Source organism: Musa acuminata, chromosome BXJ1-7, assembly GCF_036884655.1.
Source record: "Musa acuminata AAA Group cultivar baxijiao chromosome BXJ1-7, Cavendish_Baxijiao_AAA, whole genome shotgun sequence".
NCBI lineage: Eukaryota > Viridiplantae > Streptophyta > Magnoliopsida > Zingiberales > Musaceae > Musa > Musa acuminata.
In genome coordinates, this window is record NC_088333.1 from 5736895 (window position 1) to 5859411 (window position 122517).

Below are 122517 nucleotides of genomic sequence, written 5' to 3' on the forward strand. Positions count from 1 at the left end.
GGGCAGCGCTGTGACACTTGAGAGAGAAAGGTGGCCGTAAGCGGCAGAAGACATATCTTTCGTGATATCTTAGAGAAATCTTTCAGGATCTGCTGTGACAACAACACCAATCGATGATTACGCGACGAAAAATATTGCCCGCGCGCCAAAACCTAGAGCTGCTGCTCCATGCAGTAGCCACCCTTCCCTATCCATGCCAGTACAAGATGGAAACAGGAGCCGCGTTGCGTCTGCATGATAGGGAGAGGCAGATCTCATGACGGTGCCCGGAAGCGTCGGCAAATATAGCACAATCTGAAGACTACAACTTGGGAGGCTCAGTTGCAGATATATATATATATATATATATATATATATATATATAGATAGAGAGAGAGAGAGAGAGAGAGAGAGAGAGGGTTCTCCTTTTGTTTCTTTTGGGTTTGGTCATCACACCATGTTCTTTCTGGTGTAAAAGGAGAATGAGAGAGCCGCAGCAGCTACGACAGGAGGAGGACTTTTAGGGCGTCATGTGAAGGGGATCTCGAGATCTCCATGTTTTTTGTTCATGAACAGTGATTGCTTTCTTTTTTTGTGGTGCAGTACATTTGGACTGTAGAAGGGGACAGAAAAATGACTGCTTTTCGCGTCACTGCCAAATGTATTAAATGCTATCACAAAATTATTCTTTGTTTGACGCTATTTTGGTGCCATTCTAAGATATTTACATGTTTTAGGATTCAGGAAATCAAATTAGATTCAGTAGGTTGTCATACTTTCTTCTCAAAAGCACAATATTACCAATGATTTTGCTTCTTATCTTCAGCTTGATCAACATGGTTGTTGAATTATTAAGTTGCATGGTGTTTTTGTTGGAGTTGCTCAACTTTTGTTAAGGTTATATAATTGTATTTTGAATTTGAATAAAAATATTTATGGATAATTAAGTAATTATTTGTAATATGAAATCTTTTAGATCCTCAAGCTTAAATCAGATAATTATAAGAATGACACATGAAATATTAATTTGTTCAACCTAAATTATTGATGAAAATATTTCAACTGAAATTAATGATAATGTATTCAATATGTTATTATAAGTCAATTTTAATCTTATCCATTTTTTATACCGATATTAATAGGAAAAAAAAGTTTAGTGAAGTGATTAGAATATAATTAAAGTGATTTATAGCTATATTAAAAGCTTAAACACATATCGAAGATGTGAACTTTAGACATCACACCTATCTTGATTAGAACTCAATTTTACTTTGGTATTTTTTTCCTCAAGAAATATCAATAACATGAAGGAAAAAAAAAACCCATATTGTCACTCCAAACAATAGTATCATTTGCTATAATTTTCTATATCCACTCAATAAATCATTCTAATAAACAGAATCGCTAACATCTCAGCAAAGAGAGAGAGAGAGAGAGAGAGCCGTAAGAACAGTGGGGTGTTTGTCAACATGGTGGATTGCACGTTTCCCAAAGCGAAAAAATTGTGATCCAAATCTTCTTTAAAGTTACTGTTTCTTTTGTTGTATTAATCCTCTCCTACTGATTCCAAAATCCTCCACATATCGTGCTCGATTTCGGCATACGATAATGGAAAGAAATAATATATTTTCCCGAGTTTGAAGGTCTTATTTTTAGAGCTTTATCGTCAATACAACATTGTTTATACCATCATAATTAATCATTCTGGATATAGCAATTGTTGTAGTTCATTTGTTTTATCATATTTTGTTGAAATCATCATCGTAGGTGAGCACTCAACACTTCATCTTCGTTGGAGAGTATGTTGCTGCACTAACACTTCATTCTTCTAAACGTGAATCGTACATTCTCATAAATAGGATATCTCGTTTAATATGAAGCACGAATTACCAGCAAACTGGATGGAACAAAGCAACACCAGTCAATGGTCCAATGATAATGATATGTTCCCGAGAAACATTGGGGATTGCAATGCAACAGATCACAGTGGCTACGAACTGATACAGCCACCTATATATATATATATATAATCATCTTGCATGGAGTTCTTTCCTCCCCCCCCCCCCCCCCACTCATTCGCTCTAAAGCTTACTCTTCTTTCGTTCTCCCTTCTCCCACAGGACTTCATCATCGTAATAAAATAGTAGGGTTTCAGCAATCTGTCTGTCTTCCTATCGCTGCATCCATCAGCTGCAATCATTATGTTTGCCTGCCTTTTCAACCTCGCAATAGCACCTGGACCCCTAGCTTTCTACACCCTCTTTGTACCCTTCCCTGTTCAAGTTCCCATCTGTCAGCTTCAGTCCCTCTCTAAAAGATATCCATCTGACACTCTCAATCTCCCAGCTCTCCTCCCTTACAAATACTCCCCTCGGGCTTCACTTCATTTCACTTCACTTCACTTCATCAGCATCCGTCCAGCCTCTTCGGTCTCCTAGCGATCAGCGTTCATGGAACCACAACATTATCAACAGCAGCAGCAGCAGCAGCAGCAGTTGCTGCAGGAGGATGGCAACATCGGCAGCTGTTCGAGTGGGGGTGGAGGGAGCAAAGCCAGCTTTCTCTGCCGGCAGTCCAGTACGAGGTGGATCCCTACAAGCGATCAGATCAGGATACTGAGGGACCTCTACTACAACAATGGCCTACGGTCCCCGAACGCGGAGCAGATCCAGAGGATCTCAGCCAGGCTCCGGCAGTACGGCAAGATCGAAGGGAAGAACGTCTTTTACTGGTTCCAGAACCACAAGGCCCGGGAGAGACAGAAGAAGAGGCTCACCGTGGACATCACCGCAACCACCAGCAGCAGCAACAAGAGTTCCGCTGTCGTCTCTCCTGGTACCGTAAACAAAAGAACATTCTTTTCCTTCACGTTCGGGCTTTCTTGATTTCCGATGCATTCATGCAGGGATTCCTACCACTAGTCGTTCATCTGGGTCGTATGCTGTTGGACTGAGCGGGAACGATGCTTATGATGCTGCTGCGGCCGCCGAAACAAGCTTCAGAGTAAGCCATGCATTACATTATCTATGCCTTGCGTATTCATAATCTGTCATATGTCATAGATAACATTACATATTTAAAGAGAATAGGTGCATATGATTCGGTCAGATTGTCGACGTTTTCCTCAGTTGCATTTCATCGTATCCGAGGACATATTCCACGGCAGAAAAGTCTGCTTGGCTTTAAACCCTAATCAATACAATACCACGGTTCTTAGACAGGTTTCGTTCACCTGTTTTGTCTCTCTCTTATTCCTGACGTCTTCTTTCTTACGAGAGCAGGAGTATTGCATGTCTGGAAGCATGAGCAGCGTGGGAACCACGCCATGGAGGCATCACTGCCTCTCGGATCGGGTGGCAAATACCATGTCTCGAGAGATCGAAACCCTTCAACTGTTTCCCATCAACACAGTGAAAGAAGAACACGAAGCTGAACACTACTACCACTCGCTGCCTCACTCGAACACCAAAGACTGCGGCGACTTCGACGACAGCAAGAACCAGTACGTACCGAGCTTCTACCATTACAGCGACGGGCGGCTGGCAGAGGAGCAGCACCAGCTCTACAACCTCAACAGCGGTAACGCCGCAACTTGCGACTCTTTGGAGCTCACCCTCAACTCCTACTACTACGCTCCTCCGGATTCCATGTGAACGAGCAGCACCGGCTCTACAACCTCAACAGCGGTAACGCCGCAACTTGCGACTCTTTGGAGCTCACTCTCGACTCCTACTTCTACGCTCCTCCGGATTCCACGTGAACTCACTCGTGCATCACGAGTGCAACGAGTTGTCTTCCAGTTACTGTCTGCGGCTTCATCTCTACATGTTTGTCGTCCGACTGCTTTAACCGGCCGTTTAGTGGACTTGCTTCTGTACTTTTGATTTCCTGGTTCGTCTTCTCTGTGTCGTCTTCGTTCTGCGTGCACGGTCTGCATCCCCAGGCCGCCACGAACAGAGTGACATATGTGTGTTTGTGTGCTGCCAACGCAGGACATCTCGTAGGGATCCGTCCTTCAGATCGCTGAAGATTCGACCTACAGGAATAGCTCCGACATCAAAATTACTTCCGCAGTTGCTTAGGAGGTAATAGCGGTACTGTAGATTTACATGAATCTGCAGATAAAATATATACACTACCAGATAGTATTATTTAAGGGACAGCTTTTGCTTTATCCATCAACGCCTCAAATTAGTTTATACTATTAATGAACGCTAGATATATTTCTGCCCTAAATTAATACTCAAATTCCTAAAATTATCTCAGTCCTTTTCCCAGTAATTAACTTTCTTTACCTGTGATGATATGAATATATAATAAATATTATGACCCAATAATAATATGTGAAATTTCAATAAATATTTTTTATGCCGATTTAGATAGATTGGGATGTCAATTTAGTGTCTGTCACTTTCGAATCTTATTTGTTAGAAAGTTTAACTCGATGGTTAGGTTAGTTGGGACAGTTATCAAGACGCAACGATCTACTTAGGTGGCACAGTTACACTATGTAAGTGGGATGTTGTTGGAGTGGCACAACTGCTCGATGACACTTCCTACTAATGTAGTGGCTGAGGTGGCAGAATTGCCACCTAATGACAGATACGTGGCGGAATTATCCACGAAGGTGACATAATTGTCGGTTTAAGTTCCTATTGAGTTGGCAAAATTTCTCCACAAGGAAACACGTAGTGCAAATATCCAATGAGATGGTGGCGTTAAATAATTATATTGATTTAGTAAAATGTCAAAACGTGATCTGATCGGGTTGCAGATGAAGCACGTGGTAGTAATTGGCGGGCTACCACTGACCTCGTTGGTCGGTCGAAAGTGACGTGGCTGTCGGGTACCCAAAACCAACGTTGAAGAGGCATTAAAAGGCGGACGAAAAGATACGTAAAGATCCAAAGAAGACAACAAAGGGACCCACGTGGGCCCTACTCTCTTTTCCATTTACATGGAAGGTACAAGATTTGGGTTTGTGGTTAGTTGAGAGATTCATCGGTGGTTGAACCCCGATGGGTTTCCGTGTATGCATATAATGATTGACCGAGCGGGGTAGAGGTGGAGAGTAGCTTTGGCTTATTCAATTGGGGCGGAGGAGAAAGAGGAGAGAGGAGAGATCGTCGAGCGAGCGGAAGGGGATGGAGGGAGCGGCGGTGGATCACCTGGCGCACGAGCGCATCAGAGCCGAGTTCGACGTGGAGGCGATGAAGATCGCCTGGGCCGGCTCCAAGCACGCCGTCGATGTCGCCGACCGCATGGCCCGACTCGTCGCCAGCGATCCGGTCTGCTCTCCTTCTCTCTCCCTCCCTTTTCTTCGCCCGTTCTTCTCTTGATATATTCGCCTAATTTATTTCCTTATTTATTTTTCTGTAGCAAACAATCGGCAAAAAATTGAATAATTTGTTAGGTTCGTCCTGACTCCTCAGGACATGACATCCTGCAATTTTTTACCCCAAATTATCGCGATCTGATCTTGAATTCATCAAGATTGTTCCTCAAGAAGAATTGCGAAGAAAATATGCGACGTTCGTTCTTTACATCACTTCGCATAGCTTGTTTTAGATCCTAGTATGGTTCTGCAAACTAGCAACTGTAACCTCTGCGACTATAAGAGCATCATAGCGGAAATAATTAAATATACCAACATAATGAATGCAATACTAATCGTTGATATGGTTGTAAAATTTAGGGAAAAAATTAGTATCTTCACTAGGATCCAATTACCATTAATGAGCATTGATATTGTTTGACGAATATGGAAGCCCATTAATTAGATCATTATAGTTCAATAAATTTATGGCATTGAATGCCTATTTAAATGGTCCATTTATTTTTGCGCTAAAAATGTAAACATCTTTCTAATGCCCATTTGCCTAAAGTAGCACTTATGTATAATTGGATGTTTGTATTTCATTACAATCTGACATTTGCCTAGGTGGGCAGATAATCTATTATCTGAAGTAATTTATTTTGACTCACATTGATTTTGTTCTTAGAAAGCTTTGTTAATCACTTTTCAAATCTTTTTGCACTTTTATGTGCATGCATATTTTCTAGAATGTTTAAGCATTATTATAAATCAATCTTGAGAAGTTTCATGTTGTTTTTTAGGTATTTAAAAAAGATAATAGAATGATGCTTGGGCGGAAGGAATTGTTCAAGAACACGCTAAGAAAATCTGCTCATGCGTGGAGGCGCATTAATGAGCTACGCCTTACAGGTATTTTTTATTGCTTTCGAAGTTTGTTTGTCTAAAGCTCTTCAACCTCTATTTTGCAATGTTAAATATATGACTAACATGACTATGTCATAACCTAACAGCTAAAATGCTTGTAAATGTTTTTGTGGATAGCATTATTTTTGAATGAGTGCTTTCTTGGCCTAAAATTTTTGGTCATCACCTCAGTCCTAGGAATAATTTTAAATTTTTAACCTTTCTTTTCTTAAAGATGCCAAGCCCCTTGTCTGAATACCTGACAAGAAAGTAGTTGAGGAGTGGCATAATACTACCAAGATAGGATAGGGTTTCTTCGAAAATCATGTAGATTGATGAAAAGAGACTCCAGTGAAGTTGAGGGAGGAAAGGATATGGTAGAAAAAGACTTCCGATGAGTGGTTAATAAATAACAAGAAATGATAAAAGCAAAGGGCTCCCATAGACAAAAGGACAGTCACAGAAGGAAAAAGGGGTAAGCGATTAACAACAGTGCTGGGACCGAGGCAAATTTCTAATCATAGAGATAATGGAGAAAGAAGGGTAATTAATGGTAAATATAAACAAAGGTAATTAGTGGTAAAGACAGTGTAATGGACACTAAGCCAGAGTCTAGTGGCGATTGATGAGTGTCCAAGTAACACAGGTGATGATACTCGGTAGTTTGTTGTTGACTTGTAGTGACAATCCATATCTATATGGTGCAGTGACAATTGGATAATATGCTCCCCCAATCCATCTCCTCACTACATGATCTCTATTTCCTTTCTTTCTCTTCGGTACATTTTCACAAATATTCTTCTAGTTGAACAACTCACATATTGAAAACCTAGCAAAAATACTTTACTAGATAATTTTGCAGCATACCAGAAAAACTACAAGAACTTCTATTCTCACAAAATGAGTTGCACCAACTTGCTCCAATTCTGCAGTCAAACTTTTGAAGCTACAGCACTTGTGAATCAACATATAGATGACAGTGATGCTTCAGAAATCTTTACTTAATCTGAAATAAAAGAAAGACTGTTACATGCTATGTGTATCATCCTTGTAGCTTTTTCTTTACCTGTGTTCACACCTTTCTTCATCTGCATCTTATAAAACCCATAAATCTTATACTGGATGACATCAAGCAGGAGTTCTGATAGAGTTCGAGTGAGTCAACTAATGGTCGACTTAGAGTCCTGTGGTCTTAATCGAGTATTGCCATTTTGTGGCATGGGAGTGTGCCAACAAATTTTGTCACGGTATTCGATTTGTTCCCATGCATAACAACACATGCCAAAATTTGGCCTAGCTATGTTAGCTTCTCTGGCTATGGTTACCATAGAGCAACTGATACTTTCTCTTACAGAATATTCCAACCCAGGCCAATTGGTGTGACCATACTTGGTCATAGCTGGTTCTGATGATCGAACTGTTAGGTGAATATTTGGCTTTGCTCAATTCAGTATTCTTTATCTTCCTCTGTGCTATTGCAACTGATATTGACAAGATGAGAAGCTTTTGGTGGAGAAAGTGAAAGGGCAAACAGAAAACAGTGGTTCTCACTTCTCACTAACATTTGCCCAAGAAAATTGGATTTTTTGACTTTCTAACATTAGCCACTCAATTTTTGGTTTGCATTATTTTCCACGTATTTACCATTTTGTTTGTGCAGTAATCATTTTATTTTCTGTTGTGCAGAAGAAGAAGCCTCTATGTTAAGAATCTTCGTGGATGAACCTGGTTATGTGGATCTCCACTGGGTGAGAATCTCTTTGCCTACTAAATGTGTTATTCTGGAATAGTACCAGAATCATCTAGAATGGGTACATGACTTGTATTACATGTTATTCTTGCTGATATTGTTATTGGCCATTTAAAATGGTCTCATTTGTTACTATTTGTTACAAATCAGTGTTCATTATATTGTACTTTGGTAGCCTCTTTAATTTGTTTCTCAATATGATATACATTATGATTCAACTTTCTAATATCTTTAATTGTGAAACAAAACAACAAGGGTTTTCATTATTTGATTCCTAATGTAGCAAATTTAGCTTCCTAGGGGTTGAAAAAGAGGCTCATTATTTTCTGAGATTCTACATCTTAAATGAGACGAAATGAAAATAATTCTGCTGCCTTAGGAATTGACATATGTTCTATCACCCAAATCCATGAATCTAATGGTATCGCGGATGTAGGTTTCACTGGAATTCTCAAGGTTCTATGTGTTATTTTCCTTGGCAATGATTTCATCCTCACTTTTGATTGAAGATGTATTTGCAGTTACTATTCCTATCCCTCCCCATCAGAAGGAATTCCAAAATTCACCCATGTTCTATGAGGGATATGTGAATCTTGCTCCAATCTGTTTCTGGGTCCTGTCTTCTCATGTTTATTTTCATGGAGATGAATTTCTCAACATACAATCTAATTTGAAAAATCTATGCTTGGCTTCTTTGGATCGAGATGGGCTTTGGAGTTTCATGTCAACTAGAAAATCTGGGATTCAGATTGGTTGTACTGAATCCTAAGATCATTTTTTTAATAACTTAAATTGGTTTGGGATCTTTGTAAAATGATCAAGATCTGACTACGGAGGATTGATATGATCTTGTTCAACACAAGGCCAGAAATCCATGAATCCTACGAGTAGTTTTCAAGTCTGAACTTGGCCTGTATGCCTTTAAGATAATTGGAAGTTCGGAACCAAATCAAAACCAGTCAAAATTAATCTGAAACAGCTAAAACTTGGATGAAACTCATTGAAGCTTGTCACAGTAAGTTTGATTAATTAGTCAGATGGCCAACTTTTCTTTTGGAAGTAATCGGTAATTGATTGTAAGTGATTGAAGCTAATCAAGTTTGACTTTGAGAAAAAGATGATTTAGATTCAGTAATGAATGACTCCAAGTTTAGTTTATCCTTGGGAAATTGAGGGTCATGGATTTGGCCTGATTTTCTTTGGAAGTTCTCAGCAATAACTAGATGGTTTGAGTTCCTATACGTTCTGTCTCTAATGCAGTTTATGTACTGGATTGGCATGTTGTGTTGAGCATGTGAACCCCAAGTTTGCACCTTAACAGATGCCATGTTGTTTGTTACATGTCCTGGCATGCTTTCAACAAAAGGTTCATGATAATTGTCTGAATTTGTTGGACAGACCTTAACCCAGTATTTTGGATGCTACAAGGGTTAAATCACATGGCTCAATACACAAGTTACTACTTTTAAACTCAAGAAACCAGGTATACCAAAACAATCTATCATCCGTGTCTGATATAGGATTAAGTGGGGCATTATAAAAGAAGACCAAAATATATTAACTAAGTTTGACCACTTTAGTTGTTGGATCATTCACACTAACTGTTTCTAGAATCAGCAGATTTTGATCCAGTTGAGGACCAGCAGATTCTGTGACTTGTAGGCTTTTTTATTGTGGCCTATAAATTGATTTAATCTGTTGACTTGATTATGTTTAGTTGGAGTTTAGTGATATTTGATTGGCAATTATCATCAGCATAATGTTTAATGTGTTAGTTTTTTTTTTTCATTTTATTAGAAATTCTTCTGAATGATATTTGTTATTAATGTAAAAAGTTTAAATTAATGATATCATTCACATTTTATAAAATACAATAAATATTTTTTGCATAATTTTTTAATGGTTTCTTTTTTCTATTTTAAAAAGATTTTTAAATTTAAATTTACTTCTTTGTCAATGATAATCTTGTTTTTCCCTGGTAAATCCATCTAATATTAAGTTTTTGACACTAGCTGATTCTGTTTTTAATTTTGATTTTGATTTTACGACCTATATCCACTTCCCTGGTTGGCAGCATGTGGGAAGCATCATACTCTAGTGATGGCCTGGCCGGCCAATTTGTCTTATAGGATTTGCTTATACTCGTGTCTATAAAAATGGTCCTTTTTCTTTTATCATAGTTGTGTGCCAGTTACTACTTTCTTTTTCATGGATGCTGTTGGAAGTAATTTTTTTTCCCAATATTGTCTACTGCTTGTGACATTACATGTTAACTGGTCATCTATAATCAATTGTGCCATTTATCATGTTTGCTGTAGTACTTTGACATATTGTTTAAGCATCCTATACAGCTCATGGAGTTGAATTGCATATTTTTGACAGCTAGATTAGTTAAGCTGGATGTACCTGTGGGAGTTACTATGAATGTTGAACATTCAAATTTTCTATAGCTTTTATATTAAATTTGTGCTGTATGCTAAATTTGTAATTGTTTTTTCGTTTATCTTTTCCTTCTTTTGGTACGAGGAAATTTTCCTGTTGTCATTGGCAAACATATGTATGCTTATCTTTTATTTACATTGCCTTGGTCAACTAATAACTGTTGAATTTTCTCTACAGGGAATGTTTGTTCCTGCCATAAAAGGACAAGGAACTGATGAACAACAAAAGAAGTGGTTACCACTGGCTTATAAGATGCAAATAATTGGATGCTATGCACAGACTGAACTCGGTCATGGCTCGAATGTTCAAGGTCTTGAAACAACTGCAACATTTGATCCCAAAACTGATGAATTCATTATTCATAGCCCTACACTTACTTCAAGCAAGGTGAGTAGTAGCATCATGATTATTGATGAGATCCATTAAGATTTTGTGATAGTCCCCTTTTACCTTAAACGATCTATGTACAATAATTTGGATTTAATCATCACACTTGGATTAGAATATTGTTTTCTTTTTCCAATTTGTTTATAATGCTATTGAGATTTATCTTCCATATCTTTGAATGATTATAATGTACATCATTGTTGTTGGCAGTGGTGGCCTGGTGGTTTAGGAAAAATCTCTACTCATGCAGTTGTCTATGCTCGACTGATTACAGATGGAAAAGATCATGGGATAAATGGTATTTTTTGACATGTTTGGAAGATTATTTTTGGTGGTTTGTCCTTATCATATGCTAAGTGCTGTGACTTTCCAGGTTTCATAGTCCAGTTACGAAGTTTGGATGACCACTCACCTCTTCCTGGCATTGTTGTTGGTGACATTGGTACAAAATTTGGAAATGGTGCATACAACACAATGGATAATGGTGTTTTGCAGTTTGATCATGTGCGCATACCAAGAAATCAAATGTTGATGCGGTTAGTTGAGTCATGCCTCTTCTTCATTTGATTTATGTTATGTAGAGGATAGCCATTATTTTTGTTGGTACTTGTTTCGTTTTCTTGCACACGTATGTGTAGCAAAAGTGTGGTTGTTTCTCATTCCAAGCTTTCTTTTGCATTTTCTTTAAATACATGTTAATGTCTGACTGCTTTTGTTTGTCATGCCAATCCTATTGACACTATCAGCATTCCTTGTTGACAATCTCTTTGGAAAAATTTGTTAGTTTAAATAGCACTGAAGTTGGAAAACTCTTGACATAATTCAAAATTTTCTTTAAAACATACTCAAGGGGTTACTTCTCTCTATTTGACATCCATGTGTCTTTGTGATCCTTATCTCTTAAGTGGTCTATGCTACTAAAGGTTTTGTTAATTGTCATCATATGGGAGAACTAACTAGTAACTTTTATGTTATTGAAAATCATGGTTTTTAATTTCAATGTGTACCACCTGGTATGGGCGATACGTATCGGTCCGAGAGTCTCTCGGCACGCAGACCGCCCGGTACCAAATTTTTGGCTACGTATCGAGCGATACGAGGTTGTGTCAGGCGGTAACGGTCGAAATTTCAATCGTTACCGACCTATATCGAGCGATGATAATGGTCAATTTTGACTGTTATCAACCTTTTAACTATTTTAGCTAAAATAACTAAAAAAGTAAAATAGTTGAAAACACTGGTACAATAAGTATTAGTGTTTTCAGCTATTTTAGGCATATGCCGTATATCGCTCGATACGCCCTTGTGTACCATCGGTATGCCACGGTACGTACCATACTGAGCAAGGCTCGGTATGCCTGTACATACTGAAATTACGAACCTTATGTAAAATATTTTGGAAATAGTGATTTTGATGGTGTTAATTATGCATAGAAGGATGATAGTTATACGAGGATATTGTATAGTGGGAAAATGACAAGTTTTGCACATCAATTGGTAAAACAAGGCTTCTTGTGAAATAATATCCTTCAGGCAAAAGAGCAAGAAAGTAGATTTGTGATGTTCTTGTAGTAAGTCTCATCTTGTGCACATTTGGTCCATGCATTAAGGAGTATTTTTCTTAAGAAAACTTTGGAAGTTAGCTCTAGTCTGGGATGAACTTAAACTGCACCATGAAATGGATAATTCTATCCAAGGTTTTAGGTTTGGTCCAAGACCTGTAACCCGTTGGCCAAACTGGTGCAGGTCTAGCACGTATCAGCTTATCAACATGGTTCATCGGTATACCAGTTGACACATGCCAAATAGAAAAAGAGAGAGGAGCAGAGAAGGAGAAGGAGAAGGAGAGCAAGAGGAGAAGGAAGGGGCAGAAAAAAAGCAAAGGAGGATGAAAAGGTGGAAGAGGATTGATAGAAGGGGAGAAAAAAGGTGGAGGAGAACTACAGGAGATGGAGTAGAAATATCAGATACTAGGTAGAGCAGCAACAACGAAGGCACCGCTGTTGGGTGGTGGCAACGAGGTAGCAGGGTTGCAGTGGTGAGGCATTGGGTGGTAGCCAAACTATGAGCAATGGTGGTCACGCACCAAGGCGCTAGGCAGTGGACGATGATGGCCAAGCTACGAGCAATGGTGGCCAAGCAGCAAGTGGTGGTGACAACAATAAGGGCAATAGATATGTGAGTGAATCTGAGAAAAAAATAATGGAGAGAGAGAAGCATTGGAGGATAAGGAGAAAAAAAAAGGAGGCACTCTAAAATAGTTTAAAAAATTGATAGAGGCATTGGGCTGCATGGAATGTTGTCATAGCTTTGCAATGCTAGTCGTAGTGATTTAAAACAAGGTTTGCAATACCGTACCGTACCGGTATTTCGACCTGGGCTCGGTACCGATACGGTACGGTGTACCGAGCGATACACCCAGGTGTACCGAGTACTGTAGCATTGCTACAGTGCTACAGTGCAAATCGGTACCGGGCGGTATGATTCGGTATGGCAGACCTTGATTTAAAATATAATTAATATATAATATAATTATTTAAATAAAATATGATATTAAATTAAGAAATATTGTAGAATCACAATATCACATTAACAAAAAGTCTCAAAATTCAAAACAATAAGTCAATAACAATAATTTCAAATAAATAAAAATTAGCAGTATGAAAATCAAAATAATATTTTATTAATAAAAAAAAAAATATTGTTACTAGTATACAGTTATCAGTATACTGTTAACAATATACTATCGAGCAGGGCTATGAATACCGGTCTGTATTGGCATACCGAGCTCTGCGTGATACAGTACGTACCGATATATACCGTTGGTACGCTAGGGCGTACTGATGGTACACCCTAAAACCTTAAAAATGCCTTCACCTACCACGCCATGGCGTACCGATCGGTATGCCTCGGTAACAATTGAAATCCAAGGTGGTACCGGTTGGTATGCCTCGGTACCGGTCGGTATGCCTCGGTACCGGTCGGTATGCCTCGGTACTGGTCAAAACATTGGTACTGCCTGGTAGAGGACGATCTGCGTACCGTATCCTCTCGGATCGGAACATACCGCCCATACCGGGTGGTACATATCGAAATTGAGACTCTGATATCGAGTCGATGTGAGAAGAGTAAGTGTAAGACTTTAGCGGCGAGCAGCGGCAACGGGAGCGACGACAATGGCAAGTAGCGACAGCGACGGAGAGCATCGATAGTGGCAGCGACAGCAGTAGCAGTAACAGCGAGCAACAACAGCGGAAGCAGGAGGGGCGAGTAGCGACAGTGGCAGCGAGCAGCGACGGTGGCAACGACGAGCAACGATGGTGGCAGCGGAGAGTACAGCGGAGAGAGGCAACGACAGCAAAGAGAGGCAGCGACAAGGGAGAAGAAATATTGGTAGTAGAATCGCGAACAGGGTTAGGGTTGGGGAAGTCACGAGAGGGATGCTGGGAGGCTGATATTGGTGCTTTAGTTGGTTTGATCGAACCAACTAAAGCACTAGGGTCGCCTGGTTTAACTCGGGCGCTCGCTCGAGCCCAAGCGTCGGACGCTTCAGGCGAGCGCCCAGGCGGCGCCTCTTTAAAGTGCATCGCCTAGACATGAAGCAAGGCGCTCGGGCAGCGATGAGTGACAACAACTCTTGTTCATGTGGTGTTCTTGCTTTTTCATATTTTTGAACTGTTTTTCATATAGTTAGCTTGTACCGGGCATGCAGTACCCTTTGTAGCCTCATTTTGCTAGGTTTTACAGCCTGTTTGCTTTGATTTTCTTGTTTGTAAACCTCACTAGCAGAGTTAGCTGAGCACATCACGCAGAGAGGAAACTAATCAAAACAACCTCATTTACTGTCTTAGACTGACAGCCTTGTGGTCTGAAAAATTAGTCATCTTAGCAACCGGAACCACTGGGTGTCACAAGGCTAGATGAACCTTGGGGTGACACAACCTCTTTTGTGGACTCACTTTCTGTTCGATGAAAGTGCTAGCTGATCATCGGGTTTACAGCCTCTTTGTATGTGATTGTTTAGCCTGTTTGCTAGATCTTTTTGTGCCGAATAAGGTATAGTTCCTTTGTGTTGCTTGTCTCACTGGTGGGCAGTGGCGGCATAACCTACGTGTTTGCCATAATAATATTTTCTTCTCACTGTCCTTATTGGACTACACAAGGTTAACCTTTCTTTCTTTGTGCATGTGGCATCTTATTAGGTGGTTGTAACAAGATGGTATAATATGAGGATACTACATTGCTTGGTACGTTGGCATGACAAAATGAAATTTTTATCAGCAATTTGTGCTGGATGACATTAAGAGCATGTCAATATTTTCTGTAGTTGGTAGTTATCATGTTGATGTGGAACTTTGCCTAACATGGAAAATTTTGGCGTGAACCTAGGCCCTAGGAATAAGGAAGAGAAGAGGGGTCATTTAGGTTGCATGCTTAAAATTATTTGGAAATACAAGTAGGCATAAGCGCAATTGAGAAAGAGGTAGAAGAGGGTTAAAATGCAAGATTTATGACATTTCTTCCTGCCCTCATTTACTCTACTTTCCTCTACCAATAACTTCTCTTATATTATCTTAAATCAGGTAGTTTTCCAAGGCTCTTGTTCAGAATTAGAACCCTTTTGCTGATCCATGTCTTGCAGACTATAATGTCTCAAAACTAATAGAGGGAAACAATAAGTTGTCTCTTATAAAAACTTCTTTTGCGATGGGATTTATGTGTGAACACCCACTCTAGTTAGAGAGAATTAATATGCAAATTAAATGTCTGGCTCTCTATTTTACATCCAAATAAATGCCTTAAATTTTTCAGAAATATACCTCCAGGCGTATAATTTTGCATCTCCTCTGACTGAGTTTAAATAGATGAGACCCAAATAATTGCAACTGATAGAGCACTTGTCTTTACGCTTTCTTGTGGCCGTGCAAGAATGGTTGGCCCATCTCACTCATGCCAATTCTTGAATATAGATATGATTGTTTGTTGTTGATTTTTATGTCATATCCAGATTATTGGTTGACTTTGTACCATGAGTTGGATATAACGTCTGATTTGTCTGTCATATTTAATCAGCATTATATTTGTAAAAAAGCTATTGTTTCCCACTTTCCCTTGCTGTCTCCTCTTTTCGCTCTCTATAGGGAAGATCAGCCTCTCTAGATTTGACTTACTCTTTTAATTTGCTAGAGTGATAAAAATGTGCTGCAATGTTGAAACTATAATATAAAACCTGTAAGCTGCTAGCTTAAAAGTGAAACATCAATTGATTATTAAAATTGTTGCAGGGTTTCACAAGTCACAAGGGAAGGGAAGTTTGTGCAATCTGATGTCCCAAGGCAGCTTTTGTACGGTACAATGGTTTATGTCCGTCAAACAATTGTCTCTGATGCATCTAAGGCTCTATCTCGAGCTGTGTGCATTGCTGTGAGGTATAGCGCAGTTCGTAGGCAATTTGGATCACAGGATGGTTGTCCTGAGACTCAGGTACAGTTCTTGTGCTTTATGCTGAAAAAGTATACTATGACATAATGGACAAATTTGTTACACTAACTAGAAACAATTACTTCTGTCAAATAATATTACTGTTTTTACTGTCTTAAATGTGTGTAATTTTACTGATTTTACTGTCTTGATGGGCCTCATAGAAGTCTCGTAAGCATCCCAGAGAATGGTAAGATTTTTCTAGGCACACTAGGTGTGCAAGGTTCAATCTTTTACTTTATGGCTAGAGTATCTTAGTACACGTCAACTCTCTTGATACCTAATTTGTTCCATTATTGAGGAGAGGAAAAGCAGAGTAGGAAAAAGATGGTAGGCTGATCAAGTTTCCCAATTTATATTCTCCTCATTAGTTTTTGACTTGCATCCTTATGACATTCTGGATTTGTATGAAATCCATGTGATACTACAATTGTACGTTATGTGCTAAGTAACCACACACATACATGCTAAAACTGCCTTTCCACAAATCTTCCTTTTTTTTTTGCAAAAGGAAAAGAACTATATATGTATTTCAAAAGTAAAAAAAGGATGCTAGATCCAAAGGAAGTTGTTCCTTCCAAAACATATCAGCTCTCATAGTTTGACCCCTAACAGCAGCAGCCTGATTGCATTCCCTATAGCAATGCTTACAAGAAAAATTGTTCATCTGGCCAGTTAGACTTTGTATATTCCTGAACATGTTCCATATCTCCTAAGGTGGAGAATTCCTTTTCTCAATACAGTCAGCAGTAATCTGAGAGTCTGTTTCCAGCAGTACATTCAGATATCCATGTTGCAGTGCTTCCTTTGAGCTTTTAAGCTAGCCTTTTTTTGTTGTTGTTGTTTTTGGCTTGTTTTTTAATGATTGATGAATCATCAAACCATTTGCTACCATGCATGGCTATATGAATTAAGCACTTCAAATTTATTCGTTAGTAGCCAATTGAATCAATGTTTTGTTATCATAATGTTGGTAAAACCATAAAAGACTGACAAAGGTTTTCTGGCAAGTCAGATGTGATGGGTTTCCAGATTTGTAGCCCAACTCTGTAACATCCATGGGTAGCCTGGAAAATTTCCTTTAGGCTACCAAATACCTGTCGTTGAGTGGCTTCCAGAAAATACTAATAGATAAAGGACTGAAGATTGTAAAATATATATTCTTTTTTTTCATCTTCATTTAAAAAAAAAAAATTGCTAAGATTTAAGACTGAAGAATATTAATAGTGCCCATATTCTCCTCTCTCCTCTTTTGAACATTAAAAAATATCGACCGGTTACATAAACCCTGCTTTATTAATGTAAACCAGGATTGCAGGTATTATTTAGGGTTGAGATGCTGCTTGTGGTCTTTTATCTTTAAAATATGATGCAGTGAGTCAATCAGAAATGTTTAATATACTGAATTACTGATAACGGTAATTATTTATTCAGTCTGTGATCTCTAAAAAAGCCTAGTGTCATATTATATGTATATATATATATATATATATATATATATATATATATATATATATATTCCATCTGATTTGTTTACTTCATCCTCTTGTCTCACTACATATGTCTGGAATTTACTGTTATCTAAAGTCAATCTAATGCTTGTTATATGGTTCAGAATTTAATTTTTCATATCTTTGTTTTTCAAATTTTTTCCCTTTAGATAACTTTTAAGAGATGGTTCTGCATTATCTTGTGACATTTTGCTTTTCTTACTTAAGCTTCTTTTTCATAGGTCATTGATTATAAAACTCAGCAAAGCAGACTCTTTCCGCTGTTGGCCTCAGCATATGCTTTTAGGTTTGTTGGTGAATGGTTGAAATGGCTCTATAGGGATGTAACAGAGAGACTGCAAGCAAATGATTTCTCAACATTGCCAGAAGCTCATGCGTGCACTGCTGGTTTGAAATCTTTGACAACCTCTGTGACTGCAGTATGTGAATTGTTTAACATATACAGTTAATTTTCTGCTATTGCTTGTTCTATTTTAGGTGTTTTTGCACTCAAAACACTTGAAATCTGTATCAGATAGCATCATTGACCTATACTGTCACTCTTTTTTGAATCTGTCAATTACTGTATTCCAAAGTTGCTTAATTCATTATGTAGAAACAGTATTGTTAAAAGAAGCTTGGGCACTCACTGAGATGCTCGGGTGAGACAAGGTGAGGCCGGAGCGCCTTAAAGGACACGGGCAAGGCACCTCAAGGAACAGACTACTTTTTCTTTTTAGCAAATCTTTTCTTGTTTGAGGAAGATTTTTTTAAGTTCAAATAACTAGCATAGAAGATCTTTAAAAGTGGGATTAAACCAAGGTTTTTAATTTCAAATGGTACCGCCCGTATCGGGTGGTATCGTCGATTGGGGCTATTTCCGCCCCGTTATCATGTGAAATCAGTCGAGGATGGTTGATTTCGACCGTCGCAGCCCGCTATAAGGCGGTATTAGTTGAGGGAGAAAGAAGAAGAGAGAGAAGAAAAGGGAAAACTTGGAGACCTGTCATTGCCCTCCCTCGTCAGAAGCCGCAGATGAGATGTCACCTCCTCCTTGTCTGAGGCGACGTGGCCTCTGCATCGTTGGCTACTTCTTCTCATTCGCGCAAGGAGAAGAAGCCTCGACGATGACGTCGCCCTTTTTTTATTTATTAACTTTTATTATATATATATATATATATATTATACCGAGTGGTATGCTAGAGCATATTGCTCGGTATACTTGTACCGTTTCGTATCGAGCTGATCTTGATACTCCGATACGGTACGAAATTGTGGACCTTGGATTAAACGTTGATTAGTCAATATTTTAAATATTATCAAATATTTGCTAGGATTCTGTGATCTTAGATGTTTATCTTAGACATTCTTTGTTCTTGTTTTGGTCTTACTAAGATTATTCCATATTTTTACATGTAGCTCTACATAATCTAAAATATTCCATTTCAAAATTTATCTTTGTTAATTAAGTTTACAATTGATTCTATATAAGCTCTCACCAATAAGTATTGTCAGTAAGATTGTCCATTACCAATGTAAAAACAAGATACTTCTAGTTGATCTTTTATTTAACTTTATAGTACTAGGAAACACACTCTCAACAGTTCAATTCTGAAACTAAACCATTCACTATCAGTTGATACATATTACTTGGCTAAAATTCATTATAATAAATCCTTAGGAACTCTATCATATGCTTTATTTAACTTGATAGAATTCATATGAAAATATTTTTTTGTATATTTTTCATTAAAAATTAATTATAATAAATCCTTAAGAACTCTATCAGATGCTTTATTTAACTTGATAGAATTCATATGTAAATATTTATTTCTGTATATTTTTTATTAATTATCTTAATAAATAAATAGCTCTTATGGTTGATTTTCCAAGGACATAAAACCAAACTGACTCTAGTAAATGCTCATTGTGCTTCTTATTCTACCTTCAATCACCTTTTTCTAAGTTTAGTAATATGACTCGTTGTTCTTAATTCCACTATAGTCATAATGGCTTTTACTCTTTTTTATTTTTATAAATTGGTATTAAAAAGCTCTTCCATAATTTATCATTTTTTTGTTTTTCAAATGTCAATAAATTTAGTCATCCAAATTATTACATGATTTTTGAACTTTTCTAAATCTCAATAGAGATAATATTAGGTTCGATACTGTGACCTATTTTTCATTCTTTTTAAAGTTTCTCTCATCTCATTTGCTCTAATTTTTATGAGCAAATATATGATTTTCTAACTTATAAGTTATAACTATTGTTTATCTCTAGATATAAGTTGTCTCTTCGATGATAATTAAATAATTTAATAAAAATAATATTTAAAATTTCTCTTAATCTCCATCTTCACCTTTATACAGCTAATGTTACCTGAACTTTACTCTTTCTCTCTAACTTTATCAATCCATAAAATGACCTTTTCTCTATTATTAATACCTAGCTTACTGTAATAAACTATCATAAGGTTGTGTTTTGATATAAAACTTTCTTTTGCCTCTTTTTTGGCTGTTATATGTCTTCTAAATTTTCTTTGTTTTTTCAATTTTATCAATCTGTAAAACATTATATTTTAGTACTGATTGTTTTTTGAATTTTCTCACTACAACTAGCTCTCTTTTGAAGTTATACCTCTACTCTTAGATTCTACAAGAATCTTTTGTGATATTAATATTGTCATCAACCAATCTCCAATCCTTTTCTTTCTCAATCTTATTTTTAAAAAGGCCTTACATTGTAGTTTTCTAAATTCCATAATCTAGTTCTATTAAAACTATTAATCATATTTTTTTCTCTTCTATTTCGTGAAATATATATTTAAAATGATTAACTTAGGTTGATTTTTCAGGCTTTCACCATGCAGTCCTCACATGTAACTCTATCTTTCCAGTGAGAAAATATATCATGTGACTATAATTATATCCATTTTTATAAGTAATTAAATGTCCACCTCTTTTCTTGAAGTGTGTATTAATGCTATTATAAGATGTAGCAAATCATAAAGTCATCCTCTTCACTCCTCTTCTCATATCTATATCTTAATTCATAGCACCTTTTATTGTGAGTTTTTATTTTCACCATCTCCTTATGCTCTATTCATAATTCTCTTTTGATCTTATCGTTTAGTCCAATCTAAGAGGCATAATCACTTCCAAAATTCAAAATTGTTCTTCAAACACATTATGTTTCTACCCTCAAATTTCTATTGATGAACATCATTGTCTAGATTTTATTAATCCATTGCCCACATCCAAGTTGTGCAATGACGCAAGACCAATCTGATAGTTTTTGTCCTCTTAAGTCTTATCTTTCTATTATTATGTTACATGGTACAAAAATCATTGCTGAAAGCATCAACACACTGCCATCATAATCTTGTACTTGTTGCTCCAAAATTCTATGCTTTAGAAACTGTTGATTGTACTAAACTTCCCTTGATGTGTCCTTAGCTAAATGCATCCATCATTCATTTTATGTAGTGAGGATTGGAATGTGATTGATTAGCATCAAATTATGTATCTACTTTTTTTTATCCATTTTATTTGTATGTATTGAAATGAATGACAGATTATTGTGGATTTCATGTCTAGACAAACCATGAGTGCTTTCTGTTATGTTATTTGCTTAGACTGGTTACCCATCTCACTGTTTATGTATCTATTTCAGTCTGCAAAATATATCTTAGTTACATAAATAAATTCTAAAAAATAATATAATTCTTGTATTTGCTCAAAGAGGTGGAATGTTGACTCCTCTTTTAGAAATAGTACCATTTCTATGGACTTCTCTGTGTAGTGAATGTTTGACTCTTGTTTTCTACTGCTCAGGCTTGAAGGAAAAATTGAGGAAATAGATTACATGCTTGACAGATTGAGACTTTCTATGACCCCTTAACTTTTGCTACATTTTTCTTATTCCAAAATTTGATGGTATTGTTGTCATTAAAGACTTTTGACCTATTACCCTTTTTAATTGCTCTTTGAAATCTTAAACTAAATCTTGGCTTATAGACACTCTAAAGTCATCAGTGATCTGAAACATATCAGTGTGCATTTATTAAGGGCTGAAACCTCCCACATCACTTTTAAGACAAGCCCCATGAACTTGTATGTTACAATGAACAGAACGGTCTCATCATAAAATTGGATTTTTAGAAGACTTCTCTCTTTGTTCATGCTTTCTTCCTCATCATAAAATGGTTGCCCATCCTTTGCCTCTAAAAGTATGGCTTATAACTTGTTTAAAAGTTCATAATTTCACACATCGTTATCTGGTCCAACCAAATTGGAGACAATTTATTACCAGATAATTCTTTTATCATAATCCTGAATTTGGTATTGCCAATTAATATTCCCATCATAATCCTGAACTTAGTAGATTTTGCTAGTTCAAAAGTCTCTAATAAACTTGATTTTCTAAAGGAAGGAACTGCACAGCTGCAAATTAATACATGGCCTTTCATTCCGTTGAATATTGTTTCTTTTGTTGTCGCTGTCGTCTTTCAGATTCTTCATTTTCATTTGTATCTGCTTTGTTGTATTTAATGTGATTGTGTATGATATTGAAAGTCTACGACATCTGGCTTCTTCATGAGCTCCCATGCTCTGTAAGAAATTCTGTAAAGAGGGTGAAAAAAAATTTCTTATAACAATACTAGAGGTCAAGAGCTAAATTCTAATACCCATTGTCGACATCAATCTATTCTTAGCTTTTTCTGGCAGATATGTTTGATAATTGTCTTTGCTCATTTATAATTTCCATTTATAACTACAACTTAATATTTCTAATTCTTAGGATGGCATTGAAGAATGTCGAAAACTATGTGGTGGCCACGGTTATCTTTGTAGCAGTGGGCTTCCTGAGTTATTTGCTGTCTATGTTCCTGCCTGCACTTACGAAGGAGATAATGTTGTTTTGCTTCTGCAGGTTAGTATATTTTTCACTTTCTCTTTTGACAGTTACAAATTTAAAATTTTCATCACCTGCATGAGTGTGCTAAATGGCTGCATTACTACTATATTTTGATTTGAAATTGTTGTTTCTATTTGGGGCACCAATTGTTTTGACCAAGGACCACCGTACCGCCCAAAACGGTATGACTAATATGGGCATGGACCAGTATGCGGACTGCCCCCACTGTTATTCATCAACTATTCACTAACCTTCTTGATATCTCATTATCAGTCACCACGTGTACCACATACTCTAGTTTGATCCTCTCTCATTGAGTCCATCAAATGCTCTACTGTGTAGCTAATGATGCTACACAGTAGACTTATGAAAAGCTATTCTTCAATTGCAATGAACTATGTAGCTAATGATGCTTATGCTCGTGGGCTCAGGCCAACTATTGCACATCACTATGATACTGAAGAGGTCCCACTCTTCTTGAATGATTTAACCCAATATTTAAGCTCATGTACCTGGTCAGCCAAATGGATGCCATGCATTTCTTCTAGGATCTGTGGTTGTATACTAGGATCAACCTTCTGGGTGGAGGACACCATGCTTTGGAAGTAAGGACTTTGGGCTATATGTGTTGGAATTTGCTGGAAATTGAACCACATTGTAATTGCTTTTTGATGTCCTTCCTCTTCTTCATATATGTATGATCAATCCCAAAATGGCCATGTTGGCCATGTTGGCCATGTATTGTTGGCCATGTTGGTCGATGTATTGTTGGCCATGTTGCAAGATATATGTCCCGATAAACTTCCAATCTAATGAAAGGCAATCATTGTGGTCTGTGGCAACAAAGTTAGTTGTCTCAAATTCCACATCATTACCATTAGAATGTGTTTCACTACTCACTCTCAAGGAGCACCTTTTAGATAATTTTTTGTGGGCTTGCTAAAATGGCTTCAGGTTTTGGTCATCACAAAATGGATGTAGCTTTCAGAGTCTCTCTTCATTCATTATAAACGGTTGCTCATTTCATAGAACTTGATCTTGATAGTATTATGTCATATTCTTTCTTTGTGGCGGACAAACTTTGTAACACTGCATGGTGGTGGGCTTCATTATTAATGTTATTGGATTTTTGTCACTTCCTAGTCTTGGCTCTAAGGTAACTTGCTTAGCCCTTTGACCAGGATTAGTGGAGGTTATAGGTCCAACCTAACATAGACAATGATTATTTTGTTGGAACATTTGGCTGAAAGGAGGTGTCCCCAGGACATCCTTCAGGTGTAACATATATCTCAAACTTGGTTAGAATTCACAGCCAAACCATAGGCTCTCTGTGGAAGTTATAGCTCAACTTTGCTTAGCATTGAAAATAGTAGAAAACCTGGTTTACTTCTATGTGACCTGTCTTCAAATACTTGTGTTGTATGGTCCACCAAACTACTGTTGTTTCTTCCTTGGCCTCCATGAGTGATATCTACCTCTCATTTGTGAACTAGTTCCATGTGAAAGTTATTGTCGTTGTGAACCTAAACAAGAAACATCTCCAGGTTCTGATCTTTGGTAAAATCAGAATCTTCCAATTTTGCTCCACATCTGGATTTAGTTGCAAAACTGTCACTTGGATAGGAGCCAGATGAGGAGTGCAAATAAAATCATCTTGCCTGTGAAATGAGTGATATGAATGATGTTTCCTGATTCATACTAGTGATGCTTTGAAAGAGAGCAATGAGAACTTTCACATCTTCTTGATCATGCTGTTTTTTAAATTGGAACAGCACTTAAAGATGAAATTGGAAAATATCCAATCTCATGAGTGGATATGAATTGCAAGTAGCTCAAAATGTCTCTACTCCTGTTATAACCACCTTGTATTTGGCTATTAAAAAATATTTTCTATGTTGTTACCATAAGTTTCATTGTAAATAATTATTCTTTAACATAGCTGTGTTGTTTTAGGTGGCAAGGTTCCTTATGAAGACTGTTTCTCAACTAGGATCAGGGAAAAAACCTGTTGGTACAACAGCATATATGGGAAGTGTGCAACACTTGATGCAGAGTAAATGTGATGTTCTCACAGGTAAAACATGAAGTATTTCGTGTGAGAACATTATCCTTTTTTTTCAAATAATTTAGTTTACAGAACAAGGATCCAAGTACTTGTCCCTGATGAATTTGGTTCACTATATGGTATGTCATTATAATGCAGCTAATAGAGGTTTCAGATACTAATTGGACCTATACATTTACTGTATTTACTGTTCTGCACTGGTCCGAAATTACTGTTCCATATTTTCATGTGATACTGTCCTGTACAAGTCTGAGTACTGCCTGGTTCGCTGGTTAACGGACACATCCAATCAGTTGCAAAGCCAATATTAGACTAGTATTTGAAAACTTAATGCCATAGTGTACTGCTGGTAAAACATAAACAAATGTTTCTTATGTTGGTGTTACTTTGGTATGGTCATTGACTCATTATGTTATGCTCTGTTATGGCCTCAGAGCAGTAAATACTGGAAGGTAGCTTTTGGTACTTAAATAAAGAGTCTGTTTGGTGGCTTTTAATTTTTCTTTCATTAAGTTGCAACTCTTCTTTGTCTTTATGTGCAGCTGAGGACTGGTTGAAACCTTCGGTTATACTGGAAGCATTTGAAGCTAGAGCTATCAGACTGGCTATTAATTGTGCCAAAAATATTAGCAAGTTTCCTAGCCAGGAAGAAGGTTAGTTTATCAACCATGCATTTGAATTTTTATAGTTGAATTTAAATTCCACTCAAGTAGGTCTTTAAAATGATAAATATGCTATACAGATTGGCATGTGTACAATTGCTTGTCTAATAATCTATATGGTGAAGACGTCACATGTTCTCGTGAAAGAGGGAAAATGAAATTGTTTGTGGCTGGTTCTAACTTTTTTTTTTTTGTTATTTCTCATTAGTTCTCGTGTGGTGGTCATTTACTGCTCTAGAAGTGAAGAAAGTACATGACTATTTAAGTGCCTAGGTCTTTAACATGTGGAAATCTTGGATAGGAAAGTTTTTGGGCAAATACGATAAACTTGGCTCTGCAAGTCAGTTGATGATGATGATGGTGATAACGAGGCAGTGGTGTTGAAACTTTTATGTCAGAGAACTAGGAAAATATGAAGCAACTGTCAATGTCTGGCATGAATAATAAATAATACAGAATCTGAAAGGCCTTAATTCTTTTACATGATAACCAGGATAGCAGGAAATGGTGTGCATTAAAGCTTTATAATATGTGGATTTGGGAGTCAGTTTTTGCTTAAGACTGCCAGTAGAAGACAATAAGCAATTTGTGAACCTTCACTATATCGATGGATTTGGAGTTGAAGTATATTTTCTGATTTGATATCGTCAGTAAAGATTTTGGTGGTGATACTGATTGAAAGGTCAGAATCATTGTGTTATCATTGAAGTGTCAGCACTGGAACCATCTGTTACTGGTCAATCACACCTTCTGTTTAAGAAATTTCTTTGGCCCATTTGGATGGTTTTATTTTGTACTTTAAGATGAGGATGCAACATTTCATTAAAGCAGGTGCAAAGTTAGCAGGTTCAATCTAATACAGGAGATATGTTGTACCCATTTGGACTGTTGTATTTTGTACTTTAAGAAATTTGTTAGTCCATTTAGAACAGTTTTAAAAAACAAGTTCTAGCTAAATTCTGTCTGACATTTTTATTTTAAAGTATGCATATTGAGCTGTTGCTACTTTTCCAGTATTTTGAGTCTCATATGCTGGGGATATAGAAATAACTGCTATAATCTAGGGCAGTTGTTCTTAAGGCTTCAATTTAGAGTTGCTTCTGCTGCCCTTTTAAAATTTTTCTACTTTGTGATTTTTTCTACACATGTTCAGGTTTTTCTGAGCTTTCTGCTGATCTATTGGAGGTGGCAATTGCCCATTGTCAATTGATCATAGTATCCAAGTAAGTATTCTATTTAGTACAAATGCCATTTTTCATGTAAAAAGTACTAGTATGAGGTGATGTGGCATACTAAAGCCTTAACATGCATTTCTTGTCGTATAGGCCTAGAATTATACAAACTTTTGGTTTACCTGACACCATCACAATCTCAATTCTATGAACACCCAATCTAGTAATGGTGCTTTCAGAAGCATATTAAACAACATACATATGTGACTTCAATACATATCATTTCCAGATTCATCGACAAGGTTAAAGAAGACATACAAGGACATGGAGTCAAGGAACTGCTACAGATTCTCTGCAATGTATATGCTCTCTCTCTGGTTCATAAGCATCTCGGTGATTTCATCTCAACTGGGTATATTACACCCAAGCAAGGTGCACTAGCCAATGAGCAGCTGCGGTTTCTATATGCCCAGGTATTTGTTGTTTATCTCTATATCCTAGAGTTATTTTTTATTGCCTTTTTAAGTTCCTTTCCAGCCTTGTGTGGATTGATTAATGAGACTTACCCTGATTAACAGGTCCGTCCAAATGCTGTTGCACTAGTCGACGCATTTAACTACACAGATCACTATTTGGGTTCTATCCTTGGTCGATACGATGGCAATGTGTACCCCAAACTCTATGAGGAGGCATGGAAAGATCCACTGAATGACACAGTTGTGCCCGATGGATACCATGAGTATGTTCGGCCCTTGCTTAAGCAGAAGTTTACAGTGTCAAGAATGTGAAGATCTAAATTCAGTCAACACCTGGAGTTCCTTTTCTACTCTTTCAGTAATAAATGGATATGGTGAAATCCATACTAGTTTTTACCCTTAAATTTATTATTTTTAATTATGAAGTCCGTGATTAAATCATGCAGAGTACCTGTTTGAGAAGTCTATGTGAGATGTTTGAACTTATAGTTTGGATAATTGTCAAGATCTGCTAGTTGGATCGAGAGTTTAGTCGTCATTGTTCAACTAATTTTATAACATGTGAAACTGAAACTGATAGAACTCTGTATTCTATGGGTATTTAAGCAATCAAAAGTAACCATCGAACAATAATCACCTTACTGTATCAGCCTTGAAGATCATCAATTTTAAATTTATATTTCTAGTTTTCAGATTCTTTGTTTCCAATTGTAAAATAGGTTTCAGTTTACTAGTTAACAATTGCTGATTAGTGGAACTGAGCATGCATAATGTGCCTGAAGCATCCTTGCAGTTGCTCTGATCATATCATCTAACGAATGCTGGATTTGTTCATCTACTGTATAGGCAACTACTTTATCTGCATTGTTTAATCTACTAAATGGAGGTGAGGAAGGGTGAAGAAAGGTCAGGGAGTTACGTGGTTAATAGATTAAGGATGCACAAAGAGAACCCAAGTGTTCAATATCCGATACTGGTAATGTGATGTCAGGCTAAATATGACTTGTTGAGTTGGACTTGCATTAGTTGTCTTGGATCTCAACTTCAGTTTCGTTTAGTTCATCTGATCACAAATTGAGAATTCACAATTTATCAAGATTGCATAATTTTCTCTTATTGTCATGTACTCATGTTTTTGACTGGTAACTGTGATCCTATTTCATCACCGGAGCATATCATTCAAATTGGGTCATCCATTGAGACTTGATATGACATTGCATTCAATTTCATCACTTGGTTTTCTCGATTGATCCTGATCGTCTCATTTTCATAAATCATGATCAAATTGCAGAGTCTTGACCTGATTCAGCCCACTTAATTTTATCAAGTCTGCATCTAATCAAGGTCTGTTCTCGATCCTGTTCTTCTTTCTAATTCTGCCCCGAATCGCCATATTAACTTAGGTGATATATTGATTAGATGCCATGCATGTGCTATTTCAAACTTACAAAGAAGTATTCAAGCTTTTCAACATGATTGCTATAAATGTCTGTACATAAAGAAGACATGCTTGTGATGTTTTCCAACAGGCTCCTAAATTTCAAAATATATGAATTCCATTGGTATGGATATTCTTCAAAAATTGCAACAAAAGCTTTTCTTTTGGCCAATCTGATATTGCTGTCTCTTTATTAAAAACCACAGATAAATTTCCTTCTCTAGTGTCCACCATTTATCAATCATCAAATTGGATCACCCAAGCAAGTAGCTGCTATTTCTTGGTGACGAGGGTTGGCTCCCTTGCTAGTTCTTTAATCAAAACCAAGCAACTTCTGCTGCAAGCAGACTCTGAACCAGGTGACTTCACAGGTTCATCTGAGCCAAATTTGAGGAGGCCACTTCTTGTAAACTGCAGTTCCACTGGACCACAGCCTCACATCCAAACATGCCCCCTTCTCACATGAAAGATCACATCTAGAAGCTTGATACAACTAAAAGACCAAGTAGGGATTTTACAGGATTCAAAGGACACAAACTATTTGAGCTCATACATTTCCATCACTAACGTGCTTGAAAGCATGAATATAAAAGTAGATACAAACAGATGCTGGATGCCCTCCACATATTGCCTGATGGCAATTTGTTTGTTTTCGTGGACCAGTAGACATCCATGCTCAATAATATCAAACAGTCCACAAAGGCTTACAAAGCAGTTTTACTTACACATTTTAATCATCTGTCTGCACATAAGACGGACTTAATCCATGTGCAACCCATGTCCAAACTATTGTTCAATGAGCATTGGTGCTGTGTATACGTTTAATGACGACCACAATAGTTGCCATGAGAGACAACATAAACAAAGATCTTAGTACGTCATCCAAGATATGCATGCTTCTTTCTGTTTCCACGCAATGAAAGAGCTCAACCACGAGATGAGTAATCTTATCAATAAGTCCCATAACTTTTGTTTTGATGTTATCCAAGATCCACCTCACAATTATTGTAGCAATGTCGCCGACTCCATTCAAGAGATCGTATTGGATGCTTCCGACTTCTACTTTACAACCTGTAAGAACATTTCAAGTTGAAACTTAAGCAAGATTAGCTCCAAAAAAATATTTATCATGTCCGAAAGAGTCAGATCCATTGCCTAAACATAATTCATTAATTTCATCAGTCAATTTGTTAGAGATATTCTACCATATTTAAGAGAAGACAATGAAATGACAAATTTATTCACTCAAATCGATTACATCAAGCAACGTTGTACAACTATATAATGATTTTGCACCTTCATAAATAGAAAATTGATCAGCATGTGGTCTTTTATCTTGTTACAACATTATTTTCATTTAACAGTTTGCTTCTGGAAAAGGAGAAGATAGTGCTCCTAAATTGTAGAATTCGATATCAAAATCATGCAGCTGCATGAAGCTATGAACCAGTTTAAATAGTCCATCTTGTCTTGACTTACAACTTACAAGAAACATAGCAATCGAACTACAGACCAAGCTGAAAGTATGACTAACCTCCTACCAATGTATTGTTACTTTTATTCGAGTATATAAGAAAGAGTGTAATGAAGCAGAGTGATTGGCCATAGTGAAACATACTCAGTGGATACTAACCTTTGGAGTTGTCATTCTCTAGATAGAAAATTATTACATATAGCAAAGTCAGAATCTTCCCCGGAGTACAACAATAATAGTAATGCAGGTACCAAGCATTGCATTGCAAAACAAAAATCTAATGCAAGAAATGTCCAACAAGTGTACGACTCAAAGTTGATGAGATATAAATTGGATAATAATCAAATACTCCTACGAGTAACAATTAGATCTATTCATAGAGTAAAGCAAGCATGAAGAAATATTGAAACAAGCAAAAGAGTCCCGATAGTTGCATGCATCATGTAGGTAGGTTAAATTAGAAAATTAAAAGAGACCTGAGAAGAAAGATTCCTTCAGGTCTTCAACTGCTGCATTTTTCATAATTGCCTCCCAGATAGCTTTATCAGTTGACAAGGATACAACAATCCTCTGCAAAAGCATAAGTAACATTTGGGTAAAATTAGACCTTGTTGCATTAATCAACAGAGAAAGTGGAAAGCCAAGGTTCTGTATAGAAATTGCAAATGATAATCTTATTTACTTATTGTAGAATGAGGTGCTTATCAGAAACAATTTCAAGATTAATAAGTAGGTAGGACGTGCTATTGCATTTGGAAATTTCAGGCCGAAATTGACACCACGTAGGATCCAGTGGAGCAGGGGGCAGATCATAGTAAGTCCTTGTCTGAGTTAGTATCCCTTAAGATCAAACCTTGATTTCATATGCTCAGTTGTGCCACCAATTTGAGGTGTTACAGGCCCCCCATGTTGCTGCTGGAGCAGCCATCGTATCATTGCATGAGTTGACTAAAGTGATCAGCTCATGATATTTGATGCAGTGTCATGTAACTTATGGAAGCTGTATGATGTTGATCTTGATCATATGTTCTTTTAAGATCAAGGATTCATGTGATAGCTGTGTGAGGCTCAACAAAAGTGACTCTTCTCCTCGGGGAGTGGCCAGTCACTTTACTAAATTGATGATTGCTGAATGAATGATTATGGAAATCTATTAACGAAAAGGACACCATTATATCTGATTGTATCTGGTCTCAGAATTAAAGACTGCTGAATGAATGATTATGTTTGGCCAATGGCTAGGTAACTATGTTGCTCCTTCTGTTATTCTTGTCTATTCTCCTTTCTTCTATAATTTGCATTTTTTGCCATTCATTGCCTTTATATCTCTTTATCTCTTGGATGCTTATCAATAAGTATAATTTTCTTATTCCCCCTATATATTTTCTACTTGTTCTTTCTCAATACAGCAGCAAGTTGGTAGTTTTTAAACCAATACAGCAGTGGTAATTGTATCTACTACCTGTCTAGAATTACCTTCTCAGGCCTTCAACCTATCCTTGTTCTACCAAATTGTTATTTAAGCTGAACCTAAAGAAAAAATCTTACTTTTGATACCTTCATTATTCTATCTTCCAACAATAGGAGCATTGTATTCACATTCATCAAGAATGCTTTAATAGATAAACACATTGAAATATATGCTTTGGAAGATGAGCAATTGCATGACTGCAAAGTTGGCATTATGATTTGGAGTCTTACAAGAGCCAATTTTTTACCCCCAAAGGATGATGTGGATGAACAAGAATTTTTGAAATCTTCGAAAGAAGTGCATATTTCCATAGATCCAGGTATGAAAACCAAAAGAGGCTATGCAAAAAGATATAACGCAAGAGAAGGAACCAAGCATGAGAACAAGATGCACATTAGTAGTTTGATGAGAACTTCAACATAATATTGAGCTGCCATAGCATCCATGGATAGCAATGATGCAAGGAGAAGACAACAACGACAATGAGAGGAAGCAGAGGCTGAGGTGGCAGCAACACAGGTGATGGCTGCAAGGTGGAGGAAAGAGAGAGAAGGTTCTGTGTTGACAGCTTTCAACAACTTTCAAACTTGTTTTCAGCCATAGATTTTAAAACATAAAATAATTTACTATTTCCAACCAAACTAGACAAAATGGTTATATCCACATACCAATCCTCTATCGAACCGATAAATACCTGGTATACTTGGCATTTAAAACCTTATGTTGTGAATCATTCATCATGAATATATAAGTCAAGATCTTGTAAATACATGAGTTATGCATGATTTGAATTATACACGAGTCAAAGACATTGGCAAAGATATTCAGAGCATCATCTAACCACTTTTAATGCAGAAAATAACAGTCGAGCTCCCGAGATAGAAATTATGCTCTGATATGGACAAGCGGATAAATGATATGGCTACTATTTTCAACCAATAGAGACTCAATGCATGAAGCCTAGTTAGCTCGGATATGATGAAATGCCAACTAGATCCACCATGTCAACATGGCATCTAAAGGAATATGACTTCATTAGGCCACTTAGTATTCTATAATGATGACAGTTACAAAGCCAACACTATATAAAGGGACCTCTCTATGTATGTTTTTATTCTGAGCTAACTAACCAAATAAACCAACATGACTTTTTCTGCTCGTAAGACACTGAACCATCAGAGGGGTTTTTCTGACACATCCTCGACATAGTCTTTTGCTAGATGGGCATGAGTCTTTTGCACCTGTGAGAGAAATTCCCCCTCGACTGAGTAGACTCCAACCACATCCCTCAAGACGAACTTTTCCCCTCTTACAAACATGACAAACACTCGGAAAACAGGTTATATTGGATCAATTTTGCTATGTCGAGTTGGTGACCATATCAACACACATGGAGGATTAGGTTCACATGTGAAGCATAATAGCCTAATGGCAGAACAGTTTCCTCCACACGATGACCAACTCTATGCAAACAAATACTTTGTTTAATAACTGAATATTTATGCTCCAAACTCCAAAGTAGCCTGAACGGTGTTCACTGAAATGGTGGTCTCCAGTTTTAACAATAATTTAATTGTCCTTATGATTAAATTAACTAGATGATCCTTAATTGATTTAATTTTACATCCAAACTCGAACCAATTAGGTCACCAACATGATTAATGATTAATTTGGAGATCATATTATGTGGTCTATGATTTTATTAGAACTCCAACAATCCTGATTTCTAACTACCTTTGTGGAATCGAGATCCAATTTCAATACTGACCTCATGTTGGCTGTTCTGTATCACATCAGGACATCCTTAACTATCCGACCTCAATCATCATTAGACAAATTTCATAAACATGGCCTATGAAAGCATCAATGTAACTTTAATCACCTAATTGTCATATATAGGGGAGAGACAAGGAGAAACAAAATTTGCCAATGTTTAACTTGCAAATATATTAGTAATAACGTGCATTACAATCCAATGGCAGCAAATGCTTCCAGTATTCATCCATCACAGAAGACAAGAAAAGAAAATCAGATCGATGAGAAGATGCAAACACACTGTAGGTTCACAATCCATTGATGATTAAGCTATCCAAAGAGTTAGAAAAGCATGTAATTACCTACTATCATCATATTTTATCAACAGGGAATAAGGAGCAAGAAAAAAACTAATGGCTTCCATTTGGGACTGGGTATGATGAAATGGAAATTCTAGCAAAAATCTATCTTATTTTCTTTTTTCCTTTTCTTTCTCTTCAGGAAAATAAGGAAGTAAAGTTGACTAGACAATTCAGAAATCAGATGACTCATAAAAAGCGAGATGATATAAATAAGTACTATAAAAAAGTTTTGTGTGACAAACATGAATCAGAAAATCAATAGAAGGAATGGAAACATGGAAGATAGACATGGCCAGTGTAAATATGCAACTAGGAAAGCTGGAACAGAAAGAGGAGATTCCATTTATTACCTGGAGATCAGGATTTGTCTGTAATAAATTGAATAAATTGAGAATTTTTTGTTGTCCTTGAGAGTAGAATTCTTTTAGACTGCTAAGCTGCATTGCCTTCTCGACATGAAGCTGTAGTGCATGCCTATCGGATTCCTTTTCAGCAAGTTTGCTTGTCATTTCAGATGAAATTGATACATTATTGACAGCTTTCTTGTCCAAAGAAGGTTCAATTTCAGAAGCATGAACAAATGTCCCCAGAACAAATACTCTACAAGCAATACACGATGTGAGATTAGTCAAAACTAAGTCATACAGAATGTTTCATGAAATTCATCAAACTAACTATGAAAGAACTTGACAAGGAGAAAAACGATGTATGCAGCCGAGATTTATCTCCTTTTCTGCTAGTTCATAGCTGAAATAATTACCACTTCAATAGGAAGATACTATTTACTTACCAAAACAACTATGAGTCGTCTTTTGGTGCTAGACCCTCCTCATAAAGAAAATCAATAAGCATTAATAACACTCCATCTATAGAAATCCTCAGCCAATATCCTTTTTTTTTTATTATCATGTTACTGTTTTCCCATTGACAATACTAGATTGTCTTTCAAAGTTCAAATTTTACATGCAATTGGTTGTGAATGAGATTATAAGGAGCTTAAATCTTGATTTCAAGATTCACGAAGAACCAGCATACATGGGTTTGACTATTCGAAGTAATGCTGAACATTGACTAAGAACAAAAGAAACCTGTATGAGATCCACCAATTACAAAAACTAGTCATCAACCACCTACCACAAAATTAATTACAGATTATATGATAATATAGAAGAGACAGGAATCAGCTATGCATGGACTTCATGTTAAAGGCAAACCATGAGCATGATGACATTACACAAGAGAGGGGAAAAGATGAATAAGTGAAGCAGTTATCTTCAGACTTCATAAGTCTACAGCTGTGAATATATGTAAAAAACAAAAAGAAAGTATCATAACAGAACAAGTATCATCAGAATTTGTTGTTAAGTTATTTTCAGACTTCTTAAATCGGCAGCCGACAAGATATGTAAAAGACAAAAAGAAAGCATCATAATAGAACAGGTATCATCATATTTTGTTGAATCCATTTTTTCAATTATTTCATTAAATTACAACAGTGTGGTACCTACAAGAGATAACTGTAGACTGAGTTGAGATCAGAGATATTAGTAAAGACAACTAATGCGTACAAGAAAAGCAATGGTGAAAAGAAATGAAGATACAGTACGAATTATCACTACAGGGGAATTTTCATTATCACCGCAACATCCCGAAGATTCACTTGAGAATTTCTAGCTGATAAAAGAGAATGCCCCTAATTTTAGTCATATACAAGCTGTAGGTCTCATCTTATCCCAGCAATTATTTGTTTCGGCCTATCACATATCATCAATCCAACAATATTGTCAATAGAAACCATAAAGCAGATTGCTTATATTAACAGTACAGCTCCCTGCCTCTGTCCACTCCAGATCTAACCTTTACCGATCATTTAATCGCACCATCTGTCAGTTGTAAGTGCTCTCATCTACAATACGGTAAGTCAAGCTACTTACTGCTTAAGGATGGATAACGCCGCCTCGGTCTCCTCCTCGGAAGGGGGGAGCTCGAAGACAGGGCGTAAAGACAGAGGAGTCCCGCTGTCGCAGCGGCCCACCATCGACGAGTCGGAAGCGGAGCGAGGAGAAGCTTTGGTGGGTTTCGACCCAGCCATTCCCAGGAGGACGTCTTTTCCGACTAGATGATCGCACTCCTCAGCGCCCACTCCGTTGGCACGGCCCATGGATCGCGGTCTGTTGCCTCCGGTCACTGCGGAATCCACCGGACACAGAGCTTTACTCTTTATCTTCTTATTCTTCTCAATCAGTGCTCGTCGAGTGGGCATATTATTTTCACAAGAAAATTACTATATTATCCCTAACATAATATCGCTCGATTTCCAAATGGCAGCAATTAATTGCCAATTAGAAGAAATGAGCCGATTGAAATATCTTAATAAATGATAATTGAAATATTATTATTATTATTTTTGAAAGAAATTTTTATTACATCAAATGATATTATTATTTATATAATAATGCACTAACTAATTGAAATATCTTAATAAAATCTGTCATTATGACATAGATTTATTTTCTAGAAATATTATAATGCAAGTCTACTTTGATCGGCATAAACGACCAAACATATGGAATCCGCTGATGACTACTATAATTAGATACATTTTCGTCCACCACTCACTAATTTTATGTTTTTTCCGGTTTTACTTCGTTCATATATAATAATTATTATTGTTATTATTACTCGAAGTCTCCGTCATTTAACGATCGTTTACTTTTCGTCGACTCGTATGTAACGTCGGAGGCCAACGAGTCAACGAACGTTTGAGAACGTCTCGCTTGTGGCGATGATCATCACCGTCTGATCGATTACGCTGTTTCTCTCATCGGACGTTTGAGAACGTCCTGCGAGCGCAAGAACCGTAAACCGCCGCTGTATAAGGTCGTGGGAAGAATACGGGGTTCCAAGAGATTGCTTTTGGTTGTTGGTTTCCTTGTTCGAGAAAGAGAGGAGAAAAGAGAGATGGATGCGTTCTTCAAATCCGGCAGCTGGAGTCACGAATCGCTCAAAAATTTCCGGCAGATCACTCCCGCTGTCCAAAACCACCTCAAGCTGGTCCGGATCAAACCCCCCTTTCCGTTGATGTTTGTCTTGGTTAATTTGATGGTTTTCTCTTGTTTTTGAGATGTTTTTTTTTTCTGCCCCTTGTTTTTCTCGTTTGGGCTTTTGTTTTTGATGGATCCACTTGATTTTCTTTTTAGGGCTTTTTTTGGATTCGTGTTGGTTCTTCTGAGAATGATTATTTCTTCGTCGATGTTTGTTTTTTTTTTTTTATGCTCTCTTCTTTGTTGGAATTTGATCTGAACTTTGACTTCGTTTTTGGGGGGGTTGGAATGTAGGTGTACTTGACGCTATGTTGTGCACTCGCGGCATCGGCGGCAGGAGCTTATCTGCACATTCTTATGAACCTTGGTGGCTTGTTGACCACGCTTGGCTGCCTCGGGAGCATCATGTGGTTGCTGTCGACGCCGCAGTATGAAGAGGTGAACCATGCCTTGTTCTTCTTTCCGTTCCCAAATCAACTTGCTTTCATGTTCAGGTTCATGATTCTTTTCAGCAAACAAGTGATACAGCCCATTGTTTTGCTTCTATCTGTTTAGGGAAAGAGGTTTGGCCTTCTGATGGCCGCTGCTGCCTTAGAAGGGGCTTCCATTGGTCCTCTTATTCGGCTTGCTGTCGACTTCGACACGAGGTACTGTTGTTTGTGTCGAACATGGGATATAAGTACAGACTAGTTATTTGTGCCTCTTTTTTCCTGGTTCAGGAAATTGCATCGAACTGTACGTTTTGCTTGACGTTTTTCAGCTCTTTTAGCATCTTCTACGAAGCTTGACTATGCCTATTATCCATTTTTGGTCTTTTTCACTGGGCTTCAATGGTCTTTCAGTCAACCTATTTGTCCATTATGTTATTTCTATAAGTGACTGCAAGTGTTATTTAGTTTTGTCTGCTAAGTTAGACATTAGTGTATCTCACTTAATTAGATGAATCTGTTTTTCGGCCCAGATTGTACCAATAGGAAAAGGTTGTGAGCAAGAGAACCGTGTAGATGGATGTAAAAGATATGGTTGTAAATTAGTTCATCATCTTGGAATGCATACAGTGATAGCTTAGTTTCAATATGTTCATACTTCTACTGAACATTTGTACCATTGATGTGATTTTTTTTAATCCCTTCTTTAAAACTACGGAAGACTAGTGAAGTTGTCAGACTTTCTAGAACTAATTTGCCAGTAATTATGCTTATTTTTCTTCTTAATATGGAACAGTCAATTTTGTTTTTTAAATGTCCAATGCCTATTCTGGATTTTATCTGGATACAAGTTTGCCAAACCAGGTATGCAGTTTCTTTTATGATCTACAATTGTTGATCTCCTGCAAGTGTCGTGTTTTAACTTGGTTAGCCATCCATCATTCATTGTTAAGAAAACCAATAGCATGAAAGGATGAACTGACTTAAAACGTAACTTGAAACATGCATTATATTGTTTAGGCACTAAAACAGTGTTGCATGGTTTTCAAGTCTTTTAACTCTGTAGGGACTAGGGAGGGTCGATGTACATAGACAATCTTACTCATGCAAGTAGAGGCTGTTTCTGTGCTGTTGTATTTAGGCAGTATGACTTTTACTTTATATATTGGTCATGCCAGTCCGTCATGGCATGGTTTTCATGAAGCTTATTTTAGTCATGCTAGAAAAATAAGCATGTGACTTATTGTATTATTACAATAAATTCCATCTCAAGCAGACACAAAAATTTAATCTTTCTTGCCCTTCCAAAATCTGACCACAATCTTGATGGCCTTAGTTGCATATGGTTTCTTGAGTTTTCTATGGCTGTTACAAATTTCTGGATGACAGCATATTATAAAAAATGATATATTTGTTAGTGGATGCTGTAAAATGACACATAATGTACACAATTTTTTATCAATTTGTTGTGTTGATAAAAATGATCTTTATTGTGTTGCTATGGACATGGAAATGATCTTGTGGCTAGGTGACACATGAATTCATATAGGACTCTTTAACTTTTTTGTTTTCCCATGTATCAAAATGGTACCAAACCCATGCCCGATCATAGCCAGTATGTTGTACCTGTTTCTTTTAAAGATATAGCAGAGCTCATGATTGGTGCCTCTTCTCTGTGATTTACACCCAATGCTAAAACTGCAGTGGTGTCCTGCTGTACCCTTATGACACATGACATAGGTATATCACATTGTTTACTAGTATTTTGTGTCTTTGAAGGCTGTCCGAGGGAGCGTTTGGGAACACATTTATATTTTTGAAGTGTATTTGGAGAAAGGGGTTTGAGGGGATGTGTAGTTGTAGAATACTTTAAATGTTTGGTAACAATAAATAAAAATTATATTTTAAAAATGCATTGACGTAAGCATTGTTTGGTAAAATTATACTTTAGAAGTTCATTGGAATTATGTGACAAATTCACCCTTCTAATATTTTTAATATTTATTCAAAAGTTATAAAAATTTGTATGGCCCAGATATATAATAAATAAATAATATAATCATATAAGTGAATGTGGTAGAAATCGAGAGAAAAGGGGAGGAAATGAGGGTTATGGTTTCTATTATAAAATAGCAATCTTGTTATTTTAGATAATGCCATAGAGTATTTTGATAATTTATAAATTTTTATTAGCATCCACAAATGTTGAAATGCTAATGCTACCCTAAGGTAGGGTCAGCATTTGAGCATTTGCAATGAACATCCATGCCAAATGCAATTTGAAAAAAAATTTATCTCAATTCACATTTAAAATATGCATTGGACTCTCAATGTGCATTTGAAATGTATTCCCGAATGCACCCTAAATTTTAATTTATCAATGAATATATATATATATATAACCCTATTTCAATTTGGTCCATTATTCAATGAACTTATAACTTTGCAGTAATATTGTCCTCTCGTTAGGAGACATCATTGTCATATCTCCTAAATTTACAAATTCCTTTTGGATGTACAACTTAATCAAAGTTAACTCTTTCTAACAGCATACTAATCACCGCTTTTGTGGGGACTGCACTCGCATTCGGATGTTTCTCAGGAGCAGCCATTGTAGCTAAGAGGAGAGAGTTCCTTTACTTGGGTGGCTTGCTATCATCTGGGCTCTCTGTCCTCCTATGGCTGCAGTTTGCTGGTTCCATCTTTGGACAATCTACTGCTATGTTCAAGGTCGAGGTAGGTTTCTAAATTCTAGCACAAAAGGAAAGACACTGCAGAAGTTATTGCCATGTTTTGTCCCTGTCTAATTCAGTTCTGCTCATGTCTTCTTTCCCAGATTTACTTTGGACTGTTGGTATTTCTCGGATACATGGTGTTTGACACCCAAGAGATCATAGAGAGAGCCCACCATGGCGATCGAGACTATCTGAAACATGCACTGACCCTCTTTACAGATTTTCTTGCAGTTTTTGTTCGTATTCTCGTCATCATGGTAATCCAAATTCGCCTTAACTTTCCTCTCCAATGTCAAAGTTGATTGTTTTGTTCTGTTTTGATTTACTTTTGTTTTCTTGTGCAGTTGAAAAATGCATCTGATAAGTCCGAGGAGAAGAAAAGAAAGAAGAGATCGTAGATCCTATCGTTTTCGCGCATATAGTTGCTTCTGCATAACAGCTCCTTCTAGTCCTTTATCCTGCGTGGTATGCATCGTTAGTCGTATGTGACAAATGTGTCTCGTGCGTTTCTTACAAAACATTTCTATAGTAATGGGCGATGTTTGTAAGAATGTGTATGTGTCTTCCTGCTACTTTTAAGTTTCACTTGCGCTGTATGTTCCAATAAAACTTGTGAATCACAATGGATACTTGTTCTACAATTATCTTATCTATGTGTTCGAAATGGAAACGGCTGCCTACTTGATCTTAATCTTATCCGAGCACGTAAATCCAATTCGGACACCAATGTTTCTTTTTGAATTCATCCAAAATACACCCAGCAGATGTCTGGAAAACATCTAAACCACTAGCATCCCTAGTCAAATGCACCATGGTTAGATGGGTCGAGATGTCATCCGACGGTAGTGTCCAAAGAACCTAAATATTTCTTTATATGAGGACAAGGTTGAAGAAAGAGACAAATGCTTCCCAATAAATCCGAGAAGCAACAACACCAGCAAGAGCATGATTGTTGTTTCACGTGGGATTGGTGCTTCGCCGGAGCTGACCAACACTGCATTATCTCTGTCTCTGGCCTCAACCGCATAAAGGTCAAACAGCTAGTGTTTGAACCCGCCGATAAGGAGACAAGCTGGTCCACACACACTTCTCTCCTTTTCTTGCTTCTAATTTCCACAACTTAATGATAGGAAGAACAAGCAGACATGACATGTCACAGAAGAATTATGATCATCTTCATCTGTTTGGATCTAACACACAAAATAGTTTGTGTCGTCTCCACAGAATTCATATTCCTCTGGAAAGAGACTGATAGTGGAAGAAATCGGTTTCACTTGTTCTTCAATCCAGTTATATTCTATCAAATCTGTGGATGATCTCTCAGAGTGTAGCAAATAGGGGTACTTGAAATATCCAAGGCAGGTAAATTTACTCAGTCTTCAGAGTAAGTTAGGAGCATATGTGACAGTGAAGATAGGTAACTTGAGAAAAAATAAAAAAGAAAATCGAACAACACACACTGACAGGAAACTGTTCACAGTGACATTCATGTTTTTGGTTTCACCTCAAAATTAAAACAGACAATGGCATGTTTGATGCTTGCAACAGACTCTTTAATACAGAAACACTAGCACAAGGTGTTCCGGATAATACAACTAGGTCACCGATAAATGCCATCGACGGTCAAATCACATTTACAATCAAGTAACTCGATCTCTAATCCCTCTCCGACAAGCAGTCAAAGTGCCAATGGCATCTCACTATGTTGATCTGAGGATCACTTGAGCATTCTCCGGATTAGGCTTTAGATCTCCACAGTTGGAGCGGAAGAACTGCAGAAACACCAGCACTTCTAGTTGTCCTTCGATTCGAGGAGCATCTCGACTACTTTCTTCATCTTTGGCCGTTTCGCTGGCGTCTTATCGGTGCAGAGCATGGCAACCTTCAAAACACCAAGCATTTGCTTCCTCCAAGCGAACGAGAATGTGCTGAGCCTTGCATCCATAATCTGCTCCGGGGTCTCACCCCTCTCCGATGCATTATGAACCCATTTGACCAGATCCATCCCCTCTCCAAAGACCTCATCAACTGGCAGTTTGGATGTTAAGATCTCAAGCAACACTACCCCAAAGCTATAGACATTTCCAGAGACAGTGACTTGCATTGTGTAGGCATATTCTGATAGAAAAGGAAGCATCATGACAGATGCAAATGCATCAGTACTATGCAAATTCAATAAATGACTCTAAGGAGGAATAGAACGAAAAGAATGTGAGAGTTGACCTGGAGGTATGTAACCGAAGGATCCTGCCACTGCACTGATACTAGCAGTTCCTTTTGACGGGTCCAACAGCTTGGAAATCTCTATCTCCTCAATCAGAGGGTTAAAATGGGAATCCAAGAATATGTTGCTTGATGAAATGTCCAAATGGATGATGGCAATATGGTGAAGAAAAGCTAATCCTTCGGCAACTCCAATAGCTATAGACAGCCTTCTTGGCCAGTCTGGCTCATACTCAGCTTGCACCGTGCCGTGAAGAAGTTCCGCTAGTGTTCCATTAGGCATGTGATGATGAAGCAACAGTGCCACATCCTCGTAGATCACATAGCCAATAGGCCGCATCAAATTGGCATGGCAAAGATTTCCAAGCCTCTCGAGTTCTCTGATCATTTTGTTCTGGTGGTGAGTCACAGTTTTGTCCACAGATTTCAGCCTCCTCACTGAAACTATGAGGCCTGAAGGCATAACGGCCTTATAAACAGTACTGAACGTTCCACTGCTTATCTTACTTGCATCCTCCATCGTTGCTTTGACGACACTTTCGAAGTCTATGGCTTGTTTCAAGTTCTCTATGAACACATTTCCAGCTGCTATCTGCGGACGAGGCACAACTACGTCCCCTGCAACTTTAGCAGCCTTGGCATCCATCTCTTGTTTCTCTCTTAGCATGAAGAAGCCAACAACAACAGATACCATAGTGAAAACAGTCAAACCAGAACCAACTACCGCGAGAATTATCTTGTAAGAGACCTTGTGGTGGTCCGAATCATAGTCAGAACCGAAAAGAGTTCCACAATCTGAATTCAGCGGATCACCACATAATCCTTCATTGCCTAGAAAGCTCGAACGAGGACTCTTTTGAAATGGTCCAAAAATCGGTATTTGGCCTCTTAGCTGGTTGTTTGAGAAATTAACCTCAATCAAACTCAGCATGCCTTTGAGTTCTAGTGGAATACATCCAGAAAGTTGATTGTTGGAGACGTCTAACTCGACCAGCTTATCAAGCTTCCCCAACTCTCGAGGAACTTGGCCCCAGAGACGATTGAAGCTAAGGTTGAGAGCAATCTGCAAGTTCTTGATCTTACCAATCTCGGGTGGGATGACACCGGAAAGGTAGTTGCTCCCTAGCTGTAGCTCGAGCAGCCTGTTACAATTGCCGATCCCTCGAGGTATCTCCCGGCTAATGGAGTTATGGTCCAGAAGCAGGAACTGCAACCTCGACATGTTGCAGAGGTCCTCTGGCAAGCTTCCATTGAATCGGTTGTAGCTCAAATCAAGCTTACTAAGATTTCTGCACCGGAGCATGGACTTGGGGAACTCACCCCCGAGACTGTTGCCAGAGACGATGAATTCTTGCAGGTTCTTGAGCTGCCCGAGGTTGTCGGGGACAGTCCCCGTGAGACCATTGTAGGCCAAGTTCAAGAGGGTGAGGTTCGAGCACTGTGCAAACTCCGGCGGAATCTCGCCCGACAGGCGATTGTTGTCTGCCTCGAAGTACGTGAGGCTGCTAATGTTGCCGATGGAGAAGGGAATGCTTCCGACCAGCTCATTGTTCCCAATCCGAAAATTGGAGAGGCCTTGGCAGTTCCCGATCGACGCAGGAAGGCTGCCGTTCAATCTGTTCAAGGTCAGCACCAGAACTTCCAAGTTCCCCGACCGGAAAATGCTATCGGGAATCCCTCCTTCGAGCTGGTTGGAATGCAGGTTGAGCACCTTAAGCTGGGAGATGGAACCCAGATTTCTGGGAATAACACCAACTAAGATGTTCTCGTACGCGGAGAAGACTCTCAGATCAGCGAGGTCTCCGACCCAACCGGGGATGCGGCCGCTGAGCTTGTTTCCAGAAATCTGCAGCTCCTGCAACCTGGCTAGGTTCCTTAGTTCATCAGGCACTTCATCCAGGAGCACGTTATTGGAGAGGTTCAGCGATCTGAGGTCCTTGAGGCCGCCCAGAGAAGAAGGAATCCTGTCCTCGAACCTGTTCATGGACAGATCGAGGAACTGGAGCGCTTCCAGACTCCCGAGAGACGGAGGAATGGCCCCGCGGAACGAGTTGCCGGAGAGGTCTAAGCGCTTCAAAGAACGGAGCTGGGAGACGAGGGAGATGTTACCTTGGAGGTTGCGATGGGGCAACTCGAGCGCCTCCACGGGACGGTCCGCGCCGCCGCCGCAGGTGACGCCGCGCCACGCGCAGTAACCGGAACTGTCGGAATCCCATCCCACCACCGCGAGCTCCTGTTGGAGGGCCGCCATGGTAGCCTGGTCAGCCAGCTGAGCTGCGGCTGGTGGGCGGCTGGTGAGCAGCAGGTGGGTGGCCATGACGAGAGAGAAGAAGACATGGCACCACCGAAGACTACTCACCGCTAACATCTCACTGGATTTCCCTTAGGATCTACGAAGCTCCAGTCGGGCAATTCCAAGCTTCCCACTCAGGAACTCAAAGAGCCACAGCAGGACAGAAGACCCAATACCTCTTTATCTTTCCCTTTCAATCCCAGCAGAAAAGCCAGAATCTGTCTGCTTAAATCTCTCGCACTTGGACTCCAAATCCCACCACATTTAGCACACACATCTCCATCAACTACAGAATATATGCCACATTGGTGGAAGAACAAATCATTGCTTAAATTCCCTGACAGCCTCTACAGCAAAACTTAGAGAGAGAGAGAGAGGAGGGGTTTCAGGAATCCACCAGAGTTGAAGTTGCTCTGATCACAAGATCACAAGCCTCTCGTGTCCATCCGTGACAGGAATAGTTGGTGGGGAAGCAGCAAGGACTGAGACTGCTGTAGCAGACATGACCTCCAGCCCCATCTCGCTATTTTTTCTCTCTCCTACTTTACTCTCCTGCACAGTTTGCTGAGGCCGGAGTTAATTAAGCTCAGATTCTTCTGCGTCGCTAATGATGCAGAGGCCTCCTCCTCTCTTTCTTTAATTGATGAGGAAAGGCGAAAGGAACAGTGAGTTGTACCTTGTACTCATGGCGCCCCATCGCTGGGCGCCATGAGTGTGTCATTTGACTCTTCCCAGGGCACAAACCCCCCTTTCTTTTTTCCTCTGGTTAAGGCAACCTTCCGTTGAATCGATGGCATACGGGGGGGGGGTCCTTCGACCTTTTTCTTCGATCTTTCTTCTCCGGAGAGTACGGCTCACCACTTGCTACAGATGTGTTCTGCCTCGGGCTTGTACAAACGTATGGTTGCCCTCTTCGCTTTGTGCTTGATGATAGATTAAGCACATCCCACAATGCATTAAATACTAATTGGCAACAGAGTTCATGGTAAGACACGGACATATGTCAGTATAGGGCAAGCTTGTCTTTTTCAGCTTCATGTGTCGTACTGTTGGGAGTATTTACTGTCATAAAAAAGGCCAGATGATCTTTGACTGGAAAATGACTATGAGTGGCATCATTCTCCTTCATCATCGTCCCATTTTGTGCAGATGAAGATGATTCGAATATAAGGAAATATATTGCAAGAAAATATTTTAAACGTTATAAATAATCAAATATGCAAACTATGCGTCACAAAAACATTCGACAATACTCAGATTAGTGCAAGAAGAAATCATGTATGTTCCTCCATGCTTCTTCTACATGAACAAAAGAACACAATCTTTTGTTCCAAGAAAACATATTTGAAATTGAAGACGCTTTGTGCCTCGAAATCTGGAACAAAATCAATAAATCGTGACAAGCAATTTTAAAGAGAAACCTGCAATTTCACATTGCAAAGTGAAATGCTAATGATTTGTTTTTGAAGAAAATCATCTTCACAATTTGCCCAAATGTTCTTAATGTACGATACCTGATTCTATATTTGCTAAAATCAACTCTGTCAAAGATTAATTTTCACTGCCTTTGAATTCCCACCTAAAAATTCACCTGCGAAGAGAGAGAAGCTTTCAAGTTCCAATGTAAGGACCAGCAAACGAGTCCTGTGGACATGTCAAATAAGCGTGAACTTTGGTATATGCCATGCTGCTGCCTCACGAATCATACTAACAGGAAACCAATTGTGTAATAAAAACACAAAATTCAGATGAACTAATTGTGATTATTTGTCTATCATGCACATGAGAGACCATCTAACAGATGATTAGATGAGACGAGATAGGTTCAGAAACTGAGAAAACTAGACAAGTACTTTTTTCCTTGAAGCATGCTACTAGGATATTTAGATACAGAGAGTAGATTTCCATTAAAAATAAGTATTATCAAACCAACTTTCTGAACCCTGTTGTCACTCACGAAAGATCAAATGATTGCTCAAGTTGCTCAATGTAGTGTTAACAGGATTATTTGCCTAGTTTGCAATGTAATCAGAAATAAGAAAGTACCAGATGAGCTGGAACATGAACTACAAAGTTAAGCAATGATATCAAAAGTAACATTGTTCCAAGAGAGAGTAGCAGAATAGTTCTGCATGTTCCATGACTCTGCAATGAGTTAGCAATAACATTAAGAAAATTTTCCTATCAGATCTGATACTTTTTACTAGGAAGCTTCAAAAGTATTCATCTGGCAGAAGAATATGCTGACAAGGCATTTGGACAAACTAATGCAACAATATCCAAACTTAATAGGACTTTGTTACCTGGACAGATCATTTTACTTCAAAGTACTCGTGTTGATCTGGAACTCGTAAGTACTGGTGTTGACCTTGCATCCAAAAGTATATATTTCTATAAATAGAATGATCAGATACTAGAACACATTTACCACTTCCACTAATGTAGCAATCAGGCACTAATAAAAAAAAATGGAAGCATGTCAAACAGATTGGAATGCACAACTATGAAAGGGAGTTCCCTCTAATGGTCCCTCTCAACATGCTCCACCAGCGCTACCGGATCTCTAAATCCCTTGCTACATTTTGGGCAAACATCAATTGTCACTCTATTGCCACCTGCTCGAGAACTTTGCTGATGAGATCTCTCCACATGTTCAATTAAAGCAGAAACAGTTGAAAACCTTGCGCGGCATTGAACACACTGTTCCACAAGCTCACCACCACTGCTGCTTTCTGCAGTTCCACTTTTTGCCTTCTGTAAAGCTTGTGTGGTCACATTATTCACCTTCATCATGCCTGATTCGGCCGAGGCACGGATATTGGACACTGCCTTCATCAAGCTTGAACCCCACCATGAGGAACTATTTGAACTTCTATCTTGCAGTGACTTCCCCTTTTGGTTCTTATTAAACATACCTCCGAATGAGAAACCAGAATCTGGTTTCCTTGGCCCAGGACATTTGTGATCAGGCCCAAATCTATGCTTCAAACAGTGTTCTTCAGTACAATCCCTGCATCTGACCGAGTTAGATAAACTCAGTACTTCTTTGCAACCAGGGACAGGACATCGTCTTTTCTTGGTTGCTCTTTGGTAGTTTGAAGGGTCGCAGTCAGTATTAACATGTGAGTCCCAAGTTATGTTTGGGTCTTCACCAAGGACCAGACGAACTCCTTTAGCACATAGTGGGCATATTAAGACGGTCACATCATTCTGATTGGCGTTAGGGCATTGATGATTGAAATAACCCCTATGTTGCAGACAAAAAACCTGGCAATATTATAACATTGTCATAAAAACTCTGATACAAGATGGAAAAGAAACGAAAAAGAAAAGCACAAATATCAAATCGCCATGCTGAGACTGTAAGTTAAGTAAACATATAATAAGCAACAAATGGGCAAAGAAAAATGAAAATTCATTTTCTGAGATAGTTGTTTATTTGAATTTACTTGACATTCTTCATAGAATTTAATTGTACACATATAGCATGAGCATAGTTGGACTCCAAACTTTCTATAGCCTCCCCATTAGAAGATATTATTTCTACGATAAGTGTGAGGCATTATTAAAATGTTTACACTATCACTTAACTAGGATGAAAGTAGTACAATTGAAAGGAGAAGATTATTGTATGACTCAAGGAATGCAATTTCGGGTACCGGAGCCATGTTGATCCATGGCCTAACCAGAATAGGTCCAAGCCAATCTACGTTGTATGCCTAAACATACTTGTGGTATCAAGTTCTATAGGGGGTGGGTGGGAAGAGAAGAGGAGGAAGAGAAGGCGGTGGAGGAAGAGGAAGAGGAAGAGAAGTCGCATGAGGAAGATTCGGAGGAGGAAGAGGAGGAAGTGTACCCAAAAAGAGTTCAGCGATGCATGATGGACGAGGGTGGATAGGTGGCAATGGATGGCAAAGGGCAAGATGCTCTATGCGTCAAGATGGAGAAGAAGGCTCACAATTTCATGATCCCTAATTGAATCGGCAGGTTTATATTTTAAAGATATGTTATCTTTAGTTGGACCAAATCAGACCGCCCGAAATGCAGATGGTCTTGCTCAGATCGATAAATACCGATCACCACAAATTGATCCAAGTAAAATTGCAAACTATGGAATGATTACTATTCCATCATGAGCCCACCGACAAGTTTAAACTTTAAAGATATATATTTTTAAATTGGATCTGACCAGATCGTCCAAAATGGGGATAGTTTATGCAATAGTTCATGCTCGGATCAAGTAAATACTGGTCCTAGGACGGACCGATCCCAACGAAATAGCAAACCATGGAACGACCACTATCCAACAAACTACAAATAGGTTATTACTAAGGTACAAGAATGGGAAATTGATTATCCAAACCTTAGGCATAATCAAGTTATTCCCTATTGTTTGCTACTTTGTAGAACAATAAATGATGTGCACTATCAACCATATTTGAGAAAGCACTAGAACAATCATTTTTGAAGAAGTCAACAAGATGACCTAAGGACACAAGAAGGAAAAAAGAAAAGTTTTACATGTAGCTTATTTCTGTAGTATAAAATATAAATAACAAAATCAGGTTGCCAAAGTGGACAAAACTCCAACCAATGGGGTAACTAGTAGAGGTTTTACAGTCTTCTCTACGGCAACAATAACAACAAAAAGACATAAAATAGAATAAAACAAAGCCATTTTTAGTCTTATCTGTGCGAATATGACTATTTTTGTTACTCAAACTTTGATAGCATAAACCACAAAGGAACGACCTTAACATGATGCCAAGGATTAATCTTATAGACTTATACATAACTAAAAGGGTCATAAAGATCTTGCATTGTTGACAAACAAGGAACCTTATGGTTTATAAGCATGCATGCCACATTTTGTTATTTAACTTCAAACTAGAGAATGCATCAGATGACTGCTGTGATAACTTTCTCTCTTCATGGGCCTAGGTCTTTCTATCTTGTGTTATTATCTCGCCAATTTCTTATCTGTGGGCATTTGCAGACCTTTCTGAACAAGCCAGTGTTACTTGGTTTTCTATCAGCCAGCAAAGCGATAGCCTTTCATTAGTCATCTAAAAGATGAGTGGCCATTGTACCATCTTATTGATGGCATGAGGATATTATTTATCAAACAAAGGTGACTCTTTTTCTAATCTCCAGAAAGTCAGTCACCTAAATCCCCTTAACAACATTACAAACACAAAGTTTGCTCTCTCACTCACTTGATTCCTCCAATCCTTTCACACCTTCAAACTATTAGTCAAAAGTAGGCTTCCTTGGCATGGTTGGGCTAGAAATTACTGCTTGATGCATCAACGAAGCGTGTGGAATCACTGTGAGGATTCGTATCGGATATTAGAACAATGCATTAAATATTTGTCCCTGAGCACCTCATGTTCCTTTCTTGTCTATGATATATGCTCACATTTCTAAGAGTCACAAAATGATTTTTAGCATATGCTTCTAGGCTTCACTATAGCAAGAAGACAGGTCACAGCATGATGACATGGCAAAAGGGCCTAAAATGAGGCAGGAGTTTTAGATCAAATAATATACCCTTAAAAGTTGAATCCACCATTAAAGAGCAGGAAAGGCCTGAAATTGGTTATATAACCTTTGGTACATAATGTTATTCAAATCACTGGAGAATCATACAAGGAGCATATTTATAATACTAATGGGGTGGCACACGCTACCATAAATTGATTAGCTAACAGATGGACTTGGATGAAGAGTGAGTATAACTCATGACCAACTTGCATCCCATGGATCTCTACAGTAGCAAAAACAAACAGGCCGAGTGTCTCTGTCGAGATATCTGATCTGATTGGTTAGTGTATTGTTGCATTCTAATATTAAAAAAAATAAAGCAAGTGTAGCACCCCATTAAGCAAACCTTTCAACTAAAATCCCTACACTGCAGCAAGACAACATGATCTATTATGTTAACTCTTAAATTTCAGCAAATCACCATTCAAATTAAGCCCTGCCGCAAAGTTTAACATCAAGAATCCTTATCCTTGAATCAAACTAGGTATTCTTATTCCCAACGTGATAACATACAAATTGAGTACCTGATTGCAGCGGTCGCAGGTGAAGGGCAGGAAATCGATCTGCCTGCAATCGCCAACGCTGCAATGCTTCCCGAGATGAGGGAATTCCGGCGTTCCCATCAAGAGAGTTGCGCACGGGGGAGGGTGGTTTGGTGTTGGCGGCGATGACGACGAAATAGACGGAAGGCGATCAATCGAGGAACGAAACGATTAATCTGAAAGAAGTCGAGATACAACCTTCTTCCTTCTCCCTCTCTTATAGTTCGTCCGACGCAGCTATTTGCCCTTTTCTGGTCGTCTTCAGAGTCGGCAAAACCGACCGCGTAAAGAAATTGAAAGAAATAATGCGTTTTCTGTTGAAAGCGTCCAAATATTCCGAATATATATATATATATATATATATATATATATATATATATATATATATATATAACTGCTAAAAAACCTTAAGTTAATATATATATAGATATATATATATATATATATAACTAATCATAAAATCCTATATTTTATATTTCTTATTTTCTATATTGAGCTTGTTATAATGGAAATCGAAATAAGTTAAACTCAATTACCTAACATATTTTAAAATTAATATTTTTTATATAATTTTATGATAATTAATTATCAAAATTTTGAGAATTTTAAAATAATATAATTCTAACAAAAATTATATATATTTTTAGTTTATGATGACGTAAGTGTAACTCGAATATAAAGGATCTGACTTGACTTAATCCAATCCAACGACGTAACATGCATTCGATTGAGCTTGAAACAATTTTGAAGGATATTATCAAGATTTTTAAAAAATAATACTCGATAAAAATTAAATATTTTTTCGATAAAATATCCAATTATATACATTTTTAGAATATAAAATAAAAAAAATTATTTCTCTAGAGAGACTCTTTAAGTTTTGGACTTTTACATGGAAGCCACTCCCGATTTGTACCGTAGGACAACCGTGCGCCCGTTGACGCCCGGCTTGGAAGACGACATGAGCAATTGGGCGTTTCGAACCGGTTCGCCAAAAAAACCAAACCAACTTGGTTTGCTTTGGTTTGGGAAAACACTTAATTTGACTGTTTGGAAGAAAAAAAAATGATTTTTTTTTGTTTCCATTCATAAATTAAGTTTTTTGGCGATCATTTCTTGAGTTTGTTAATCTGTGAGTGTAATCATCTGTCTCACCAGGTTTTGAATTTTTTGATTTTGGAAATATTTAATGTTTAATTAAGCATGGATTATTGGAAAGATTTGTTTGACCCAATTTATTGGCTTCACAAATGTAAATAAATTTGATATAATGTTATTTCATGTGCGAAGAAGTTATATTCTATCCGTTATGATACAACATGAATGATTGAATCAATTCATTATAATGGATTTATTTTAACTTAAGATGAGGTAATTGAAATATAGAATCATTTTGAACTATGTTGCACTCACTCAACTGAAGATAGTGTATTTGTAGTTCTTGAGTCTTAAAATTTAGATTGATTTATATTAGAAACAATGTATGTAATACAGTATCATATTAGTATTTCGAGATTGATTTGGTACGATACGGATACCCGCGTATTGAACGATACACCAGGATTTATTGAGTGATTTCTTCTTACTATAGCACTGTAATACTGCTACAATATATTACTATAGCACTGTAACATGATATATCCGACCACAACAAGCAGAGATGATAATAGAAATAATCTCATCGTTTAAAAAATAAAAGACTATACATAGAAATAAAATAAAAAGAATATATCAAAAAAATTATTATTATTATTTAAAAAATATTGAGAAAAATAATAGTATGCTTGTCTGTTCATGAAAAGGTGCCTCCGATAATGACGCCATTAAAAAAAGTATTTCCCAGATAAATTGCATTATTATTATTATTATTATTTTATGATCGTCAATTATCTTTTTTTCTCATCTTTTGGTTGTGTCGAAGAATCTTCCGCGTGGCAATATTACCTGAGCTCAATTTGGGTCCGAACCGACCTGCCTCATGAACGGCTCTACAAACCTGAGAAGGGTTTAAAACAATTCGGGCCCGTTCTTCTCCGGGCGCGTTTATATCCAAGAGAAGCGACGGCCGCACCGTCTCGGAGAAGAGAACCGACCGTCGCCCCGGAGTCTAATACACACTCGCCCTTCATGTCTCCCGCGGTGGAGTTTCACCAGGTTAGGAAGGAGAAGCCCAACAAGAAGAGGAAGAACAGGCCGAAACCCGACGTGGGTGCGGACGCCAACAGTGTCGAAGGCCCCGTACCGGTGGCGGAAGAGGAAGAAGTCCAACACGAAGAAGAGAACGAAGATAAGTGCCACCGGGACTCGGATGAGGAGAAGGACGATGCCCGCGAAGCGAGAGACGGAGATGACGTCGGTGACGGCGCGGAGGAGACGGCTCCCTCCGCCAAGAAGAAGAAAAAGGGATTTGGGATCTTGACTTCCGAGCCCTTCTCTCGGCTCCCCCTCTCCGATCTCACCGTGAAGGCCATCCAAGAGATGGGGTTTGAGAACATGACGCAGGTCACCTCTCCTCGATTGGATGCTCGAGACTTTGGTTTTTAGGATTTTTTTTTCAGTCTTTCCTTCTCTCGGAGTATTTTTATGTATTAATCTGTTTTACAATGATTTGAGAGTAGGAATCATTTGAAGCCGATGAAGTCTGACAATGTTGATTGCAGATTCAAGCTAGAGCGATACCACCTCTGTTGGCAGGGAAAGAGGTGATGGGTGCTGCCAGGACAGGTTCTGGAAAGACTCTTGCTTTCTTGATACCTGCAGTCGAGTTGCTGCATAATATCCATTTTATGCCTCGGAACGGCACTGGGGTTATCATTATCTGTCCAACAAGGGAGCTTGCCATTCAAGTAAGAATTATATTAGTTATCTAGTTGCTTAAAATATTCTTTTCTACTCCTTATTGACTTATTTGTTACTTCTTCTTGGTACTTACATTTTGTGATGCAACTAACTTAAACTAGTTTGGTTATATAAACAGATTTATGACTACTGAGTTACAGTATCCAACTGATATCAATATAAGAAAAGAAGAATGCACCTCGACTGTTGATGCTAATTCTTCTTCTTGCTCATGGATCTTAGCTAACTGTTGAAATCATATTACGAGTAAAGACAACGAGAACTACAGTGCTTTTTGTTTGGATTGATGGTCAGAGGAAATGAACCAGAAAGATCTTTTAGCACTTGATATTTTACATACATAAACTAAATGTAATTTAATCTTGATCCATTTTCTGGGAGGCATTCCTGTTGCCGGATAGGCACTTGACAACTTTGGTAGTAAATGATGCATTTGGCATTTGGAATCTTTTTTGACATAACAATATGTTACATGACATGTGTTTTTCTCCTTTCAATAAGCAATTATCTACTCCCACTACAAGTAATCTATTGTTGAGGCCTTTTATATGAGAGTCGTGTGAAGGACTCGAAGGTCAGAAACATTGAGTTATCTTCCTGCATGATGTCCAAATAGAAAGATTTTCTAACTTCTTTTGTGATAATTATGTTGCATCTCTTGAACTCAATCTTCTGTTATCTGGGCCTAGTAAATAGGGGTTGTGTAATTAAGCCGATATCTGTATCCTTGGAGTTAAGACGTTGAAGCATTAAATATGTAGAAAACTATTACTTGTGGGAGATTATGTTTCAAGGGACTTTCAACTGTTTCTTGATGCAACATCTACATTATATGGAGATACAGGAATTTATAAGAGATTTATGTAACTGTGTGATTGAAGTGTGTAAATGGGATGTCCATAACTTTGGTTGAAGTAGTTGGTCTTACATCATGAACAGCATTGAGTATATGATATTGCTATATTATACAATCGAGAAAAGAGAAGAAAAGCACATTTTTTTCTTTTTCTCCATGGCAGATATGTTTTTTTTTCTTATTGCCAAATTAAGTTAATTCTTGAAACCTTGCTAATTTTTGCATTGGCGTAGTTTGCATTCAGAGTGTTTCTTAATCTACTTGTCAATCTTTGGTGTAATTCTAGGCTAGTATTTTGGTTACATTGCAGACACATGCTGTGGCGAAGGATCTTTTGAAGTACCATTCACAGACTCTTGGTTTGGTTATTGGTGGTGCTGGACGAAAAGGGGAAGCTGATCATCTTGCTAAGGGGGTAAATTTATTGGTGGCTACACCTGGAAGGCTTTTGGACCATCTCAAAAACACCAAAGGATTCATTTACAAAAATCTGATGGTAAGTAATGTTTTTGTGTGAAAATTCTGATTTTTTTGTAGCCTATGTCTACATTTTATTCTTATATCTTGTTATTTTCATGATGCTATTGCATGTTATGTGTGATCAGACACCTGTTTGGATAAATCAAATGGGCAACAAATACTGATTTTGGTAGACCAAAGTACCCTAACCAATGATAGTCCACATGAGATGCATATACCTGGTAATTATTTAGTGGATATGCAGAATGTTGTAACATATCAGATATACCTCAGAAAGAATTGCATGAAAATATAACAACAGAAAACATGTCAAAATAAGGCATGCACACTGAGTAAAAGTGGCTGAAATTGCCATTGTATTTATTTTTTGTTGGAAGGGAAGAGAATCATATTACATCGAGTAACTAACTTCTACCCGATATGTCTTCACAAGCAAAATTGAGAAGCTCAAGTATGTAAGTTGTCAAACATGCCACAGTACCCAACATGGTCATTCTCACACCAACTACCAGTCCACTATGCAATTAGCCTCTCGAAAGTCAGATAATATCCTGAATAAGATGGAAATACATTCTAGGCAAAGCCGTCTTCCAAAGCCAAGTTACAACAGTCATGGAATTTCCCTTGACACTTGGTCTCATTAATCAAAAGACGTAGTATGCTTGTGTGCTACAATTCGAAGCCCATGCAAGCCCAGCAGCCAGCCTTTGGATACAAAAATTTACATGGATCAGAGCAAAGAGTATATCATCTTGGTAATACTGACAGTATTACCGATAGTGTTAGTAGTTTATTTATTGAATATTACCTTGTGTACCTTCGGTTAGATTGAAGTCACTCATGCTTCACATGTGCTACATTTCACTTTGTAGAAATGCATTCGCTGGAAATCAGTAATAAAAGCCATAATATAGAATAGTACCAGTCCAGAAACAGTGACAATGATGATTACTGTAGCAATAACAAGAATTTTCATAGTTGTAGTTACTAATGAAATAATAAGAGGAAGAAATGAGGAAGGATCTTGTGCTATGCCTATGAAAGAAGGAATACTTCTATAATCTAGTTAATCTTAATCTTATACTAAACTTACTTTATCGTCAGGTGGAATGACCTGTTATGATATTAATTACATGAAGTTTATCGTTTAGGATAATTTATCTCCTAGGATCCTTGTTTTTATTTTTTTATTCTTTCTTTCTCTGTTCCTTTTTCTCATGGTCGATGATCCTGTTTCTTTGCTGGTGGCAGAAATCTGAAATGACTGTTTCTAGGTTACAGGGCTTTGTACATTTGTCTATCAAGAGGGTCAGAGAACTATGTTTTCAAGAATGTGTTGTGTTTGACCTTTTCTACCCCTGAACCTGACGATAAATAGCTCTCCTTATTTTTTTCAGAAATTTTTGTTGAAGTTGTTTGAGATCATTAACTGATTGTGGTTGTATTCTTGCTGCTGGTGGCCAGATTGATAAACAGGATGAAGAAGGGGAGAAGAGGAAAGACTGAAGAAATAGAGGTGTGAGAGGACAGGATGGGAGAGGGAGGAGTGTGTAGAGATCTGCTTAACTAGTGTTCCTACTAATTTTTTCACTGTCCGTTCATCTCCTTCACTTGTCATACACCTGCTGTTTTTGATTGCTCCTAGTCTCTCACAGACTACCAGAGCTGAGCAAAGGGAAATTGGACAGTGGGTTGAGATTGGGATCAGAATTAGAAACATTTGCTTATACTCTTGAAGTCTGAACAGTAACTGAGGGATACTTTAAGTTCTGAACAGTAAATGGGGGATGAGCCTGCACGTATTGTGGCCCTAATGAGTCATGTATCTTAACAGTACATTAGCGATAAATGTTCTCTTTTGTCCATGTCTTAGAGGCCACCAAGAGGGATGATTGTTTTTGGGAGTAATAAGTGCCTGATGTAATAGTCCTTGTAATCAATCATGCAGGAAACAATGTGTACCGGAAACAAAAGAATATTTCACTTGAATAATGTCAGATTTTTGTTTGTAAAACTAAAGTGGTGAAGATACATGATTCCTTTGTTTTTAAATTTTAGGACATTTTTAGTTTTAAGATAGAGGGTGGGGTTTGGTACAATGATAAGGTTGTTCCCTTTTCCACTTAAGATACCAGAGATTAGAGTCGCAGAAAGAGTCTCTATATATCTAGAGGGAAGGTTGCATAAACTGATCCGACACCAAACCCACATTGATGGGAGCCTCGTCATTGGATGCTCTTTTAGTTTTTAAATGACATTTTTGCCGATCCAGATTTGTGTATACAATATGACTGATCCTATTGATCTCAATACTAATCCCAAGGTCGATTTCATTCCCAACCCTAAGCCCACAAACATTGTTATAAGGGTTACTTGATGCATGACGCTCTGACTAATTCTGATGTCCAGGGAGGATCAATGTATGTTTACCTGTTTGAGAGGCTGGTTCTGGGAGTTGAACCCTTGAGCTATATACCTTGCTAAAAATTGAAATATTTATGTTGATGTGTTGGGTGATCACCATCTTGAGGTCTGAGTCATAAATGAAGGTGTCTATCAACTATTATATCTCGATCCACAACCAATCAAACTGATATATTACTGGTATATATTGAGTGGTATACCCTCCAGTATCATTGGGAAAATAGTAAAAAACTAAATATTGGACAAGACCAACCTAAATGGTTTGGTATTGTTCACCTGTTGACCAATAAATGCCAGTCTATACTGGTCTCGCTGGTTTGAAGCCTTGCTATCAACATATCTTTGAGTGGGTCATATCAGTTTTTACCTTGTTAGTTAGTTACTTTGTGACTATAGCCAACCAGTTTGTGATCTCCCAGTTTACATCATCACTGGCATTTTTTCATCAATGGCTTATTTTCATTGTTACCCATGCATTTTGATCTTTTTCTAGCCTTTCAAGTTCTGATACTTGTGAAGTTTGCATGTTTGATCTTATCCAATAGGACCTAAACTTAAAAATATTGAAACTAAAATTTGTTCAACATTGTGAATAATTGTTTATCATGTAAATTTTCTCCAGATTTTGAAATGTTGATATTCATTTTGGCCCTTTTCCAAATATAGTTTCTTATAATTGATGAAGCTGATCGAATTTTGGAGGCTAACTTTGAGGAAGATATGAAGCAAATATTTAAGTGTTTGCCAAAGGTATGTTGGTCATTCTTATCCTAATCATTTACCTACTTTTTCTCGTTTCCGTATAGTTAAAACTTTGAAGTTAGGAGCTTTTAGTTACGGAAGTTGTTGTCTTCTCTTGCTATTATCTGTAAAATATATGGCTTTGACGAGTGGACTTTTTTCCTGAATTACTAATCCTATTACTTTATAAATAAATAATTAAATATTCTTGATTTGATTAAGAATATTGCTCTGCATAAAGCTTAGTGGTGGAAAAAGATTCCTATAACCGACGTCAAATAGTTAGAACATTATGGCTTGTTGTCATTTGATGTATTAAACCTATTGTTGCTTCTACTTCTTGTTAAAATGCCACGCCTTTATCCATTTATTTATTTTTCATTATGAGGGAATGTGCAAGCAGACAATTCAAACTCTGCTGAATATGGAAGCAACTAATATAAGCTGATGTCTGATGCTATTAGTATATGTGTTGGCATATGCCCATTGCAACAAGGGCTCTTTTTTCTTTAAATTATACTTTGAGAGGGTAATCCTCCAACTTACCGGAGAATAAACCAAATGAGGTAAGTGATAATAACTCAATAATATGATCAAGGGCTCAAATCTTACTTAATCTTTGTTGTATAGGCTGCCTATTAATGCTCACTAATTCTGACATGTCTAATTCTCAAAAGTGTTTTGGATTTTCCTCCCATGAAACATTTTGTAATTGACTAAAATAGTGGTGAAAACTTTGCCATAAGCTTCCTCCCTCTCTTATTGTCATGGTTGGCCTTTTTTATTGTCATAACCTGACCTGGTGGGATAACTGAATTGTTAACTTTGTCGAGTCCAAACAATTGATCAAAATGCTTAAGATAAGATTAACAGTAGTACACGCATTAGACCTTTATAAGTCAATCTTAGTTTTACCCCATATTCGATATGAGATTAATCGAGATGTTACAATCTCCCCCATATAAGGAATTGATGTTCTCGTCAAGGCCTAGCATAGTCCAGATTAAACTGTAGCATAGTGCATGCGAGATATAGTCCAGTGGTGTCTCCACGCCGTGATGTGTCCTCTTACCCTATCCACGGATAATCTTTTCCTACTCGAGCCCCTTACCATGCGCTAATACTTGATCGGCTTTGATACCAATTGTCATAACCAACCTTATGGGATAATTGGCCTGTTTACTTCATTGAACCCAAATCATCGGTCAAAATGCTTAAACTGAAGTTTGCAATATTACACTCAAAACCCTTATAACCTAATCTTAGTCTTAGCTCACTTATGATGCAAGATTAATCTGGGTGTTACAACTAGTCACTCCAAGTGATGCATCTTAACCTAGACATTAACTTTTTAGCTTGATTGAGTGTAGACTATATCTTCCATTGTTTTTATTTTATTGTTTGCTTTAGGTGTAGATTAGACCTTTACTTTTAGAATTTTGAAGTATTTTTATTAGTATTTAGAGGTTACATGTGTCAAATAATACTTGAAAATATGAGAAGATGATATAGGATTCTTATCTCTAAAAGTTCAGTACGGGGTGATGATAAGTAGAATTGTTATCTTATAAAAAAGAAAAGTTTTAGCTTTAGGCGTCTCTAAGATTAGTTAATTCTTGCGTTATTATTTTTTTCTGACTGGAGTTCTTCCTGCTTCTAATTCCTCTTGATTTGCTTTTCTTATATACCTTTTGACTCCCTTTCTTGCTGTTTACTACTGAAATTGCTGCCCTATGCTCTGGATGCATGCATATCGGGCAGAGGTTGTTCTTTCATGGGGAAAGCCTGCTGGGAGATTCATTCTTGCTGTGCTAGGATTATTCCAGATGAGATATAATCAATAGGATGCCTTTACCACCAATATAGTCCTTGGTTAAGACCTTTTAATTTAGAAGCTTGGCCTTTGACCTAGTTGCCCTTGTTCCTTTCAATTTGAATGTTGTTCCTCGTTTTGAGAGTATTGCAATAGACTTTGTGCTTATCTTTTGCCCAGTAAATGTATAATTTGCTACTGGAGATGCTTTTTTTGTTATTGGATAATTTATGTAAATTTAATGTCTCACTGTAAACTCCTTTCGTGTTGTAATCATAGTTACTTACAAATTTAATGATTATTTGAGTTTTGCCTTGGATTTAGATTGATTCAAAGATCTCTTTGAATTTTGAGGTATTTCTGCAGTAGGATTCATCACCAACTGGAGCCGATACTAACTAGGGCTCATGAGCTGTTTCTCTTGTTGGAATATGACCTTTTGGATGGCTCATTGATTTCATATGTGGAGTGATGATTACTGCCTCGATCTCGAACATCTAAAATAAAAAGATTAACAAAACAGAAGTTTTTAGCTTTAACTTAATATAGTCAGATCTAAAATATTATTTAAAGTAATTAAATAAAATTTCAATGGAAGATAACTTTTGTAAAATTATATATATAATATATATGATGATTATATGTTGTTTAGCTTTAAAATAGTTTAATTTTAAACTTAATTTAAATGTTGGACTCTGATGTAACCATGTATCTAAAATTGGAGCAATAACCATAATGGAGGCTAAGATCCATGACACATGGGATACATATCTGAATCTGACCGACATAGGCCACTACAGTGGAAGGGTCATCACTCCTATAGTAGCCACAAATTTCTCTTTTAGCCTAGCTTTAGAGCAAAGGTGGTGGAGCCTGGTGTGCTCACAGCCTACACAGTAACCATTTGACGAAGATGATGTATTATTTCACATTCTCTTACTAAAGTTCATTGTGATGAAATTACTATAGCCTAATTATTTCTTTGATCTGATGACAAAACAACAAACTCACACATGGCTTTAAATGCTGATTCAGAATTCCATTTTATCTGAGAATTGTACACTATAATGATGAATTTGATCTATAATTGGTAACATCTTGTAATTTTTTTGTTGGTGCATATATGAAATATGGATCTTATAGCAGTTCTCTGTGTTATCAATATGCAGGCAAGGCAAACTGCCCTTTTTACTGCCACCCAAACCAAGCAGGTCTGCAGTTGGCATTGAGAACTTACCATAATGATCTTTAGTTATTTGGTCTAGTCGATGAATATTATATATTATGCAGGTTGAGGAATTTGCTTGTTTGTCATTTAAGGAAAAGCCAATATATGTTGGAGTTGATGATGGGAGGTCAAAGGTAAGTTCCAGATTTTCTCATCATTGTGATACTTATGCCTGTTATACTTAGTTAAAAATTTGATGATTCTGGTTGTTCTCAGGTCACTGTTGAAGGGTTGCAGCAAGGATATTGTGTAGTTCCAAGTAACAAAAGGTTTCTGGTCTTGTATGCTTTTCTGAAGAGAAACCTTTCGAAAAAGATAATGGTCTTCTTTTCTTCCTGCAACTCAGTCAAGTACCATTCAGAACTTCTCAGATATATTCAAATTGATTGTTTTGATATCCATGGAAAGCAAAAGCAGCAGAAACGCACAGCCACTTTTTTTGACTTCTGCAAGGCACAAAAGGGTATACTACTCTGCACTGATGTAGCTGCTCGGGGACTTGATATTCCTGCGGTGGTAAGTTTCATACTTCACTTATCGGTGGTAAGTTTCATACTTCACTTATTATGCTCTGAATTGTCTAATCCCCACACTGATTTGTAATTTGTCTGTAGGATTGGATTGTGCAATATGATCCTCCTGACGAACCAAAGGTGCGTGTTTAGGCAGATTGCACCATCTTGTTTTCCTTCTAGATGTTCTAAATTTGTATTCATTTTCAGGAGTACATTCACAGGGTTGGCCGGACAGCCCGTGGGGAGGGCAGCGAAGGCAATGCTTTGCTTTTCCTATTGCCTGAAGAGGTGCAATTCCTCCTCTATTTGAAGGTACATGACCTTGCATTAGCATTGCATTTGTTTTACTGCAGTGTTAAGATAATTAATTTGGTTGACTGTTTCTAATAGGAAGCAAAGGTACCTGTCAAGGAATACGAGTTTAATGAAAAGAAAGTGCCAAATTTGCAATCTCACCTGGTAACACTCTTATGTGACCATCTTATCGTCTAACTACTATATGCTTGTGTAGCACGACTAAGTTTCTCAATGTTATCCTGCAGGAGAAAATAGTGGGAGAAAACTACTTTCTAAGCCAGTCAGCTAAAGATGCATACAAATCCTATATTTTAGCCTACAATTCACATTCTATGAAGAATGTCTTTAATGTGCACCACCTCAATCTCAAGGTACCAATTAATTTAATGCTGATTGTATATGTTGCTACTTAGACATCTTATATAAACAAGCTCCTTTGTGTGCTGAACCTAGTCAAGTCCATTTATAAATTAACATGATGGTTCCAGCATATCTGACTTCTCTAAGTTTAATAAGGAGCATTAAAGTCCAAATTCCTGAAAAGGTCTCATGGTTAGAGGTTTTGTGTAATATAGTTAATCCTTAAGGCTCTAATCCATTATATTTTTGCATATTCTATAGCAAAAATTTGGTAAAATTCTAATCTACTGTTGTTCATGTCTTATAGATATTTGGTCTATGGTATTGATTTTGAGGATATTTGGGCTTTTCGACAGGATGTGGCTACTTCTCTTTGCTTTGTCTCACCCCCAAAGGTGAATTTAGATCTGGAAAGCAGTGCATCCAAGTTCAGGAAGAAGACGCACAAAATTGATGGAGGCCAACACGGCATCAGTGCAAGCAACCCCTATGGGAGACAGAAGGCTGATGATCAAAGACAGTTTGCACGATACTAAAGCTGGCTGTGGGAAGATGAAGAGTTTCTGGCATCCCACAAGCTGGAGTTGTACAAGTAGAGCTCCATCGAAGATAACTTAAAGCTAATAGATTCATTCTTGTGTAGTTTTGCATGCTACTACTGCCAAGGTATGGTTTTTGAGAAGCATCATAGTTTGGTGTAATGTTGGGGGTGCTGCATCTTTTTGCAGTGGCGGACTAACAATTGTAGTTCAAGTGAGAATCCAATGTTTTCTCGGTTGCATTATTTTTGACAACTGTAAGCAATTTTAAGAGTAGACGTGCATACAACACTAGAAGATAGAAGTCAACACCTGAGTTGCCAAATCGAGTTCTAGTATGGTAGTGTATACAGCATGACTAACATTATCAAGCTATGCCTGTAGATGGATTGTACATGTAGATAGAAGTTGCACTAGAAGATGCATGTATTAAGTAGCATTGTACTCTTCTAATTGTTATATGGGTTAAAAGTAACTCATTTAACCTGCATAATCTGCCACATATGTCTAAAGTTAGCTAGATTGAAATAATTTAACTGGTTATTCCAACCCCCAAATCTAACGCAGCCCTAAAATCTAGGCCCACATCTACAACAAGCTCAGAGTGACAAGCTGGTGAAAATTAGCCCTAAAATCTAGGCGAGCTTCTAAACCTTGTACTTGAGGCATTCATCTTTTTAGGAACATAATAACAAATCTTATAACTCGAGACTTGCCATCATATGATAAATCTAAATTCACCAACTTGGTAAGATATTTATTATGTACGTCTCAAGAACTCGAAACTAAAAAGCAAATAACCGTAAGGTTCAGGTGACAAACTCGACATCAACCCATGCTATTCGTCGACCAAGCGCGATATCACAACTTGGTTCAGGTGATACCACCGCTAGGGTTGAACGGTGCTGTCACCCAGCAAATTGCTAGCCCAATAAAAACTCGATCTAGCTTGTGAACTGACTCGTTTATGTAACCAAAACTTCGATTCATCCTTTGGCATCTTTTTAATTGATTGTCCAACATACTTACCAATCATGTATATGTGAACTGACGTACTATTTCTCGAACGGGGACGTGGTCGTATAGGGCAGCCTCGGGCTCGTCTTTATCTCTACCCGACTCCACCACGTCAGCGTTTATAAACCCTTCTTCCTTTGGACGGCAATTCGTTCCTTATCCCCTTCCTCACTCTCTCCGCCAAGAGGCCCGATGGCGCTCCGGTCCTTTTCGCCCGCTGCTTCCGCCCGATCCGTCCATTCAAGCCTCACTGCTGCTAGTCTTCTCCCATCAAGAACCGGCTCCATCATCAGAGCACCAGGTTTTCCACTGTACTCTCTCTCTCTCTCTGATTCTACAAGGTAAATGTTCGGAATGGGTGCATTGAGTACATATATATAGCTTCTGTTTCTGGATTATCTGACAAGTGAATGATATACGGAAAGAATTGATGCGGTAGCGGTAGCTTGTAGGTCAGGGATTTCAGTAGCCTTGCGGTAATTAGGCTGTGTGGTTGGTTTATAGCAACTATGCACGAGGAGATTGTAGAAGATTTGGAAGAGATGGGAATAGAAAAGCAGATGAATTTCGTCACATTGGCTTTATTTGGTTACTTTTATCTTAAATCATACTAGAACTAGAAGATTATTTCCTATTAGTGTGGTTAAAGGTTTTTTCATTTGTAATGAATCAGCCTTTTCTTATGTTGAAGTTGTATCAGATATCGCAACATTTAAGTTATTTTCTTGGAATCTGTTGACAAAACTCCCTTGAGCATAAACAATGGAGATGCCTTAGTACTGGTTGAAAATTTTATTAACTTTTGTTAGTCTCATGCTTCTTTTCTTTTCTACTTTTTCTGTTAGTACTGAGAAGTTTGTTGCTATTAATAGGTTTCATGAATAAGTAACAAGTTGCTCCATGGCAACAACTTAGGTATCTGTTGGAATTATAATTATACAGATAATGTGCTACCTATTGCAAAGATGTGGCACATTGAATAAGTTCTGACAATTGCTTCCAGTTATTCCCAGATGTCTTCCTTTTTTTGCTTTCTGAAATATGTGAGAACTAATTTTCTAGCTAGCTTTCTGATGTTTCAGATGTCTTTATGGAATTTGGTTGTCTAGCGAGCATAGTTGCATCCTTGTGTTCTCTTGATCTATTGACGTTATCTCAAAATCTGAAGTACAGAATATATGAAAATCCGATCTGGTAAACTTTGTTCTGCAAAGCCAATGCACACATTGGTATCACTCTTGAGCAAAACGAATTCTATCTTATAATACTATCCCTGCTGGACTGGAGAAAACCAACCATATGGTCTTTGTTTGAACCCATTAGATAACTGACTCGTTGCATGTCATATGCAAACAATAATGTTAGAAAAAGTCTTATCCTTTCTGGAGAAGACCATTGATCTTTGTTTGAAGCCATTACATATTGTGTCATATGCAAGCCTTTATGTATTGATCTTTGTTTGAAGCATACTTTTGTTTGCTTGAATATTCTCCTGATATCTGGCCTGTGCACATGATTCTCAAAGGTCTTTGGTTTATTGTAACCGTGATGTGCACCCTTCCCTTTATCGAATTGGCTGGTCATTATTGTACTCCATCAACTAATTAATTCATGAGCACATTCAAACAATGGTTCTTTATGCAGATACTAGGAATTGGATCTTCAAATCTTGGGACACAGAAGGACATATTCCAAGTTTACAAATTACAAAAATAGTTTTGTCTAGCTATAAGGTGGTTGTGATATGCACAAAATATACAATTTTGAGTAAATAGTGACTACTGACAAATTATGATGGCATTAAATTTTATTGAGCAAATAGGATTGGCAACAACTAGAGAGTGAAATTCTAGGTTCAATATAGGATTTCAGATATAACTTGTAATTGTGTCTATTTAATTGATTGATTTATTTTTTTATTATAAACATACAATCAGACAATTGATGATGATGCTTTATACTGATATAAAGCTACCAATTGCTCCTCATTAGGCTAATTGTATCCTATCGACAATTCTATAGTGGGTGGTCAAATGCTTGGTACAGTCTTCAAGTATCTGATGCAACACATGGAAAAATTCTTCTTGTGCTGACCTGTTCAGATTATTAAATTAAGCTCCATGCTGATAGAAATTTAAGATTTGTCACAAAATTTAAAGGATTCAGCATAATCTTTAAAATTTAAATGTGATTGCCCTCTATAGTTTGTGTAATGCTTTGGTAAATTTGCTTCACATGATTGGTCCACATTTTTTTCTTTTTTTGTTGATGTGAATTGTGCATGGTGCTATTTTATCCATAGAACTTCATCAAGTGTCAATTTTTTAAGGAAATCCTCACTTCGGCTCTCTCTGAGATGTGAGAGAAATTCTACAGATGTGTCCAATCATTCTGACCTTATTTTACACACTGAAATTGAGTTTATTACTTCTGATCATGATAATGGAAGACCAATCAACCCTTGATTTGTTACCATTCAGAAGGTACATATACACTTTCTAAATACTTGTCATTCTCAGAGTTTCTAAGCATAGTCTTCTGCAGAACCCTCTGTGTTTGGTTTATCTCACCTATAACACTATTAGCTTCTTTAGATATTTTCTATTTTCTCTTTCAAGTGCCTCTTGGGCTTCTAGTCCATCAGTTAGTAAAAATTTTATTCAGACTATTACAAATTATGAAAAGAGAGGAAATATAAAAAATTGAAGACAGGTCAAGGAGGGTATGAGCATTTACTCTCATAAAGAAAATCTCAGAATCTATTTTGCTGTATCTAGCTGAAAATGTGTCTCATTATTCCTATAATCCTCTCTAATTTCTGACTAATTCAAAGTCCATGACAAGGAAACTACTCAACTATATCACAAAATACTTGTGAATGATTAGGTGCTTAAGTCAACCAATAGAAAAAAAGAAACTTGAAATGTAGTACTGGTTATGAATCATGCATCAGTATAGGCTTGTCATACTTTCTCTTCTAGCACTTCTGGTAAAATTGTTTCCATTTAGAGTGTGAACAGAAACAATCACTATAAAGGTCCTTCTTTATGTACAGGAAATATCCATGGTGGTAATATTTCTTTGGGTAAACACATGTCCTCATTGAGCTCATCTTCAAATTACGTAAGACTACAGGAGGGAGTAAATGCATTCTTTAGTAGTCTTTTGGTATCTAGAAACTCTAAGAGAAGGTAAGTGTCTTTGATGTGAAGAATTTATGTCACTTTCTTCAAAATTCAATGTTATCACTTTCCATGGCATGTTCTTGGTATACTCAGGGCAAGAGTCATAAGGTGTGCAACCATTGAAGAAATTGAAGCTGAGAAATCTGTGATTGAGAAGGATGCTGTAAGTTTCATTATTACAATTAGATGTATGTTATCCTTGCAACTTATGATTACATCAGGTTTTCAAGGTCATAAGTTCAAATGTTTTACAGAAAGAAAGGATGGAAAAGACCATTGAAACAGTTCGAGCAAGTTTCAATGCAGTGAGGACAGGGAGAGCAAATCCTTCCATGCTTGATCGAGTTGAGGTTAATTAATCTGACATATGGCTTATTTCTGCCATCTTCTTTGTGTTTCATCTTGATTTTAGTGTTGTACTTAACAAGGGTATAAGGCCTTCACATCTTTATGTTAAACAAAGCAGGTGGCAGTTTATTTGTGGCTTTGATATTGGATTTGTCATTTTTACTTTTTAGGACCCAAACGTACATTCTTTTAGAAGTAAGCAGTTGTTTGGTAGTAGTTGATTTAATTTCACTTTGTCTCTTCACCTCATTTATTAATTCTGCACGGATATACCAGATCTTGTAGCTTGATGCATTTTCTGCTATCTTTATTGAACTTCTTTTTTACAAGGAACTGTAGATCTTGAACCCTGATGGAAACCTTTTTGCCTATTATACCAATTATGTTCGATATAGTATAACAAATGCATTTCTGTATTTTTTTTTTGCATTCTTCAATTTATTTGACTGGTTAAAAGGTTGTTTTTGGCATGAAGGTTCAATTTTCTTCCAGGTTGAGTATTATGGAAGTCCTGTCAGCTTGAAGAGCATAGCACAAATCAGCACACCAGATGGGAGCACTCTTCTGGTTCAGCCATATGACAAATCTAGGTATACTTTTCAGTTCTCCAAAATTTTTGTTTATGTTTTGTAATACTTGTAGGGGTCTTAACAAGTTTAAACTTTCAGCTTAAAAGCTGTTGAGAAGGCAATAGTAAGTTCTGACATTGGGTTGACGCCAAACAATGATGGAGAAGTGATACGACTAAGCATCCCTCAACTAACGTCTGAGCGTAGGAAGGTTTGTGTATTTGTCTTGTTTTTTAACTGGAAAATGTCTTATCTATTAGAAAGCTAATATGCTTAAGAGAAAAATCCTTGCAAACAAATATGCTTTTAAGATGTTTTTATCCTTATACTTCCAGCTATGCATCATGCCACTTCTGTTTCACCTGGTCATAGTTTGTTGTTATCTTTTACTATACACATTATCTTTAGAAAGGAATTAAAAATTTTGACATAGTTTGGGTTTTGAGCTTAATAAGATAATTGCAAAAGTTGTAACAATGCTGTTTTTGCTATAAATGCATTAATTTTTACACACATTTGAACACAAGAAGTCTGTCTGTTTTAGGTTCAGATCATCAATTATTTTGCCTGGTATTCATATAGAAGATTATTTGTATCTTGATAAACTTGACTTTTTTTCCATATTTTTTATTGCTGTAAGCTTCTTGCATCTCATGGTTTGCTACAAATAGTCATTTAACTATTTGTTGTTCTTTTGGGAAAGGTAAAAAGACTATGTTCCTGAATCATGAAATTTTACAAAGTTGAATTTTAACTGAGGACCCATGTATGAGAATATATTACCTTCTCTGCACTTCATATACTAACATATCACTTGTCTAAAACCTAAGGAATGCTTTGATCCATACACTAATAATGCTATAACAGTATAACTAATATCAAAAGTTTTCAATATAGAGACTCCTTAATACAATTTATTAAGGCTCTACTATCTCTGGCATAATATCTGAAAGTCCCTGCATTCTGCTGTTCCCATAAGAAGAAGACTGTTATTTCCAAAAGACATTTACCACATTGGTTTCCATTTTGTTGCCTTTAAAGTGACGAGGGAACTAATCAACTTTCTTATCAAGGGTCAGACTCATCTATAATCCAACATTGACTCCTAATTCTCTTGTGTATCTACAAGTTAACAAATAGATGAACAGCACAACTTGAATATGGCAGAACTCCCTTGTCGAGCAGATTATTCTTTAAGCTTGTCCCTAACAGCCAACCAAAGTATGAAAACAAATTCAGATATTCTAGCATGGAACCTGGTCACTTTGTGCCAACACGCCGGAGCAATCTTCTCTCTCATACCTTCCTCTACAGTTCTGAGTTCTGACAAATATTTGCCCATTCAAGGAATCTATTTACTTTATCTACTGCTTGAATGATGATGATAGGTTGACAAGGTTACCTAAAATGACTATCCTAGAGAAGAATGGACACAAAGGGTTAACTAAAAAAGAAACTGAAGGTACTTAACAATGTTTGACTATTTCTAAATAGGTGATAAGATGTAGAATGACTTTCTTTTGTCCGTTTATATTTTGCTACTATGGCATAAGCATGAAACATGATGTAGAAAGATGATATTTCACATCATGAGCAAAAGGGAATCCTAGGTCATTATTGGAAGTTTAATAATCATAAGGTTATTCCTTTAAGATCTGATTGATCAGGGTTCAAATCAATGTTCACAATTTCGTGTATTGGTCCTGTACCATTCAGGGCTCGAATGATTTCGGTCTATACTAGTGTTCTAAGTGTTGGTACGTCGGTATGTGTTGAGTGTTGATACACCGATACATACTATTTGTTGATACATCTGTATATATTGAGCTTTAAAAAAAACTCAAAAAGAATTGAACAAATAGAGAAAGAAACTACCCAGTACAAGGCCTGTATCGTCCTGTACCAGCCGACACAGGTCTTGTACCAAGCTTATATGGCGGTACAGGTACCGTGTTGGACAGTACCGGCCTTATACTGGGTCTGCTTGGATTACTCTTGTTCACATACTGATAAGCTGTCGGATCAATAAATACATTTATAGTTGCAAACCTTGGTTGAAATCACATCAATTCTCTTCCTAATTGTAAGAGTAAGATTGCCTACATTGATCCTCCTGTACCTTCCAGCACTTGCATTGGTGGGAGATGTGTGAATTAGGTTCACCCTAGTTATTGGGTAGGTATAATGTTTCCTCTTTTACATGCCAACTGGAAGTTAAATAGAAATTGTTTTACCTATGTGTGAACATCTCTAGGATGCACAAGCTGTAAGCTTCTAGAAGATTTATAGATGTGTTGGTGAACAAGTTGTCTTCAATTAATTGACAAGTTATGTGTGATAATAACAAAATTGAAGGAGAAAACTAAGGTTTAAGACAAGAATATTTTTATTTCCCAATTGACCATAGTATTATGGTCGATGATATATTTTAGGGTTAAATTAGGACATGGATGAACTGAGGTCTGAGATTGGGTACTTTGGGATAAGAGGGTAGGTTATACAACCTCGGATGAACTAATTGACCATTGGGTGTTCAAGAGCCATCCTTTAACTAGTGCAACATTGATGTTATTGGTGTTCATACAAAATTGATGAATTCCTCATCATTCTTTAAGAAATTAGATATGAACTTATGAGTCAAAATTAACCCAACCCGTCTTGCACTTACGATTTAACAAGATTCAGAGGAACTTGCTAATAAAAAGTTTTTTTTTCATAATTAACTAAATTGATGCCTTCTGAAACTTGCTTAAATTTTAGATTTGCCAAGCTATTTCCTGATCTTTTCACGTTAACTGCAGGAGTTATCAAAAGTTGTTGCTAAACTGACCGAGGAAGGAAAGGTACATCTCTTCAACATATGCTTCACCACTGAAGTGCTATGTCAATATCTTTTTATGTGGATTTTGCAATTTCTCATTGATTAATTTTCTCAACTACAAACATCTCTTTTCTGTAATTTTGTTGGATACTTTTATTACTATTTGGAATTATGAAACAAGTTGAAACTTAGAATTTGAATATTTGCTATATTCACTTATTTTTTCACAAGGCTTGACATTTATCTTGCCAGAAATTGTTAATCTGGGTAGAACGTTTGCTTAAAGTCTTCCAGATTAACATATATTAATTGCTTTACCATGTACCCAATACTTTTTGGAATATTCTATAAATTGCTCATCTGTCAATGAATTTGAGGCTTACCTTGTCAATCAGCTACTACCTAGGGTACTCGAATATTCTACATGCAAGTTGTGTCAAAGTTTGTGGTTGTTCTTTGGTTATGTATTGCATGGTCTGCAGTACCGGACCGTACCGCTAGGCTTCCGGTACGCGGACACGCCTGAATATATCGCTCGGTACACCTGGGTGTACCGCTCGGTATACCGTACCATACTGGTACCGAGGTCAGGTCAAAACTCCGGTACGGTACGATATTGCAGACCTTGATGTATTGTACCTTTTTTTTTTTTGCATCTAATTCTATGGTAAGCCAATCTAATTCTAGAGAGAGGGAGGAGGAAAGCCAAGACAGGGCTCAATAATTGACAAATTGATCCTAAAATGTTTGACAAATTTGATAATAGATGATTGATATTACTTTTTGCAGAAGTTGTTGCATCAATTAGTCATTTTCTCCATCAAAGGGCGTTCGTATCATTCAAGGTAAGTTTTGGGTTGTCAGAACTTGTAGAGTCCCTTTTTGACCAAAATGCCTTTCCATTATAGCTGCAGGGAAGAGCATGTAAACTTTTGAGGGGGCAACATTTTACCTATAGTGATTGGTCAAGTCACTATGATCGGTCACATTAAGAGCAAAAGGAGTGATAGCATCCTCCTCTACTAGTGGCAGCATAGGCCTGTTTTGGCCCAGGCTAGCATGTTGTGATGCCTGGCTGGATACTGTGAACCCTTCCCTGAAATCAACCGGGCTGTGCCAGGCGTAGCTCAAATTGCATGGCGGGTGGCCTTTACCCGGCAATGACATTTTCTAGTTAGCTGTTTTACACACAGTTTGTCAATAGGAAGTTACTGCCATGGGGATCAATGGATGATGTACAAGTTTAACTCATTTTTATTAGATTTAAGCCAAAATCTACTTCTGGAAATCTCTTAGTGTCACTTGAAACTGAGATCCGTCATACTAAACATGGTTGGCAGCAATTATGGAGAAGTAGCTGAACTGCTGTTTTTCAGTTTGCATATCCTTTCAATGTTTGAAGTTGTAAACATTGAGCTTCCTGTTTTATCATCAAGTATGCATTTTTTTTGGCATGAAAGATTTCTGTTCTTGCATTTTTTAATCAAAATCATCCCTTCAGAGTTTAATGCATGTGCTTCAACATACAAATGCATGAGTAACAGGTATATACCTATGAAGAACTATCTCCAATATAGAAAAATATTGAGAATATATTGAGACAATGACAAACAAAAGGAGGTACTTTGCAAGTGATGGTAGTTTCACTTTCGAATGTTTATCAAGCTTGCTACAGTTACCTGCAGCATGAATTTAATATTGACAAAGGCATGTACTTTCACGTAATCTAGACACTAGTGAGATATTGAGTCTCATTAATGTCACTTTATTCAACATTAGCATCATGTGTTGGGGTTTATTGCAGTAATAGTGTCTACTGTTGATTATTACATAATGCTTTCAAGTATATTCCATTCAATTTTCTTTTTTATATATTTTGCAGGTAGCTGTAAGGAATATACGGAGAGATGCAATTAAAGCCTACGAGAAACTTGAGAAAGTTTGTATCTCTGAATTAAAGCCATACTGGGTGTTTATATGTCTATAAACTCCTATTTGTCAGCGTCTAATCTCCATTTTTCATGGATGTCTTTCAGGAGAAAAAACTCTCTGAAGATATTGTTAAAGATTTATCAAGCGATCTCCAGGTAAGTGTCATACCATTAATATTATGCTGCTACATAAATCTTTGCTGATTGTTGCTTGTATCCTCAAAAATGTTTCTCGGAGATGCTAAAATATGAATGAGTGCTCATGGGGCTTAAATATACACTTGTCTGATCATTTGCAGAAAGTGACTGATGAGTACATGAAGAAGATTGAGACCATTCAAAAACAAAAGGAAAAGGTATGTAGTCTAAAAATTGTTGGCATCAAGTTTTAGTGTGTTCATTGAATGTGCTTGATGTGCATGCACATATCCACATGAAATAAGGTTCTTTTTGTGAATGAATAATTTGATTCCCTCATTTGTCATGAATTAAAGTTTATAAATAATACATAGGAAGGATACAAATCCAAAGAAGGAAAATAAAACTATCTATTCTAATTAGGAGCATAACTACATAATTGATTACATAAATCTTAGATCACTTTTAGAATCTATTTAAGAAACAAAAATGTTGTGTGTGTTTCTCCAACACTACCCTGCAAACGGTTGCAAATATGTCTTGCAATCCAAGTTTGTCCAGTGATTGATGGAACAGACCTGGTAAAAGCTTTCGTCAAAACATCAACTGGTTGTTTTGTGGATTAAATAGAAGGCATGCAGATTTGTCCCTTGTCCAACTTTTTTTTAATGAAATGCCAATCAATTTCCACATGTTTGTTTCCATCATGGTGAACTGCGTCATGGACAATATTTATTGTTGCTTTCTTGTCAGCAACATAAGATTACTTTGATCTTTTTTAAGTTTGTAATTGTTAACCTTTGCAAAATTAGGTCACAAATCCCTAATGCCATGGTCCTAAATTCAGCTTTTGCTCTTGAACCGGTCACCACTGATTGCTTCTTGCTCCTCCAAGTGACTATATATTCTCCTAGAGATGTGCAGTGATCTGTGGTTGATCTGCTAACTTTAATGGATCCAACTCAATTTGACTATATATTTTCAAGTTGTTTATTTGTTCTGGTTGGCCATCATGAATCTTGCTCAGATTAGTTATCTGTGTCAGTCTTTTCCTCTTTTTTTTCCTTCATTTGGGAAGAAACCGTTGAATATCCACCAACCAAGAAACATTATAATGACATTTTGTGCTCACATATGGATTTCATATCTTAAACAGAGTGTCAAATTCACACTGTTCTTACATTGGCACTTTCATTCTTTGAAATCATGTCAAGGGATACTTAGAATTGAAACATGCACTAATGACATTATGTGCTTGTTGTTATTAATAATATTTTAGTTTGATAAGACCAGAACAAAATGAAGTCTATGCTAAAGACGATAAAGAGGAGTAGGAATTTAAGGGTTTTATAACAACTAGTCGAATACAATGGAATGCAACTATGCAGATTTGGTAAAATCATAAGCAAAGAAACATACATATGGTCAAAAGAGATGATCAAGTAGTACCAAAAAGCTAAAAGCTTACTGATTGCAAATCCATCATTTAGTGAATGATAAGCGGAGATTTGAAGAGATTGTTGTTTACTACAGGACAATTAAAGCAGTAAGAATTTGAGTTTGATTTTGTGCTAGCATATGACACCAATTAAACAATGCATATTCAAGAAGAAAAGGAAATACACCCTTAAGAGTATTGGATAACTTGGTCCTTGATGGAGCTAAGTGGCTGGAAGACTACGTAATCAAATCAGAGTATTTAAACTTTTTATGTTTCTCCTTTTCTCCCACCCGCTGATGAATTAGAACTAATCTCATAAGATATCGATCTGACACAAGCTAATTAGGTGATATTCTTTTTTAGATGAGAAACTTGCTAATTAAAGTTGTTTGGCCTCATTGTCTGTCTCTCTACCAATGATAGACGTGTCTATGCTAGAAAGTTTTTTATATGATAATATTTTATTTTTTGCTTACACACGTGAATAATTTTAATATATAAAGTGTCAAAGAAATTTGTATAGCTTTATTATCTGACGCGGGAGGCTGAGTTTTGACGTACCTCGTAACTGTTCTATGGTAATATATCAAAGATTGTCAAGCTACTCTTCTGGAATCTGGATTATAATTATTTTGAAGAGGGGAAAGTTTCAGATCAATTTAACCGTCATCAGTGTATTATTTACACATCTCAAAGCTCACATACTTCAGATCGGATTGTCAACTATGTTCTCGTAGGCAACTTCCCTATTGAAAAATTAATTTCGCCCATGTTATTTGCATATTATGCTGATAGAAAGTTTGACTGCTTTGTCTTTATACTCATTAAATCTAATGTATAAACTATGCTATTAAACTCTGGTGTATTATACATCCTCGCCTGCCTTCTTGCTTTGAATCATCATTTATAATGTTCCCTCGAGTTGTTTTGACATCTTCTGTTCCTGTGCACAGGAACTGCTATCTGTATAACTCTATAAGAAGCATGCGCAGCGGATGATGCCATTCGTTAGCAATGTAAGCTATTATGCCTGTTTCCCACCGTATGTTTTCTACTTATACCATGATAGTCAATGAATTTTACCAATTACGGAACGATCTGAGTTGTTTTTTCTCCCCTTGTGCAATTGGATTCTTTGAAACAGCTGATCATGGTCATGGTAGTACGTGAACACCTGCATCCGAATGGATTCTGGTGAGGACCAAAGTCGGCTGCTAAAAGTTGCTGCAGTGGATCACCGTAAACGATGTCTCTGTTCTTATCATCTTTCTTGAACAACTCATACTCCAAATATTATTACCATGAAAGAGCTTATCCATTGTGATTGTGCCATGGTGCTCGTGTTCTGTAGATGTTGTAAGCTGCCACCCAAATCGATTTGTGGAAACGCAGATTTTGGTTCTCTTCGTTGTCTAAATTAAGCAAAGATATCAACAAAAATGTTTCCTAGATTAGTAATAATAATAATAATTAAACAGGGATATTTTGCATTCAAGAGTCGAAACTCATGTCTTTTACTAAATAGATTATTCCAACTCTTTTAATTTTCTATAGTCTATCAAACTTGTTTTATCCTTCTGCATTTTCGATGTGACTCAGATAGCAACCGAGTCGCACGTTATCGTGACGTAAGTTGGGGCTGAGGTCGTGACTCATCCATCCTCTTGGGCCGATGGCGCATCGATCGATTGTACGCGAAAGAGCCCGCACTCATTGCAGTCCACGTAACTTCCAGGGTGGTGCGATGCAGCAGCAGCAGCGGCAGCAAGTGGGAGGAGGACAGGGAGTGGAGGGCGCCTCCGTCTCCAATCCAAAACCTTCTTTGAGAAATGCCGGTGTCAGAGGGAGGCGGGAGAGGGAATGATGGATATACTGGCCGCCATCATCACCTCCACGGAACGCCGCGCCTGCGGTGGCCGACCCCCGAGCAAATCTCGCTCACGCGCACGAATCAAATCATCCTCAGGAACCGAGCGAGGCGGGAGCGGAGGCTCCATTCCCCTCACTTTTTCTCTCTTGTGGTCTCCTTCCGAATGACACCACCACCATGCACGCACGCTTCCCTTTCCTCCTCCCCACATACATCCACCGCTGTTGCTCGCCCCGGAGTGCAGGAGGCATTATTATACCCTTTCCCCAACCCAGCCCACCATGTGCCATAAAATAATGACTCGTATGCTCTCCGAGTACACAGAGTCGCAGAATGATCTCGAGCTCGTCTCGTTCCAAGTCACCCAAATCATTCCCTCGTCCACTCCCACTCCCCACTCCTCCCGTCTCTTTCCCTCTATATATCCCCTGTGCTCGTCTTCTTGGTGGAGAAGCACGCTTGACATCTCCAGCTCACATGGGTGACATCTCCAGCTCTAATGGGAACGGGAGCGGCCTGCTGGGTGATGGTAGGAGAAAGAGCTGTTGGTACGAAGAGGAGATCGAGCAGAACCTGAGATGGTGCTTTGCTCTTAACAGGTAATCGATTAATATCTTGCCTCTACTGATGCCGAGGATACACTTTCTCTTCTCTGTCTCGGCTTGGAGTAGGATGAGGTTTCGCAAGCTTTGCGCTTAGGACATGATCGTTCTGACTGTGTCGACGCAAAATGGTTGCAGCATTTTGCATACAGGATCCTCGCAGTATCAGGACATCGCTTTACTTGACACGAAGCCCTTCGGCAAGGTCAGTATCTGCCTGACTCCCATTATATAGCTAGTAGCAATAATACATCTCTTGGTTCTTGACCTCCACTTGTTCTCTTCCTTGTCTACCAACCGCAGGCTCTAGTTCTTGATGGAAAGCTGCAGAGTGCTGAAATGGACGAGTTCATTTACCATGAATCCCTGGTTCATCCAGCCCTCCTGCACCACCAGAAGTACCGCTCTCTCTCGATCACCCCTAGCAAACATGACTCGTGATGCTGGTTCTGCAATTACGATATAACATGGTTTGTACTTTTTCTCTGTCAGCCCTAAGCACATCTTTATAATGGGTGGAGGTGAGGGGTCTACGGCGAGAGAAATACTCAGGCACAGGACAGTGGAGAGGGTGGTCATGTGTGACATAGATCAGGTAATCTTCCTCGTTGCAGTATGCACACGCCAGGATATATGGATATATCTTCTGATGCATTGTGTTGACGGCAGGAAGTGGTAGATTTCTGCAAATCGCATCTGCTTGCCAACAAAGAAGCCTTCTTCGATCCCAGACTCCACGTTGTAATAAATGATGCTAGGTAATCTCATGTTCCAAGACGCAATAGCTATGATTCGTGGGTCGATAATGATGCTACTAAGATCGTTGCAGAGCCGAGTTGGAGAAGAGGAAGGACAAGTTCGACGTGATAGTGGGAGATCTGGCTGATCCGATCGAAGGAGGCCCCTGCTACAAGCTCTATACCAAATCTTTCTACGAGGAGACGCTCAAACCCAGACTCAACCAGGGTGGAATCTTTGTCACTCAGGTGTGCAGCGGATCTATATCTTAGTACCCTTCCTCGACTTCCAATTCTGACACTGTTCTCCCCTGTTTGCAGGCAGGGCCTGCAGGAGTCTTTTCACATACAGAGGTTTTCTCCTGCATCTACAACACGCTAAGACATGTCTTCAGATGTGAGTGGTGTCACCGATTACATTCGATTCGGAACCGTGGTGTGGTCGGATCTACTTACTCGTTAAGCTGATGACTGCTTTTGTCTGTAGATGTTGTGCCTTACTCTGCTCACATTCCCTCGTATGCCGACACATGGGGTTGGGTGATGGTAAGAAACGCCGACACCTCCATCTGCTTAATGCATGTATGCATGCATGCAGTTTGCCCAATTTTTTCGTGAGCTCAGACATCTTGAACTGACATCTGCAGGCATCTGATTCCCCGTTCACTCTCGACGCCGAGAAGCTCGACTCACGGATTCGGCAGCGGATCGAAGGAGAGAACAGATACGTCGATGGGGAAACCTTTGCTTCGGCTTCTATCTTGAGCAAAGCTGTCAGGAAATCGTAAGGCCTTCTGCCATCTGCGCTTGTTGCTCGGGAACTGCAACTCTAAGGGGCTTGTCTTTGCAGGCTGGCAAAGGAGACGCAGTTGTACACGGAAGGCACGGCCAAGTTCATCTATGGCCATGGAAACTGCACCAACATCGCATCTACGTGAGTCCACCCACGGAAGGGGGAGGAGTTGGGAGGCCAAAGCGACGACTGAGAGAAGAAATAGCAGAGACAGTACCCTTTTTTTGCAGTCCCTTAGTAGTCATTTGCATTGGGTACAATAAAATGCTGGCGTTAGTGAGATAGTACCTCTTTTTGGCTTGTGTAATCTTTGGTGCTCGAAGCTCATGGTGTCTTTTATATGCCAATTGTCATAATGACAAGTAAGATTAAGCTTATTACACTGTTGAACAACTCCTAATCTTAGGTTGAGCTCCTTTTAAGGGTTGATGTTTGGTGTGAAACATAAAAATCATAATATGTTATTTATTATATAAAAAAAATTAATATTAAAAATTAAAATCAAAATTTATAATGTATATTTTTCAATGCTGCTTGGAAAGTTTTTCTTTAATCTATATGCGCATCGATCCGAAAGCTACAATAATATCGATTTGTAAGAAAAGTTAGACTCATATTTTTTTCTCATCTTATCTTATCATTCACCGTGACTAAGTGAAGACAGAAAGAAAATCTATAATTTGTAATATCTTAATAATTAATTGTGTTTGAATTATTTCATTCCTAGGTGATCATATCCTTTTATAAAAGAGATCAGAGAATCTCGAATGAATAATTAAGAGAGTTTCTTCTATGAAAATCATCTCCTCAAAAATTCTATTATAATTTTTTTTATTAATCGATAACTATAATCAAAATTCAATCGTATCTATAATATATCTTATCGAATCAGATAGAATTACAAAGATGATCTAAGAGTAAATATATGAAGTAATTATAAGTTTGTAGTTGCTTCACTTTAGCAATCTTATTTACCTCTACCAAATATTTACATTAAATTATAAAAATAATATTTTAAAATTTTCTAGTCTTGAGGATAAATCATGTCCTTATTATAGTTCAAATTATAGATAAAAATTTCAATTAACTTAAATCGAATCCTAAATCAAGAATGGTGCGTATAAACATAAAGTAGTGAAACACGAAGATGGAGAGTTGGTAAAATATGTAGTGGATGTGCAATAAAAAGTCTCTCATGCAGAAGCATTCCTAAAAGCGAAAAATAATAAATGGCATAAGCATCATGTTGAATATACATACTATCCCTTTTATTTATTGGTCTCTTGGTTTGGTGGGTGATACATATAGTAGGATGATGGAATAGCTTCTGTTGTCAACGCATCATTTATGGCTAATTTTAGGTTTGTTGTGACGTGACACAAAATATCTATCCTTCCATGGGGATTAATAGTAATATACATTCTCTTCAAGTTAGAATATAAACAAATCAATTTGACTAAGTTAGATTGAAATGTCTTGATAAAAGAACCTTTTTTTCATTTGGATTGAGTTGTTATGCACCGATCTTACGCTGAACCCGACTAGTAATTTGTTATGCATCGATTCTGACTTTATGTCGTACGATATGGTATTTCATGTCTTGATTCAACGATCGTAAAAATTTATATATATTAAAAAAAAATCTATCATCAACTAATTGACAAATTTTACCCACACTGATTTTTCTTCGTATACTTGATATGAGTATTGGTTTCGAAACCTCAATATGTTTTTTTTTAAGTTACTTTTATTTAAAAATAATACGATTATAACTCGTAACATCGATATATAACAAAAACGTAAAAAAATGATCAAGCCATTGATTGGTTCATAAGAAAGAAGATTTGATAGAGAACGTGAATTTAGCCGACCAATCGAAATTCGAAAGCCCACAAAAGACTACGATAACACAAAGGTTTATTATCGTATAAAGTTGAGGAGCAAATAGGAGAATTCTATCTTGTGGGCTAATAGAAAAAAAAAACACTCCCTGTCTCGACGTGAAACCAAATCTCAAAGCGTACTTATCACGGCCTGCGATGACTCATTACAAGTCAAAGTTTTAGTAAAGTGGTTTGGCCACGCCTCTGTCCTCGTCAAAGTCAATTCTTAGAATTAAATTGTCTGCCATTTAGTCTAATAATATTCCCACATGCTTTGAAGTATGTTCATGAGTTTGACCTCTTTTTGGATGCAACACATTGAGATCGAGATTAAAAGAAGAACGCAAACTCAATAAGTCATGTAAAAAGCATACTTATATAATTGGATAAAAAATAAAAATAATTTTTTTTTATCTTATACCGATCATTAATATCTTACATATATTTACCGATCGTATATCGATCATTAATATCGACTAGTCTAATTAGTAAATCGTAAGATCTTAAATTAGAATTTCACTTTGTCATTTATCTTTTATTTTAAAAAAATAATATATTTTAATGACATTTAAGTTTTTTAATTCATAGATGAATTTTTTAACCCTCCCATAATTATATATATTTTTTTAAAAAAAAATTAAATCTATGATTTGATCAATTGAATAATCGATTCAACTCGATAGAATTGATATTCGAATTAGTAGTAATTACTATCGCCAAAAATGTAAAAAAATTATGAGCATATGTTCGTCCCATCTAAGAAATAGTAATCCTTTAGGGGAAAGAAGGACACGGAGATGGGTACAGAATTCCGACGAGTCCCTCTCCTCTCCGAATACCTCAAAACCAATGGGACCGATCGACATTATAAGACCGGTTGGTGCGAGTTGGCCGGAGGCAAAGCTATTACTGTTGGGACTGCCCCCATCTCGTTTCCGTGTGGTGGGGGAGATCTATCCGAAGGCGTTTTGCCGATCGATGCACGCTAATTAATGCCAACTCGTGGGTGCAATTAATCCGACCTCAGATCCAAAGAAGAACTCTTTCCGTCTCATTCATTGCTGCTTGTCTGCCTGCTACAATGATGTCGTCGGATGCAGTTTGCCGTCGCCCAAGTCTGTAACTTGTGTCGGTTTAAACAGCATCGACGGTAATAAGAATGACGCTATTTAAAAGGGTTTTATCATTTTTATAGTTAATTATTATTAGTATCTTGATCCTTATATTTTAAAAAAATTATATTTATATCTCTATAGTTACGAAAATAAAATATTTAGTTTTATTTACTTTAACATTATCAATTTTATTAATAAAAATAGAAAAATAAAAAAAATAAATAAATAGATAATTTTGATGATAACGAACGAAAAGTGAGAACCGTTCTGCTGCGATGTGACGCTGTTGCTGACTATTGTTGTTGGGTGAGTGTCGGACGATACGTGGCGTTGGTCGTTGGTGGACTTGGCGTTTGTTTTTGCTTCGTGTTTTCTGTTATCAGAAGCAATAAAACGTGAAGTTGCTTCTTAGCATTCCTTTGTGTTGCAAAAACTGTTGCCGAGGAAGGGAGGGACCGGAAAGCTTCGCGTTTGCTGACGGATGCTTTTCTCTGGTAATCACCGCTGTCGCAGCGCATGATTTGGCTGTGCGGAGGGCATCTCGGCTGACACAGTCACGACTGCTTCCTTGTCTGCTTTAACAGCGAGTGGCTCTATTCTCGGTGCCGCCGCTGCCCACATTCCCCAATCTTGCTTCTGGTTTTGGTTTTGGGGGGAGGGCTGTAGTGCTATACCCATACTCCCCAGTCTTCCTCCCCCGTGACTGGCCCTCTGGCGTCGCCACCACCAGCTGCAGGACGCCTGGAACTGCGTTTGGCTTTCTGGCGACGAGGTGGATCGAGGTAAGCCGGGTCTTCCCCTCCATGTTCCTTTTTCTGGTTCTTCCTGTTCGGGTTTCTTGAATCGTTATCTGCCGACGGAGCGAGCGTGGGAGGGTTTGATTGTCTGTGGGGGAGAGATGGAAAAGTGGGATGGGGACTTGGCTTTCGTTTGGCCTTCTTTCTTGGCTCTTCTCTTTTGGAATCACGAGTTTTGGATCGGATCGTGCGAAGAAGAGGATACTTGTCGCTCTGGGCTTTCGTCCGATGCGCCTCTCCTCTTTTCCGCCTTGATGCTTGATTTGGTAGTGGTACGCGAGTCTTCTCACTTGTGGCTTCTTCTGTGACAAGGGCCGCGAAACTGGTGATCGGATGAGGCAAGTGGCGCTCCTGCTCCGGTGATTGGTGCTGATAGTTGGCCCCAAGGTTGGATTTTTGGCATCAGAATGAGGGATTTCCCTTCTTGTTTCGGCGAGAGTGGGGTTCAGGTTTCGGATTCCTCGTCGGGGGCCAGCCGAGCCGCTCAAAATCTGGTGACCTGTCTTTACCAGGCTCAACTCCTCGGTCGTTCTTGTGTGATCAACGTCACATGGAGCAAGAATCTGATGGGCCAAGGCCTGACCGTCGGAATTGATGATTTCGCCAACCAATGCCTCTGCAAGTTGGAAATCAAGCCATGGTTGTTCTCCAAGAGAAAGGGCTCCAAGATCTTGGAGGTGGAGAATAGCAAGATAGCTGTATCCTGGGACCTCTCTGCTGCCAAGTTTGGACCAGGGCCTGAACCGATCGAAGGTTTCTACATCGCGGTGGTCTTCCATCTTGAGATGGTGCTGCTGCTGGGGGATCTGACCAAAGAAGCCTACCGGAAGACCAATGCAAGCCCTTCTCCTTCAAATGCTGTGTTCATTGCCAAGAGAGAGCACATCTATGGAAAGAAGGTCTATTCAACAAAGGCGCAATTTTGCGACAATGGGCAATCCCATGAAGTTGCAATAGAGTGTGACACCATTGGACTCAAGGATCCATACCTTGAGATTCGCATCGACAGGAAACGGGTAATGCAGATCAAGAGACTCGCATGGAAATTCCGCGGAAATCAGACAATCCTGATCGATGGGCTTGCTGTGGAGGTATTTTGGGATGTTCATAGCTGGCTTTTCGGTCCGTCTTCTGGGAATGCTGTCTTCATGTTTCAAACTTGCCTTTCAGCTGAAAAATTGTTACCATGGTCTGCATCACAGAACTTTAGGGAATCTCAGTTGCAAGGCCTTGGTTTCTCTTTGGTTCTTTATGCTTGGAAAAATGAATAGTGAGGATATTTTTACTCTTTTCTTTAATTTTCTTTTGGGTGCTAACAGAATCTAGCAAGAAATATGTTTTTACTATCGAGAGTGAAACCCATTTATCTTTTGTTGTCACCCCTTGTAACTCTGTTCTGTTTTGATGGATTCGCAAGATTCTGAAACATCCACTTGTTTCTTCCCTCCTTTTCTTCTCTCTTTGTGATCATTATCTCATGTTAGACAGTGTTTTCTATTGATTGTCAGCCTACCATGGAGAAATATGTATTTGTCTTGTACATTTAATTGAAAACTTACGAAGATAGAAAATAGTTTGATGTTAAAGACTTATTAATCCATATTTGGTATCTGCAAGAATTTGCTGTTATAGTCTGTTTAGTTTTTGCGGTTGTTTCGATGTTTCTTTGTCCGGTGCATAATCTTTTGCTAATTGAAGACTGCATAGATCTGATACATCGAAGATGCACCGAATTGAAGCGATTTATTCATCGTTTTATTATATTTAATCCTTCTTTCCTAGGCCTGTTCAGCATGAAAGCAATTTGAGCACAGAAGTGCTGAAGAAAGTAGGTGGTTTAAGATTGTCCAGATTGCTACACCTTGTGGATACCGTCTCCTTTATGCGTTTTGCTGTGTTTTGAGCATTTCTATTTCATGCAGGAACATATAAGTAGGATGCTGTCCCCAAAGGGCATTTTTAGTTTGGTTGTCTGAAACTAGTTTTCTTTTCTCCTTGACCTGTTGGTTGCCGGTTATTTGCCTGCGACGAGATCAAATCATTTCTTAGCAGGCAGCATGATTTCAAAATTTTAGTTGAAGTAGTAAGTTTTGTTTTTACTGCTGCTATTGCGATCAAATCATTTCTTAGCAGGCAGCATGATTTCAAAATTTTAGTTGAAGTAGTAAGTTTTGTTTTTACTGCTGCTATTGCGATCAAATCATTTCTTAGCAGGCAGCATGATTTCAAAATTTTAGTTGAAGTAGTAAGTTTTGTTTTTACTGCTGCTATTGCATATATGCTTTCACATATTCCCAACCAACATTTTGCTTGCTACTGACCAATCCAATGTCTGTTTTTTGACCTCTCTAGGGTACTAAGATAAAGAAAAGTTCCACTAATGCATCAGGTACTTGTCATGCTACTGCATCAAGGCCTGCTCGAATTCTTGGATTCATAATCTGCCTATATTAAAAGTTCATGTCGGTTGTATTTCCCGAAAAATGTATACTATTGCAGTGAAGTTATACACATCAGTTCTAAGTTCTAACAAGGTATGTATCATTCTTCCTGCTACTGTTTGGGTTGGATATCATTGGTTATTGTCTAGCTTGTTACCCCAATGACAGGGTTCAGAGAATTGTGCTGAGCCATTTTCCGACCAGGTTTGGGACCGAGATTTGTACTAGTTGATCCATATGAAATTAGGTTCTCTCTTCCCTAAAAGGTTCTATGGCTAAGTTTCTGATGAATTACCAATGCATGTGCTCTGTTTATAGATTTGTACTGCTGTGTGATCTGTTTATAGATTTGTACGATATTCTTAAAATAACCTGTTTTTTAGATGTGTATTATCGAGTGCCTGAAAAATGAATCTTATTATTTTCTGGATTTTTTATGGTAATCTCTATGCTGCACCGGATTTCATTTGTTAAGGTATCCTAGACATGTCTAATTTTCTTAAAATTTCAGGACTAAGGGGTTAAAAGATTTCTTGATCTTGATTTTGTCTTTATTTCTAAAGGCTTAATGAACAAGCAGACATTTGCACTGGCATTCTTGTTAGAAATCCAAGGAGAATCTACTGAATCATCAAGAACCTTATACAGGAGGGTTTTTCTAACAGCAGTTTGACTTGTGATCAATGTTAAATTTGCAACAGTAAATGTAACCCAACCTTTCTGGTTGAGGGGAAGTTGATGGGTCTTGGACAAGGTTTTTTGAAACTTTGAGATCTTTCTTGTATTTTAATGGAGCAATGGACTACAGGAAAAGAGAAGCAAGAGTGACACTGTGACCAGCAGTTGGGAAGTCTGTCAGACAGTCAAAGAGCTAAAATAAAAGGGGAAAAGAAAACAGGACTAACCAATATGATCTTTGTTCTGCCTGGGTTGGAGGATTCTGTTCATCTTTATTGTCCTCAAATTACTGCAGAAAAAGTTAATCTGCCTGTGTTTCTCTTTTGCAGCTTTCGGCGTAGTTTTCTCAATTTTTGTTTCAGATTTACGGTCTTTCCGTACCTGAAATATGCGTCAGAGACAGTTGCGGTGCTTCACTAATTCTGGTCCACTTGACGTGAGAAGAAAGCTGCAATTACACTCTATGGTGACAACTTAATGTTAGATAAGATCAAAGCTTGACAACATTCGACAAGATCAGTAGCTATAGATAAGATCAAAGCTACAACTAGCATAATTTTATCCGATCCATATTACAATCATTCATTGGACTGGTAAACACCGATCAGTAGCTACAGCGACTGAGTGAATATAATCCATAGAACGACTTGAAGATCATAGTTATTATATGGCAACAAAATGCATGTAATCATTAGAGCAAATCACGGACAAACGAGGATAGAATGCTTGTGTGCGACAAATTTAGTCATGATCAAAAGGCAACTGCTGCGAAAGATGACAACCAAATATGAGTCGGAAAATCTCAAGCTTTTCTCCAAAAGTTATATTTCTATCACACTCAAACTGCACATACAGCGACCAAAAATAGTGTAAACGGTAAAACAAATGGAATATCACCCAGAACAGAATTGGTCGGTGCAAAATGCAAGTAAAATCAATATACACTAAACCACTTGTAATGACAATAATTATGACCAGGAGGCAACTGCTGCAGCATAGAATTCACCTGCTTTCAATCATTTTCAGCTATATAATTCGGTTGCTCACCCTGGCAAAGGTACTCATCGCACCGCGAAGCAGATCCCCAGTCTCTTCTGAGCCTTAAAATATCCTCTGTGAACGTAGAACCTGATGCTCCTATGAAAACAGTTGACATGGCACAGATTGTTTTATCCAACATCGCCTCAACCTGCAGGTGTAAAAGGCCAACTAGGTGAATTACTATGGGGGTGATAATTCTATGATGACTATCATGGTGCTTAATGCATTATTGTCAAGTATGTCGTAAGTTTTTCAAGAGAGAAATGGTGCACCTGATTATCGCCACCTAACTTATTTCTGTATAACAAAGCATCCCATTTTTCAGCACTATCATGATCAGGCCTCTTGAAGAGAGGAACCTGCTTGCCATTAAAGACAACTAAAGACTGGAGAAGGTTTGTTTCACTCTCAGCTGCATCTGTTGACAGGTATATGACTGGCACATCAGCTTTTTCAACAATCCGAAGTATACATTCTGCTGCCTGCGGAATAGGGAAAAAGCAACTCTCTGGTTTCAGATTGCTGCAAGTTGACATGGAACATGAATGTCAGAAGATGAACACTTCTGTTTATAAATTCAAATTTATAGAGATGATTAGGTTGTCTTCTATAGCTCATATTCATTTCTCATATTCATAAATAAATTGCAAACTCAAGTTCTTTTGTCATATTTGCCCCTCTTTAACTCTTAAGGTTTTCTTCTTAAAGTCCACATTTCCCCTTCCTTAAGTTAATGTTTTAATATTTGCTTCATGATATCTGTTTTAAATATACAGTTTCTCAATCTAGCGATGTAAAATTTGATATGACTAGCACTTAGGATACTATCCGGAGCCACCACCCAATTTAAAATCTTGGCACCAAACCATCAGCAGGCAACTTCCAAAAACAAAGATCCCTAATTCACCAACAGGAACACAGGGATGTCAATTTTTCATTGTCTCTATTAAGAAATTAAAAAACACCTCAGTATATTAGACTTAAAACGTGTTCTGAAATGTGGGGTCAAATTCAGCTTCATTGGACTTTCAACTCCCATATCAAAACTTACTTCGCTGTGCACATTGCGTTTAGCAATCAACCAGTACCATTGATCACCAATGCATCTAGGAAACAAAATCTCTTTCTACTTGCAAAGTAATTCCACAGAGCCCTCATTCTCATCAATGCCAAATTATCTTACTAACAAGAAATGAGCACCTAATTTCAGTTAATTGTCACAAACTAAAATGAAAATTTTAGCTTTGATGCAACATTTGGAACTAATCTATGTTTCAACTTCTGAATATATGGTTTGCATTCAGCTAATTATCAATAAATACCCAAAAACTGTTTTATATCCATTAACCAACAAACTTATGGTATTACACACCTCTCAATTTCTACGCCCATTCTATGGTCATTTTTTGAATTAGAAATTAAAAATTATTAATGTGGTCAAATTGGCATATCTAAAGAGAACCATAACAAGTAAAAGGCACAGCTCCTGAAGAAAGCTCTGCTAGCATCTAACAGTTTTATATGACAACCACAAGGTAACATAGTTAAGAACTTAAATAGCTTTTATGTGAAGCTCATGATGATGCCTTAGGACCTATGTCTTAAGATGCACTCATTGGTAGGTAAAGTTATCATGATTCAGATATGCACCACATTAAGGCTTAATTCAGGTAGGTAAACCCACACAGCAAAGACAGGTATGTCAATCTTACTAAAAGGAGATACCAAAACATTACTAATTTCTGTTTTAATTAAAGTTCAGATCATCAGTTTCATCCTGACACTTGAAGATCTCTTCCCCTGAGAATGTCCTTGCAGGCCATTTAGTAGCTTTGAATTAATGTCAATCACCTCTACAATTGTAGCATCCTTGCAAATGACCTGTTGCAGGCTCCAGACCCAAAAATACCTAATTGATCCATAAGCCAATTGTTTATTACGATGCAGCTAAACCTGCTTTCAGATTATTGTTACCACCACCATGAAGGCCTATATCAGTCACCTTGGGCCTGACCCACTGGGACATTTGTAGGAAGTTCTATTAAAAATCTGAAGCCACAGTCCACGTCAATGCCAAAAGGAGGTCATTTCATCAGGCAGGTAAAGAGCTTATCATGGTCGACCATGTTTCATTCCTAGGTGACCCTAGGACCACAACTAAATGAATTCAAAAGATGTGTTCTAGCTTGGGCAGCAAAAAAAGGAGTCAATCTCATCACATCTACCCCCAAGTCATGTGTGGATAATTCCAGATACTTAATGAACTTGTATTATAAATTTGATGTTTTGATCAAGGTCTGACTAATTAAATAGGTCATCATTACTTATATCACATTAGTTAAATAGGTTATTTTCTTAAGAAGACTTACAATTTTTGTAGTCCCAAAGTAAAGAGATTTTGATGGGATGGCAAAAATTAATTTTTATCATCACAATTATAAATATATGAGCATGTATGTTCTAGAGAATATGGCTAAAATTAATAAATTCTCTTCTTCTCCTCAAATGTCTCCTCTCTATTCTCCATCTCTTTTCTTTGTTCCCCTAAAAATTCTCTCTTGAAGTTTACTATCTTCCGTTGAAGAAAGGTGGAACTTGATAACAAGTGATACATCATAACATGATTTCTCCTCTCTCTCCTCTTTCCATCATTTCTTATTTATTCCTCTGAAATTAGTTCTGCTACAGTCATTCTTTTTAATTACAAAACATATTTCTTTTACTTTAAATACCCTGCTCTCACACAGATTGACCTTAGATCATGGATGTCAATTTCAGATAACTCTTGCCAGTTCAAACCTTCTATAAATTTCAAAGAAATTATTTGAAATCTAGTGGCACAGTGAACTAAACTATGATCCTAAATATGGACCTAGCGAGAAAGTGAACTATAAATCTACACTACCAATTATCATAATTAACTGACATCAAAGCAAGAAGGTTCCTAAAGTCCCAGGATCACTATCATCAAACTTATCAATTTAAATATTAGCAGAAGATCATCACTGAAAGTATGGCTCAAGGTTAATCTCAGACAAATTCAAGGTTTATTATTTAAAATATTGTTGATCTAAACCTCTATAATCTCTCACATTCTTCACTTCCAATTATGCCCAATGGTGATCATAATTGATCAGGTAGCACCATAAACAGCCTAAAGTGCATAATCAACTTCTCCTTTTTTAACAACCTATATCATGAAAAATAGTTCAAGAAGCTTCTTTATCTCTTGGCATAAGAGCAAAGTGAAGTAGTTCTTGAGTTTAAAATTTTGCATAATTCTACCTTATTGCTTCATTCAAAAATGTCCAACTTCCTAATAATCAGACCTTGCCTTACACAAGGTTTTTCCTGTCGAATCTTTTGCCCCCTTGATTCACGATCAGCAAATGGTAAAGACCACTTCTTCCCACCAGGCCTTGTTCTCTCAGTAAAGCTTGCAGATGCTATATACAATCTTAGGAGATTGACACCGAAATCAAGTGTCATTGTAATTTAAGGTATGGCATGGGAGAGACTAGACATGGTTGAGCATAATTTAAGTAGCTTTGCTCCTTGCAAGTTAGTGACAGGATATCAGATACATATAGACTGAATCAAATGGCAACAAAAGAAATATATCGCATTAACTAAAAAATGTTAGACAGGTAGCTTTGGTACACCACACCACACGATCTAATCAACTAGCAGTGATCATTGAGATATTCAACAGTAAATAGTAGCTTATTAAATGTCACGAGAAAATACCACATCTTTAAAGGTTTAGAAACTGTATCAATTGTTATGGGATGCTTATTTGCTTGATCACATTTGAAGACATAAATCAAACGTACAGCACAAAGGTACAGGATTAGCTTACCAGAACTTCAAGAATCCATGTCGACGGAAATGCAGAGCTATGAAGTTGCTGCCCAAGAAGGTCTGCACAAACCGCTGCGCTGTGAGATAAATGAATCGACTTGGTTGGATCAACGTCTTGCATTTATGAGCAAGTGGACCACCTGGCTGTTTCATCCACTCTTCCTCAACATCCGCATAGAACACATCCCCAATTGCGATAACCTCATCGTTAGATGTGAATTTAGGCATGATATCCCCAACAAACCTCTTCTTTTGCATCTTCAATTTGGCATCCTCAGGCCAAGCAGCTTCAATTTTACCGAAGGAAAGCCCCAAGTCCTTCAATTTCTTAATGTGCTCCTCATCCAAATAACAAGGTGGCGAAGCCATGTAGCATATGAACCTATCGATCTTCATCTTGTTCTTGAGTGTTTCAGAAAACTCATCGAATTTAATGACTACCTTCCTACCAAAGCATTCATTGATGTGATCGATATCCAAGACCTGATCATACTGGTAGTCGAATCTGGGGCTTGGAAGGACCAGCGCACGGTCCAGAAGTGCCGCGAAGAACATGTGCTTCTCCAGGCAGATCAGATGGTTAGACATCTGGCCCGATAAGCATATCGCGAACAAATACCGGTCTTTCTTCGGTTCCCACTCGATCGTCCTACTTGCTGGTCGATCCACCTTCCTGCACACATCAACTCCAGGACCAGACATGCCAAAGAATACATTGTCATCCGAAGTGCCCGACGACGAAGAGTTCCCAACATTGTGAGAAGACAGGAGAGCGTTCTGGATCTTCTTGTTCAACTTGATCTGCTCGAACAATGCCGATCTGAACTCATCGAATGCTGCAGCCTTTGCCAGATCTGTTCTTACCGAAGTGGAATTCGGGGCTGAGGAAGGAGGAGCAGAGACGTCCAAAGCGACAGAACGCGTGCGATTCCAGAGCTTGAGAAGGCCTAATTGCTGGTCCCTGAGAAGAAAGAGAGCACGGAGCTCGGACTCCCGCATCCGATCAAGCGGGAAGTTAGCACCGCCAATAGAGCCACCGCGGTAGAAGAAGAGGAGGACGACGACGATAAGCAAAGAGAGGAAGGCAGGAAGGAGGAGGAAGAGGAGGCAGCATTTGCGGGAGAAGAAGCCGCGACCGCCGATCCGAGCGGGGAGGTGACCGATCTCGAGGGCCGAATTGGGGTGGGGGCGCTTGGTCTCGTTCTGAGGGACCAGATTGCGGTGCTCCTCCTCTTCGTCTTCCTCCTCTAACTCGTCGTCGGAGGCGGAGGAAGAGGGAATTCTCGCCATTGGCAGGTACCCTAGACAAGGGATCAACAGCACCAAGCCATGTTTCAGGAAAGATCGCCTGCGTCGGCCTTCTTGGATTAAGACAGGTTACCGGAAGACAGTGATAGAGCGACGGCTTTGCACTTTGCTTAGAGGGAGTCGGGGGAGGATTTGACCGATCGGATTCCGGCGAATTTGAACGATAGGGTAAATAGATATAGATATTTCACTTTCACAACTATAGTAATTCATTATGAGCTGCTAAACCTGATGTGCTCAAACAGAACTTGGGAACTAATTGTACAGCCATGCAACTTACCTACGCAGAAGCTTAACGAATACATTGTGGAACCAATCAAATTATTTAGGGGCTTATATATATATATATATATATATATTATAGAGAGCGAGAGAGAGAGAACTATATGGAATAAGTATAGTAGTTTCGATTATATTTTCAACTAGTAATAGATGGACCCCTCAACAGTATAACTGGATGGGCTCAGACACAACTTTGGTTCCTCTTCCATCTTATTCATGCGTTGAAGATGCCGCTCAGTTAGCAGAAGAAATCATGCATGGGTTCAACATGCTCGTGGTATCAGTTGCTACCATGTTCTCTAACTTTTCTTCCTTTTTCTGTCTGTGTTTTCTTGCATTTGTAGCATTGCTTTCTGGACGGCACTATTCAGCTGGATGGACTGTGATGTTCCGTCACATCAAACGAGAGAGACAGCAATCATCGGTGTATTATATTGATATCTCATTAAGGTAATGTTCGATGCACTTCAATTATTGTGCGTAACATACTGCGAAATCGATGTAGCTTTGACGATCCTTTTCATGGTAGTGATGATGATCCTGCTTCTGAGCAATGCGAGAACATTAATCAGAGGGTGGCACGCTCGGGAACAGCAAAAGACTGAGAGCAAATGCAGAGAGTCGTCAGATAAATGTTCGTGTTACTTTTTCTCGCTCTCGAACGCCACCTGCGAGCCTCTCTCGTCGCTGCGCACAAGACGACATCCACCGCTGTGTGGTATGCTCGGTCCACTGTGATCGCAGAGAGCTGAGGTACAGAGAGCGAAAGTGTCACCGACGCAGCAGTCACTGTGGCTCCGTTTTTGGCTCTATTCGCAGGCCTCTTCCCATCCTGCCCCCCCTCCTTCCCCCTCCTCCGCAGATACATCCAACGCCATGTTACAGAACAAGAAGACAGTGAAAGTGAAAGCAAGCGGGGAGTGGAGATTTGGGGAAGAATGGCATTACAATGATTCATTTGAACCGCATTGCGGAAGGAGTGACGGCAGTGAGGGGATTGAGATGGTGATTAGAAGAAGGGAAGAGTAAGGAAAGGGGAGGGAGGGGAGTTCCTCTATCGATCTCAGGAGAAAGAAGAGAAGAGAAGGTTTGTGGAGGATGGCAACGCGCTTGACGTTTAGCCTTCTCATGGCGACGCTGGCGTTTCTCTGGTTATCGTGCGGGATGGCTGCAGCGAGGAAGCGGTTGGAGGTGCAGCGGCACCTCAAGCGTCTCAACAAGCCTCCCGTCAAGACCATCACGGTTCTCTCTCTCTCTCTCTCTCTCTCTCTCTCTCTGATTTCTTATTGGATTATTCCACTATTTAACAAGATCTGAAGAGTAACAAAGAAAATATGAAATTGCAGAGCCCTGATGGAGATATCATAGACTGCGTGCATGTCTCTCACCAGCCAGCCTTTGATCACCCTTTCCTGAAAAACCATACCGTGCAGGTTTGCCTTTCGTTGCTCCTCCCTCGCTCTCTTCTCCTTATTACCAGCTGATCCACCTTCTTCATCACTGTGTTCATCCTTTTGTTGGTCTCTCTGTGTTTCATATCAGATGAGGACTGCCTTCTACCCAGAACGCACTGCGAACAAGGTGGAATCACACAAGAACAGCCCCTCCATAGCTCAGCTGTGGCATCGTAACGGGAGGTGCCCCGAGAACACCGTCCCCATTAGGAGGACGAAGAGGGACGATCTGCTGAGAGCAAGCTCCGTGAAAAGGTACGGAAGGAAGAACCATAAGAGCATCCCGATGCCATTGACTGTTGACTCTGACCTTCCGAACGAGAGTGGCCATCAGGTATAGTCGAAGACAGAGTTGCCTCTTCCTTCGTTGTTTCTTGCTGGCTCTCATTCTCCATTTCTCATTTGCTTGCTCTTTTCTTGGTCCCTGTGATCAGCACGCAATCGCTTATGTAGAGGGGGACAGGTATTATGGAGCTAAAGCCACCATAAATGTGTGGAAGCCAAAGATCCAGCAGACCAACGAGTTCAGTCTGTCCCAGCTGTGGATTCTAGGCGGCTCTTTTGGCGAAGATCTCAACAGCATTGAAGCTGGTTGGCAGGTGTGTTTCTCCCTTACTCCCGGAAGAATAAGAAACAGTACGTAGCACTCGTTCAACTGCGCATTGACTTCTGCTCTGCTGTGTTCATGATCAGGTCAGTCCCGATCTCTATGGAGACAACAACACAAGGCTGTTTACTTATTGGACTGTAAGTAAACACTTGTTCCTCCTATCAAATCCCTCTGCGTGTGTTCTATTTGTCCTTTCAAGGTCGATTTCTATGGCTAATGTTTCACGTTGAATCATCAGAGCGATGCTTATCAAGCAACAGGGTGCTACAACCTGCTCTGCGCAGGATTCATTCAGATCAGCAACGAAATCGCAATGGGCGCCAGCATCTTCCCCCTCTCCGACTACGGCGGTTCGCAGTACGATATCAGTATACTTGTTTGGAAGGTACAGACCAAACTCATGCATCTCATGATCTCTGCTGCCTGCTTTTCTTCTTTCTCACCTCATCCGTGTTATAAACAGGATCCACAGGAAGGACACTGGTGGATTCAGTTTGGCAACGACTACGTCTTGGGCTACTGGCCTTCGTTTCTGTTCTCCTACCTGACAGAGAGTGCGTCGATGATACAGTGGGGAGGTGAGGTGGTGAACTCAGAGCTAGAGGGAGAGCACACCTCGACTGGGATGGGCAGTGGCCATTTCCCAGAGGAAGGCTTTGGCAAGGCAAGCTACTTCAGGAACATTCAGATAGTGGATGGATCCAACAATCTGAGGGCACCCAAGGAGGTGGGCACGTTCACTGAGCAATCCAGCTGCTATGATGTGCAGAATGGCAATAATGATGACTGGGGACATTACATTTATTATGGGGGTCCAGGTAGAAACACTGGTTGTCCATAGAACTCTTTCTACCTCTTCTGCTAGGCGAGTGTGAAGTTACTTCCACCTGTAGAAGTCGGAGCAGAGGTGCTCAAGTTTCCTTGAAGAATTCATGTACCTATTTGCTGGTCTGTAGTTTTGCTGCTCCTCGAAGACGCTTCTTCTGTTGATCTTAATGGATGCAAGATATAGTGGTGGCTGTGAGCATGATTTGAAATAAAGATCTTGGAGTATTGCTAATCACAGCATGAATACCTTTTCTTCCACAGCAGCTTAATAGGCAGCAAACATTGCCTTCCAAGTGAACAACAGGTACAGGTTAGCAGTCCTACCCTGCACAGGCCACAGGGTGGGACTTGCCCTCTCATAATTAGCATCTAAGCTTATTTAAAAGATAAAAAGAGTTTCATATTTACCATTCTCCTGTTGGAAAATTGTTTAGACAACTATAAAAAATATATATAAGTTCGAATTTTGCTGAAACATAGTTGAACTTAGAATTTAGAGTGGGGTACATACACAGTCACAAACACCCAGTAATAATATATATAAGAAATAAGGTACAGACAGCTCGATTTTGGCCCCAGTAATTACCGATCGAACACCCTTGTCAATGTTTCCCAAACTCTTCTCCTTATAAGGCAGACGGCTCCCATCAAAGAGAAGTGCTCGAATCCCTCCTTCTATCTCAACTTCCGTCGGGAACAGGAATCGTAGGAGGGAGCAAAGAAAAAGCCTTCTACTATTCTTATCTCGATGGAGGCAGCAGCGACAGCTCTCAGGCTTAGGCTCGTCGCGCTGATGGCCCTCGTCATGGCGTGTTCGTTCGTCGAGAAGGCCCGCGTCACCGAGGTTCCGGCACCCAGCCCCACCTCCGAGGCCTTCGTGACCACTTCCGCCGCCGAAGGATTACCTCTTCCTCTGAGGACGCCATCCTCGCCCGGTTGAGTTCTACTTTACGTATGTGCGTGCGGTGATTACGTGTGTGATTGGCCATGCAAATGACGGGTCTGCGTCTTATCAAGCTGATGAACTTTGGTCCATTCTGAAGACAACGAGACCACCGTGGCCGGCTTGTATTTATGCACTGCATGCAATGACGGAGGAGACCTATGGGTGGACGGGCATCACGCATGGTGTCCGCCACATCCTAGCTGTTCACGTGGCTTCTTGGACGTGGAAGGGTCCCATCAATTATGTACGGCGTTTGGCTACCCATTTCCTATGGCCCCCATCGGCTTCCCGGTGCCACCCTGTAAAGTGTGCCTCCACCTAACCAAATTAGTTAAGATTAACCTATGTTGAGTTAGATATACAAAGCTTTTAATAGAAAATTCTAGAAGCCAAATTTGTCATTGGAAGTGACAAACGCAATCGGATTCGCTTCCAAACTACGCCGTTGACTCAGTAAAAGATGTTACAGGAAGTCACTCAGCATCCTCACAACTTGATTCGCTTTGGGCCGCTCCTCCGGGCACTCTGCAGTGCACATCATTCCAATCTTTACCATTCCCATCACCTCCCCTTCGCTTTCAGTGTCATCGATCTCTTCGTCTGTGACCACTTCCAATAGCACCATCCCAAAGCTATAGACGTCCGATTCCTGGGTAGGTTGCTCCTTGCCGTTCACTAGCTCAGGCGCCCTGTACCCGAGCCTGGTCGTCGTCCCCGCCGCGAACATTGCTCCGTCAGAGAGACAACCTGAGGGATAGTGCGGCATAGCTTGGTGGAAGTTGGACGCGAATCGCATTATGCCCCATTCAGCTATGCATGCGTTGCCCTGCTCGTCGATGAGAATATTTGATGGCTTGATGTTGGCGTGAACCAGTGGGGATCGCGCTGGGAAGGCATGGATGAAGGCGATGCCTTCCGCCGCTCCCATTAGTATCTGCTTCCTGCTAATCCAGTCCAATGTTCTTCCGCTTCCTTCACCTGCACAAGAAAGACAGCCGTCGAATGACCGTGCGATTGTATGCTGACTTTTGCTGTTCTAAGGAACTTACTATTGCTCTGCAAGAGGGAGAGAAGGCTTCCGTTGGGCATGAAGTCGTAGACGAGAAGCTTCTCCTCGTGGGCGTTACAGTATGCTCTCAGGCTCACGACACGGGGATGTCTCACTCTCCCGATGAGATGCATCTGCCGGTCGAAGGCCTTGCAATGGGACGGGAACTGCACGGCGCTGAGCCGCTTGACGGCGACGATTATGCCGTCCTCGAGCACTGCCCTGTAGGTGCTCCCGGAAAGTCCTTTGCCCAGTACCTCAGCAGAAGACTTCAAGAGGCAGTCCAACCTGAGATCTTCTCCTCCTTCAAAGCAAATCAGGCTTCTGTCCTTTGCCTTCTCTTCACGTTGCAGTTGATCAGGCTCGAGCTCCCGAATGCCTGCAGCGGCGCCGTTCAGAGACGTTATGAGCTTCTTCCTCAACCAAAGGTACATTCCGACGATGACGACCAAGCCGATCGCAATCACCAGCAGGTCGCTTATACCAATGGCTAAGAGGGCAGTGAAACCAACTTTTGTGGAAGATCTAGAGCTTGAGGAGTCAGTGGCAGACTGTAAAGAAGCTGGAGAAGGGCTGACGGCGGTGGTGTCATCTGAAAGGCGAGAAACCTCACCGCAGCCAGGAAGAGGTGAGCCGCAAAGGCCTTGGTTCCCTTCGAAAGCCGAAGCTGGGAACTTCGACAGGAGATCAGTGACCTGCCCAGACAGCTGGTTGCTGGATACGTTGAAGTCACTAACATTTGGCAGCCGCAACCCCTCAACCCCACCGGAGAATTGGTTGTGTTCGACCCTCAGGGAAACTAAGGAAGGCAGCGACACGTTCAGAGTCCCACGTAGCTTATTGTGGGAGAGGGAGAGACGCCGTAGTCTCGGATTGTTCAGGGTGGTCAGATGAGGCAGCGAGCCGGTGAGATTGTTCCTTCTGAGGCTGAGGACGCGAAGGCGCGTGAGGCCGAACAGAGGCGTCACGCTCCCCGTAAGGGATGCGTGGTCGAGGCGGAGGCCGACGACCCTGCTTCGGTAGCACGTCACACCAATCCACGAGCCGGAGCATGGATCGTGACCCTCCCAGCTACGCAAGACGGCGTTGCAGGGGTCCGCGGACGCCTTGAAATAGAGAAGGAGATGAGCATCACGTCCCCTGAGTGCATGTTCATGCGCAGTAGTTACAATTAGGAAGAAGAAGAAGACGAGGATGAAGTACATGTTGTGGGACGGCATTGCTAAGCCGAAGCATGTGATACGGTTCATTTTATAGAATGAGCTTCTTATAAGCAGGCAGCGTTGGTCAAGGGAAGAAGAAAGAGAGAGAGAGAGAGAGAGAGAGAGAGAGGGAGGCGGGAGGGTTGCAGATTTGAAAAGGAATGATAGGATTAAATGGAATGGACATGGAGAAGGTTCCAAATGGGAAGGGTTGTGCGGTCAGTCACTTCGATGGGTGGGAAAGTCGAAGAGCGGCGACCGAGGCAAAGTTGACTAACGAGCAACGAACGTTTGGGTGCGTTTGCAAGCGAGTAGGGGAATTGACGTTTCCTAAATATGCTTCTTTGTTCCGAGGAACAAAACAGGTCGCCGTGGAAAGACATCTTTGTTCCTACTGCGCTTGGATTTGTCTGCCGGGAGTGATCGATCGGTTTCTTGCGACGCCGCTGATGTGTGATGACCGCAGTTAGAAGGCACTCGCTCATGTGCTCATCGGATGTCATATGTCGCGTCTCGGTGATCATGGTTATTAGCAGGCCATATATATGTATATAATTATTCTTTATTTTATAAAAATTATATATAATATAATAATCCATAGAATTTTGTATATAATATTTTTAATTTTTAATCATGGTTATTAGAAAAAAAAATATACATTCACTAATTAAATTAATATTATATATATTTATCAAAGTGTAGTAACTAGTATTACAAATATAAAAAGTCTTTATAGTGAGCTTTAACATTTTAGCCTTAAGTTACTATCAATATTGATCCTTGCGAAGCCCATTTCAAGAATCTTTTTCAGTATCAATCTTTCTACAACAGAGAGATCCTAATCGGTTTGGCAGCACACCGGAATGCGTTTGGGACTTGAGCTTGATGTTGATCTCTGTTGGCGCAAGACGGGTTGGCCATTTGTTGGTGACCACAACATGAGAAGATAACAATACTCTTTTAAAACGAACAAAAAATATTTATCATGAGATAAAAACGTAATAAGAAAACATATTATTATTGTTGTAATATAGAACTCACCTACTGAATAAGATCAATGTAGAAGATCCCAAATGATTGGGACATTTACCTAAGAAGATCCCAATTAATTAATTAATTAATTAACGATGATTATGTTATCAAAGAATTTTATCATATCCTAGAGTTATAGTTTTTTTTTTCTCTCTCTCACAAATTATAATGCATTGGATATAAGTTTTTCTAAATTCATGGATTTAAATAAAATTATGACTTTGTAATAATAAAAATACAAAGATTTCATTATTTTTTGTATTCCTTCTTTGCTTTGCTTTTATCCTTTTTCTTTTTCATATTCGCATTTCTTCAATCTATGCATTTTTTAATTGTTTATTTTTTTTTGCATGTCGGATTATATCGGAAATTGATTATTTATAAATATTGGTGTGAGATTACACGCGTCCGGCCGGCCTTTAACAAAAGCGACCACACCGGCGTGAACGGAGAGTTTAGGGCGAGGCGAGGGTTTTTGGCAGGCCGCGATGCAGACTGCAAGGAGACGATTCTTGCGGACCCTCCTCTTCGGCCGCTTCCCTCCTCCACCATCGCCTGCCTCTTCATCGATAGCAACCCTCGTTCGCGGATCGTTGGACAGATCGCTGCCTTGCGCCACCCTCGCGGCACCGTGGTCCGCACTCCAAAGCCGAGGCGCTAAAGTGCTGGGCACCGATGTAATCGTCTTTTTACCCTCTATCTGATCTTTCTGGATTCTTTCTTAGATATATGTGACTGATGATTTTGGCGCTCTGGATCGTTGTGATCGTTAGTCTTTGGATGATAAATTTCGTGTGGAAGTACAATTTCAGTTTGATATTGTTGTAAACTTGGCACAAAATTTGTGTCGACTTCGAGACGGTCGTGGTGACGCAGGGGAAGGGAGACAATGGTGAAGAAGAGGCAGCGGCACATGAGGATGAGGAGGAAGAGAAGGAGAGTACTGATTAGTAGGGCCTGGAGGCGATGAATGTGGGCAACGTCGGACAGAAGCGACGGGAGACACAGACAACGACAGACAGATTTTGGCGACGGCGGATGCAATAGCATGAGAAAAAGCACACAGGAGGGTTTAGGTGTCAGGGTTTTTAAGATTCTTAATTTTAGAATTAAAAAATAAAAAAGAAACCAGACTGGGTTTATCAGGTTGCAATCCCTGTATTTCATATGGACCATCCGAAATTGGGTGGTCTGCGTGCCGAGTCACACCTGTTCCGGTAAATATCGGACCATAGTACCAAACGTGGTGAAATTGGATTCCTTGGTTTGCAGAAGATAAATATCAGAATGACATTTGCAGGATACCCCACCATGCTAGTACATGGTATCCATCTCTTTTTTTGTATCTTGCTGCACCTAAGTGGTGTTAGCTATAGCATCTTCTTCGTCACCATCTCTGTTTCCAAGCTTGGCACCATGTACATTGTTTTCATGGCTTTGATGAACACATAAGGTTCTATTTCCTATAAATATCCAATTTTCAACTCTGGGAGCTGCTTGAATCGTGTTGTTTAGCAGCTCCCAAGCCAGATCGATTGCATGAAATTAACCCTCTAATCGGTGTTGAAATTGCATACTTCCAAATAAGTTTGTAGCTCTGCTGTTTCTGTGTAGGTCCGAAAATCAAGACAGATGGATTGTCTAAAACTGTGTTGATGTTCTGCTTGCTAATGGAAATGCATAAATTAGATGAGTTCATAGTTGATCTATATTTTTGAAGTCTGAGAGTCTGTGTGGCTTTTGATTTCAAAGTCCTTAACTCTTTATTCTGCAAAATCATCTTTATTGTAGTAGTGAAAGATAAAGCTATTAGCAATTGATTTTGTAATATAATAACAATCTTTTGGATGAAAAAGTGCTTTTGTTTAAGTCTTCTGTAAAGATTCTAAAGAAGCAAAATGGCTTGTCCTACCATTAGTTACTGATCTGAAATGTGTTATTGATATTGTGTGTAGGTGAGGATTGGGAATGTTATACAAAGAAAAGGTTGCATTTTCATTCACATCTTCTGTCACTTCAGATTTTCGTATTAATGAACTTGCTAATAAGCATTGACTCATTTGTTTCACTTCATCACAAAGGTCGTATGTATCAGGTATGTTACTGATAAATTGTTGTGCTCATCCAGTTGAGGATTTATACTTTTTTTTCTCTCTTTTGCATTTGATCGAGGTCTTTACTTTTGCTTTTTTTCATCATAGGTACTAAAAGCACAACATACACAACACGGAAGGGGAGGAGCCACAATACAGGTACAAAGAAACTGTCCATTCAGTCCTTGACAATATTGATTCACGTTTGCATTGATTTTATGAAACTATGGTCAGTCACTATTGTATGGAATTGTGTAGTATCCAATTATTGACATTGCTAACCGACCCAAAGCAATTTGATTATAATTCAAATTGTGAATTATCCTTGACACCACATTGAAGTTACTCCTCTATGTCTTGGGTGCTAAGGTGATATATGGAACAACTTGGAACAATTTCGCCACATGTTTTACTGGGGGTTTGCGTGGAGGGGTTGGGGTGTTGCATACATATGATGGTCATTACAATTTGCTTGCGTTGCAGCCAGCAGGAACTTTGTTCATTGGACTGCATTTTCTTTTTTACATTGAACATTTTGTATTAATCTTGTTATTTCAGCTGTTTCCTTAATAGATTAACCTATGAATGAGTTCTATTGCCTTGCTGCTGAAATAATTTCTCTGATGGATTGCACTTTATCTGATGTCTACACTCTCCTGTTACTTGGTATCCTGAGATACTTCATTGGCCAAAACATTGTTTTTCTGTAAGCCCATAACCTTATCAAGAATAATGTCATTTATCATATATGTTTAAAGTTAATGCTGCATATATTTTAGATTCTCATATGAGATCATTTTTGTCTACATCAATATCAGATTTTACCTGTTTTGAGTTTACTGATGTTTTTATGATGACTAGTATGATTTCCTATATATCACATATGTGGATAGTTTCTGACATATGAATTCAACAGTATGAGGATTAATATGACTGGGTGTCTTATAGATATATCATATATTCTACAAACCTATATGTTGATGCTTTTAAATAAATTTGGTGGAGATCTTATTGGATTTCTTGTACAGACAAAAAAAGGAAATTCTGAAGAGGTGGAAATGGTCAGTAGGTTTATATAGGATTCCACCGATTCAGTTTCTTCCTAGAGTTGTGATATGGAAATGCGATTATCACAGTTATTTTGTTTAAATCAGCAGTTTACTTTTTTGGGTAGTGCTTAATAATCAGAAGTATCTTTTGGTAAATTTTAAATCTGTACCATGACACAGGATCAGCCTTTTATTGTATAGGTTGTTTCCTGCTTCTCGGTACTAGTTTCAGAGTCCAATCCTAAATACTGGAAGCATTTGACTTAATTTGCTGTCATAGTTGGAAAGTTTGTTACCAAAAGATTGATGCTTCAAAAAATGATATATGTAGGAACTAGGAAATGATTGTATCATTTATATATCAAAAGAAGAAATATTTGGAAAGAAAAGCTTCTGGTACTTATAATTAAAGAAGAAATATTTGGACAGAAAAGCTTCTGTTACTTATGATTTCATAAACTTTAGCATGATCACCTTTGTCTTAATATATAAACTCAATGTAGTTTGTGATGAAAATGTGAGTTATTTTCTTGAGTTGATACAAGTCATGGCACTCTTTTCTGTCGAACAGGTGGAACTTCGAGATGTTGATACTGGGAACAAAATAACTGAAAGATTTCGCACTGATGAAGCTCTTGAGAGTATGTAATTAGTTTTTTATACTTGCCAATTAGATTTTTTTTTTTTGGTGGAGCTATTTTTCGATTGTATGGTAAGTGGTAACATCAAAAGATCTAAAGTTGCACCTTGCATGTTGGGAATGCTGTGTTCTAATAGTACAAATGTCCCTTGCTTGCACTGGCAACCCTTGTGAGTAGAATTCACATGGGTGCTGATGGGGATCAACTCTGGCCATCTAGTTGATGCTTGATTAAGGTAATGACATGGTTTGAATTCTGCTAATTAAGTGCCATATCAGACTCATGCCAGTGAAGCTAAATAAGAACTAGAGGAATTGAATGCTAAGGTTGACAGCTCTTCATTTTTCTCTGTCCAAGCATCGAGTATGATATCAGGCAAGCTCCATATTGTGGCACTTGATTGCAAAATCAACCCTACTGGGAATGGGTTTGGTGGGTTCTCCCCAATTCTTAAGTCGAAAATTAAGTAGTTAAAATTTGAAGATACCACGTAGTCTTTTGGCTGATTCCATTTAAAAGAGAGCCTATTACTTGAAAAGTCCCCTCTCAGAGGAGGTTGGCCCTATAAGGGATTGGTTGCCAGTATAGGCTGGATATCAGAGATATGACAGTACAACCTAGGTGACAACAGATTTTTATTGTTGCCTTAGGTCACATGCCTAACAAGTATTCACATATGTCATATATTGACTTATGCCTCATGGATCTTTCTGCAAGCGAACTTCATGTTAATTCAATTCTCAAGTTGATGATTGTGCTGGATGTGGACCCCCCTATTCTAGTATTCCTTATGACGAAGGACAAAATGGGGTATGATTGGAAATCACAATCTGCTTAAATTTCTCCCAGCCGAGAAGGACCATGCTTGCATGACCAAAGTTGAACTGTTATTTGCATACCACCATATTGTTAGGGATGTTAATGGGGGGGACCTTCATTGTCTCTTCTTAAAAGGCCCTTACGAGTTCACATCTCTATTCTTTTTGCTCTCCTTGTTCTGATACTTTCTTCACCTAGGTTTTTTCTTCTCTTTGGTGCTTTTATTCTGATTCTCTTGGTCTCTGGGTACCAACTTCTTTTTATGCAGGAACTGATGTTTCTTAATCTGTCTATTACTAAGTAGTAAGTACATTATAGAGTCATGCCTGCCCTTTTTGTGTAATGCAGGAGTTTTTGTTGAGGATAAGTCATTCACATACCTGTATCAGGAAGGCGAGTTTGTAATGCTAATGGAGTGAGTCATTTTAATTCATTTCATAAGTTGTTTTGTACTATGTATTTTGAAAATTGGAAGCTAAACTTTTGATGCTTGATTTATTAGGCCCAACACGTTTGAGCAGATTGAAGTGCAGAAGGAGATGTTTGGCAAGGCTTCTGCCTATTTAAAAGGTATCACTTTCAAGAAAACTTATTTTGTCATTAGTGTATATGCATCATCAAAAAAAGGTTGACTTTATATCAATCAACTTAGCCATGGTAGGCAAGGGTGGTTGTCCTCTCTTTCTCATTATTCCTCAACTTCAATTTTTTTCAGAAAAAAAGGTTGACCAAAATCAATTAGTGTAGCCCTGGTAGGCTTGTTTTTTTCTTGCCTGGTATTTCTCAGTCATTTTGCTGATTGAAGGAGAATGTATTTCTATGATGTGTCTACACACCTGGTTCCAATTTTGTCCATGCCGCAAATAACTAAAGGTCTGTTTGATGACTTATATCCCAGTTCATTTTAATGGTATCCATCCTTGAAAAGTTGCACTTGCAAACAAAGTAACAACATTACTGTTTTGGGCAAGAAAAAATGTCCCACCCGATCTTAACAGAATCTAATAAATAATAACAAAGCTCCCATATATTAATTGCTGAAATTGGTTTAGAAAGATAATATTTATGATGCTGAAGAAATGTTTGATTAGTAGACTTTATAATATATCACTGGAAAGAAGGTCCATATTGATCCCTATGCATCTATTACAAAACCGAAATAGAATATAGAGTAACATATAGAGGATTTTGGTGACTATGAGGATGTCGAAGTCTTTTTTTGTAAAGGGGCATTTTGGTTCTCGAAATAGAATATATTGCTGCTGAGTATGAGGGTAGTTCAAACTGTTAATTTTGCCTAAGCCGTACATGATTCTTGCGTGTTTGTACATAGAGGGTTTGTCTTCCTGTAACTTTGCAAGGACCCTATGGACTTGGATAAGAGAAAATGAGTTTGAAAACAAGCAAACATGCGGTCAAATTGCCGTCGTCGCTCTGTTGAAGCGGAAACTCGTGATCCCCACAAGTAGATATTAAAACAAACACTTGATATGCAAATTACAAAGATAGAGTTCACAAGCTCTGAATGATTGAATGACAAAGGTACGAGGCAGCCTGCCGTTCACAAAAGTTCCTGCACACAAGTGCCCCTGCTATATTGCTATAAAACTATTTGACAGACTAACTGAAGAGACTAACCAAAGCCCCATCTAGTCATGTGTCAGTCAAGGTTCTAGGGGTCTAAGATGACTGACGTTTTAGGCCTGCTCTTCGCTCCAAGAAATCTTTGCAGGTTGCAAGTTAGGGGCTCTATTTTTGAGCAGTTTTGCCTTGGCCCAACGACGGCACAAAAGCCGTACTTACAAGCTAGGAAGGGCTACAAAACCCATCCAAAATGAGGCTGCGAAGTCCATTGTAAGCCTCTACATGCTGTCTAAGGCATAACAAAATAAAAAATCATGGGTATTAAATCAAACACTTGTGCTATGAATGGTCCATGACAAAGTGACAGGAGCTTTTGGTGTTTACACTGGTAAGATTTTGGTATCACTTGCTTATTAATTACTCACTGAAGAGGCTTTTTTATGTTTAGTCATAAATATAGAAACTTCAACCTGTCAGACTAGTTGACATGGAATTTAGTGGCTTTTTTTTTTATTTCTCGAGTTTTTGTTGGCAGTTTCTCCAATAATATGCTTAAACAAAAATCTATTTGCACATAAGCATCGGTTGTTGTTCCACATTTATTTTCTCATAGTTGAACTTGGTACCAAATGAGCAGAAGACATGACAGTGAGACTGCAGTATTATGATGGAAAACTGATGTCTGCATCAGTTCCTCATCGTGTAACATGCAAGGTTGTTGAAGCACAACCTAATATCAAAGGGCTAACAGCTGCTCCTCAGTAAGTTGTTTTTACATGTCATGGTACCAAAGGACTTGACCATAACTGGCCAAAGTTTCTTTAGGAAAGTTTCTATTTTATTAGTTATTTGATTTTCGTATATAAACTGATATATTATTGCTGTCTGAACTTATGCTGTTTTTCATATTAAAGAAAGACATATATACCTCACAAACAATGTCATTAAGAAGATATTGATCAGTATGTACCAGTTTGACCATTAAACATTGGTTCAAATATCCTCATATCATTCTCCTTGTCTTTCTTAGTTATTTCTTGGGGATATTCCTGCATAAGATTTATAAACAATTTTTTTGCATTGCTAATTTTCCTACTAAAACGGTGTCATTGATGGATAGTCATTGAGTCTTTTCATTTCCTTGTTTTTTCACTCTACTTGTTGTGACAAAATAGATATTCACTAAAGGCCTGTCTGAAGGTTACGAAGTTGCCTAAAATCTATCTCAATCTATTTCTATGGAATCTAGTTTTCTCATCAAACCTGACAAGACGTATGCCTTCCATAGTTTGCTGTAATAGCAGAAGCATGACCAGCCTCATCTTGCATCTCAATTTCCATTGGACGACTGTCATTTGAATCTGGTGAAATCCATTGGCATAGGGAATTATTTTTTCCAACTTGTAATGTATGTTTGTTTTTAATCTCTTTAGTTTCTCTTTGATTTTGCAGCCAGAAAACAACCTGCAAAAAAATAAAAAAAAAACATAGTAAACCTGCTACTAAAAATATTTCTCTAGTTTACCACGTTGGTGTGGACCTATCAACTGGTTGTGGCCAGAATATTCTTCAACAGTTTGAGACAATGTTGCTTTAAATTCTCTAACTTCCTGGTTCAATCTTTTGATCATAGATCTTTAGGTCCATATTTATCTGACATATTTCTTAGTAATATTCTTGCTTTATAGTAAGATTTGCCTTAGAGTCAACTTTTAGTTTAATTATAGCATTTCTTTGTTCCAATTTTGCGAATCATCTCAACAGCCTAAATTTCTGAAACCTCCCCCCTTCTTGTTGATCATCGAGTGCTAGAGAATACACAAACACAATATCATATATATGTGTGTGTGTACACACACACACACACACAAACATACATATATATATATATATATATATATATATATATATATATATATATATATATATATATATATATCGATTCTAGAGGTGTGAACTAATCTCAAATCAAAAAAATTATTAATCATTCACAATTCAAACCCAGGATACAAGATATAAAATTTGATGACACTAGATGTATTCAATTCTCATTCACAACTCATTATAAAACTTGTGCAGTTTATAATCGTTTAATGGATCACTTGATAACTTTATAAGACTCAAAACCAACACAAAAATCATTAACAACCACTTGTAAACTCATAAGATCAATGAAATACTATATTCATAAAATCAACCACTTACCACATGTTCTCATTAACATAAGGCCTTCATATTTAACATTCTAAACTTCCAAAACATGAGGTCTTTTAACCTTTACAATAGCACACTAACTCAAAGTTTTGAATAACATTACAAATAAAATGAAATATATATATATATATATATATATGCATATATACATACATACACACATATATGCATATATACATACATACATATATATATGTATGTATGTATATATATATACACTGAGTATGCCCTTTTTTTAATATATAATTATTGGTGGGAGCCTTGTGCACTGAGTATGCCCTTTTTTTTAATATATAATTATTCTTTGTTCATGCATTCTCCCATTTGTGATAACTTTAGGGGATATTATTCTTTTTTGTTGGATGAGTTTTTTTTTATCAATGATAAATTTTTTGGACATGTTCACTTTTCTGATCCGTAACAAGTTCTTATTGCATCTTAATTGCAGGTACAAAAGGGTTGTATTGGACAATGGGCTCACAGTCCATGTAAGTTTATTATGATACAAGTAGAATTTTATGTACCTTTGACATGATCCTTCTCAAACATATAATAAGACAGTCTTTTATGTATCTTTGATATGGTCCTGATTCTCATTCATACACTAAGATAGCCTTGGGTTTCATACATATACTAAGATAGCCTTGAAGTCAAAAGTCTATCCTCAGAGTTTTTTATTTTTGATTTTGAAAATTGTACACTATGGTGTGGCATGTTATCATTGTTAACTAGCTATAGTTAGTTTGTGTTATGGGTATACGGTAAAAAAGGATCCCTTTTTATAGATTTTGCATTGACTTATCTGTTTCTAATTAACACCAAAATTGTTTTCTTGGACTAGAATAACTGAACTGATCAAAATTCTGTTGAGGTACTGTCTGTTAAGGTTAACCTACCGAGTGCACCACCCGATAAGGTAACCAGTACCAATGTGTGCCATCTAGTAAAACTATTGTCTAATATCAGATATTCTATAAACCTTTTTCTAAATATGGGCTCTCCCCTCTTCTTCACACCCGTTGTTGATAACTATCAGCAACTTTTGTTCGAAGCTTCTATCACTCTCTTCTACCTCTCTCACCTTTGCGACCTTGTCCATTGACTTTGCCCTTGCCTCCACAACCACCTCCTCTGTGAACACCTCCACCTCCTCCTCCCCTCTTCTCTCTCTCTCTTTGGTCTGGGGTATTAACTGATTCTAACTTGTAGTGTCATGGATTTAGCTAATTTGCCTAAGACATGTGACACCCATGTTATTTCTGCTAGCAAAAGGGTCAATTAAAATGCAGCCTCATATGTTGTTGTAGCACCTGGATAGAGAGAATGAATGCTAATGGTTGAGCGTACATGTATGTGTCTGCTAATTATCGTTATCGCTCCAAAAAGGCACGGGGACATGGACTGAACAAGCAATGAAGTGACCAAAAACTTTGTCGGCAATGAAAGACACTCGTATGACTTTGTTGGCAACAAAAGACACTTGCAAACTTGAACAACGACAACAAGGGGTCTTGACTGAAGTGACCAAAAAATTTGTTGGCAATGAAAGACACTCGTTTGACTTTGTTGGCAACAAAAGACACTTGCAAACTTGAACAACGACAACAAGGGGTCTTGAGTGGTAGGTCAGTGCCCGATGGTCATCAAGCACTTGGAAGCGAATGGGAAGGGGATCCACTAAAAATCTCTCACCACTCTTTTAGGGGCTACCTCGGATGCCCATCCCCTCTTGTCCACCTGGGGGATTCAAGGGGGCAGAGACGACTGATATTTTTTCATCTGCACCGCTCTGAGATCCCTTGCATGACACATCGGTTTGGGGTTGTTTCCAACTAGTTTGGCCTATGCCATGATCATCTGACAGATTAACTTATGGATAGACTTTGTGCAGGTGTAAGAGTCAAATACAAGCCGCGAGGCTGTAGGATATTGCAGACTTCACTACCTTGCAAATTAGTACAAAAAAACATTCTGACGACAAAACAACAAAATGTTCAAGTAATGAAGTTTTTGTTGTTGTTGTGGGATTATTTCGGTTGTTTTGGCAGTATTTTAGTGTTCAGCATTGTATTGGTCCGGTTGCTGGCTAGTAACAGTGTGGACTGAGATTTGTAAATTTGGTTATATTGAGTCCTAAATTTTGTCATTGACATTTTTGTTTAGCTATATTGCTTGATCAGCACAAGTCATTTATAAGATTGGTTGGTCATGATCATTTACATTTTTTTAAAAATTTTTGTAGTCTTTTTTTTCAAAAGTTGGTACATACCGGCAATACCAACACATGATACGTTGGTTCGGTTTGGACCCTTACCAGTTCCGGCAACGACCGGCCTGGCTCTGGTATCGAAAATTGAAAACTTTGGCAAAGGCTATCATTCATGTTACAGCATAATCTATTTATTTAGACTCCTTTGCTGTTAGTGGGTTATTTCACTTCTTTATGTATGAAAAATACTTGCTGCATAAATTTAGCAATATGTTCAATGGTCTGATCTTTTTGGTGATTTTTTGCTTTCTATAGGATTGGACATTAACTTTATCATATTATGTTTCATTCTACAATCGGTGTAAATTCACCTTTTTCTTTTTTGCACCACAATTTATAGAGTTATGTTATTTGTCTGATTGTGATGCTATACTCTTTTGTTGCAATTCATAGGCACCACCTTTTGTTGAAACTGGTGAGGAGATCATTATTAATACAACCGATGACACATATATTACAAGGTTTGTCAAGACTTGTTCTCCTTTTTTCTTTGTGCTTGTTGATAGTATCACAATATACTGATTTATCATAACTGAAATTTTCATTTATGATGTCATTTTCCAAATGATGCATCCTTGTACCACCCAGATTGGATTAGCCTAGGCTCCAGTAACCTATTCGGTTGTGAAATTTCCATAGTTAGATGATTTTGGAGGTCTAGGTTGAGCTACTTTAACTACTAAGTGGTCTTGAGTTTTGACAATACTGTGTTACTCATGGCAATGATTTGCTCTTCATCTTTGATCATAACTAGAACTTGGTGGACTCATTTAATATAAAATTGACTTTAGCACACTTAATCCTGCATCAACAGAACCACGTCACATTAATTTTAATAATCTCATGGAAATGCTGGTCAAATAAAGATACTATTTGATTCTTAGGTGAGTACCTTTTTAAGGCTCTAGATGCAACTCAGTTATATTTGGAAACTCAACATCTAGAAGGTCTTACATATTACCACTCTTTCTTGTCTGTTCAAGTTTTTTCTTAAATTTCTGATTGCTCCTCATTGGGATATGTTTTCAGGTCTCCATAGCAAAAAAATTAGTGCTAAACAGGTAATGTTAGGTCTAAAATCACTATGCTTAGTTAACCATCATGATTGTAGATAAATTTTATTGCCTGTGCCGAACTAATAGAATACATATGCATATCCTCTAACATCAAATCAATATATTGAGACAGTCAAATACAAGGTTTGCCTCTTTTCATCGAATAATTTGCCAAATAATTTGAAATTTACTTCATTATCAGAGGTCATGTTAGCTACACTACTTTTAGCTATATCACTAATCATCTTTTTTATCTTTATTTTGGTTTCCATTGATTTAAGAAATTTAGTGACCATGGGATAATAGATCAGAATTTTAAAAACACACTAGAAGTTATGTTGCTCTTCTAATTTGTTGTGTCTATACTTTTGCACAGTGTTTTAAACAGGCACTTAGGTGAGGCGAGGTTCAAGCATCTTGCGCAGTTGTCGAGCGACGTGCTTCAATGAAGCGCTTCCTTGGCGCTCGCCTTAGTCGAAGCGCTAGGCGCCTCGGGCAAGTGCCCGATTAAAGGTGAGCAATCGAACCAAATGGTCAACTTTGGTTCAGTTGAATAGTAACTTGGTTGGTTCAATCGAACCATCTAAGCATAGTAAATAGTAATAGTAAACCACACCCTTTCTCCCCCTCTCCCTTGTGCAACCTTGACCCCATAAACACTAGGTACTTCGCTGCCCTAGTCCTACTGTTGCCTTTGTGTGCAACCGTTGTCGACGCACAGGTCCGACGCTTCCTCTGCCGTCGACGAATGGGTCCGAAGCTCTCGCTACTGTAGCTTTCGTGTGCAATTCCCTCTGCCATCGTTGCTTCTGTGTGCAGCTCTTTCCAACGCCGAGGGATAGGACCGCAACTTTCTCCATCACCAGTAGACACATCTGAAGCTTTCTTCGCCCCTGATGTCATCGTTCGTAGCTTCCTCCGTTGCCACTGCCATTGTTCGTAGCTTTCTCTATCTCCACTGTGGTCGTCCGTAGCTTCTTCTACCGCCATTACCATCGTCCGAAAGTTCCTCTGTCATCGTTGCCCTTTCCTTCCCCACGTTCAACCGTCAGTGACTCTTTTTCTCCCCCTATATTATTATGATTACCGTTAACAGTGGATTAAATATTGTTAACAGTGGATTATTAATTTTTAATTGATATAAAACTACTGTTATCATATAATAAACTAAAACTGATATAAATCCTTAGAACTGTTGACCTATTTAGAACTGATTCTTATTTAGAATTACTAATCCTTATTTAGCACTATTAATTGCTATTTAAAATTATTATTAGTCCCTATTTAACACTGTTAATCTTTGTTTATTTAGAACTGTTATTAGGGTTTCAGGATTAATGACAAGTGTACAAAGCGATACAAAAGATTCATCAAAAAATTTAATTTAATGTCGTATTTTTATTTATATAATCATATTTATCAATTGTATTTTATATTTTTATATTTTTATATTCTAGAGTATCTTGTTTCGCTCAAGCGGACTTTGAGCGTTTTGGGACCTTGGCGTCTTTTGGTGCCTAGCTTTTAAAAACACTTGTTTTGCACCATCAGAAAGAAAATCTGGAGTTAGTTGAATCTTCAATAATATTGTAGATTATGCATTGATTTCCTCCAAAATTCTTTTGAGGTGAATCTGAATTCTGCAACATCGGATTCAGATGGTACTGGACTGACTGACTTGTGTCAAGAGAATTTAATGGACAGGTGATCATGGTCTCAGTGAGGTTGCTTGGGCTGTTAAATTGTTCTGATTCATAAATGGCGTTGTTGAGTCTTTTCTTAAATGAGCAGTCTGAGGAACCTTAGGTAGAGAAGTCTTTGATGAACAATAGCCAGAGATATCTTAGTTTTTCATATATTAGGTTCAATCACCCAAGGATGGAGTGGCAATAAATTAGCTTATCTTCTAGCAAGAGAAGCAAAAAGAATTCATAGTAGGGCCTGGTTATGGCAGCTGACCAATTATTGTTGGGGAAGCTCTCATTCATGATGTTGAGTCCAATGTTTCAGAATGGGAACTTCCTCATCACTTCCTCCTAAAAGAGGCAACTTTAATCACTTGTTTAATTTATCTAGACCAATCATATGTATATATTAGGTGAATGTTGTTTCTGAATAGTATTCCAGGAGTAAAGCAGCATATAAGCAACTCTAAATAACTGTAACTGGTTTAGCACCATAAGGTGACATATATGACTGGGAGGAGGTTATGGTTCCATGGGATCAGTGTTGTGTGTTATTTCTTTTCTAGAGGACCCTTGCAATGAAGTACATCTGAGTAGGATAAATTAAGTGCAGTAAGCTGGTTTTCCATGTGCGGTGGACATATAAAGAAAATATTGACAAGCTGTCTAACGATGGAAAATATACAATATATTCAAGAACTAAAACATTTAATTTCCTGGAAGAGATTCAAGCAGCGTTAATGTTGCATTCTCTTAGTCACAATACACATTGTTTTATATATTTTCCTATTTGGCAGCAGTTTAAAATCTTAGTTTTAATCATTAAATAAATTCCTTATAATGGCCATTATGAATCTTTTCAGGGCAAAGGAGTAGCATTTTCGAGGTAAAGCATGCACCATAGCCTATTTATTGACAGAGGGTGACTAGTTTCCCCAAGTGGCTCTATCCAGTTATATTCCATTATGAGTTGTACAATTGAGATGCTTACTTTGTAAAAAGAAATTTACCCTTCTTGTTTGAACTTTTGAGGAAATTTGATGAATAAAATATTGAAATATTTGCTTAAAGATGTGTTGAATAATTTAACTTAGAATTTCCAAAACTGGCTAAAATAAAATTTACAGGATTGACGACTGGGGCTATTGTGACAAACTAAAGTGTTTGGAATTGCCTTTCCATTATATGAATAATGTAATTTGGATGTGTACAATAAATTACAATCAATCTGTAATTCATGAAACCAATGTGCGGGTCTTCTCTTTTATCATTGCATTTGGAGTGTCGTCTTCCATCTATTGAATGAAAACCTGTATCTTCTAAATAGTTCCTCCTGGTTTGAAGATTCCTTGTGCCTATATGTAAAGACTGATCTTATTGAACATACAAGTATTGAATAATAAACAGTGTTTCTTTATTGTTTTTCACATAAGATTCTTAATTTGTGATGTTTCAAATTGCAAATAAGAATTACTTTATAATTGATGATTAGTGGAATGAGGCTTCTGTGATTGCTTTATTTGATTCATATCTCATGCGGAACATCTTTTTCCACACAGATGTGAATGAATCGGCCGTATTCAAAGTTAAGGGATCGAGAATCCCGTCGATTAAGATGCACCAACCGGGCGTGGCTTACACAACACTAACATGACATGAGGAAGCCTCTCAGGTTTGATTCTATGCCGAGCAAACGAAACTAATATTGAACTCAATCTTTTGCAGGAAGGAGACAAACAATACGCAATACATGTATAAAATACAGGTATTTTATCAAGGATTAAATCTGATCATATAATTTTTTCCTTTAAATTTCGGATATGATATATCCGAAATGGAAGGGCGTAAGCGTTGCATCTCAAGAACCAAACAGGCCTCTTACCTTTTGGTCACGTTTATAAGCAGCTTGGACCTTCGTCGTCGTGTATGCCCAACCAAAAGGAAGGGCAAGTTGTCTCTGTCCCCGGTAATTCTATTGATCATCATCTTCATCATACTTGTTTCTAGGAAACGCGGATGTCTGTATATATGTATAAGAATCAGATCTGAGCCGAATACCTGTCGGATTATCTTTCCCTTCGCGTGAAAGAAAGGATGCATATAATCTGGAATATCTTTGGTTAGGATTTCTTTCACATATTGCAGAACAATATTGCATACATCTACCTACGGAAGACGAAGTGGATGCACCAACGAGAGGTATAACACCCCTAATTAGTCTCAAATCGGAAGTGAGCAAGATTGAGATTGACTTATAAGGGTCTGATAAGTATATTATTATCATTTTCAGTTTAAGCATTTTGGTTAGTGGTTTAAATCAAACGAAATTGAAAGGCCAGTTAGCTCATCAGGCCCGAGTGGAGTCAGAAGACTCGCCACGACGTGAAGCCACTATTGGACTACGACTCACGCACTATGCTAGGGATTGATTTAGGTCATGTTGGGCTTGGGCAAGGTATGATGAGTATACGACTATCAACTTCAACTTAAGTATTTTGGTTAGTAGTTTAGATCAAACGAAGTTGATAGGCCAGTTAGCCCATCAGACTTGGGTTGTGACAAAAGGAGAGCATCAAAAGAGTGGAATAATAGAATTCTCTCTCTCTCTCTAAAACATGACATATAACAAAAAACTAAATAAATATAAAAATTACGTATATGATAGACTACTTGTTACAACTACGATGAAGAAGTCAACATGGCTTGATCTTATCTCGAAGGCAAAAGCTCGTCCTAGAAACCCATGTGGTGCTCTTATATGTTAGTTGTGGTGGGGGGAATCGATTGACACGATTCCGATATACTACTTGTTTGTCCTAGGTGGATTCTACGATGAGTCAAGGTGGTTTGGCTTCTTTGGGATTTTGTAGTCGAACCAAGGAGCACCTTGGCTTTACCGTAGTTTCTGCACAAAATGTCTAACATCAGGGGAGTTCCTGACTTGACACCCCCATGGTAAAGTTAGTAGTAGGAATCAGGGTAGTTATAATTTTTTTCTCTCTCCCTTTCAGGTGGGGGTTGGCTTTTATACTTGGACGGTCGATGGTAGGAGGCTAATGGCTCCTCCCTTAATCTATGATCGTTTAGGAGCTCATTTATGTCGATGATTGATTGATATATTTCATTATGATGTGTTATTAGTGAAGGACAACCAAAGGGGCACTATTTGTCCAAGATGATATCTGCGAGATAAACGAATGGTGGCCGCTTTTGTCAAAGGGGTAAATAAGCCTCACCGCTAGGGATTAATGCTTCCTACAAGCACACGGTTGGGAGAGAAGTTGGACCTCATTGTCAGGAATTAACGCACCCTACGATCTTGTATCTAAAAAAGAGGGAGACTGACCTCTTTGCCAAGGATTAATGCTCCATTTAGTGGAGCGTGCAACCTTTTCCAAATTTACAACTAGTAAGGGTTGATAGGTCGCTTCCCCGTTGTACATTGCATGGAAGGAGCAACGTGCAAACCCTTTTGCCCTCGTCACTACCTAGGTGGCGGTGTGTTATTAGGTGAGTTAGCATGTCAAAACCGACGTCATCTTATTCCCTATCACTATCAAAAATAAATATCACACTGTATACATATTAGTAAAACTAAATATAAATAATATACCTATTATATCAAATATCATCCTAGGTCTTTTAAGAAAATAAATAAAATTGAGTGGGATTGATTTATAGGAACATCTTAAAAAGGTGGAAGCCAATTTAAAGTTAGATTAGGAATTACATTAGAAATCAATGGCTTTAATAATTTATTTTGGACACAAGTAAATATTGTAATAATTAATTAATGATTTAATTGAACGATATTTTAATTATATAACTGTTTTGAATTATTTCATATTATTTTTATTTCCCTAAAACCATTAAACCCCTATTGGCATACATTGAGACATGATCTTGATTTGTATGGATGATAAAAAAATATTCAAAATTATTTTTTTATTAGAGTTGGAAATTCATCTCCATGCATTTGAACTATAAATGGTAATCTCAATACGTCAAACAAAATTTTACTTTAGTATTTTCCTTAGTTAAAAGAATACTGAGGTGTACACGACAAAAGCCACTTGATTCTTAATCTAGTAAAGAGTTTAAGAACAAAGAATTATATAGGCAATTTTATTTTTATTATTTATAATATTATTTTAAGAACTTATAATATTTCTAAGATATCTCGTTATAAATGGACAAAAATATCCTTAACTTATTTCTTAATTTTATTAAATTCTTTCAACTCTTTCCAAACAAATATCTTTTTCTTCCTCTTGTTTCTATTATCATCATTATCATCATCTTAATTGTTAGATTATCTTTCATTATTAATGAAGCAAATTGATGGAAAAATAATAATCAAATGAGATGATCTAAAGATCAAAGAGGAATAATTTTTTATATTTATTAGATTGATATAATATTTTTATGGTTAAAAACTAATAAGATGATATTTCAAACGTTTCTAATCTTTTGCGTTAGTTTACATAACCCATAAGATACCATATTCCAGGTTTGAAATATAATAATTGAGGGTTGTAAAAAAAAAGGATATGATCTATAATTAAATATTTATATTTAGAAAATTATATTTTATTATCTAAATTACTAATATTAGAAAGGGATTACCAACAGCTATGTCCTTATAATAAATGCCATTTAACGAGTTTATTATGAGTATATATAGAAGATCATAATAATGGCAAATGTGGAATGACATCGTTGCATTTCTTATATCTTCAATTAATTTATGATTTGAGGATTAATCATAGATTTGAGTGCATGATTTGATTGAGTAATTTGAGTATATGATGAGGAAAATCACTCTCTCAAAATCACCCTCTTCTCTACTGATCTGCCATAATGATTATCTAGTTATCGATTTTATCTTTTACTCAGTAGTCCTCGAGCAAACTATTATTGTAAACATCAACTGGAGTTATTTTATAAATTTGTCATCTTTCTCACAAGTGAGCGACGGACACTAGCCATCAATATTGATTATTTTGCTCGGCAATCTTCATCCAAAATCTATAATATTCAACCATCATATATATATATATGCTCTTCTCGCTCGCCACCAACCTTTCCCTTCCATTGGAGTTCGCCCCAACAATAATAATCTCCTTGCTATCTATTGTCACTGCTATTATTGCTAGTCATAGGTGCCCTACAAGCCAATCACGTGAGTGATGACACGTGTGACTTGACACACAGTCATTTTACTTATTATTATTTGATATTTTATCACTTTATATTGTTTGTTGCTTGAATATATTGTGATGTCAATGGATCTGTGCAATGAGAATCGAATCGTGATAAGATCATGATAATGAAACTGATTCGCTTTTAAACACAGATCCTAAATAATATCAGTTATAGGTTATTCGAGAGGGACATCGAGATAACCAGACAGATTGATGTACTGTATACCCATCCATATGATGGATGCAGTTGATCTCATAGCTGCTTGTGTAGGGACACTAGGGATACAATACAGGTGCTCATTGGGAAATGAGTTTACTAATTTATCCGCTTATAGAATGCTGGATAGTTGATGACGCCTTATTGCTAAATAGTGATTCCGTAGTCTCAGTGGTGTATTTGGTCCTTAGACTTGCGACACTAAAGATGTCCTATATAAGTACTTCATTCTTTGATACCAGACTTATAGGTTTGGAGGTTTCAGATCTAGCATAATCGATTATCGGGAGTGGTAGCCAACCTTACGAGGACTATTTGAGTGTCGATAGAGGATCATCCACTCTCGGTGTTATGAGAAGAATATCCCATGTGTTCTTGTTCAGATAAATCCTTGGCCAATGTCATTCAGATTGAGAGAGAAAAAGTTATTCGGGAGAACTCGATTAGAGTGAGACTCGAGTAGAGATCGTTTGGATCTGATAGCACCATATCCGATATACGGTCTTTAGGATATTAGATAAATGAGGGACTATAAGTATATGGTAACTAAGGACAGACAAGTCGAATGGATTGGATTCCCCTATATCGTTTGGGGACTACGGTATAGTGGCATAGTACGTCCGCAATCAATGAGTCGAGTGAATTATTATGAAAATAATAATTTACTAAAATAATAATTTACTGAGTTAGAAGGAGTTTTGATAAATATGACTTATAGCCAGCTCGATATTGGGCCTAGAGGGTCACACATATATGATAGGCATTGCGATGAGTAGAGGTTCAAATATGAGATATTTGTCGGAGCCCTTATCTTATTGGATATCTAATAAACCCATGAACTATTAGATCCTATTGATGAGATCCAATAAGAGCCAATGAAATATTATTGGATAGTGATCCACTAATTTAAAAGGCTTGGGTAGTTGGATGAAGATCTAATACCTAATAGGGCAGGATCCATTAGGGTTAAATTGACATAGGACTTCTATCAGTAGGAGGGATCCATTCGGGTTAAATTGACAAAGTTGTTTTACGGTGGACCTCTCGGTGTCATTATCACAAGAAGATTCTTCCCTACACTTCTCATATATGATCTTTATCGTCTATCATGTGCTAGATCATCAATTAGTTTTGGACTTTTCTTCATAGATCACACCTTATTCTTAGCATGTCTTTATCATCTATATCTGACGCTCCAATTATTATTTCCTTATGAAACAATAGTTTATCTCAGCCTATGTTATATTCATCAATATAGCAACTTTAATCCCCTTCAAACTAATCAGAGGTAACTATGCATCTTAACAAGCACAATTCACCAATCTCGCCTTTGGATATGATCAATTATGCTAATTGACGGCTCTCTTAGTTGTCCACTAGAAAATATTAAAATATTGGTAGAACCTAACATAATAACAAATTCTGATCACAGCTATGACTAGACCGATTTATTCTACAATCAATTCAGGTCTTAGTTGTTAGCTCCATAACACCACTAATCACTTCGTGCAAACTGCAACATATGTTAAATCTCTTATCTACTTTTAATGAAAACAATAAATACTATTGCTACTTTAATATGCCATCCCTTAGTAGTGAAGAAGTCATAATTCATACTCTTAATGGCTTAAGAGACAAATATAAGAAATTGACAATAGTAATTCAGGCACGTGACAAACTAATATCATTTGAAAAACCATATCTAAGTTGATTGATCATAAAATATATTTGAAATAAGAAGAGAGGATTTTGAGACCAATTATTACAACTCAATTCAAAAAAAAAAATTTTTAAAAGGGTGACCATTAAGGAAGGAGGAGAAGAGTTATTAAGATAATCTACACAAGATCATGATTCCAAGGGTGATAAACCTTCGGACCAACCAAGGATGATGTTTAAGTCCACCAAAGTGGAGGCTATGGGATAGTATGTTTCATCTAATAATAGCCTTAGTAAGAGAATTAGAAAGAATATTTTTGTTAAAGAAGTCGTCACCACTCTCCACCCGTGAATCACTTTAATTATATGATGTCAGTCCTATTATAGATCCCACACAATGTCGATAAATATTTAGTTCATTATAATATTTATCTTTCGTACATCTGGATATCTCATTTGCAGTCAATAAATTATCATAATTTATGTATTAGCTCTACACTATGAATTAGTTTATACTAAAATGTGTCCTGTGGCACCTCAAATAGTCTCTTAATTATTAATTTTTTCGTAAATACTCATCACTTTATCTCCATGTACTTTATCTCTATGCCTTCACCTGATTGGGTAGGTAATACTAACGATGGAATATCTACGTTATATTCTTTAGATTAAATATAATCAATTAGAGTTTTAAGAAACAAAATATAATTACAAGATTTATCACTGAAGTTGAATACCGAGCCATCGCCACTACCGTTATAGAACTTAATTGAGTCTCCAATCTACTATACAATTTGACATCACCTCCTAATCTACTCCTATAATATATTATGATAATATCAGTGTCACCTATTTATACACTAATTCAATGTTTTACTTATACATGAAACATATTGTCATCGGTTTTTACTTTATTAGATATCAAGTTATCATACATTAACGATGTGTTTCTCATGTCTATACTTCCGACCAAGTAGCAGACTCCTTCACAAAGCCTCTAACTCATAGGATATTTTAATTACATCTTGATATCTTTAACGAAAAAACAATCTTACGAGGGAATGATAAGAGATTAGAATAGAGGCAAATATGGAATTACATATTTGCATTCCTTATATCCTAAATCAATCTATGCTTTCAGGTTCAATCATAATTTTGTATTGAGTAATTTGAGTGTATCGCTTGTTATTCACATATTTATTGAGGATACTTCACTCCCAACCTACTAAGGTCGTGAGTCGCTAAGATCAGTATAACAATCTATCTATGTTATTCACTAGATCTGATGAGGACAGAAAAATGCTTAATTTATAATATATTTATTGTTCGAAGTCTTCTTGCTTGCATTCCTACTTAAGCATTAGCTTATTCTTAATATCAAATTTATTTTCTAAAAGTCGAATATGTAGAATCTGAGATATGTTTTGATTTATACCGCCACGTTTTTCTTCACCTAATAAACTCAGTCGAACCAAGAAAAATAGTAATGTGATCATCTTATTACTCAAAAGGTTCCAAATCCATAACACCGTAAGCCATCACTAATCATTACATATCGGTTTCGAACGAAGTCGACCAAAGCCTGGTGATAGTGACGATACCTTCTGGATTCTCCTCTCTTCCCTTTTGTCTTGCTCAAGCACCCCAATCCACAAGCCGCACGCGGTATAGTTTTCTGTCCCCTAAGCTGGCCAGGGGATCCCAGGTGAAGGGGCAGAACGAGAACCTCTCCCCTCTGGGATTTGCACCTCTTTCGCCACCCAGCTCCTCCATGGCACCGCTGCCGAGATGGAGAGAGTATATCCTCCACTCTATCTGTAGAAAGATGATGTTGAAGTCGGGGTGGAATCCGAGCGGCAAGACGTCGTAGGCGATGTCACCGTCGTCATGCCTGTGTCGTCGATGCAATTCCTTGTGCCATTTGATGAGAGTCTGGCAGCTACTAGTGTGCTTCAGCTTCCATACGCGTTGGCCGGCCTCCGCCACATTGATCAAGACGCGCAGTTCCCACTCGTTGCACAAAGCACCGTGGAGGAACCCTCCACATTTTCCTATGACACGCCTTAGTCGCCCTGCCGAGCTTATATCTGGGAGAAAGTACACCACGTCTCGGTCTTCGAGATGGTCGATGGTGAAGGCGTTCCAGGACTCGTCGGTTATGGTGACGTCGGTAGCCATGAGCTCATGATCAGCTGAATGGCAACGTAGATCCGATTGCTTGCACAACACCGTAAAACAAGGATGCGATTCATTAGTCAGCAGCTCCTTCTGGCTCCTACGCATCTCAGACCACTGAAATGGCGCATGAGTCTGCCCATCCTCGAAGAAGAGGAAGCACATGAACGGAAGGCTGGCATGGCGATCGAACAACAACCTCGGGCCGACAAATCTGCATCTCTGGCCCAGTTCTACTTGTCTGGGTGTGGCATTCATGCTGATGACCACCCAATCAGTCTTGTTCGCGGGGTTGCAGACGATCATGCAGTTGAAGAAGTTGGCAACACTGCCAAAACGCAGGAGAAGCAACCCGTTGCAGCTATCCACAAGAGTTAAGTTCCGATAGTTAGGGAGATGAGCGATGAGTTGGGTGAGATCGAAGTGGTGATCTTTGAAAGGGTAGACGGATGCATAGTTCCAGGATCGATTGGTGGGGCGTCGATAGAAGAACCCGTGCATGGGGGAGCGTAGCTGCATGGTCATGTAAGGGCCACGGTCGGTGAAGAAGGCATGCCACGCTTTGGATATGCACCGGAACCGAAGCGCTGACTTCACAGGCAATCGGAAGAGTATCTCATGCAACAGGTGGTCTGGAAGAGCATCAATGCTCGGGCCGTCGTCCATCGTCTTCTCAGCTATTTTCTTGTGCACGTCGATGTAAACGGGGAAGCATGTGTTGTGTATTATATAGGGTATAATATCCGATACGTGATGGGAGTTGGGATCGGTATCTGTCGAAGTCGGTATGCCCGTAAGGAAAGTTGCTTTGTGGCTCGATAGGGAAAGAACATGATGCCTATGGTTGGCTTCTACTTCTCTTTGGGCATGTCATAAGGAAAACGAAAGGGATCATATTTTTCTTAAAATGTTAAAATTTTAATTTCAAATTTATAGAAAAAAGGTGAACCTTTATTAGATGACTTTTTATATTCACATAACAATTTTAATTCTACGAGTGTGGTTTACGTGGAAACAAATTAATTTTAGTGATAGAAAAATATAAGGAAAATAATCATCCTCGATCAAGATGCACAAGGAGATTGAGGGCTCATTAATAACGAGTGATGTGAGGATTATCCATCAAATATAAAATGCTTGAGAAATATTCTTCTCATACCGACATAATATTTCTTTCAATTGGACTGTTATAAAGGTCCACTATATCGTAGTTTTCGAGGATATACTTTATTTATCTTTGTTCCTTTTTATTTTGTTCCATGACTAGTATGGACTTTAGAGGGATCATGCGACAAACCCTTATTAGATCTTGGTCTTTTTATAGGTTGACACTAAAGTGGACGTCCGAGGCCCCCTCCATCGTACCCCTAAGATATGTTATACATGTAGGTCCAAACTAAGTTGGGCTTG

General features: G+C 38.1%; 14 protein-coding genes across 21 annotated transcripts; 9 read left to right on the forward strand and 5 right to left on the reverse strand.

Annotated features, from left to right (window-relative positions):
• Positions 1-2429: 2429 nt before the first annotated feature.
• Positions 2430-3729, forward strand: LOC135680110 (protein WUSCHEL-like). Its single transcript, XM_065194097.1, has 3 exons — positions 2430-2814; positions 2885-2982; positions 3261-3729. The coding sequence occupies exons 1-3, from the start codon at positions 2430-2432 to the stop codon at positions 3630-3632; spliced, it is 855 nt and encodes a 284-aa protein (XP_065050169.1). The 3' UTR covers positions 3633-3729.
• Positions 3730-5036: 1307 nt separating this feature from the next.
• LOC135678433 (peroxisomal acyl-coenzyme A oxidase 1-like) lies at positions 5037-27677 on the forward strand. Its single transcript, XM_065191256.1, has 14 exons — positions 5037-5267; positions 6097-6205; positions 7886-7947; positions 10569-10778; positions 10989-11076; positions 11152-11314; positions 16064-16262; positions 17992-18189; positions 22553-22684; positions 24623-24743; positions 25277-25387; positions 26550-26619; positions 26858-27041; positions 27147-27677. The coding sequence occupies exons 1-14, from the start codon at positions 5124-5126 to the stop codon at positions 27354-27356; spliced, it is 2001 nt and encodes a 666-aa protein (XP_065047328.1). The 5' UTR covers positions 5037-5123; the 3' UTR covers positions 27357-27677.
• A 1333-nt stretch (positions 27678-29010) lies between these two features.
• LOC135678434 (uncharacterized) lies at positions 29011-35776 on the reverse strand. Its single transcript, XM_065191257.1, has 4 exons — positions 35479-35776; positions 33895-34144; positions 30433-30526; positions 29011-29553 (listed from the first exon to the last, which is right to left on the reverse strand). Exons 1-4 carry the CDS (start codon positions 35703-35705, stop codon positions 29276-29278), a joined length of 849 nt encoding a protein of 282 aa, XP_065047329.1. The 5' UTR covers positions 35706-35776; the 3' UTR covers positions 29011-29275.
• A 663-nt stretch (positions 35777-36439) lies between these two features.
• On the forward strand, positions 36440-40400 carry LOC103990375 (bax inhibitor 1). Its single transcript, XM_009409485.3, has 6 exons — positions 36440-36598; positions 36883-37026; positions 37144-37235; positions 39566-39752; positions 39853-40008; positions 40096-40400. The coding sequence occupies exons 1-6, from the start codon at positions 36506-36508 to the stop codon at positions 40147-40149; spliced, it is 726 nt and encodes a 241-aa protein (XP_009407760.1). The 5' UTR covers positions 36440-36505; the 3' UTR covers positions 40150-40400.
• An 811-nt stretch (positions 40401-41211) lies between these two features.
• LOC103990374 (leucine-rich repeat receptor-like tyrosine-protein kinase PXC3) lies at positions 41212-45214 on the reverse strand. Of its 3 annotated transcripts, none has more exons than XM_009409484.3 (3): positions 44944-45214; positions 41975-44819; positions 41212-41869 (listed from the first exon to the last, which is right to left on the reverse strand). In XM_009409484.3, exons 2-3 carry the CDS (start codon positions 44340-44342, stop codon positions 41544-41546), a joined length of 2694 nt encoding a protein of 897 aa, XP_009407759.2. In that variant the 5' UTR covers positions 44343-44819; positions 44944-45214; the 3' UTR covers positions 41212-41543. The 3 variants fall into 3 exon arrangements, with proteins under 3 accessions (XP_009407759.2, XP_065047330.1, XP_018684590.2); XM_065191258.1 differs by having other exon boundaries at positions 41975-44831; XM_018829045.2 differs by having other exon boundaries at positions 41975-44553; positions 44665-45214.
• Positions 45215-46630: 1416 nt separating this feature from the next.
• On the reverse strand, positions 46631-50646 carry LOC103990373 (zinc finger AN1 and C2H2 domain-containing stress-associated protein 16). Its single transcript, XM_009409481.3, has 2 exons — positions 50336-50646; positions 46631-47534 (listed from the first exon to the last, which is right to left on the reverse strand). Exons 1-2 carry the CDS (start codon positions 50432-50434, stop codon positions 46788-46790), a joined length of 846 nt encoding a protein of 281 aa, XP_009407756.2. The 5' UTR covers positions 50435-50646; the 3' UTR covers positions 46631-46787.
• Positions 50647-52339: 1693 nt separating this feature from the next.
• On the forward strand, positions 52340-62710 carry LOC103991060 (DEAD-box ATP-dependent RNA helicase 27). The gene is made up of 12 exons (XM_009410425.3): positions 52340-52855; positions 53014-53199; positions 54379-54564; positions 57639-57722; positions 60696-60737; positions 60817-60888; positions 60971-61270; positions 61369-61407; positions 61477-61581; positions 61660-61728; positions 61812-61937; positions 62283-62710. The coding sequence occupies exons 1-12, from the start codon at positions 52481-52483 to the stop codon at positions 62460-62462; spliced, it is 1764 nt and encodes a 587-aa protein (XP_009408700.3). The 5' UTR covers positions 52340-52480; the 3' UTR covers positions 62463-62710.
• Positions 62711-63620: 910 nt separating this feature from the next.
• On the forward strand, positions 63621-75317 carry LOC135678436 (ribosome-recycling factor, chloroplastic-like). Its single transcript, XM_065191259.1, has 12 exons — positions 63621-63783; positions 66538-66673; positions 66761-66830; positions 66922-67017; positions 67508-67605; positions 67684-67795; positions 70386-70427; positions 72288-72344; positions 72442-72492; positions 72636-72692; positions 74869-74931; positions 75060-75317. The coding sequence occupies exons 1-11, from the start codon at positions 63675-63677 to the stop codon at positions 74884-74886; spliced, it is 846 nt and encodes a 281-aa protein (XP_065047331.1). The 5' UTR covers positions 63621-63674; the 3' UTR covers positions 74887-74931; positions 75060-75317.
• An 807-nt stretch (positions 75318-76124) lies between these two features.
• LOC103990371 (thermospermine synthase ACAULIS5) lies at positions 76125-78257 on the forward strand. Its single transcript, XM_009409478.3, has 10 exons — positions 76125-76384; positions 76526-76592; positions 76691-76785; positions 76880-76982; positions 77057-77145; positions 77217-77373; positions 77446-77521; positions 77612-77670; positions 77772-77908; positions 77975-78257. The coding sequence occupies exons 1-10, from the start codon at positions 76263-76265 to the stop codon at positions 78060-78062; spliced, it is 993 nt and encodes a 330-aa protein (XP_009407753.3). The 5' UTR covers positions 76125-76262; the 3' UTR covers positions 78063-78257.
• Positions 78258-81361: 3104 nt separating this feature from the next.
• LOC135678437 (uncharacterized) lies at positions 81362-83156 on the forward strand. Its single transcript, XM_065191260.1, has 2 exons — positions 81362-81697; positions 82025-83156. Exon 2 carries the CDS (start codon positions 82120-82122, stop codon positions 82981-82983), a length of 864 nt encoding a protein of 287 aa, XP_065047332.1. The 5' UTR covers positions 81362-81697; positions 82025-82119; the 3' UTR covers positions 82984-83156.
• A 2463-nt stretch (positions 83157-85619) lies between these two features.
• On the reverse strand, positions 85620-91293 carry LOC103990369 (O-fucosyltransferase 36). The gene is made up of 3 exons (XM_009409475.3): positions 89732-91293; positions 86145-86394; positions 85620-86020 (listed from the first exon to the last, which is right to left on the reverse strand). Exons 1-3 carry the CDS (start codon positions 91021-91023, stop codon positions 85844-85846), a joined length of 1719 nt encoding a protein of 572 aa, XP_009407750.2. The 5' UTR covers positions 91024-91293; the 3' UTR covers positions 85620-85843.
• A 922-nt stretch (positions 91294-92215) lies between these two features.
• LOC135678438 (protein neprosin-like) lies at positions 92216-94383 on the forward strand. Its single transcript, XM_065191261.1, has 7 exons — positions 92216-92565; positions 92670-92756; positions 92866-93111; positions 93212-93376; positions 93471-93524; positions 93626-93772; positions 93851-94383. Exons 1-7 carry the CDS (start codon positions 92422-92424, stop codon positions 94226-94228), a joined length of 1221 nt encoding a protein of 406 aa, XP_065047333.1. The 5' UTR covers positions 92216-92421; the 3' UTR covers positions 94229-94383.
• A 1062-nt stretch (positions 94384-95445) lies between these two features.
• LOC135679880 (probable leucine-rich repeat receptor-like protein kinase At1g68400) lies at positions 95446-97465 on the reverse strand. Its single transcript, XM_065193865.1, has 2 exons — positions 96211-97465; positions 95446-96139 (listed from the first exon to the last, which is right to left on the reverse strand). The coding sequence occupies exons 1-2, from the start codon at positions 97457-97459 to the stop codon at positions 95625-95627; spliced, it is 1764 nt and encodes a 587-aa protein (XP_065049937.1). The 5' UTR covers positions 97460-97465; the 3' UTR covers positions 95446-95624.
• A 1378-nt stretch (positions 97466-98843) lies between these two features.
• On the forward strand, positions 98844-112922 carry LOC103990367 (uncharacterized). Of its 6 annotated transcripts, none has more exons than XR_010514951.1 (12): positions 98845-99120; positions 100399-100429; positions 100525-100538; positions 100645-100695; positions 102157-102226; positions 103394-103460; positions 103548-103615; positions 105267-105390; positions 107292-107331; positions 109506-109573; positions 110544-110680; positions 112716-112922. XR_010514951.1 is itself a non-coding variant. In XM_065191263.1 (12 exons), the coding sequence occupies exons 1-11, from the start codon at positions 98932-98934 to the stop codon at positions 110149-110151; spliced, it is 732 nt and encodes a 243-aa protein (XP_065047335.1). In that variant the 5' UTR covers positions 98846-98931; the 3' UTR covers positions 110152-110173; positions 112716-112922. The 6 variants fall into 6 exon arrangements, 5 of the variants coding, with proteins under 5 accessions (XP_065047336.1, XP_065047339.1, XP_065047337.1 ...); XM_065191263.1 differs by lacking the exon at positions 110544-110680 and adding an exon at positions 110142-110173 and having other exon boundaries at positions 98846-99120; XM_065191264.1 differs by lacking the exons at positions 105267-105390; positions 110544-110680 and adding an exon at positions 110142-110173 and having other exon boundaries at positions 98844-99120.
• The last annotated feature ends 9595 nt before the right edge of the window (positions 112923-122517 follow it).

Excerpts from the sequence above, each read along its gene's own strand:
- LOC135680110 (XM_065194097.1), top strand. The coding sequence starts at position 2,430 with ATGGAACCACAACATTATCAACAGCAGCAGCAGCAGCAGCAGCAGTTG. Across the intron at positions 2,815-2,884 it reads TTCCGCTGTCGTCTCTCCTG|GGATTCCTACCACTAGTCGT; the intron begins GTACCGTAAACA and ends GCATTCATGCAG. Across the intron at positions 2,983-3,260 it reads CCGCCGAAACAAGCTTCAGA|GAGTATTGCATGTCTGGAAG; the intron begins GTAAGCCATGCA and ends TTACGAGAGCAG.
- LOC135678433 (XM_065191256.1), top strand. The coding sequence starts at position 5,124 with ATGGAGGGAGCGGCGGTGGATCACCTGGCGCACGAGCGCATCAGAGCC. Across the intron at positions 22,685-24,622 it reads ATGTTGTTTTGCTTCTGCAG|GTGGCAAGGTTCCTTATGAA; the intron begins GTTAGTATATTT and ends GTGTTGTTTTAG. Across the intron at positions 24,744-25,276 it reads TAAATGTGATGTTCTCACAG|CTGAGGACTGGTTGAAACCT; the intron begins GTAAAACATGAA and ends CTTTATGTGCAG.
- LOC135678434 (XM_065191257.1), bottom strand. The coding sequence starts at position 35,705 with ATGGGCCGTGCCAACGGAGTGGGCGCTGAGGAGTGCGATCATCTAGTC. Across the intron at positions 34,145-35,478 it reads GCGTTATCCATCCTTAAGCA|AGTATTTGTTCTGGGGACAT; the intron begins GTAAGTAGCTTG and ends TATTGCTTGTAG. Across the intron at positions 29,554-30,432 it reads GAAGGAATCTTTCTTCTCAG|GTTGTAAAGTAGAAGTCGGA; the intron begins GTCTCTTTTAAT and ends ATGTTCTTACAG.
- LOC103990375 (XM_009409485.3), top strand. The coding sequence starts at position 36,506 with ATGGATGCGTTCTTCAAATCCGGCAGCTGGAGTCACGAATCGCTCAAA. Across the intron at positions 36,599-36,882 it reads TCCAAAACCACCTCAAGCTG|GTGTACTTGACGCTATGTTG; the intron begins GTCCGGATCAAA and ends GTTGGAATGTAG. Across the intron at positions 40,009-40,095 it reads TTCGTATTCTCGTCATCATG|TTGAAAAATGCATCTGATAA; the intron begins GTAATCCAAATT and ends TTTCTTGTGCAG.
- LOC103990374 (XM_009409484.3), bottom strand. The coding sequence starts at position 44,342 with ATGTTAGCGGTGAGTAGTCTTCGGTGGTGCCATGTCTTCTTCTCTCTC. Across the intron at positions 41,870-41,974 it reads CTTCGGTTACATACCTCCAG|AATATGCCTACACAATGCAA; the intron begins GTCAACTCTCAC and ends CTTTTCTATCAG.
- LOC103990373 (XM_009409481.3), bottom strand. The coding sequence starts at position 50,434 with ATGGGAACGCCGGAATTCCCTCATCTCGGGAAGCATTGCAGCGTTGGC. Across the intron at positions 47,535-50,335 it reads CCTGCGACCGCTGCAATCAG|GTTTTTTGTCTGCAACATAG; the intron begins GTACTCAATTTG and ends TAATATTGCCAG.
- LOC103991060 (XM_009410425.3), top strand. The coding sequence starts at position 52,481 with ATGTCTCCCGCGGTGGAGTTTCACCAGGTTAGGAAGGAGAAGCCCAAC. Across the intron at positions 61,408-61,476 it reads ATCCTCCTGACGAACCAAAG|GAGTACATTCACAGGGTTGG; the intron begins GTGCGTGTTTAG and ends ATTCATTTTCAG. Across the intron at positions 61,938-62,282 it reads TGCACCACCTCAATCTCAAG|GATGTGGCTACTTCTCTTTG; the intron begins GTACCAATTAAT and ends GCTTTTCGACAG.
- LOC135678436 (XM_065191259.1), top strand. The coding sequence starts at position 63,675 with ATGGCGCTCCGGTCCTTTTCGCCCGCTGCTTCCGCCCGATCCGTCCAT. Across the intron at positions 70,428-72,287 it reads AACTGACCGAGGAAGGAAAG|GTAGCTGTAAGGAATATACG; the intron begins GTACATCTCTTC and ends TATATTTTGCAG. Across the intron at positions 72,493-72,635 it reads ATTTATCAAGCGATCTCCAG|AAAGTGACTGATGAGTACAT; the intron begins GTAAGTGTCATA and ends GATCATTTGCAG.
- LOC103990371 (XM_009409478.3), top strand. The coding sequence starts at position 76,263 with ATGGGTGACATCTCCAGCTCTAATGGGAACGGGAGCGGCCTGCTGGGT. Across the intron at positions 76,593-76,690 it reads ACACGAAGCCCTTCGGCAAG|GCTCTAGTTCTTGATGGAAA; the intron begins GTCAGTATCTGC and ends TACCAACCGCAG. Across the intron at positions 77,522-77,611 it reads GCTAAGACATGTCTTCAGAT|ATGTTGTGCCTTACTCTGCT; the intron begins GTGAGTGGTGTC and ends TTTTGTCTGTAG.
- LOC135678437 (XM_065191260.1), top strand. The coding sequence starts at position 82,120 with ATGAGGGATTTCCCTTCTTGTTTCGGCGAGAGTGGGGTTCAGGTTTCG.
- LOC103990369 (XM_009409475.3), bottom strand. The coding sequence starts at position 91,023 with ATGGCGAGAATTCCCTCTTCCTCCGCCTCCGACGACGAGTTAGAGGAG. Across the intron at positions 86,395-89,731 it reads CATGGATTCTTGAAGTTCTG|CAATCTGAAACCAGAGAGTT; the intron begins GTAAGCTAATCC and ends GTCAACTTGCAG. Across the intron at positions 86,021-86,144 it reads AGTTAGGTGGCGATAATCAG|GTTGAGGCGATGTTGGATAA; the intron begins GTGCACCATTTC and ends TTACACCTGCAG.
- LOC135678438 (XM_065191261.1), top strand. The coding sequence starts at position 92,422 with ATGGCAACGCGCTTGACGTTTAGCCTTCTCATGGCGACGCTGGCGTTT. Across the intron at positions 92,757-92,865 it reads TGAAAAACCATACCGTGCAG|ATGAGGACTGCCTTCTACCC; the intron begins GTTTGCCTTTCG and ends GTTTCATATCAG. Across the intron at positions 93,112-93,211 it reads CGAACGAGAGTGGCCATCAG|CACGCAATCGCTTATGTAGA; the intron begins GTATAGTCGAAG and ends CCCTGTGATCAG.
- LOC135679880 (XM_065193865.1), bottom strand. The coding sequence starts at position 97,459 with ATGAACCGTATCACATGCTTCGGCTTAGCAATGCCGTCCCACAACATG. Across the intron at positions 96,140-96,210 it reads CTCCCTCTTGCAGAGCAATA|GTGAAGGAAGCGGAAGAACA; the intron begins GTAAGTTCCTTA and ends TTTCTTGTGCAG.
- LOC103990367 (XM_065191262.1), top strand. The coding sequence starts at position 98,932 with ATGCAGACTGCAAGGAGACGATTCTTGCGGACCCTCCTCTTCGGCCGC. Across the intron at positions 103,616-105,266 it reads GGCTTCTGCCTATTTAAAAG|AAGACATGACAGTGAGACTG; the intron begins GTATCACTTTCA and ends CCAAATGAGCAG. Across the intron at positions 105,391-107,291 it reads GGGCTAACAGCTGCTCCTCA|GTACAAAAGGGTTGTATTGG; the intron begins GTAAGTTGTTTT and ends TCTTAATTGCAG.